Consider the following 144179-nt stretch of genomic DNA (forward strand, 5'->3'; position numbering starts at 1 on the left):
TCTGTACTAACTCAGTGTAACTGCACTGTGTAATGAAATGACCTGTACGATCAGTATGCAAGACAAGTTTTTCACTGTACCTTGGTACAAGTGACAATAATAAACCAATACCAATACCAATACTTCCTCTGGCAGCTTATTCCATATACCCACCACACTCTGTATGAAAAAGCTGCCCCTCAAGTATGGTCTCACCAATGCCTTGTGCAGTTTTAAAATAATGTCCCAGCTCTTGTACTCAATGTCCTGACCAATGAAGGCAAGCATGCCAAATGCCTTCATCATTACCCTGTCCACCTGTGTTGCCACCTTCAGGGAATTATGTGTCTCTCTGTTCTACAACATTCTCCAGGGCCCTATCATTTTCTGTGCAAGTCCTGCCCTGGTTTAACTTTTCGTCATGCAACACTTCATGCTTGTCTGAGTTAAATTGCATCTGCCATTCCTTGGCCCGCTTTCCCAGTTTATCTATATCCCGCTGTAATCATAGATAACCTTCTTCACTGTTCACTTTACCACTAATTTTGGTGTCATCTGCAAATTTACTACATTTTCATCTAAATCATTAACACAGATGACAAACAACAGTGGACCCAGAACCGATCCCTGCACACCATTGATCTCAGGCCTCTGATCTGAGAAACAACCCTCCATGCCCACCCTCTGGCTCCTTCCACCAAGCCAACTTTTTATCTAATTGGCTAGCTCACCCTAGATCCCATGCCATCTCACCTTCCACACCAGATACCATGTGGGACCTTGTCAAAGGCCTTGCTAAAGTCCATGTGGACAACACCTACCACCCTGCCTTCGTCAATCCTCTTGGTCACCCCTTCAAAAAGCTCAGTTAAATTCGTGAGACATTATTTCCCTCACACAAAGCCATACTGTCTATCTCTAATCAGTACTTGCCTTTCCAAATACAGATAGATCCTGTCTCTCAGAAATCCCCAGCATTAACTTTCCCATTACTATGTTACCTCACTGACCTGTAGTTTCCTGACTTGTCCTTGCAGCCCTTCTTAAATAAAGGCACATGTTACCCATCCTCCACTCTTTCTGTACCTTACCTCTGCCAGGGGTCCCAGATACTTCTTCTGTCTTCCCACAGTGTCCTGGTGTGCAGTTGGTCAGGCCCCAGGGAATTATCCACCTTTATGCACTTTAAGACCCCCAGCACCTTCTCTTTTGTAATGTGGTATGTTTCAAGACATCACTATACTCTTCCCTAGTTTCCTAGCTTCCATCATCTTCTCCAAGGTAAATAGATATGAGAAATATTCATTTAAGACCTCACCCATCTCCTGTGGCTCCACGTATAGACAACCGCATTAACCGTTAATGGGACCTATTCTCTCCCTAATCATCCTTAGAGTATTTCTTAGGATTCTCCTTTACCTTATCTGCCAAAACAATTGCATGTCCTCTTTTTTTTTCCCTCCTGATTTCCCTCATAAGTGTACTCCTACATCCGATATACTTCTCATGGGGGTCGCATAATCCCAGCTATCTTTACCTGATATTTGTCTCTGTAGCGGTTGCTACCCGCGATGTGAAGCAAGACACTAGTCAGTGGGCTGCAGAACAAAAACTGATTTATTTTCCCGCCTTGCGCAGGCCTTTAAGAGGAACAGTTCCCGCCTACTGAAAACAGAAATGACGCATGCGCTACGTCATCAAACCTTTCCCGCGCGCGTTCTCCCCATCGCTCGGGGAAGACGAAGGCCTAACACCACCTGGGGCCTCACCGCTCCAACGACGCGTGACCCGACTGCCAAGCCAGTTCACTTGCTCGGACGGTGAGTCACTACATCTCCTTCTTTTTCCTGAACCCTCTCTATCTCACTTTTAAAAGCCTCCCACTTACCAGATGTTCCTTTACCTGAAAACAGTCTCTCCCAATCAAGCTTTGCAAGTTCCTGTCTAATGCCATTAAAATTAGCCTTGCCCCAGTTCTGGACATTAACTTATGGAGTTCTATTTTTTTTTCAATAACTATTTTAAAACTAATAGAATTATGGTCACAGGTGCCAAGGTGCTCCCCCATTGACACTACAGTCAGTTACCCTGCCTCATTTCACAATAGAACGTCGTTATGCCCTCCCTTTAGTAGGGCCATCTACATACTGCATGAGAAACTAAGAATTGACAATATTACTTAATGCATCATTGTTAGCATTTTTAGAAAGTATTGTCTTGTTTGCTCTTGTGATTGGATTGTAGTGGCTGCTACCGCGATGCGAAAGTAAGACACTAGTTGATGAGTTGCAGAACAAAACTGATTTATTTTCCTGCCTTGCGTGGGCCTTTTAAGAGGAACAGTTCCCACCCACCGAAAACGGAAATGATGTATGCGCTACGTCATCAAACTTTTCCCGCGCGTGGGTTCTCCCCGTCGCTGGAGGAAGACGAAGGCTCAGCGCCATCTTGGGCCTCGCTGCTCCGACGATGCGCAACCCAACTGCCGAGCCGGTTCACTTGCTTGGATGGTGAGTCGTTACACAACCTACCCCCAGAACCGGCAATACGGTCCCCAAGGTTCACGGGCTGTGTTAGCCGTTGCTTAGGAGGTCGGCCTCTGCGTCGCGGTATTGGGACCTCGACCGGTTGTTGTAGATCTAAATGGGCCGGTTTGAGGCAGTCCATCATGAAGACTTCTTCCTTGCCCCCAATGTCCTGTTATTCCTGATGACCCAGAATGGACCCTTGTATGGTTGTTGCAACAGTGCCCGGGGTGTGCCCCTGCGAACGAAAACGAACTTACAGTCTCGTAGTTCCTTGGGCTCACAGGATGGGGCTCGACCATGCCGCGAAGTGCGAATCGGTGCCAAGCTGCCAAGCTTCTCGCGCAGTCTTTCCAGGACTGCCGTGGGTTGTTCCTCTTGGCCCTGAAGGGCAGGTATGAACTCCCCTGGGACCACCAGGGGCGCACCATACACAAGTTCAGCTGACGAAGCGTGGAGATCTTCCCTGGGACAGTACGTATGCCAAGCAGGACCCAAGGCAGTTCATCGACCCAGTTAGGACCTTTCAGACGGGCCATCAGGGCTGATTTCAGATGGTAGTGGAACGTTCTACCAACCCATTTGATTGAGGGTGGTAGGCCGTGGTGGTGTGCAGCTGCGTCCCTAGCATGTTCGCTAATGCAGACCATAGGCTGGAGGTAAACTGGGCGCCCCTGTCTGAAGTGATGTGGGGCGGAACACCAAAACGCGAGATCCAAGTAGTGAGCTGTGCCCGGGCGCAGAAATCAGTCATGGTGTCAGATAGAGGGGTTGCCTCTGGCCACCTCGTGAACCGGTCCACAATAGTAAGGAGGTACCGGGCTCCTCTTAAAACTGGCAGGGGACCAACAAGGTCGACGTGGATGTGGTCGAACCTTCCACGGGTAGGCTCAAACTGCTGTGGTGGGACCTTGGTGTGTCATCGGATTTTTGATGTCTGGCAGTGTGGCCAAGTCCTGGCCCACTCACTTGACCTGTTTGTGCAGGGGCCGTGCCAGACGAACTTGCTGGCGACCAGTCAGACAGTTGATCTGATGGACGGGTGCGCCAACCCATGTACCAAGTCGAAAAACGCATTTCCGCCAGCCTGCAGGAACTATGGGGCGGGGCTGACCTGTGGCAACGTCACAAAGGAGGGACCGACTAAGAAATCTTGGACCTGCAGACCCGAGATTGCGGTTCTGTAGCTAGGCAGCTCATCTTCAGCTTGCTGTGCGTCAGTCAGGGCCCACATAGTTTACACCCAGGGACAGGCTGTGGATGGTGGGTCTGGAAAGCGCGTCAACAATGACATTGTCCTTTCTGGAGACATGTTGGACAATCCATTGTGAATTCGGAAATGTAGGACAAATGTCGCTGTTGACAAGCTGACCTGGGATCGGAGACCTTGGAGAAGGCGAAAGACAAACGCTTATGGTCAGTGAAAGCAGTGAAAGGCCTGACTTCTAAAAAGTACCGGAAATGCCGACCGCCAGGTACAGCACTAGAAGTTCCCGATCAAAAGCACTGTATTTCAGTTCGGGTGGTCTGAGGTGCCTGCTGAAAAATGCCAAGGGTTGCCAACGGCCTTCGATTAGTTGTTCCAGTACCCCACTGACCGCGGTGTTGGATGCGTCGACCGTAAGGGCAGTTGAGATGTCTGTCCTAGGGTGTACCAGCATCACAGCGTCTGCCAGGGCGTCCTTGGCCTTAACGAAGGCAGCCGCGGCCTCGTCATTCCAGGCGATGTCCTTGCCCTTGCCAGACATCAGCGAGAACAAAGGGCGCATGATACAGGCTGCTGCAGGGATGAACCGATGGTAAAAATTGACCATTCCCAGGAATTCTTGCAGGCCTTTGCCTGTGTTGGGATGGGCAAAATGGCGGATAGCATCTATCTTGGCAGGTAGGGATGTTGCTCCTTCGCTGGTGATTCTGTGGCCAAGGAAATCAGTAGAGTCGAGTCCAAATTGGCACTTGGCCGGGTTGATAGTGAGGCCGAAATCACTGAGACGGGAGTACAGTTGGCGGAGGTGGGAAAGGTGTTCTTGGCGGTCACGGCTGGCAATTAGTATGTCATCTAAGTAAATGAACACCAAGTCCAGGTCGTGGCATATCGCATCCATCAGCCGCTGGAAGGTCTGTGCGACGTTCTTAAGGCCGAATGGCATTCGAAGGAATTCAAAGAGGCCGAATGGAGTGATGAGCGCAGTTTTGGGGACGTCGTCAGAGTGGACCGGGATTTGGTGGTATCCCTGGACGAGATCCACCTTGGAGAAGACGTGGGCCCCGTGTAGGTTCGCCGCAAAGTCTTGGATGTGAGGGACGGGGTAGCGCTCTGGGGTGGTGGCGTCACTCAGACTGTAGTAGTCGCCGCAGGGCCTCCACCTGCTGGTGGCTTTGGGGACCATGTGCACCGGGGAGGCCCAGGGGCTGTCTGACCTGCGAATGATCCCCAGCTCCTCCATGCAGCGGAACTCTTCCTTTGCCAGGCAGAGCTTGTCTGGAGGTAGTCGTCGTGCTCGGGCATGAAGGGATGACCCTGTGATAATGATGTGGTGCTTCACCCCGTGTTTGGGCATCGAATTTGTAAACTGAGGTGCCAAAACCGATGGGAACTCAGCTAGGAGCTTGGTGAACTCGTTGCCAGACAGGGAAACGGAATCCAGGCACGGGGCTGGTAGGCTGGCTTCTCCTAGGGAGCAGGTTTGGAAAGTTCTGGAGTGCACTAGCCGCTTCCCTCGTAGGTCGACTAACCGGCTGTGGGTCCGAAGAAAATCGGCTCCTAGGAGTGGCTCCCAGGAGTGGCTGGGCGACGGCGGCAAGGGTAAAGTTCCAGGTAAAACGGCTGTCACCGAATTGTAATCGTAATCAGCGTCAGCCAACAGCAGGTGAATGTTGCCGAGTAGTTGTTCGAGGAAGGCCTGTTCGAACATCAGGCAGGGCTTGTGTCCCTCAGCCAAGGTCAGCATCTCATTCATCAGGGCCAATGGGGATCTGACCCCCAGGCAGTCGAGATGAAGCAGGCGGGCAGCGGGCTCGTGACAGGAGAGGCCGAAGGTCCGAATAAGAAGGTCTTTGAAAGCTGGGCACTTGCCTTCCTCCGGAGGAGACTGGATGAAGTCTCTGACCTGGGCGGCTGTCTCCTGGTCCAGGGAGCTGACCACGTGGTAGTACCGTGTGGAGTCGGAGGTGATTTGCTGAAGTTAGAATTGTGCTTCAGCCTGGTCGAACCAGATGCTGGGCTGAAGCGTCCAAAAGGTGGGCAGCTTGAGTGCCACTGCATTGGCTGCTGCGTTGTCGTCCAATGTGTGGGTCCAAAATCCATTTGGACCATCGGGGTCACCAATGTAGCGGCTGCTACCGCGATGCAAAAGTAAGACACTAGTCGATGAGTTGCAGAACAAACCTGATTTATTTTCCTGCCTTGCGTGAGCCTTTTAAGAGGAATGGTTCCCACCCACTGAAAACAGAAATGACGTATGCACTACGTCATCAAACTTTTCCCGCGTGCGGGTTCTCCCCGTCGCTCGGGGAAGACGAAGGCCCAGCAGCATCCTGGGCCTCGCCGCTCCAACGACGTGCGACCCGACCGCCGAGCCGGTTTGCTTGCTCGGATGGTGAGTTGCTACAGGATTAATATTGTATGTTGGCAGATGATAGCAAATTCTTTCTTTGCCTTGTGAATTCCCCCAAATAATTAAAATAATGTGTGTTTAAGGGGAAGTTTTCCATTTTGATGTCTTCAACATCATTCACTAGAACACATGGGAGGTGGCAGTGTCCAAAGGTGGATAACTGAAAGCACGGTGGGGAAGGCAGGGGTGCTTGGGAGATGGAGTGGAGGGGCGATATCCTCGCTTTCTCTAGGAGTACACCACTGGAAAACCCTCCTTAAATGGTGCACATGTACACAATATGTTGGGATGTTATGACTTTTAGAAACTAGTTTTGAACAAGCTAATTATTTTCTCTTTATTGGGGAAGGCATGAAAGTTACTTATGATTGATTTTGACTCGCACATTGATCGGCATTGCTGGTAAGGTCAGTAGTTATTCTCCAATCCAAATTACCCTTGAGAAGAAGGTGGCAAGCTACCTTCTATAACCACTGCAGTTTTCTATTGAAGGTACTCCAACAGTGATGCTAAGTAAAGAGTTCCAGGACTTAGAGCCACCGACAACAGAGGAAGTTAGGATGGTGTGTGACCTGTTGTGTGATGGCTGTGTGCCGTAAATCAATGCATTCACAGTGTGGAGGGAGATGCTTAGTGCCTTCATGCCTGTGTCTTGGTCTATAATTGAACTTATCAAATCATCTAAGTGTCATCATTGGCTGAATATCCGTGAATCTGAAGGTTATGGTTGAAGCCCTCCTCCTTGACTAAAACACATAATCCAGGCAGATACTTGTCTATTTGCGAGCCATGGTAATGATGAGATACCAAAGCAAGACACCATCTCCCCTCTCAGGTGAATATGTTTATTCCTCAGACACTATTACAAAAACAGAGTATCACACTGTGCATCTCATTGACATTTCAGGAACCACAGTCTGAACAAATCTGGACACATGTTTTGCAAAATGTTTACAATAAATTGACTTTGAAAAGATTTCATTGGATGTGATGAGAGCTATGAAGTTATTAAAAGAATGTTCTATAAACTCAAACATTTTTTGACATACCATGTACCCATTTCACTTTCTTTTTGTACTTTTACAAGCTTCTTAAGTGCTTATTAGTGTTATTTTAAGTATCGTTAGGGGGTCCCTTACAATTGCAGTTTTGAGTTTTACTAATGTATGAAATAATTTTTTTTTCCAACCTCCTCTTTATAATGATCATTCTTGATCCATGTGTTCTTGTCACCAACTTGTCAATCAGTGAAAATGACCTTTTATTGGTGACTTGAGACAGTAGTTTGCAGATTCAAGTTCCACCTCAGAGAAATGACTCAATGCACTGAGGGAGTACTGCACTGTCATTGCTGCTATTGTTTCATTGGAGTTCAAATCAGGGCCTGATCTGCAACTGCAGTTAGACATAAAAGATCCTATGGCTCTGTTTCAAGAAAGAACTGTGGATCTATCTGCAGTGGCCTGACCTCAATCGATATTTATAAAACTAAGTATCTGACAAGATTATTGTTTGTGGGTGCTTAATGTGCAGTTTCCTCCATTACCCCACTTTGTTATGAAAAATGATGTGTAAATGTAAATGATTCTTTCCACAAGGAGACAAATTTTAACAAGATATATCATTTAGATCTGTCGCACAGTTCCTGCTGTATAAGAATATAAGAATAAAAGAAATGTTCTTAATGAGAAATGGCTCTATCAACCAATAAGACCATGGCTGATCTAATCTCTGACCTCACATTCTTCTGCCAGATCCCAAAGCTTTTTATTCCCCTATCTCCACCTTGAAAATACTTAATGACTTTGTCTCCAGAATTTTCTCTGTGGTAAAGAAGATTCAGAACACCCTGAGAGAAGGAATTCCTCCATAAAATGGTCTTAAATGGTCAACTGCTTATCCTGACATAATGCTCCCTTTTTCACGTACTTTCTCTACAGACCCATTCCCAACTTTTCATCCTGGGTCACTGGGTAAATGTATTGGTCAGTTAGAACATAGAACACAGAACAGTACAGCCCAGGAGCAGGCCCTTCGGCCCATGATATCTGTGCCTACTATGATGCCAATCCAAACTAATCCCATCTTCCTGCACATGATCCATATCCCTCCATTCCCACCTGTTCATGTGCCTGCTTAAATGCCTCTTAAACATTGCTGTTGTACCTGCTTCTACCACGTCCCCTGGCAGGTGCGTTCCAGGCACCTACCACTCTGTGTGTAACAAAAACTTTTCTTGTAAATCCCCTTTAAGTTTTCCCCCTCTCACGTTGAGGCTACGATCTCTAGTATTTGATATTTCCACCCTGGGAAAAAGACTCTATTTACCCTATCTATGCCTCTCATAATTTTATATACTTCTACAAGGTCACCCCACCCCCCAGCCTCCAAAACTCCAGAGAAAACAATCCAAGTTTGTCCGACCTCCATTTGAAAGGCACTTGGTCAGATACACGGAAGGAAGGAAGAACATGGGTCAAAGGCTGGTAAATGGGATCAGCCCAGATGGGCAATGCATTCGAAGTAAGTCAGACACACTGGAATGGAACCAAGTCCAATGGGTGTCTGATGCTTGGTTAGTTGACCTCCAGCATTGCAGGTGGAGATGCTATAATTGATGGCCATTCCTGCAATTAGGAACAAGGACATAAGGCATTGCAGATTCCTGTTCCTGATGATCAGACATCGCCTTTTAAACTGGAAACGTGAGAGCATGAGATGGCCAAAATCAGAAGTGGTTGTGATCCCCTCCACGGAAAAGGAATCCACCCATCTCTTCCGTCAGGGCTTTCAATGTGAAGAAGGGTAGAAGTGGAAAACATAGGACATAGAACAGGAGTAGGCCATCTGTCCCCATTTGCCTGCTCTGTATTCAGTAAGATCAAGGCTGATTTTCTACCCCAGTGCCACTTTCCTACAGTAACCCCATATATTCATTTAATATCTAAAAAATCTGATTTTTGTCTTGAATATACCCTGCAACTCAACCTCCATGGCCCTCTAAGGTGGATAATTCCAAAGATTCAGTACTCTCAGGGTGAAGAAAATTGTTCTCATCTCTGTGCTAAATAGCTATTTTGAGATTGTGATCCCATGGTTTGGACACCCCAACGAGAGGAAAGATCATCCCCCACATCTTCCCTGTCAAGCCCCATAATAAGAGGGAATATTTACAAAATAGTTGCTACTACCTGTGGTACTGCATCAAGCACAAATGGAGGGAGCAGTAGAGATTAAAATTATGGGTAAGCTAAATGACATAACTAGTCAAATCTATTAGTGCCCCAGAGGAATTTATCAGAAAGATCATATGTGACCTTTTTTAGATTATAAGTAATCCTCAGAGAGAGGGAGAAAGTAAAGCTTATTAGAATTTACAGAAATGATAATTAAATTGTCCTTTTTATTCTTTCAAATGTCAGCAAAATGATCCATTGCCTCCCATATTGTAAAGGATAATGCTGTTGGCCTGGTCTTTAATCCATGTATCCAAGTACTTTTGCTTGATATGCAGAAGATGTTGAATTAATTTGAAACATCCTGTCCAAAAGAACCCATTATTCTGCGAAGCTTTACCAGAAACAGAGAATGTTGGAAATACTTAGCAGATCAGACCCCATCTATGGAGAGAGAAAAAGAGTTAATAATTTAGAACTTTCATTGAACTTTCTCCAAAGATGTCGCACTTTTGCTTTGTTGCTTTGTTTATTCAGTGCTTATTCAGTCTACATACAAACTGCTGGAGGAGCTCAGTGGGTCAAATGTCCTCTGTGGGAGGAGTGGAATTGTCGACGTTTCAGGTCAAAACTAAGCATCAGTTCAGATGCTGCTCGACCCGCTGAGTTCCTCCAGCAGATTGTTTGTTGCTCCAGATTCCAGCATCTGCAGTCTCTTGTGTCTATAATATACCACATCATCAGTTGATCGTGATCAGAAAAAACATGTTCACATGTAAGGTCACTGACCTGAAATGTTGATGGTCTTTCTCTCTCCACTGACAACGCCTGGCCTGCTGAGTATTTCTGGCACTTTCTATTTTTATTTGCGATTTCAAGCAACAGCAGTATTTTGCATTTGGAAGGAAATAATTTATCTGCTGTGGTTAAAAGAATGACCTTGGGAGCTGTGGAGAATTGTACCAGGAAAAGATACCATTCAAATTAGTAAAGGCTGGTCCTGCCAGTGATGTCAAGGGTGAAAAATTGGAGGTAGAGGTCATTAGGATTTCCTGCCTCACTTCCTGAACTAAAAAGTACTTTGTTCCAGAAGGTGCAGGTGAGACTTATTTGGGGAGAAGGAGGTACAGGCCAAGAAGGGAAGGAAATATATTTACTGCTCTGTAATTAAATGAGGAGCTTCTTGGAGAAGGATTGGTTGACACCCCACCCTTCCCTTCCTTCTGATGGTGAGAATGAACAGGGATTTCCCAGTGGTATGGAGCAGGCAAGTGCCAAATTTGAACTTGTAATGGCAGTGTGATTCACAAGCCCAATGAAAGACCAAAGCTCCATCGATAACGCTGCAACTTGTGATGCAGTCAAGAGAGGTTATCAATACAACTGGCATCACAGTCCATCAGGCAAAATATAAAAATACTTAAAGGACAGCAGATGAACAAAGGTAATAATGCAATCTCATCTTTGGATGATAAACAAATAGAAAGGATTTTCGTCTTGCAGTTTATGCCCTCTGTTTGAAAAGTGTTTTGAACTGGATCACTATCTCTTTATAGGGCAGGTCATCCACTGCATTACAACAACTGCAATTCCAATGTATCTTTATACTTACATACAAGGTACAACTGAATGCCTGACTTCGCTTAAAATATCCTGGATGCAGTAGACTTCCTAGTTTCCAAGAGAACACGAATGACAATTCATGAGCATTACGCAAACATTATCTTCCGTTTATTCCGAATAACGCAAAGTTGCTTAATACCAGTGTTCTATATGTTGTGACCATACTTTATTTCGTATTTTGGTTATGGACATCCTTCAAACAATGTTTTAGAAATACAGAGAACTTGTTGAAAGTAAGGAATATGCAAGTGAGGTACAGAGTATCTCTGGAATCGGCAACCTGTCAGTATAACAAGTAAATCTGTGCATTATTATAAGTTACATCAAGTAGCTATTTTATATATAAAGCATGAGATTTCTTTTTCCCACCTTGACAAGACAAAAATATATACAAAACATAAAATGTACTGTTGCACTTTCAACGTGAGATTTTCTTATCTAGATAAGGCTAAACAGGAAAATTGAGTACAAGTGACCTTGCTCCCTTTAACACACTATGGTTCAGAAAGGTATTTTTTCACCCATTCTTTAAAAAAAGATTTTTTTCTTAAATTTACTTTTGCAGTAGAAAAAATATTTTGAAAGGATTTATTTTTATTACAACATTGGCTCTGAAGCAGCTACGTAAAAAAATAAAAAGCTAGCAGTGCATTTGATCAGTTAGAAAATAAGGATTAATCGGTTGTTAATTGTGATCAATTGGTACTTGCATGTTGGATGTGAAAGAATGTACTGCACTGTATAAAGTAACAATGTCCAATTCAATAAATCCTCAGTTTTTTTAAAAGGGGAATAAATCACCACCTCAGAAGTTGTCCCGTGTTGTTCCACAAAAATGCTTACTTTCACAGACAAATTGCTTGGTCACTGTATTTGATTAAATTACGACAACGAAAAACAATATTTGCTCTTGTAAAAAAACACAATCCTCTCAGTCCTTTGCTTCTAGTAGTACATTACAGTGGTAAAAAGCAGTTGTTAGTTCACAAAAGAAGGGTTATTTATCACTTCTGTAACAATTCATAACAAGAATTCAAAGTCTGCATGAACACAAAGGTAACAGAGTCATCTTTACCAAAAATTAAAATGCTTCTCATGATTTTTATTAAGTATTCAACTTCCATTGCTTGCTTTGGTGTTGCAAAAGCTTTGTTTCTTTATTTTACAGCTTTTTCATCTTTCAATTACTGGGTCTGTCTGGCAAGGCCAGCACTTATTGCCCATCCCTAATTGTCCTTGAGAATCTGGTGGTGAGCCACCTTCTATAATTTAGAAGTTATAGTACAACTGAGCTGGCTTATCAGAATGGTTAACCTCACAGGGTAGTTATGAATCAACCTCATTGCTGCAGGGTTTGGACTCATACATAGGCCAGACCAGGTAAGAATGGCGTAGTTCCTCCTTTGAAGGGCATCGGTGAACCAGATCTGGTAGTTTACAGTCTGGTAGTTTTACAGTCACCAACACTGGCTATTTTTATTTAAATTCCCAATTATTAACTGAATTCAAATTCCATAGTCATGGTGGGATTTGAACTCATGTCTATAGATTATTTATCCAGGCCTCTAGGTTACTAGACCAGTCACTTAACCACATTATCCTCAGCGTACCCAAGTATTCATACATGCTCTGCAAAAGAAAAAGGGAGCGCAAATGATTAAGTTTGAAGGACGTTAACACTTATGATAAAATTCAAGGCACATACATGATACACCAAGACGGTGCAAGATTATGAACTTTGGTTCCTTGCACAATGGAAAATTAGGAACAAAAAGAGAATAAAACCAAAATATTTTGACATTGCCGTCTACACAAACATGAACTGACATCTGTATTACAAAAGTAGTGATTGATTTTAATGCATTTTTTAAAGCATTCTTGCTGTAGGCATTTTCTTAAAAAAAGAATCTGGATTATCATTATCCTGTTCTTAGAGTTAGTGCCAGCTTAACCATATTGCTTATTCCAAAAACTGGCTCAGCATCAGAGCTGTCAGTTGCCAAGTGGAGGATAGAAAGAATAAACATCTCAATGGGCTCAACATTTGTGTGGATTAATTGAACCGGATCGATTAAACCAAAATCATCTGGAAATTAAGTTGAACAGCTAACCCTTCAGTTGTCAGTAACACCAGCACATCCAGGATAAGGTACTGTGGGAATATTTACCTATCATTATCATTCATTCATTGTACAGAATACTGTTAACGCAGTGGCCTTTGCTCTAAAATGGAGTCTCATCCTTCAATTAATGTGCCCCTTATGTAAACCTGAAAGTGATACAATGGCAGACTGGAGGGCTGGAAGCGATGTCGTGGAATGGTACACGGGCAAGATTGTGCTTATGCATGGCAAGTTCCTGATCTCCGTCATGCCATTGTATACATTACACCCTCCCCTCGGGGTCTGCTCTTGTATGTGTTCACCTCACTCAGCTACCAACACAGTGGGGCTGCCAGAACCAAGGGTTTTGGGATGGGGGTGTGTGGGTGGTGCTGGCAGGGATCAGTCCATCCTTCTCATGGCACGAAAGGCACAGGGGAGCAAACAGAGACAAAAGAACACATACTCATGTTTAAAAGTAAAGTGTTAGTGGCAGACCAGCCAACCTGAAAGATCTGGGTATAATTCATTAGATGCAACAGCTACATAGACCTACAACATACATCAGGGGTGCACTAAAGAAGAAATGGTGCTTTTTTTGTGAAAATGTAAGGTAGCTGAATGTTCAGTTCATTATCCCAACAAATAGCTGGATATCCGATTATATAAGTAATTGACTTTCATGACTGTGGCTTATTCATCTGTACAGCTATTGGGAAATATAACAAACAGCTCCCATTTAAACGGAGGAACTGAAAATGTTTCATATTACTCGTGGATACCATGGAATTCTACTAAATTAATGTTATGACAAGTTTGATCTTCCTACGTGATCAATTTCACAGACACCTACCTGACATCCTAATTCTTTACTGTTGCCATGGACAGGTAGCTTTGATTAAAATGCCATTAGCTTTACATTTTTTTAAATAAAAAAAGTGTTCCTGAAACTGCCGAGTCACATTAAAAAAAGTCTGCAAAGTTTTAACATCAGCGAGGGGGAGTGTGCATTTATTGAATTAATTACTTTGTTGTTGGAGAATAAAACCTTCTTTATTTTGCTAATCGTAGACTGTGCTCAAAGCTGGTGTTGCAACAAAGGCATTCCAAGTGAATTTCATCCTTATTATTATGAAACTACCTTGTTCTTGTACTGACAGGTGTAATTAGTGTTGCTGAAAGCTAATTTTAGCAATTTTATTCATTGACAGAATGTGGATATTGCTGGTGAGGCTTGCTTTTAATGCCTCTCCTTAATTGCCCTTGGATTATGGAACAGTGAACAATTAAGAATCAACTGTGTTCCTGTCGAGTTTGAACCACATCCAGACCCAAAATGGGTAAGGGGATTAATTGAATAAAACAGATATTTATCAATAGTTTTAAGAAATAACAAGAGCCAATTGATATTTTACAATATATTAGAAGTACTGAACATCCAGTTAAAGCATTGAATTAAACTCCAGAAGTAGCTTTTAGATGGCTGCTAGATTAGATTTTCGGTCATCGAGGGTATATAGTTCACGTTAAACTTTCAGCCTTGGTTGAGTTAACAGGGCCATCGATTGGGCTACTAAAATGATGCATTGTCCCTGGGCTAAAGGTGTTGGGGTACAATGATATCTGGAATTGCCACTTCAGATTTGTAGGCAGTGACCCCTGCTGGAAACTAGGTGAATGTCAGGCTCAGCTCTTACACAAGTCCATAGGTTGAGATTCATGAAGTGATTTGACTGTGAGCTGCAGGAGGAGGAAGGGGAAGGAGGCTGGGGGGGGGGGGGGGGTGTTGAAGGTGACAGGGCAGAAATAAAAACTATACTTCAGCCAGAGATAAATCCCTTTAGGAGAGGAAGATGAGAAAATACGGAAGGGGGGAGGGGGAAAGGTGGAGGAAAGTTCCTGTTAACCATCAGTCTATGTTGGTTTTCCAGATGAAGTGCCCAGGGTGACTGTGCAGATGTTTTGACCCCATTTTGGAAACTATGTCATTAAATGCCAACATATGGTTAAAAAAATTACATTAATGAACATAGGCCTTGATTGTACAGCAACAACTATACAGCATACTTAATCTCTTTTTTTTAAATCACTTGACTGCTTTACAAAATTGTTGCTACTTAATTTTTGTAATAGAAAAGATAGCAATTTTTTTACACTGTATAAATTACACAGTAGGCAGACACAATCTGTCTGGACAATATTTCACAAATATATTCTAGAAAGTCCTATAAGTGGAGGGTCTTCAGACTGCAGGGTCATGTGTGACATTGTTCCAAATCTGGAGCCCCACTAGTACAGTATCTGCTGTTGCTTCTGGTGTGGCAGTCTGTATAACTAATCGCCCCATTCGGAGGATATATTGACTGCAGTCTAAAATCCTCCTTCAGCATTTGTTCATTATTTAATGAGACTATGTGAAAACTGGTCTCAGTCATTTCGAGAATGGTGTTGTCCTTTTTCGTCCCGGCCTCACAGTAATCATCTTTCCTCCGACCGCGGTTGTACTTCCACGAATGTGAGTCGTACTTCCCCTTTTTGTGCATGTGCCAGCAGAAAACGCTGAGCAGGGCGACAAGTATGATGAGTACTGCTCCCCCTATCAGCCCCGCCAGCAGTAATGGGGAGCTCAGTTCCTGCTGGGTAGCCTGCTCGGGGCTGGAGGGCATGTTCGTGTTAAACGACGACGGCTTGGTGGTGGCTTCCGAACAAACTGTATCATCCTCGGGGTGAAAGTTGTTCGAGGCATCCAGCAGGACCATGCAGATCCTGTAGGTGGATTTGGGCTCCAGGTTCTGCAAGCTCAGCTGCTCAGTGTCCCCGCTGACTATCCTCTCATGCACAATGCCGCCAACTAAACTGTGGCCCAGCTTCACCCACGTGATCCTGTACTTGGTCACCGTGAAGACGGCCAGCCAACTGATTTGAATGCACGTGTCATTCACAAACCGAACGGCAAGTCGCAGTGGACCCACTGGAAGAGAGTCTGTGAATTCGTCATCACTGCCAGGCACAGGAGGGCTCGAGCCGGGCGTGAAGGGGAGGGCGGAGGCGTTCGTAGAGGAGTCAAATGGTAGAAAAGACAGTGGGCAAGGCAGATGGCAAGGGGACAGGGCGTACATGGGTGACTTTGGGAGCAGTTGTAGCAATAGGACAGGATACCAGATTCATATTCAGATCTCTTATAGCCATGCCCCTGACCTTATCAGGTCCCTGACACATCAAACCACGCACGTTGATAGAAAACGAAAGGGATTGCAGCCATTTGGTCACCCATTTTATGTTGCAGTCACAATACCATGGATTATTCCTCAAAAGAATTTGTTTCAAACTGGTCATACCATCAAATGCTCCTTTTGCCAGCATCCGGAGCTGGTTGTTGGAAAGATCCAGCCTCTCGAGCTGTTTCAGTTGCTTGAAGGCAGTGACTGGAATCTGACTGATTTGGTTATCCTGCAAATTCAGCTTCACTAGCTTGCCACCTGGAAGGTTGGCCGGGGGCAGAGTCAGGGAGTTCCGCACCATTGAGAGCTCAGTTAGCTGCACCAGTTGCTCCAGTGCTCCCTCGGCAATGCCCTTGTTGGCCAGGAGGTTCCCATCCAACACCAGGCGTTGAAGGAGAGTCAGATTCTGAAAGGCCAGCTCCGACACAGTGGCGATCCTGTTCTCATCCAACCGGAGCTCTTCTAGCCCCAGAGGTAGACCGACTGGCACGCTGCTCAAATGGTTCCTGGACAAGAACAGGAGCTTGAGGTTGGTTGCTTCTCGGAAAGCGTTGTCCTCAATGCCAACGGTTGAGATGGAGTTATCATCCAGGTGGAGCTTTCAAGTTTCTGCCAATTGGCTGAGAGCTTCCCTGGAGACTGTCTGGATGTTATTTTCCTGCAAGTGGAGCTCCTTCACGTTTTTTGGTAGATTCACAGGGAACTCGTCCAGTTCGTTGCCGTACAAGTAGACGGTCTGAACAGAGAGCACATTCGCAAGTCAAGTGGAAATCCAGCATTATTGATGGCGTTGTTTTGGAGGTAGAGAATAGTGGCCCCCTCTGGTATCCCAGAAGGCACTGATGTCAAGCCACGGTCATTACAGTAAACAAATTTCTTATCACAACGACACTCCGAAGGACAAAAATCCGCCCAAGTTATTTGTGTGTACAGTCCCAATAGAAACATAATCCATAAATACAATAAAGTAATCCAGTCCTTTAAACAGACTCTGGTCCGTGACACTCCCATCACTCTGACCATTAAGGGATTCTAATTGCAAAACAGCAGGCTGTTAAAAAACCCACAAAGCCAGAGGCAGCTCCAGTTATTGTAAAGCTGGTATTTGCTTCATCCAAACACTCAGGAGAAGAGACGATATATGTGCCTGGTGAGAATAATCCTTGTGTGCAGTTTCTTTTTTGCTTCAGTAGTGGAAGCAGCAATTTGTTAACCAGAGTCGGCCTCTGCAAATTCTTCCATCTAAACCAGGATACTCGGTGATAACTAAAGCACATCACATACTGCTTTCGCTGGTGATTGGCAATTTGAAATTGCACATATACATGCATGCACACAGCCTAGCAGCGTTCGGTGGGTTTATTAAATCTGGAGTCCCTTCGTCACACACTGTTGTTCCAAGTCAGGAAGCTGTGTCATTTCAGCTCACCGTGAACATCTAGAATCCTATTCAATTAAAAAAACACATACAAAACACAAGAAATAAATGAACAGTTCATTTGGATTCACACACTCTCAGAGCTGCATTTTTCAAACCTAGAGCTGCCTCTGCTGGACAAATCTATGGGCTGTCAGTGTACCATTAACTACCTTCAGCTTACTCCATGCCAGTTAATAAAGCAAGACTATTAAAAACCTAGTACAGGAGAGGTAGAGCATGAGAGACTGCAACAAGAAGCAACCCCTGACACTGGCTAAGGTACAAACAGTGTGTGACTCTGATATTATCACCAGTGACTGAATTTACTACCAGTAAGATAAAGAAAAAAATCAAGCCAATTTGTAATATGAATTTGATCAGTTTTTTTTTAAACAATAAATAATGGAACGGTAAACTGAATTACAACCACCTTCACCTTGCTGTCAGGATCTGTGCCATCCACCTGCTTTTGCTCCCCACGATTTTTGATGGCTATTCCTGCTTTAGATAGAGCCGCACAGTCCCAGTAGTTGTGTAGGCTGACTTGTTCTCCACTCGGTTGCTGTCATCAGTGAACAGCGTCTACACTCAGCCCAGCGGAGGGGTTCTTGCTTTTACCAGTCTGACCATGCTTCAACTCTCCCCCTCTCTGTCCGGAGCCCCTCAAGTGCAGCCTCTACTGTGGAGCCGCTTCTAGAGACGAGAGGATTTATACGTTAGGCAACAACAAAAAAAGCTACAGCTACTTATTACCCCTACGGTACCCCAGCCTATAGTGCTGGCGCCACACGGACGAAATGCCAGTAGAATAATGCGTCTTTCTGATCAGGCTGTTTATTGCAAATGTAAGTCTTCCCTTTCCTTTTAAAACCCCTGGGAGATGTTTAACAGTAATGAATTCAGCTGACAGCGATCTCCCTCTCTCACACACAGACCCTCCCACCCACCCCCCCCCCCCCCCCCCCCCCACCCCCCCCCCCTCCCCCCCCCCCCCCCCCCCCCCCCCCCCCCCCCCCCCCCCCCCCCCCCCCCCCCCCCACCCTCTCTGTCTCTCCCTCATGTGAGGAAGCCTTCGCTCTAGCGGCAACGCTTTCCCTCGCTGGAGCGAATGCCCGACTCTTCAATTTGCTCAGAACCCCCTTTGACAAATTGTGGAATTGTTAGATAAATGATACACTCTGGTTGGTGTTTTATCAGCTACCTACTCCCCCACCCCCCAACTCTTCATTTTTTACTGACCTTGAGCCCGGACAGAAACATATGATCCCTTGCAGTGAAATAGCTGTTGGGACTATTTAAAATCTGCGTTTAGCCGTTCGGTTTTTTTAAACAACACTTGCGCAAAGCTTCATCGGCAGTCAGTGACTGTCTGACACTCCCTGAACTAGTAACAATCCAAACTATTAAACGGTAACACCAAAAGAAAGTTGCTAATGAATTGGACAATTGATTCTTCTTTCATCAATCGCTGATCGTTATTCAACAGAGAGATAGAGAGAGAGAGAGGCTTTACACCGACTCCACCGCACCCGAGTGAACAATCTACCCAAACCTTTGCAGAGACAATTTAATTGCGATCAAACGAAGCATTTAGCTGCGTTTTTTTTTGCGAGGGACGTGTCTGGGCTACACTAACTGCATGCGCCCGAAAGATGGACGCGCACAAGAGGAAAATAGCGAACAGTTTCCTCCAAAAAATTCTGGCCATTTTGATGGCACGGGGGAACTTAACTCCCGATCCCGTGCATTTCCCATAATAATTCTTCCCTGGAGAGCAGCGAGTGCAGTTAACCGAGAAAGATTCCAATCGTTCTACCTTCCACGCCGGAATGTTTTAAAATCCCTGCAAAGGCGAATCAGCCGTCAAAACTGCGGAGAATTTGTATGCATCTCATTACAGAATTTGCGGCAAGTTTTAAGGAAGCCCTCCTGCGAACAATGTTCAAAATCTTGCATCACCCGAAGTTATAAACTCGCGAGTTGCTCTTGTCGGATGAAGATCTCAGTCGCTCTCCAAATCCCTGCCGCGAAAGAGCACGAATCCTTCGAATCCTCGCCTCAAGTTAGTGCTGTATCTGGGGAAAACATTTTGCTCTCTTGCCTGTCCTCCAGTACAACAGCGCCCAAACCAGAAGGGTGGGATGTCTGCGTTGAACGGGAATTTAAAACGAAATAAAGAAATTTCCAAGGCAGCAAGGTAGCGCTAGGGTTAACGTGTGCGCAGCGCTGACAAGTGATTCGGGCGGAGAGGTAGTGGCGCTGGGGCGCCGCGGCAGCAGATGCAACGGTTTATAGCGAGGTGGCACTGGTGTACAACACGCCGCCGCTCACCGTGCACTCAACTGGCGCGAATGGGAGGCGTTACGAACTGCAGCTTCTCACCAACCAACTAAACACACACACACACACACACACAGTGCTACACATAGAAATAAAGTGCTTTAAAACAGCTCAATATAACAGGCAGGATGCGTCTGTGGGAGGACACGCAAATTGAGGGGGCAGGAATTTTGTCTTCTTCTCCCCCCCCCCCCCCCGCACCCAATTGAAGCTGTTGGTGAATTGTGTGCCAGTGCTGAAGGCACTTGATTGTGAAAATGACTTCCCACTGCCCTCTTTAAATATGCAGTGTTTCCTTTTCAATAAATAAACAACTTTTGCCTAGTGGGCAGGTCCAGTATTTGGTGCTTTACCTTTTACTAACGGTGTTGGACGCTCAGCACTGTTGTTGAGCAGAAGCGCCCATTTTAGGAGCGGAACGCAGTGGAGAGTAGAGCCGTGCGGCGTTGGAGGCCCCCCTCTTGCGCTGGGGTTACTCAGCGAGAGCAGGCGATCCAAGTGTGTGAACATGTTCCCTTAGAAAGCCGCAGGAACTGAAAGGGTTAAAACTCGAGCTTTAATTCCCCCCCCCCCCCCCTTTTCCCCTCCCCTACTAGACGGCTCAAATCCCGAGCACTTCCCTGACGCCAGGGGGAAAAAAAAGTGTTTGGTTGCTGGGTGGTCCTTGAAATAACCTGTCACCGGTGTCACTGGCACCAAGGTCACGCCGTGGCTGCAGTTTCGACTGTGGGACGCAGTCTCCCGCACATCACCTCTCGCTGCTCGAAGCCTCCCGTCTCAGAGCTGCGAAGGCACATCCTCCAGAACTGAGGTTGCACACGACGCCCGCGGCTCTCTGATGGTGGAGGACGCGTTTTGATGTATAAAAGGTAAAGAAAAACAACAAAGTTTGGGGTTTAAAGGTGTGGGTTGCTTCTTCGTGGACCGTCAGAGCACGGCTCGGCTTCTGCACCAGGCGAGCTGTGGTTTCCCCGAAACTTCAGACTTGGAGCCGGAGCTCAGCCGACGGGCAGAGCTTCTCCTGCTACAGATGTGGCGCTTGCTTGCCGCAGGCGACGTGTGTACAAGGCAGAGGAAGGAGGAAAGGGCCCGGGGAATGTTGTAACAGGACGATAGTGTTGCTACTCATCAGGAAGATGCTTGGTAGGAGTGGGCAAAGCCGGGAGCAGAAGGCAGTGCAAATGAGTACTGAAGATGACATGGTTACAGTCCTCTCAGATTAAATGACCTCACCAGGACAGCCAAGGTAAGCAATCTCATATGCGTCCCTAATTGTGTCCTACTCGCTGCTTTTGCAGCACCCATCTCAACTCCTTTCACACTGCTGTGATTGCCTACAAATTTCAGCTCATGCTGCACTCCTCTGCAGCAGTTATCCTCCTTGTATCCCTTCTTTCAACACCCCACCACCACTATCATTTTTCACAATTTTCTATCCTGACAAATAGATGCTCAAACCTCCTTCCACCTTGCAGGGCAAGACTGATGGGAACATCAAGGGTAAAGCAGCCCACTTGATTGGCACCCAATCAACCAACCTAAACATTTATCTCGTCGACCACCAGCACACTATGGCTGCTGAGAATACCATCCACAAAATTCACTGCAATTCCTCAGCTAGGCTGCTCCCATTATACCACCCAAACCTCTGTCCTGCATCACTAACAAGGAAAAGGGCAGCTGATAGGTTGGAACGCCACCACCTGCATGTTCCCCTCGAAGTCGCACATCATTCTGACTTGAAAATGTCTCACTGTTCCTCCTTTATTCACTGGGTCTATCGTTGGGGCATTTCTCCCTCCTCCCACCAGCAACAGCAGAAGAACAACAGCATTTCAAGAAGACAGCTCGCTATCACCTTCTCAAGGCAATTAGCAGTGCTGAATAACTGCTGGCCCTGCCACCAATGCCCAGATCACACCAATGAAAACTTGTGGGTCAATGACATTCCTGGTGTATTGCACTTGGCAAGGGTGGGAGAGAACCATTGAGGGGTTTAAATCCATTGTCTTCCCTATCTTCTACCTTAATTGCCATCCTTACACTTGATGCACAACATGTTGCAGCTGCTTCCAGACACCAACCACCTGCCTTTGCTCACCCCATCACCAAGTGTTAACACCTTTTTGCCTTCACCGCCCCATGCCCCAACCTAACCACCACCATTTCAACACTTCAACTTCAGGGGCTCCAATCAGCTCTCAGAAAACAGAAGATGATGTTGAAAAGGGCAGCACTGTACAACAGGACCTAAAACTTGACCTTTCACTTAGACCCTAGCTCAGAAACTGACATCCTGTGAATGAATGAATCCATGAACTTGCATTTGCATTTTAGGATCTCATTAGTTGGCAACAGCTTTCAGATGTCTTGAGGTATAGCCACTATCTTAAGAAGAAGAGCAGTCCATTTGCACACAGCTAACTCCCCCAAACAACACTGTGATAGATAATGTGTTTAATTTATGCTGGCAGTTGGGAGTTAAATATTGGTCAGCATTCCAAGAGTACTTCAGTAAAAATCATACCATGGGATTATTTAATGTGGAATATTGTGTTCAGGTCTGGTTTCCATAACTAAGGAAGGATCAACTTGCAAAAGGGGAAATGAAGTGAAGGTTGATGAAATTGGTTACTGGAATGGCAGGAATGAGAAGAGATTAAACAAACTTAGTCGATGTTCTCTTACTTTTATTAGAATGGGCGGTGATCTTTTGGAAAAATATCAAATTCTTGTGCAGCTTGACAGGGTAGATGAAGGGATTATGACTGGGTATCTAAAACCAGGACATCACAATCTCAAAATAGGGGTCGGCTTTTCAGGACAGAGATGAGAAGAAATTTCTTCACCCAGAAGGTGGTAAATCTTGAGAATTCTAGTCAAATGGGCTGTGGACGTACAGTCTCCAGGGATATTCAAGACAGAAATCAATAGATTTTTAGATTTTAAGGGAATCAAGGGATTATGGAGTTAGTGCAGGAAAGTGAAGCTGAAATCAGAGTTTATCCATGGTCTTAGTAGATAGTTTAGCAGGGACAAAGGGCTGAATGGCCCACATTTCCAATGTTCTTTACGTTCACCTGATAGGGCAGTCTGAGCCATTGGTGAATGTCTCATCCAAAAAAATAACATTCCTGGTATCACAGGACTAACTCAGTTCCACATTATCTGGCTGGATTTTGTACTTATGCCTCTGACATAGTACCTGAAACCACAGTTTGCTCAGCCAACTTTCATATAGGGACATAAAATGACAGGGAAAGCTAGATTCTCGTAAGGTCCACTCTCTCTCCAGAAACAATGCTGTGCATCATTCAACAGCTGAAAGACAAATTAAACTTTAAATATTAGAAACAGAATTATAATGAAAAAGTAAGAGTATCGATTTATTTTTTCTGTAGAGGTTATTACTAATTTGTGTACTGTTAAGAAGTTACAAAGTAAAATTAACTCCACAGTAACTGAATATTTAAGACCTTGAAATTATGCTGTGTTTACAAATTAGTTTACAAATATTTAACACATTCATAAAAATCACTTTGTTCATTATTTAAACAGGGGTTCGCCAATTTGAAACTGGTTTAAGTCACTAAGAAAGTTAATCCAAATACCTTGTGCTTGCATGTTGAAATTTGCACCACATGAATGGAAGGCCAGAATCTTGCCAAATTAGTGCAATGTCAGGGTACTCTAAACAATGCAGAAACAAGGATTTCTTCTCCCTATAAAAATGTTGTATTTATTTATTTTTCCTCCCACACCAGTTTTTCATGTCTTTTCCCTCTAATCCACTGTTCATGTCTTCTGGTTTCTCTCATTTCCTATCTCTTGTTCTCCCTTTCTCTCTTCTGAATCCTCACCCCTCACCCTCAGATTTGCTCACAGATTCTCCACTTCTAAAGCCATTCTCTCCCTCTCTCCACACAAATACTATTTCCATTTTCTTCAGCCCCTGAACTACTGCTGCTCTCAGTTTCTTCTGCTTCCTCCTTCTCCATTCCAGTAGACTACTTCCACCCACCATGTTTGATGCTGCCAATTACTAACTGGAAACTCAGTGACTAGGAAATCAGAGTAAACACTAAATATGGTCTGTAATTGAGAACTTGTTGATAGTGTGCCTGGAATACTGCCTGCCAGACATATTATAGTTGTGCAGTGGAGAGATTATATGATTGTACTTCAAACAGTGCAGCTAGGACATTGCCAATAATGTCAGAAGCACCTTTTATCTCAAATTATGCTTGATCTGAACACACAAACAGTATATCTCACAATTTTGTGTTGCATGTTATTCTCTTTATGATGTCTTCCCAGGTCAAACTGTATCCACTGAAGATGGTTGCAGACAGAATTTCCATCTGATCCTACAGAGAACATTCTTCGATAATAATCCCTCAGGAGATTAGGTAAATAAACTAGAATCTACTAGAGAAAGTTATGAGCAACCTGCCCATATTAAATGGGCGGAATGGTCTTCTGTCATTCCACACTTTCACATCTTGGATATATTGAACTAACATTCAGTTGGATTTTTAATTTAGTTGGCCACTGTTTGCTCAGTGAGTGTACATTGCCTACTAAGTAACTTGCTGTTCAAGTTTTCACACCACATTGATTACACTGTCAGTCGAAGTGATACATAATTTCCTGTCAGCTTTGTTAATTCCAATTCAATAACTCAATTCTGATTTGATCGGCTTTACAGGACTTTTAATAAATATTTAAGCAAAAATAGTATGAAGATGAAATAACATAGCACCTAAAACATACCAATATATTTTCCAGTTCCATGCAGTAGTGATTATTAAACAAGATTTTACAACCAAGCCACATACAGAGCTATCAGGATTGATGGGCAAAAGCTTGGTCAAAGAAAATTTTAAAGATGAATAGAGAAGCTGACAGGTAGAACATTTCAAGGAGGGAAATGCCGTAGCTGGAAGTCTCGGTAGCTGAAGACGAATGGCTACTAATATGATCAGAGGAAAGCACGTGATGGAATCTAGATATGGGCATTTTAATAATCATACTTTAGCTTCTCTAGTGCCACTAAAAACAGGCTCAAAATGCCTACCTTAGTCTGTTAGCTTCACACTAGATCACACAGAAGCAGAATCCATGTTAGAAATGTGAAGCTTTACAATAAAAATTGTCAGAAGTTGAAAGAAATTCTCATCAAAGCAGCTATTAATTAGAGCGAGAAGCATGGCATCAAGAATAATTTGCATTTCTGTAACACTCTTCAGATCAAAAGAAAAATGCATTAGAGTACAGGATTGAGGGAAAGATGGCAAACAGAAAGAAAAAGCTGGGTAGCTGGAGGAGGGGGAGGAGGATGGTGGGAGGGAAAACTGATACCGAACCATTATCAAGAGCTCAGCTGAAGAACAATACTATTAGTTGGGTTTTGATAGACTGCAGGGAAGTAGAGGAATTTAGGACAAGAATTGCTGTTGGCACAGACATAGTGGGTGGAAGATATGACGGTTGTTGGAGCAGAATAAGGTGGTAAAATGTACTGACATAAAGGAAAATACAATTTTGATGTTAACCGTGAGATTTCAATTTAGCAGAAAAAATAGCCAAATTAGATTTAACAGTACATTTGACATAGCATTTAAGAAAGCAAAGTATTTAATTTGAACATGTCTGCGATGTCACGGTGGGGTGATTGATAATATTGAAAGTAATATTGGGCACAATGACAGCTTCTGGTTCTATATGTCAATAATCATAATAATAATATGTTTTAAAGTCCTTTTCCAAGAACGAATATCTGAGCAATTTGCAACTCAGAATCAATTTTGTCAGTTGCAGGTCAGTCATTTAACTCTTGAAATAGATTTTTGTTTGGAGCTTGGATCTAAATGGAAGGGATTACTGTCAATGTTTCATTCTAATTGTGCTGTTTGTATTGCTCATTCTTTACACATTGTTCATTTTACACTCAGGTTTCACATTTCCTTTTATATTTCTGCTCACAATGTCAGTGCGACCGCTACCTCTCTTGATGTTCCTCAAGTTCATTGGATTTTAGAAATGGAGTTGGATCTGTTATTTATGCTGTAATCAGTGTACATTTCACAACAAAATATCTGGCTGGAAAATGGCAAAATCCTCTCCCTTTATGTACTCTTGCTAACTGGTAGTTTATTGTTTAGAGTACTCCGACAATACACTAATTTGGCAAGATTCTGGCCTTCCAGTTATGTGGTGCAAATTTCAACATGCAAGCACAAAGTATTTGGATTAAATTTCTTAGCTGCTTAAACTAGTTTCAAATTGGCCAACCCCTGTTTAAATAATGAACAAAGTGATTTTTATGAATGTGTTAAATATTTGTAAACTAATATTCACACAGCATAATTTCAAGGTCTTAAATATTCAGTTACTGTGGAGTTAATTTTACTTTGTGACTTCTTAACAGTACACAAATTAGTAATAGTCTCTACAGAAAAAAATAAATTGATACTCTTACTTTTTCATTATAATTCTGCTTCTAATATTTAAAGTTTAATTTGCCTTGCAGCAGTTGAATGATTCACAGCAGATGAAATCTGTTACAGCACATCTCTAATGAAGTACATTGAACTCTTATGTGTTGGATCTCCCACAACATTGATCACTGTAAGTGAAGGGAGATGCTGCTTTACTTACTGACCCACTGAACTTAAAAACCTACTCCATTCTAAACCATTAGTGCTTAGTGTGCAACTGGATAACTCTGCTTGTGTAGCTCCTCCAAAGGGTTAGTTCCCTTCAATTGCTTTTCTCAGCACTCTCTGCTTCAGGATGTTTGTCTCCATCATTGTGCTGCTCATTGAACATGTAACTTTCTGTAACCTTTCATCTCCCAGTTAGGTTGGGTTGTCATAGCCTGAGTTTCTTTCATTTCTCTGTTTCCTCCATACCACTATCATTCCATTTCTCTCTCAATGCCCACAAACACTTTCTCTTTTATTTCTTTAACTGGTTATCTCTGGCTTCAAGTCAGATATCTAGTCAGATGTCCATATATATGGGTTTCCTCCGGGTGCTCCAGTTTCCTTCCACATCCCAAAGACGTACGGGTTAGGAAGTTGTGGACATGCTATGTTGGTGCTAGAAGTGCGGTGACATTTGCGGACTGTCCCCAGAACACTCTATGCAAAAGATGCATTTCACTGTGTATTTGGATGTACATGTGACTAATAAAGATCTTATCTTATATATGGGAACAAGGAAACCAGGCCAACATCATGTCTGTAGTTCCCACCCTCTTTCCATCTCCCATTATTTCAAACTGTATCATTTTGTTTTCTTTCTTTCTTCTGGGTATTTGCCTGTCCATCTGAAATACCTTCCACACTTTACAGTTTTCTCTTTCAATATCATCTCTTACTCTTTCTTTGAATATCTTCCATCCATGCTCCCTCTCTCCAGTTTCTCTATTTGACCTGTCACCTCCCTTTCTCCAGGTTCTCTGCTGTGCTCTGTCATTCTTATGTTAGCTCTCTTTTCCCTTCTCTTACCAGTCTGCTGTTTCCTTTTCATCTCTCAGTGCTTCAGAGCGACTAAGTCAATATAAGGTAAAAAAGTCTTAGTGTGTCTTCTCACCACTTATTGCCTCTCCTCAAATATACCCTTTTAGAGTCTCCCTATTCTCAGCATCCACCTGAAATAAGCATGGTTATATCTTTGTTCAGATGGGTTGGACGTTTTCAAAAAAAATTGTATAAAAGGAATCGTGGTTCTATGAAGAAATAAGCACCTTGTGTGTACAATAGTTGTTCAGAGTTCTCATTATTTTACCACCGAATTTTACCTCAAGTTGAAGCCATATGGCCCATTCTGTTTGTCTCATACTCTTCCTCCCTGCCCTGTAAACTACTTTCACAAACATAGAACATAGAGCAGTACAGCACAGGAAAAGGCCCTTCGGCCCATCATGTCTGCGCTGACCATGATGCCGATCTAACTAATTCCATGGTCTGTATCCCTCTATTCCCTGTCTGTTCATGTGTCTGCCTGAATGACTCTTAAACATTGTGATTGTATTTGCTTCTACCACCTCTCCTTCAGCCTTCCTACCACTCACTATGTAAAAAACTTGTCTCACACATCTCCTTTAAACTTTCCCCCTCTCATCTTAAAGAAATATCCTCTAGTATTTGACAATTACACCCTGGAAAATAGACTATCCATCCTATCTAAGCCTCTCATACTTTTATATGCTTCTATTAGGTTGCCCCTCAGCTTCAGATGTTCTGGCGAAAACAATCCAAGTTTGCCTAATTTCTCCATATAGCCAATATACTATAACCCAGGCAATATCCTGGTGAACTTCTGCACCCTGTTTAAAGCATCCAGATCCTTTTCGTAATATGGTTATCAGAACAATACTCCAAATGTGGCTTAACTAAAGTTTTATACAGCTGCAACATAGCTTCCCAACTTTTATACTCAATGCTCTGACCAATGAAGGCAAGCATGCCGTATGCCTTCTTTACCACCCTATCTACATGTGTTGCCATTTTCAGAGAGTTATGGACATGCACCCCAAGATCCCTCTGCACGTTCCTAAGGGTCCTGCTATTTACTTTATACTTTCCTCTAGCATCTTACCTCCCAAAATGCAACACCTCCTGCTCGTTCAGATTAAACTCCAACTGCCATTTCTCTGCACAAATTTTCATCTGATCTATATCCTGTTGAATCCTTTGACAACCTTCCTCTCTATCCATAACTCCACCAATTTTCATGTCATCTACAAATTTACTAATCAGACCACCTACTTTTTCCACACAGGTGTTTTATATATATAAATCACAAACAACAGAGGTCCCAGTATTGATCCATGCGGAACACCACTGGTCACAGATCTCCAGTCAGAGAAATACCCCTCCACCACTACACTCTGTCTTCTCTGACCAAGCCAATTTTTTTATCCAACTTACCAACTCATCGTGGATCCCATGTGACTTAATCTTCTGGACCAGCCTACCATGAGAGACCTTGTCGAGCACTTTACTAAAGCCCATGTAGACAACATCCACTGCCCTACCCGCATCTATAATCTTTGTCATCTCTTCAAAGAACTCAGTCAAATTTGTGAGACAAGACCTTTCCTGCATAAAGCCATGCTGACTTTCCCTAATAAGTCTATGCTTTTCCAAATGCAAGTAAATCCAATCCCTAAGAATCTTCTCCAGTAATTTCCCTATGACTGAAGTAAGTTTTCCCCTTTTCCTTTGTGAAACAAAGGAGCAACACTGGCTATTTTCCAGTCTCCTGGGACCCTGCATGTGACAGGAGTTAAAAAATCTTTGTCAAAATCCCGCCAATCTCCTCCCTTGCCTCCTTCATTATCCTAGGATAGGTTCCATCTGGCCTTGGGGATATCCATGTTAATGTTTTTCAAGAGACCCATTACCTCCTCCTCCTAATATTGACATGCCCTGGGATATCAATAAACAAGTCCCTGATTTCACCATCATGCATTGTCCTTCTCCTTGGTGAAAACCAATGTGAAGTACTGATTTAGGATCTCACCCACTTTCTCTGATTCCAGGCACAGATTCCGTCCTTTGTCCTTGAGTGGCCCTATTCTTTTCCTGGTTACCCTTACTTCCTTTTCAGAGAAATTATGTTTTTTTTGTCTTTCAGGCAGAGAATACAGAGTTGCAGCTAAGTTCAGTGTTAAAGATATGATCCTGAACTTTTCTGTGCCTTATACAATATTGACACCAGAAGGTAGATCTTTCTGTTTCGTCAGTTATGTGAAATGGGTGTGAAGACGGTGGATATCTGTTCTATCCACCCTAAGTTAGTCAAAATGAACATTATAAGATAAGATAACATATTTATTTATTAGTCACATGTACATCAAAACACACAGTGAAATACATCTTTTTGTGTTACTGAGAATGTGCTGGGGGCAGCCCACGAGTGTTGCCACTCTTCTGGCGCCAACATAGCATGCCCACAACTCCTAACCTGCACATCTTTGGAAATGTGGAGGAAACGGGAGCACCCGGAGGAAACCCAGCCAAATGCCAGGAATATATTTGAGTAGGTGGCTGACAATTCAACACCCATTTAGTGTTCGGAAAGAAAAGTAGAATTTCTAATCCCCAAGCTACTGCAGGAAGAATTGGTGAAATAGTGCAGCATAATGTAGCCACAGTCTGCAATTCGCAAAGTGAAGGAGGGTCAGAACGAAATGTTGAGCCTCTGTGTGCACAGACATTCTGAGTACCAACATGGTGACTCTAGAGTGTTCTGTGACGGAATGTAAAATCATTTTGCAGAAATTGATTGGAGGGGACATTTAAATTTGAAACATTTTTGACAATATAATTGGTGCATTACAAAAGCAGAAACTAAGTAATTAGAAAGAAGCAACATGCAAAATTTTAACCGGTTGGAGTAGAGGACATTCAACAGGCAAGGCCTGGATGACAGATAGGACAGAAGTTTAAGATAAGATATCTTTATTAGTCACATGTACATCGAAACACACAAAAATACATCCTTTGAGTAGAGTGTTCTGGGGGCAGCCCGCAAGTATCGCCACATTTCCAGCACCAACATACATGCTCACAACTTCCTAACCCATATGTCTTTGGAATGTGGGAGGAAACTGGAGTACCCGGAGGAAACCCACACAGTCACGGAGAGCACGTACAAACTCCTTACGGACAGTGGCCAGAATTGAACCCAGGTCGCTGGCACTGTAAAGTGTCACACTAACCGATTATTTAATGTGAAGTAGAACAACAGGAACAAAGTTCTCAGTATTAAAGTGATAAATGTTTTAACACTACTATTTAAAACTAGAGGTATTGATATAATTCTACTTATCCAGGAAATGTACATGCAGAGTAATAAGTCCAAAGAAATATAGCATTTAATTTTTGCCAGTTGGATGGAGTTTATCCAAGTTTCTGGGTGTTTTTTATTTAATAAAATAATTCAGTCAGTTGCAAATTAAGGGCGGAAAGTAATTCAGATCAGTGCTTCAGCTGGCTACATCCTGGTTGTCTACAACAAGCTGTGAAAACATTAGACTTGAACAAAAAGGCTGTGTTAGGCAGGCAGTGTCATGAAAATCCAGCAAAAGGTCACCTAGTGAGGGGGATATCTGGAACCATGAAAGAGTAATGCTCAGGAAATGATCTTTTCAGCATCTTTACCAAGGTCACAAAAAATCTACTTGTGCCGCTAAGTCCTGGTGTCTGTGTAGAATCTCAGCAAGATATTGATCTCATTGTGGAGTCACTTTACTGTTATTTTAGAACAGCTGGGCAATAAAACTGGAATTCCAATTGTAGGTTGTGTTCAGTTTTATCAGGCGGTGTTGAGAAAATATTGCTATGTTCTGGAATGACAACTAGAGAAAGAGAAAACTGATAGCCACCCGCAGCCCACTGTTCTATCCACATGTCTCCAGACATTGCCAGCTATGCTTGCTGCTGACTCCTCCTCCTGGAATTTCCATCAGCTTCTACAGTAGATCAACAGGACCTCCAAAAAAGTGACATAAATGGTTAAAGATGACCTGGCTCCCATTATTCCAAGGTTGCAGCTGGCATTCTATTGAAGTTTCATGGGAAGATTAGGAATGTCTTGAGAAAAGTCAGAGCCCCATGTCCATGATGATGTTAGCACAACTGATACAAGGGTCCTGAACCTGGGGACAGCGCTTCCTTGGAGTCCACGAGAAGGTTTCAAGGGGCTTGTCAAAACATATATTACTATGCCTTCTTCCGTCCAATTTAGAACAAAGAACATTTACAGCACAGTACAGGCCCCTCAGTCCACAATGTTGTGCCGACATTTTACGTTCAGCCATGATCCCCTCATGAGTGAACAGTCTGTACCTATATTTGAACAGCAAGCCTGTGTAAGTACTTCTGCTCACATGTAAAGAATAGCCATTGGTCAGTGTTGATGGTGTGACAGGAAATCTGTACAAGCTGTTGATTGGTACGGGCTTGTTCAAATTTCCCAGGATGCTTGTAGGTGCCTGTACTGATTTATGACCAATTTCTTCATGCCCTGGGAAATTTGCACAGGCTGGTAGAAATCACTGCTTGGACAAGCTTCCTACTTCACCAACAGCTACTGAACTGTAGCCTAGGAAGAGGCACTGATCTGGGGATAACTGGAGTTGAAAGTAAAAGCACTAATGCACATGCTAGATTCAAAACCAGACAAAATGATCTTATTCCTCAATTTTTTTAATATTGCAAATTTAAAGTTCAAGCATTAAAGACTCTGGATAGGGATTATCACAACCAATTGATAATAAGTAAATCAAATGTCAATTTATTATCAAAGGATTCAACAGTGGAACCCTTCTGCAGTTTTATTTAAGTATTGGAGCTGGCTCATTGGTCTTCTCCAATCTATTGTGCGTCATTTATTATTTAGCTCATGCACATCTGTTGAGCTAATCCACAGCCTCCTCATTTGTCGAACTCAGTGTTATCAGGCCTCCCTGAGCTTCACTGAGAGGACAGTCCTCAACAATATGCAATAATGTTGATACCTCGCTGCACTTAGCTAAAGGGTCAATTCAGAGGTTCCAGCAGTGAAGAATGGCTGCACAGTGCTCACCCTGTTTTAAAGAGGAGGGGTGGGGAGGGGGGGGAACGGGGAAATACATCAGTTTTCTTGTCACACATGCAACCAGTAACCAGGGAAGCAATAATCCTACCAGCAGTCTGAACTTTAAGTTCTAAGAGCTCTTTTTCCAAGTTCTCTCATTTGTGTCCTGGGTCAAATTCAAATAAGCCTCTTGGGTAAGATATGAAAAACTTGCCTTTGGAAGAAGGATTTCAGCAGGGACTGTTGTTATTATTTTAATTTGCAAACAGAAGTACATTTTTTTCTTTATGCCAAACAACCCACCAACAAAATCGACAACAAATAGACCACATATGGCTTGGCAAAGCAAAATTTTAGAGGATGTTATTTTTATAAGGAGTTGCTCATTGTGGCGATTTTTGCAAGAGCAGTCACACCCATGCCTTTGTCAAAGAATGTGTCTCAAAGAAAACTGCAACACTTGGACTTGTAACTGTGCTGATGCTCCAAGGCAGCACTGATCGGGTGTGGTGCTGACACAATGTACCCTTCTTCATTTTGGATATTAATCACCTCAATGGTGCACACAATTGTATAGGGCTGTCCTCTGGGTTACCTTGCTAAAATCTATCCCATAGCCAACAACAATAAAATCAATTGTTCAGTCATTAGTCTTATTGCTGGTTGTGGGACCTTGTGGACTCAAATTGTTAGCTGTGATTTCTGTGTTACTGAGCAGCATAATGGCATGCTCCCCACTTCACTGGATAACTACAGCTTCCTGTGACACTCAAAAACTTGACGCTATTGAAAACAAAGAGCCTTGTTTGATTGGAACCCAATCCACCACCCTAAGCATTCGTTCATGAATTCATGACGAGTTGGTAAAGTTGGGTACAAAATTGGCTTGGTCGTGGAAGACAAGAGGGTAGTGGCGAAGGGGCATTTCTCTGACTGGAGGTCTGTGACCAGTGGTGTTCCACAAGGATCAGTGATGGGGCCTCTATTGTTTGTGGTATATATCAATGATGTGGATTAAAGTGTAGGTGGTCTGATTAGTAAGTTCGCAGACAACATGAAAATAGGTGGAGTTGTGGATAGTGAGGAAGGTTGTCAAATAATACAGCCAAGAACGATAAGGGCAGCAGGGGCTATTGCCTGCAGTGTCCCCACCAATTTATACCAGAGGCCTAATTGGGCGTAAAATTAAAACCCAACGTGAACACAGCCATTCACAACCCAACCCCAGCCTGAAGGGTTACTTTTATTGACCCCCCCAACCCGAACTTGTAGTCGGATCCTGTTGACCAAAGATCAAGGAGGTGGCTCTACCAGGTATTGGGGGGGGGGGGGGGGTGGGGATGCGATTGGTGTAATGGACAAAGCAGGGAGGTGGAGGGATGTTGACGTTACATGCACATGTTCATGAGGTGCTCATTGTCCAAGATTTGTGGAGGAGTTACCCTGGAGAAGGGTTGTCATGGTGATCAGTAAACCGTCACCCAATCCTTGTACTCTGAAGTCAGGGTCTGGGCCTAGATTTCCTTCACCTCGAGCAAACTCTCAAAGCTAGTGCCTCCAAGCAACACCTATCTGCCACCCTGTGATCAGCTGTCGTCCAGCCGTCAGTTCCAGCTGCGAAAGACTCAGGATTGAGCTCCACTTCTTGTCCTCAGCTCATGGTCAAGCCACACTATTGCTTCACTGCCAAACCCTTCTTAAAGGCATTGTCACTCTCCACAGACTTCAATACACCAACATATATTCTCTTTTGTTATGTTGAAGAAAGCAGCAATTTTAAAAATATATTCATAAAGAACCCAGCCTGGCCCAGCACAATGCAACCCAAATCTAAGAACTTAAGTATTTTAATACCAAATTGACCCAAACCAGGTTCATATAGTTGGGTCTCATTGCACTTGGGACAGGTAACTAGGCTTTAAGGCAAGCACCATCCTGACCTGCAAAATGATTACTATTCCTTCATCATTGCTGGTTCAAAATCCAAATACTCCCTGTTCAACAGCACTGTGAGAGAATTGTTACCAGCAGGAATTCAATGATTCAGTGGTAATTAGGGACAGGCAGCATAATCTGGCCTTGCCAACAATGCCCACATCTGAAAAGAATGAATAAAAAATTTACAGTGGTGACGACATTGCAAAAGTACTTGTTTGTTAGCACTTTTGGACTCTACTGGTAGTGAAAGGCACCATATAAATGTCAGCTTATTTATTCTGCTTGCTTAAATATGCTGGGTTCTCAAGCTGAATATTATCATGGCTTGGTGTTAACTGATGGCGGCATGCCTAAATGTGGCTTGAGTACTGCTCCAAGTGCAATGTTCCAAATGATGAAAGGATTTGATTGACTACATACAGACAAAACATTTCCTTTGGTCATGTTCACCCAAAGCAAAGTGGAAATCTGGAAGCAGCTTTTCCAAAAAGCCCCAGACATTGGTTTAATTTAAGGCAGAGTACAATAAGTTTTACTTGGTTAGAGTCTTAAACTATGTGGAACAATGTTGTGTAAAAGAGAGGAGGTGCAGATCAGACTGAGTATAAGAGGTTTGAAGAACTGAATGCCCAACCCCTGTCCCCACATTGCTATGTAGTTACAGTATTATTCAGTGAGAAATTAGAGCATCGGATCGTATTTTTAAACAATCTGAACATGAGCTGGCTAGCATCACTCTTTGGTCTGACTAAGATTGTACAACTGGTTTGCATTCTACAGCCATCTCACAGAAGTTTCCATAGAGTTTTGACTCATAAATAAATGTACTTTGCAAGCCAACATTCCATGGAAAATTAACATAACAACAGAGAAACAACTCAAGCCGGCTTTAAAAAAAAATCCTCATTATTGTTTTCTTAGTCTAGCCAAATGTCCACATTAACAGATGTAACTACTTACTTCATACATTAAATATTGTGTATTACAGAGTTCATCATCAAAAACTCAAAATTGATTTGGATTTGTTTTTCAACTTGCCCAGACATTACAAAGTGTAGGCAACAGTAAGCCACAGTGGCATTTTATTCTATCAACCTGTTCACATTAAAAATAAATAACTAGACTGGAGTTTTAACTCAGTGTTAGAATCTCAGGGCTGGCATAAGAATATTAGCCTGGCCACTTGGAAGAAGGGTTTAACTGTGGCCATTCCCTGCGCTATTTTATGTGTGCCCTATTAAATTAAAGCTTAGGCTTATAATTCCAGCTGCTACGATGTAGCTACCATTGATAAATATTATGCAGTATATGCACAGAAGCTCCAATGCAGACATTTGCATACATAAAGTGGGCTGACGCTTCAATGATACCAAGAGGTTAGGGGCACAGTCTTCTTGAAGATCAATAAAACCTGAAGCCTCATCTAAACTCTGAGATCCAAGCAAACAAACCCATTGTACCATCAAAGAGGGACAAAGAAATTCTCTCCATCATTCAGGCCAGCATTTATCACCTTCCTAATATAAGAATAAGCAATTTTCTGGACACTTCTTTCCATGGGATTTTTTTGTGGAATTTTGCTGTGCCAAATCAATCAATGGCAATCACATTTCAGAATGATTTCTCTGGCTGTGAAGCATCCTAGGACACAATTGGAAATTGTGTACCTCAAATGAAATGAAAGACTTGCATTATGGAACACATTTCAAGGCATCCCAAGCACCTTACAGCTAATGAACTGCTTTCAAAGTGGAGTAACCCCTGTTATGTAGGAAATTCAGCAACCAATTTGCCTGGAGCAAGCACTCACACAGAGCAAAATGAAAGTGACCAGATCACCAAAATGAAGACAAGAGGATAAAATCTGACAAGGAAACCAGTGATTTCACCCAGCTCTCTACAAAATAGTACCTTGGGATCATGTGTATCTACCTGAGAGGCGTGGTTAATAGCTTCTCCAAATGACACTATAAATGGAAGGTTCTTTGTTTAATGAGACCATACATATACCATCATGGTAATACCATTATCACTTGTATAATTCATATCATACACTGACCTGTTTGACCATTTTCCTTCCAACTATTGATGATTACCTGAAATTTCATGTGAAATCAATGTTTAGGGAGATGAGTCCAGGTTTATGTGTCACCTATGAAATGAAAATTTAGGTTTATGATTCAGAAGGTGTATATATTTCTGCTGAGAATTTTTTTTTAATTTTTATTTTTGTTAAAATTTTATTTACAGCATGGTAACAGGCCCTTCTGGCCCAACGAGTCTGCACCACCCATTTTAAACCCATATTAACCTACCCATACGTCTTTGGAATGTGGGAAGGAATCGAAGCACCCGGAGGAAACCCACGCAGACACGGGAGAATGTTCAAACTCCTTACAGACAGTGACGGGAATCGAACCCTGATCGCTGGCGCTGTAATAGCCTCGCGCTAACTGCTATGCTACCATGCCGTGCCCCCCCACTGAGCCAAAATATTATAGAGCCAAATTATAGAGCCAAATCGCACAGTTCCACAGAAAACAGCTGTAGTGCACATGTCAGCATGTTGCATACTTCCAAGCTGGCATGATTTAGCTTGGAAGTACAGAATGCACTGGTAGTCTGATCTCTCATCACAGACTTGGACCTGGGACTGAATCTGGGGGTGATCCTACAAGGTTAATACTAAAGGGCAGATACACATTGGGAGTGGCTTCTCAGCTTTATGCCCTTATTTGTTCTATTGAATGTAATTGCTGATCTCAAAGCTTTGTTCAAAATTTTATCTTAATTAATAATCAATTAATTTGCACAGGTTGGATGCATTTTTAAGTTAATTTCCAGTGTTTTGTTCATTTTTGGAAATTTAAATTTTTCTAGGGCAACGCCACAGTTTGTGGATGGGGCCTTGGTTCACACCTCCTGAGGTGCCTTAGATTATAGAGGGATACAGCACGGAAACAGGCCCCTTGGCCCACCCACACTGACCATCAAGTGCATATTGTTGCACTAATCTTACTCTAACCCACTTACATTCTCATCAGTTACCCCCTAGATTCTGGCCTTGCCTACACTCTTAAGTGCAATTTACTTTACCAATTAACCTACTGACTTGCATGTTTATGGGATGTGGGAGGAAGCTGGAGCACCTGGGGGAAACCCATGCAGTCACAGGGACAATGTGCAAAACCAGAGGTGAGGATTGAACTCATGTCACTGGAGCTGAGAGGCAGTGGCTCTACTCGCTGCACCACTGTGCCTTAGGGAAGGGATGCTGCACAAGGCCAGTAGGATATTGGAAGCCATGTGACCATTAAAGTTAGTGTGGTTGCTGGCATCTCATAGTACACTGGCTGAGTGTGATCTAGCCATTCTTATATCTTAATCACACATGCATTGCAGTTACCATACCATATCAACAGAGTAGCCTTTATCCATCATGCAGAATTAACAGCATTTATTCTAAACTCTTATTAAAGGTTTACATTTAGCTTATCTACTGCCAATGGGGGACTTTTCCTCTCCTAAAATCACAGTGTTTCAGTAAAATACATGTCGTGAAATGGCAACACTTTGAGTCTGACAGTGGGCAAACACTGATCAGTGACCAAACACTGATCAGTGACCACTCTTTGCAAAAAGATGCAAGTTCAGCTTAACCTTTTTCAAAACAACAAGAATTTTATTTGCAACTTTATAATCCCAAGGTTTCAAAACAATTTTACTCACCATAACTACTTGAATCAGGAGTGACTTAATGTAAGACTTAAAGAGGAGGAGAAATTCATTTTTTATTGGTGGCACCATGTGTGTACAAGAGTTTTGGCCATTAGCTGTGCCATCTCCTGCAAAATCAGTGCTATTGTTGATGGTTGAGCCAAATGCATGAACCAGTGCTCTCCACTTTGGCACCCTTTAAGCAACAAAGGTGAACTCCACCCACCAGTTTCCCAGAACTCACAGCTAATCCAGTTAGGTTCTCTGTAGTTCAAGTGATAGAACACAGATCATGTTGTACATTATGTTTAGCTTGTTTGTAATTAGTGTCATTTTTTGTTCATTATACAATTTAGCTTACATTATTTATGTTTGACCCTGAGAAGAGTTTTCTTGGCTGAATTTGGAGACTCTTAATTAACACAAACTAAGCCTGACTTTGAAGTTCAAAAGGTGCAAAACTCAAAACAGAAGACACCGCTTAGAAAACGAATATGTTGGACCAGATTCTGCAGTCCTCAAAGTGCCACATTTTTCATCCCCATGGGTCCAAATTGAGTTCAAAGCCTCACTCCGACAGCTGTCCCACAAAGCAGAATAGGCCACATACAACAATAGATCTACAATGGAACACGGAATGGGCGATGACTATGCGGAATATCTGCACTCAGTCTGCAGCAATCACCCCGAACTTCCCGTTGCCTGCCACTTTAATCCTCCATCCCACTCCCACTCTGACCATTCTGTCTGTGTCTTCCTTTACTGTTACAACAAGACCCACTGCAAATTTGAGAAACAACACCTCTTCTTCCATCTGGGCACATTGCAGCCTACAGAATTCAATATTAAATTCTTCAACTTTAAATAACTCACTCGTTCATTTTGTTTGTATGAGAACTGGCCATTTTTTTCGTCTGGCATTCTTATTTTCTTTCCATTTTTTGAATGGTGTGCCTTGCTGGGCCAGATTTTACAACATTAGCACAGACTAACAGCAACACCTCACCTGGATAAAGACACACTTGATTTGATCTTAACTACCCCTTTACTGCCACATTATTTCTATCAGAGAAATTCTCTTTGTTCCACTCATTGCTCTATCCCACCTTCTCTGTAATGAAGGCTATTTTGTTTCACTCTTTTTCAATACAGATGAAGGATACTGAACCTGAAAGATTAAAAGTTTAACTGTTTCTCTTTCCACAGATGCTGCCTGACCTACTGAGTTTTTCCAGCATTTTCCGTTTTAATTTCAGATTTCCAGCATCTGCAGATTTTTTTATGTGTGCATTTCTGGTCGTCCCCATTACAAGAAGGTTGTGGGGGCTTTAGAAAGGGTGCAGAAGAGGTTTACCAGGTTGCTGCCTGGATTAGAAGGTATAAGCTAAAAGGAGAGGTTGGACAAACCTGGATTGTTTCATCTGGAGAGGCGGAGGCTGAGAGGAGAACTGATAGAAGTTTATAAAATTCTGAGAGGCAGAGATAGGGTAGACAGTCAGAATTATTTTCCCAGGTAGAAATGTCAAATACTGGAGGACATGCATTTTAGGTGAGAGGGGGAAAGTTTAAAGGAGATGTGCAGGGGAAGTTTTATTTTACATAGCTGCCTGGAACAGGCTGCCATTGGGAGTGGTGGAAGCAGATATGATAGTGGTGTTTAGAAGCTGTTAGATAGACACATGAACAGGCAGGGAATGGAGGGATGTGGATCACATGCAAGCAAAAGATATTTAGTTTAATTTGGCATTGTGTTCAGCGCAGACATCATGGCCCAAAGGGCCTATTCCTGTGTTGTAGTGTTCTATGTTTTATGTTCTAACTAGGCCTCCAGTGACTGGTCTGAAAGCCCCAAAACAGTAAAGGCCTTTTGACCACTCACTGCCACCAAAAGGCTTTATATATATCTATGATCATTGACATTTAAAAGCAGGATTTGAGTGATTAAGAAAAATAAAAATAACAACAATAATAATCTACTTAAAAACTTTAAAGTGATTGAAATTAAAGGCAATAGGATTAGGTAAAATTAAGTGATGTCATCCAAATGAATGGACTCATGCTCTTACATTAGCTGTGTTTGGCACGAAATTGAGGGACCAAATGTTCAGAGCTCAGTCCAGCAGCAGGACAGATAATCAGAGACACACAAGAGACTGCAGACGCTGGAATCTGGAGCAACAAACAATCTGCTGGAGGATCTCAGTGGGTCAAGCAGCATCTATGGGAGGAAAGGAATTGTCAACGTTTTGGGTCAAAATCATGTTTCAGTACCTCTGTAATCAGAGAAACCAGCATTGAAAACTTTCAGGTTCTTGCTGACTTTTGCAATGCAATGTGTAGAAACTGCTGCTTGCCGATAGATCTAGTGGGCAGCATGATCCAGCCCATCATTGCAACTATGCCATTCATCTAAATATGCCTTGTCATATATCCAGCAACTAGATTACCACAGTTGCCTGAATAGTGTTAGGCATCAAAAGCAGAGTTTTTTTCATTTCAAAAAATATACTTTATTCATAAAAATAAACACAGGAACTGCAACAAGTACATGCCTCTTTTTACATTAATTGTGCCATCAAAACAATAATTTATTTACCCATGTTTCCTCTTGAAATAATACATACATGAAATGTTTGGCCACATACAGCACTGAGACAGGTTACAACCCCAGAGCAAAACCAGTTAGTCCTCTAAGAGTATATCACTTCTGCTCTTTGAAACATAAGGACTTTATGCATCAAAAGCAGAGTGCTTTACTATGTTAAGAATGCTGATAAGCAGCCCCTTCCTGGCGCTGCTACTTATCAAAGACATAGTAGTCCTAATTCTGACTAGCCACAAGTCCCACTTTACATTTGTGCTGACATTTGCAAATCAGTATTTATACTAGGTCCATCTGCTTATATACTTAAGCTTCTAAAAGGAATTCTGGCCCAAATGTTGCTGTATTCTTAATGTTGATGCTGTCAGTAACTTAAATTAGTGTAAAATAATTCTAGGTTACACAATAAAATTATGCTTAGTGCCCACATTTTTTCTCATTAAAGCCTGAAGAAATATTTAGTGCTTGTTCAATCAGGATTAGCTGACTATTTAACACAGTTGACTAATCATCACTGGATAACCTCTTTAATTCTGAAAATATAATTTTATAAGTGTTTTGTTTTATTCCAGCAAAAGAAAATTAACACTGCAGAGTTATACATTCCAGCTGTAATCTTTCAGTTCTCTCCCTCCATCTACGTTTATGTATAAATATCTATTTCACTTTCATTTCCTTTACTCAAAATATATGTAATATTTCCTGAGATAACTCCCTGTATTGCAGTTCACAGTTCTCAGTGAAGATTCTACAAACAAGTTGTTTGAAGATCTTCCCTGCCACTTGGTTTGGTTGCACTTCTCCTTTTGAGAGTGCCGCATTGAACCAGATGCCTGAGCTCTGGGAATCTCAAACAAAAAATGAGCTGTTGGAGGAACTCAGCAGTCCAGATGAAGGGTCTCGACCTGAAACATCAACTGTCCATTTCCTCATACAGGTGCTGCCTGACCCACTGAGTTTCTCCAGCAGCTCATTTTTTTTGGTCCAGATTCCAGCATCTCTTGTGTCTCCCTGCGACTCTCCACCGATAAATCTGCAAAAGTCGCTAAACATACAAAAATAGAAGAAGCAAAAGTCATTGCATCTTCACTCCAAACATGTAATTTTCCGATCCTCTCTGTAACTCTCCTCAAATAAACTGTGAATGTTCATATAAGTAAAGTGTTATTGTACTAATTTCCAGAAATTAAGCAATAAACTATTTTATTAAATTTGTCAAATCCCTTTGGTGAGCATCTTCACCTTTCTTTCTCATCCTAACGAACGTTTGACACAAGATTAACTCTCAATTAACATGAGTAACACCACGGGAAATGTTATTATTTTTACAATATTATGAAAAAAATCTTCCTACCCATCATTTTAGTTGCATATTGGATAGTTTCTCAGGGAAAGGTTTATGTTGTCATTGAGAAATGGAATAATGAAACAAAAAACAGCCCTTGAATATACAGACTCCCTAATAACTTCTGCATCTCAATAAACTTTCCAGGTATTTCAGAAGAAACAGTTGAGAAAAATAATCCTTTTAATTTTACCTGGTGTGATGTAAATTAATAAATGCAATGATTGTCACCAACATTTTTTCAGAACATTGAGCAATACAAACATGGAATCTTAGGTTTCGCAAACCACACCTCAGTGTTTCAAAAACATTATTCCAAATTTGCATCTGAATCCAAGGCACTATAGACAAGGCAGTCTGACTAATAATCACTGCGAGCTGGGATTTAAACCTCCTTCAAACCAATTCAACAAGAGGAAGGCTGATCTCAATATTCAAAGAATAGCAAATCTTGTTTTGAGCTTGTTTTTTTGAGTATTTTTTCACAGGATGTAACAAAGGCTGATCATCTGTAATTGTTCATGAAAAGATGAGCAAGCATCACTTCAAACTCGTGCAGTCCATCTGAAGGTACTCTAGTTGTGTTGGGTAGGAGATTCCAGGATTTAGAGCCAGCAGTAATTCTGGGAAACACAAGAGACTGCAGATGCTGTAACTTGGAGCAAAAAACAAACTAACTGCTGGAGGAACTCAGCAGGTCAGGCAGTTTCTGTGAAGGCAAAGGGTGGTCGACATTTTGGGTCAAGACCCTGCATCAGGATCTTGACCTAAAGTACGGAACAGCAACATATGTTTAAGCTAGGATGACCTACAATTTGGAGAGAAATTTAGACTTTGTGATGTTAGCATGTCCCTGCTGCCATTTCTCCTTTAGAAGATAGAGATAACAAGACTTGGGAACTACTGCTGAAGAAATCTTGACAATTTGTTGATGGTGCACACATTACACCAGTAAAGGAGTGAAGAGGATGGTATAGGAGTGACAGCTTGTAATAGTGGATTTGATTTATATGAGGTTCTTTATCTCAGATGTTCCTGAGTACAGGCAGTCCCTGGGTTCCGTGAGGATTCAGTTCCTGAGAACAGTCTGTAAACTGATTTCTCCATAAACGAGAAACGTCCATTTTCCACAGCTACCCATTTCGTATTGCTCCACATGCATTTGCTATAATTCTTTCAGTTCATTGAATAATCACCCTAACACTACCCATAATTAAATTAATGGAATATATACTGTATCCAGTCATTAACAAACAACATGAAACATTTTATTATTACTGGCTTGAAAAATGTTTTAAAAATGTATGGGAGAATTTGTTAGATTTCCATAGTCAGGTCATTTGAAACCCTGGAAGCCCCTGAATTGTTGAAGATGAAGCTAAACAGGCAGGTGGTGAACACCTTATCACCTCCTGATTCACGCAGTTGATAGAAAGGCTTTGAGGAGTTGGAAGGAGAGGCACTTGCTGCTGAATTCAGGGTTTAGCTCTGCTCTTGTAGCCAGAGTATTTATATGGTTGTGCTTAGTTTAGCTCTGATCTCCATGACTACTTTGTGTGTTTACTGTATGGATTCACTGTTGTTATTTCCATAATACTAATTCTCAGCTATAAAAGACAATCTTTAATGAGGTGGACACCAAGCATTTTCCTACTTAAGTTATGACTGCAAAATGTATAAATAACCTGCAGCTGATTTGTAACAAATGTTTCTACTTTGCTGCTCGCCTTGAGCAAAACCAGCTGTTTATGAGAATTTCAACAGCAGAGGTCAATCATCTTTTGTTGTTTCTGTCCTTTGGTATCCTGTGATGTGACACTGTAACTAATATCCCCTGTTGTGTTGGCATGCAGGACAGTAATGTTGAGGTCAAAACAGACAAGTCACCTTTTCCACTGTTTACTTATATTTTCAGCATTTGTACACATTATGAATCATAGAGTCATACAACATAGAAACAGGCCCTTCGGCCCAACTCGTCCATGCTGACCAATGTGGTCCCATTTGCCTGTATTTGGCCCACACCCATCTAAATCTTTCCTATCCATGTACATGTCCAAATATCTTTTAAATGTTGTAATGGTACCTGCCTCTACCACTTCCTCTGGTCATTCCTTCTTTCACACCAGTCATCCTCTGTGTGAAAAAACTGCCTCTCAGGTCACCTTAAATCTCACCTTAAACTTATGCCCTGTAGTTTCAGATTCCCAACCCCTGGGAGAAAGACTGTGATCCCATCAATGTCCCTCATGATTTTATAAACTTCCATAAGGTCACCCCTCAGCCTTCACTCCAGGGAAAACAGTCCCAGCCTATCTTATCTATGCCCCTCATGATTTTATGAACCTTCTATGTAACCTTGCATACTTTTCCTCATTTATAGTGTACGGAATCTAAGCTTCTATTCTTTCCTAGTTTTATTTTTATTTAAAAGGTAATAAAGAGGATTCTGTGGCAACAGGGGTACAGAACACAAGGAAAAAGGACCAGGAGTAGGTTACCAGACCCCTCAAGCCTGCTCTGCCAATCAATATAATCATAGGTGATCTATGCTGGCCTCAACTCCTCTTGTGTGCCAGTTCCCCATAACCTTCATTTCCTTGATCTTTCACATATTCATCCATCTCTACCTTAAATATTTCTAACGGTCAAGCCTCCACTACCCTCCATGGCAGAGAGTTCTAGACATTCGACAAGAACAATCCTTCTCCAGTGTCCCTTCCCTCCTCACAGCCCAAAAAGCTCCAAAATAAGCTTTGTTGTGATTCCTCAACTCCAAGTCTTCAATAGAGTTGGCCAGAAAGCATGTGACTAGTTCTACCACAGGAATGGGACCACACTTTCCCCCCCCCCCCCCCCCCCCCCCCCCCGCTGCCAGGTGCTTAAACCCCTTGTTAAATGGGCCTGCCGCTTTGGATAAGTGGGTGTTTTATATGTTCAACACTAACCCGGTTTCAAAGTGTCACTGGCCTTGTCATCACAGTAACATGGTAGTATGGCAGCCGACCATTGATGAGGCCATCAGCACCTTGTTACCACAATTCTGGGCAGGTCCCGGTGGATTGGAAGACAGCGAATGTCATGCCACTGTCTAAAAAAGGATGTAGGCAAAAGGCAGGTAACTATAGGCCAGTTAGCTTAACGTCTGTAGTCGAGAAAATGCTTGAAGCTATTATTAAGGAAGAAATAGCGAGACATCTGGGTAGAAATGGTTCCATCAGGCAGACGCAGCATGGATTCAGGAACGGCAGGTCTTGTTTGACAAACTTACTGGAGTTCTTTGAGGAGCTAATGAATGCAGTGGATAGAGGGGAACAGGTGGATGTTGTATACTTGGATTTCCAGAAGGTGTTCGATAGGGTGCTGCATAAAAGACTTATCCATAAGATAAGGATGCATGGAGTTAGGGGTAATGTATTAGCATGGATAGAGAATAGTTTAACCAATAGAAGGCAGAGAGTTGGGATAAATGGGTGTTTTTCTGGTTGGCAATCAGTGGTGGCGGGGTGCAACAGGGGTCGGTGCCGGGCCCGCAACTGGTCACGATATACATTAACGATTCGGAAGAGGGGACCGAGTGCAGTGTACCTAAGTTTGCTGATGACACTAAATTGAATGGAAAAGCAAATTGTGCAGAGGATGCGGCGAGTCTGCAGAGAGATATAGATAGGTTAGGTGAGTGGGCAAGGGTCTTTCAGATGGAGTACAACATTGGTAAATGTGAGGTCATCCACTTTGGGAGGAAAATAGATCAGATTATTACTTAAGTGGTGAAAGCTTGCAGCATGCTGTTGTGCAGAGGGACTTGGGTGCTTGCACATGAATCACAGAAGGTTGGTTTGCAGGTGCAACAGGTTATCAAGAAGGCAAATGGAATGTTAGCCTTCATTGGTAGAGGGATTGAATTTAAGAGCAGGAAGGTTATGCTGCAACTGTACAGGGTACTGGTGAGGCGGCACCTGGAGTACTGTGTGCAGTTCTGGTCTCCTTACTTGAGGAAGGATACACTGGCTTTGCAGGTGATGCAGAGGAGGTTCACCAGGTTGATTTTGGAGATGAGGGGGTTAGCCTATGAGGAGAGATTGTGTCGCCTGGGACTACACTCGCTGGAATTCAGAAGAATGAAAGGGGATCTTTTAGAAACATATGAAATTATGAAAGGGATCGATAAGATAGAGGCAAGAAGGTTGTTTCCACTGTAGGTGGGACCAGAACTAGGGGACATAGCCTCAAGACTCCGGGGAATAGATTTAGGACGGAGATGAGAAGGAACTGCTTTTCCCAGAAAGTAGTGAATCTGTGGAATTCTCTGACCAGGGAAGCTGGGAGGCTACCTCATTGAATATATTTAAGACACAGTTAGATAGATTTTTGCATAGTAGGGGAATTAAGAGTTATGGGGAAAAGGCAGGTGAGTGCAGCTGAGTCCACAGCCAGATCAACCACGATCTTATTGAATGGCAGAGCAGGCTCGACGGGCCAGATGGCCTCCTCCTGCTCCTATTTCTTCTGCAACAGAAATGAGAATTGACTCAAGTAATATTTCAGGGATCAGGGTTGAAATGTGCAAAATGGCCCTGATTCAGCTTTACTCAATGGTGGTTTGTGGAGGTAGGAGGATGGAGCTGGGCAATGGAAATGTATCACTGTGGAAGCTCCATGCAATCTGCATTCGGCTGCCACCATGAATCAGGAATGTTGTAGCCCATTCATCCCATTGTGCCTGTCTCAACTCTCTGCAAGAGCAATCTCATTTGTTCCATTCCCCATGCTCCTTTCTGACAGCCTTGCAAATTTCTTCCACTGTAATTAAGATTTCTAATTAACATCTTGAGCAGCTCCATCCAACTTATTGGCATTGTTGTTCAATCTCTTCCATTTGTTTTAATCCATGGTCACTGACTAGGTAGTTTCAGTTGTTTCTCGGAAGAGACCCGCAGATAAATGTCTTATTGATTTAAAGCTTTTACAAGGCAACAAAATATTATTAATGGTAGATGAAGCCATTGTTAATGAAAAGAAACCAATAAAAAGGTATGCTTCTAAATCAGCCACTTCTTAAAGATTGTGAAGCATGAGGTGCTTGTTAGATTAATGTCAATAGGATATAAATAATAATTATAGTCACTCTGGGCAATGAGTAGCTATTCAAGTACTGCAGATAACTTCACAAAAATTCTTCACAGAATTAGGCTTTATCTCAGGATTTTCTCTCTTTTTCTGGCTCTGCAACCAACACTTGGCCCAAATGCATCTGCCTTCCTTGACAAAGTTACTGCGGACTCAGTTCATGAACAGTTGCCTGGCAAAGATAATGGCCAATGGCTCAGAGGCCTCCGGGCTATTGAAGCAGCTGGAAAAACTCCCACTCAGCCCAATGTCAGATAAAATACAATGCAGGCACGAGACTGCCTATTGATTCTTCCAGACCCCTTTCTAATGGGTGTTCAGTGAGTGTACCTGCAGGGTAATATGCAGCCAGCCAGCTGAAAGATGTGCACTTTATTTATCTTTTACAAAAAAATAATCAGATGTACACTGGTGATTTCTTCTGGTTCAGGGGAATTAATGATTTTGTTAGCTCTTTACAGTCAGAGGAAGGTATAATGTCAAAGAAGGTTGTCAGTGATCATAGATTGTGCAATCACATCTGTAGCTCTGTCATTTTCCTCTAAGTGTAGCAAGTTTGCCTTGTATCTCATATGGAGCAGAAAGTCCAACAAATACCACTTAGGGAAATTGCCTGGTTCTGTGCTTTATCGTCTTTGTAATGCTGTATCATTGCAAGTTGGCTACATTTGCAAAGCCCACTGCCTGATACCAATATAGTGCTAATATAGTATCAGCATCTTCCATATGATAAAGGCATGTAATTGGGCTAAGTTCTTAGCACAGATAATCCTCTAGAAAATTGCATGTGTCTCACTGTGTAGAGTGGCAGCACAATTTGACCATGTTACTTGTTTTAAGGTGTGCCGTTGTCAATTTTCTGTTTTGTAATTCACACTATTTTCTCTCAGAACAGAACAGTGCCAACACATTGCTAGAGTTATAATGTTATTGATTTGATGGTGGCATGCCAGCTTGGCATTCCAACACAACACTGCTTCATCTGAGATGGCATTAGTCCTGTAATGTCCAATTTTTGTTTATATTAAATAAGGGTTTTTTACTGTATCTCGGTACAAATGACAACAATAAACCAATTCCAATACCAATTCTAAGTAATTTGACAATTCGAATAAAACAGGTGTTCAGAACTGTCCTGAGGGCAGAAAAAAAGCAAGCCCATTTCAGACCCAATCAGTGGAAGATTTGCTCTTAAAATCTCTTGTGTATTCCTCATTGATACCTAGTGTGATAGACAGAAAGTGTGGTGAGTTGTAAATGTTGATTCATTGGGATGTGTTGGAGTCTTGTCTGCAAATGTGTGCATATTTGTGTTGCCTAGCACTCTTTGGTATGATGTGCAGTCACCCCTTCTTGTACCAACATTAACGTTGGTACTATTTGATGCAAACTGTGCTAAAATAATTTGCCTCGTTAATTCATTAGTCAGCTATTGCCTGTATAGGTTTTTTTGTTTAGACACATGTACATAGTGAAGGAACGAGTCAGCAGTTTAACTCATTAACACCATTTATGTAAAGGAGTCTATAGTTACTGTCAGCACCATTCTGGTGTCTCTTGGTTACAAGAGGGTTTCCTTCTTTTACTTCTTTCCCAGGTTCTGTGACCTGATTTGACACCAGCTGAGGACCAGTGCTGTTTGGTTTCCATTTTTTTTCATCATTGCATTAATTACATGCAATTCCTCCAGTAGCATCTTTCATCTTTTGACAAGTGTCAGAGTGATAACATCCAAAACTAAACCAGCACAAACATTTGGCACAAGTCAATGACTAGTTTGACTCATAGGAGAGTCTCGAACAAGGGGTCAAAACTACAAGATAAGTGGTTGGTCATTTAAAACCGAAGTAAAGCTCAGAGTGCTGGTGAATCTCTGGAACTTTAAAGTGGAGCTGGATAAATATTTGATAGATTGAGGGATAGAGGAGAATGTAGAAAATGGCACAGAAGGGGAGTTGAGGCCAGCGCAGATCATCTATTAACATATTGAGTGGCAGGGGAGGACAGGTTTGAAGGGCCTGATAGCCTATTCCGGCTTCTATTTTCTTGTGTCCTCGTGTACGCAGCTAGATTAATAACACATAAAAAGTATAGCACAACACTAGGGTAATGCGAGTTGTTTGCATGAGACAAATCTGTTACAAGCATCAATGGGCAAAATGCCAATGCCATGTGAGCACTTTCATATAATCAGCTTTCTTGAAATGAACAGTTCATTATCATCCTTCTGCAATCTGTCCATTACCTTTGAGCAGACATTTTTGTCGATATCTCTGGTTCTTAATTTTCTCTTGAAGTCTTTTTTTTAAGTAAAATATCAAAGGCTGGTGCTTTACACATACATGATATGATATTATTAGTTTCAAGTTTTTATCTGCCATGTGGTCATTAATGTTAAACAATTGCAGAGAAATTTGCCTCATCACAGAAAAGAAAGTGATTTAGGTGACCAACACATTCTCTGGTAAAAGTCACCTTGTTCCTTACAATTTATTTTAATAACATCTGGTTTTTATTTTACAATATAATCTACAACATAAAAATATAAAAGATAAAGACTCCGATAGTTTGCAAATACAGTTCATGTTAGGGAAATGAACAAGGGTCCAAAAATGTTCGATTGTGCACAATAGGGGCATAGGAAGATTTTCTTATTAGCCCCATCTCTAGTTGTGATGTGGAATTTGCCCTCAGATGGAGAAGTGAAAAGCAGAGATAATTTTAAAAGAAGGGCATCGGTAGATCCACTGAGAAGGGCAGAAGACCTGTATAGAATGTATATGCTGACACAGACCAGTTGGGCCAAATGGCCTGTGTCCATGGTTTGTACTTTATTCAATTCTGTGAATGCCTGGGGGCTGCTTTGATGACTCTCCTCCCCTTCCCACTGAGAATTATCATGTCAAGACTCACTATTCAGACTTAAACCTGCAGAAGTAAACACTGGGCAGGGGTTGGGTGGGTGGCATCACAGGTGACTTTGAATCTGTACCCTGATGCTTAAAGGTAATGGCTAACACACTGTGCAGCATCTTAAGTGTAATGTTTTGGGATGAGTTCATAATATGGTGCTCTTACTTTAGACCTTCAATCAATGGAAATTGGGGAATTAGCATTAGCTGTGACCAAAACTCCCTTCAAATACACTTTCCCCTTTATGGACTATGAAAATAACTCTACCTGCACCCAAATCCAGTGATTACAGAAGTAGAACTTTGAGGTAGCCATAACTTTCCTCCTTGGGCCTAATTAGAAGCTGAAAGTTGAACTCCAAGCTAAGCTCCATCCAGGTGATCACAAGGATCTTTTTAACAGAAATTAAGCAACAAAGTTGGAGGTGAGCTGGGTTGTTGAGTGGCAAACTTTTCTGTAAACTTCAATGAAAAGAAAATTCAGGCAGAAATTTTTAATCAATGGTTAATCCAAAATTTATTATTTTGCACTATTCCTGAAAGATGAAATGAATTTTGCAACATTTCTCCAGGCTGTGTCATCGATACAATCAGGTGTGGATTTAGAAAGGGTCAACTTGAGCAGTGGAAGAGGGGGCTTCGAATACGTCAGCTAGCTATTGAATTCTCAAGGAAAAGGGAACATTCTCTGCAGAAAGTGGATATTTTTGTGGCAGAACATGAAAGAGTCTGAGGCCTTACACCCACCTAACTCTCAAAAATCTCAAAACTATCCCCCAGTGACCACAATTGGCCTTGATTTCAGGATTGTGGAAAGCAATAAAGTGGTATTAAGCTTAAAATGTTCAACTTTGACTTACTTTTCAGCATGTGGAATTTCTTTGATCTCAGTAGCAAACTAATAGCTTTTCTACCCAGAGGTTGATAATATTATTAATACTACTCTCAGCCAAGTATTTATGCAGCTCTCTCACTTGCAGGCTCACACTAACAGCTTTTGTCCAAACTCTTACTACTCTTCTTGGATGAGCGGGGTGGGGGGAGAGAAGGTGCTATGGGGTCTGTGGAATGTTTCTGCTAATTATTAGGCTGATTGGAGGTGAATTGAGATTCCCTTCATAGTTTTAGTTTCAGGGGCTGCAGTCCAAGTTAAACAAATGCCTGTTGGTGTTTAGAAACCATAGATTATGCTTTGAGCTATTTCCCTCCACTGGAGACAAAAACAACTCTGACATCCAGAGCTTCAAGGTCAACAATAATCCTTTTCACTTTTCAGTAAGTCTTCAACAACGCACCAACACCCTTTTGGAAATGGAATGGCTACAATATTATAATTACAGCCTGACTGATGTCCAGTAGGTCATGAAAATAAAGTTTGTTTCATCTTGCATGATCTCAGATGTATCCCAGTATTTGAAAAACTACACTTTTCACATTAACAAGGTACATTCAGTAGATAGTGAAAGTTAATTTTCACTTTTGACATTTTTGTTTTAAAGTGCCATCTGCCTGACCCAACCCACTACCTGCTGCAGCATCTACAATGCTCCCCACCCAAACTTATTTTGTCCAGATACCGCACGTTAGGCTAGTCCAGAAAGTTAGATCACATGGAATCCAGAGCAAGCTAGTCTACTGGATACAAAATTGGCTTGACAGTGGAAGACAGAGGGCTGTGGTGGAGGATTACTTTTCAGGGTGGAGGTCTGTGGTCAGTGGCCCACCGCATGGATCGTTACTGGGTCTGCTGTTATTAATGATTTGGATGAGAATGTGGGTGGCGTGATTAGTAAGTTTGTGGATGACACTAAAATTGGTGGTAAAGTGGACAGTGAAGAAGGTTATCCAAAATTACAACGGGATCTTGATCAACTGGATCAGTGGCCGATGAATGACAGGTGGAGTTTAATTCAGATAAATGCGAGGTGTTGCTTTTTGGTATGGCAAACCAGGCAGGACTTGCACAGTAAATGGTAGGGCCCTGGGGAGCGTTATGGAACAGATAGACCTAGGGTGGTGAGTATATGAAAAAAGCTGCCAGAGGAAGTGGTAGACACAGTTATGGCAGGTACAATTATGACCTATAAGGTGCTTGGACAGGTACATGGATAGGAAAGGTTTAGAGGGAGACGGGCCTAAAGCAGGCAAATGGGACTGGTTCAGGATGGCAACATGGTTGGCATAGATGTTGGGCCGAAGGGCCTGTTTCCATGCTGTATGACTTTATGACTCTATTACTCGATGACTCTATGAGGTGTGGACAGCTGGTTGAGGTGTCCCACACTCCCTCTACACTCATGATGATATCCAGAGAGCAAGGATTGGTGTGTGTATCCTGAGATACCATCCCTGGTGCACAGCTTTTGAACTATTTTTAAATGAGAAACACGATGATGATGGAGGAACTCAGCAGGCCAGGCAGCATTCGTGGAGAAAAGCAGGCGGTCAACGTTTTGGGTCAGGACCCTTCTTCAGTTGACCGCCTGCTTTTCTCCACAGATGCTGCCTGGCCTGCTGAGTTTCTCCAGCATCATCGTGTTTTTCATGTAGATTCCAGCAACTGCAGTCCTTTGTTTCTCTAGAGCTATTTTTATATGTTCCTTATAATCGGAAACAATTAGAAGCTACTCAAATAGATTCAGATACTCGAAAATATTGAATTTAAAATGCTAACAAATAATTTAAAGTAAAACACTTGTATTTTCCACAGTCAGTAACACCATACAAAAGAACGGGGCCTTTGTTTGTCCAGTACCCCCTCTCTCCACCACATCAGTGCTTTACTGCTGGGTTAAGTGGCAAGTCCAATGGCAGGGCAAGTAGTTGGATATGCCCGTGTTGGACCTTCAACTCAATTTAGGCTTCCACAAGTGGCCGGACATGCACGGAAATCTAGACAAAATGATATCCGAATGGTTGAGAACATTACCTCCAACTATTCACATTATTTTCCATCTACAATTCAGTGGGTTCGCTACGTGATCACTTCAGATCCCTTTGGTAACAAACGCCCTCAAGCTCTCAACCTGCTGTTGTCGACATTCTTGCCTCTGCATTCAAAAAGTGCAGTGCAGTACCAAAGATGTGCTGCACCAGCAGGAGCCTCAACCAATATGATCAAGGGGAATTAGATGTCCAATAGGACCAATGAACAAAATAAAGAGCTCTTATTACTTTATCCCACCTGTGGTTCCTGTGCCTATCCACTTACTTATTTCAAGGCTAGCAATTTTAAGCTGTAACTGTCTCTTAATGTCTAACATACAACCCTGTTAACTTCCGAAACTCTGCACAAATCTGAAATAGAAACACAGAAATTCCATGTTCGAATCTATTAGTATGCTTTTACAGTATTTCTTTCCATTGCACTTTTCAGATGGGGTTCTGCATTCCCAATGGATCAACTTCTCTGTTTTTGCCCTTTGGTTTCTGCCTGTTTCATCAACACAGATATTTCTCTGAATGTTTATTTCTTTATTGGTCAGGGAATTGTTCAGTTCTGAAGTTTGATCATAGTCTAGTCCTTGCTTGAAGTCACTTAGTCACTTTCCAACATCTCTCACAGCCTGCAAACATCATATTTGGACAATAGGCTCCATTAATCCAGCACAAGGGGTAAAAATTAGAAGCTAAACATCCTGAAGCTTTTGAGTTTGATATTGATAGGTTATGACCTTAGATATTTCGCAAAAAGTTCCATAAACCAAATCAAGTCTTAGTTTTTGATCTGCAGATCAATTTTTTTTTGGTTTATTCACACTTTAATTGAGAGGATTAGCACCTTGTTGTATTTTGATGGTATGCATGCTTTGACCACAAAAGACAATATCTTTTTTCACAGCCTTCAGACAGACTGAGTCGAAAAGAAGATTAAGCAATTCAGGCATGGTTTTGAGGATGTAGAAATTAGAAGATTTACCAAGTATTTGGAGTAAGACTTTGAAACATTTTCAAAATACTGGAATGCAGCAAGTTTAGGAAAATAGAGCAGGATTAAAATTTGCCCACCAAATTTTCACATCTTGATTAAACTACAACTGTTGACATGTATGCTAAAGAAAACAAGGGAACATTGCTGATTGAATTCCCCACAGGGAAACACACCAGATGTGGTATAAAGTCTGGGACCTTTTGCTCATGTCCACACCACAAGTACATTTTGACTGCAGGGGATGGTTTATTGACAGTAGAATAGACTTCTATAACCGTGCACCGTTGGTTTGGAGATTTACCAAATCTGGTATGGCAATTAACTGACCCTGTGGAAGATTTTATTCTTTTGAATGAATAGTTAAAGGTGAAATCTGATGACTTGTGTGTGCCAGGTTTCCAATATCCATCAGCTCCAGGTCAGAGGCATAAATCATGATACCAACCGTAATGTGCATATCTGTGTTGTTGCGATAAAGGGGGTGCCTTTTTTTAAAATAAATGTTTAATTTTAGCCAGGATAAGGCAAATTAGATAGATTGAGCTGCAAAATATTCAGATGAGACTCACAGAATGGTTACAGCTTGGAAAGAAGTCAGCACAGTGATCTTTGACACTATGCTGGTTCTATGTTATAACAATCTAGCTTGTCCCACTCACTCACCCTCTCCCCTTAGTCCTAGAAATCATTTTCTTTTGGCTTGTTACCCAATACTCCTTACTGAATGTGGCAATTGAATCAGTTTCCATTGCTACGCCTACCAGTGCATTCCAGACCCCTACCACTCGCTGTTTTTGCTCACGTCACTTTTGGCTCTTCTGACAATTGCCTTCATTTTATTTCTCCTGCTCCATGACCACTCCAACCAAAGGAATTTCCCACTAACTATATCCTTTATGCTTTTAAATAACTCTCTTAAAACCTCCTATTCCAAGGGGAACAACTCCACCTTTCCCATGCATACGCACAATTGAAGTCCTTCATCCCTGATATCATTTCGGTAAATCTCTTCTGTATGGCCTCCAAAGCCTTCATGTCTTTGCGAAAGTGTGAAGCCCAGAACTGGATAAAATACTCCAGTTGTGGCTGAACCAGTATTTTATAAAGCATCATTATGACTTGCTCTTGTGCTCTATTCATAAAACCCAGGATCCAGTATGATTTTTTAAAAACACCATCTCAACTTACCAGTTTCAATGAACAATGCACATATACCCCCACATTTTCTGTTCTTGTACCCTTTTAAACCTTCTTCTTTATTTTGCATTTTCTCATTTTCTTACCAAAACATAACACTTCACATTTTTCAGTATTAGGCTTCACTTGCCAGCTTTTCAGCCATTTCACTAACCTTGCTATATCTCCTTGAAGTCTACAATTGTTCTCCTCCCAGCTCACTATACCTTTTGTGAACCTGCAGATTTGGAAATTGTGCCCAGTGCTCCAAAGTGATTTATCTATATTAAGAAATGCAGGGAATGGCTTCTGGGGAATTCTCCTGGAAACGCTTTCACTACAACTCTGGAACAACGACCAATCTGCTGGAGGAACTCAGCGGGTCGAGCACCTGTGCTCTTCATGTTCCTGACCTCAACGAAGGATTGGAAACTTGCCCGTCTCCAGGCAACCAAAGCTCCATCTGGATTTCCTTGCTCTCCCACCCAACTGCAAGCTCCTGAAACTCCGTCGACACCACCTCGGTCTCCCACCCAGCCCCAAGCTCCCAATGCTGCACCAGATTTTTCTCCTTCTTCTCCCACCGCTGTTCTCACCATAGACCCCCCGCCCTCTGACCTCGTATCCCACCCCCAGTCCCCACACTACACTTCCCCTTGCCTCCTCCCCTCTTTCCCCTGAGCTCTCCCTCCCCCTCACCCTTTCCCTCACCTTATTCCCCCTCCCCATCCCCCCCCCAAGCCCTTCCTCCCATTACAGAGATCTTATCCTTTTCTGACCCCATGCCTTGCCCCAGCTCCAACCCCTGCTAGGTCTTCAAAAACCAGCAGTTGCAGTCTCTTGTGTCCCCATTTCGCTATTACCATAGAACAATACAGCACACTACAGGCCCTTCGGCCCACCATGTTGTGCCGACCTTCAAGACTCCTAAGACTATGTAACCCCTTCCTCCCACATATCCCTCTATCTTAAATTCCTTCATATGCTTATCTAACAATCTCTTGAACTTGACCAACGTATCAGCCTCCACCACCACCCCAGGCAGCGCATTCCATGCACCAACCACTCTCTAGGTGAAAAACCTCTCTCTGATGTCTCCCTTGAACATCCCCCCCATTATCTTAAAGTCATGCCCTCTTGTATTGAGCATTAGTGCCCTGGGAAGGAGGCGCTGGCTGTCCATTCTATCGATTCCTCTTAATATTTTGTATGCCTCTATCATGTCTCCCCTCATCCTCCTTCTCTCCAATGAGAACAGCCCTAGCTCCTTTAGTCTGTCCTCATAATGCGTACTCTCTAATCCAGGCAGCATCCTAGTAAATCTCCTCTGCACTCTTTCCAACACCTCCACATCCTTCTTCTAATGAGGCGACCAGAACTGGACACGGTACTCTAAGTGTGGTCTAACCAGAGTTTTGTAAAGCTGCATCATTACTTCGCAGCTCTTAAACTTGATCCCACGACTTATGAAAGCTAACATCCCATAAGCTTTCTTAACTACCCTATCCACCTGTGAGGCAACTTTCAGTGATCTGTGGATATGAACCCTCAGATCCCTCTGCTCCTCTACACTGCCCAGAATCCTGCCATTTACCTTGTATTCCACCTTGGAGTTTGTCCTTCCAAAGTGTACTACCTCACACTTCTCTGCCACTTGTCAGCCCAGCTCTGCATCCTATCAATATCCCTCTGTAAGCTTCGACAGCCCTCCATACTATCCACAACACCACCGATCTTTTGTCATCTGCAAACTTGCTAACCCAGCCTTCCACCCCCTCACCTAAGTCATTAATAAATATCACAAAAAGTAGAGGTCCCAGAACCGATCCCTGTGGGACACGACTAGTCACAGCCCTCTAATCCGAATGCACTCCCTCTACCACAACCCTCTGCTTTCTACAGGCAAGCCAATTCTGAATCCACATGGCCAAGCCTTCCTGGGTCCCTTGGCCTCTGACCTTCTGAAGAAGCCTTTCATGCGGAACCTTGTCAAACACCTTACTAAAATCCATTTTTTACCCACTACACCATTTTTTTCATCTATTCTGTTACAGCCCTGATTATTCCATGGACTTCATTCTTAATGTGTTGTTAAGAAGCACCATTTCAAACAGCGAACCACTAGTAACAATTAAATACAGTGTGCTTAAAGATTTGATATCTGGATCCTTAATAATTTGAAAGCTATGTCAGAGAGCCTTTGTTTGATATTGATGATGATTCTCACGGCAGACAACTTCCTCTGCACGGCTGTTTCAAGGTCTTATTGTTAACCACAGGGCAATGAAGACCATTCTTTTTTGCCATGGGTAATCTTACACAGCAAATTCTCAAATCTGAACAATTCATCATTAGGAACATAACAGCATGACACCAGGCCACTTACAGGTAAACATACGACACAGCAAAGCAGGTATTTCAGACCATCTGTGCAGTAACTATCCAAATATGTTTATTTTTTTAAAATGAAAAGTACAAATGACTTTCTGTATGGTGATTAGAGTTTGGGTAAATTGCAATTTCTTTTTAGAGTTATATGGTCTCGGTCTTAGGTTTACAGTTTAGAGGTGGCTACTGGGTCTGTTTGTGTTCTGCATGGTGTCCATATAAGGTCACTTGGCACTTTTCTCCTCACTGCCTAAAGAAAGGTTTCTACTGGTGACTCCAATACATAGAGCTGCCAACTTCCCAACTGTCCAGGACTGGAGTGTGCAATGTTCAATCCCTGCTGTCGGAACTGCATGCTTCACGCTCCAAGCCAACGGCCTCTCAAATGACTTGGCAGTTGGTGCAATGGGCAATCATTCTCTCGAGAACCCTTCTCATGGCAGAGATCACACAGGATGTAAACAGATTAGCAGGTATTGTCTGCATGGTTAACGTGTTTTCCTGAACTGATTTTGTTTCAAAAAAGCATGGCAGCCATGAACACACAGGCTTACATGATGGGGACAAGCTAATCTGTTTTTAATAATATTGATTGAGGAATAAATGTTGGCCTGGACACTGGAGAAGAGCAGACAAGGGTTTGAGTTAATCTCTCATCCAAAAGATTGATTATCCAACATTGCTGCACTCCCTTGGAATTTACTTCAGTGTCGAGTCTAGATTTCTGTGCTCAATTCCCGAGTCAGACTTGATCCTCGAACCTTCTGACTCGAGGCAAGAACAAGGCAGCTGAACAACAACTGACAATGCATGACTGGAACAAATGAAGGCGCAAATTGTACAAGAGGACATCAAGCTCCACTGGGGCTTGGTATCCTCTGCCTAAACTGTCAAGATCACCCTGGCCAGAGAATAGACCAAACAGATCCACGGCCCACCACCTGCTCCACCCTTAAGTCCTGGTTTTCCTCCTACTCCTTGAATCACTGCTAAAGGCTGAATCAGTCTCTGCAATTTCATCAACATATTCAACCCTGAGGTGAACTTCCAACAACACATCCATTCCGTCTGCAAAACACCCTATTCTAAACCCAGCAGCTAATTTGCACACAAGTTCCCACAAAAATCAATGTGAGAGTAATCAGCTATTCTGGTTTTATTTTGTGATATTAGTGGAAGGACAAATAATTTTCAGGAATAGAGATAACTCCTCTGCAGTAAAATATCAGTGTCAAGGGATTTCTTATTTGTGCCTTCATCATTTCATAATGTCACACAGCAACTCACTACCAACTCCTCCAATTTAAGTTCCCAATCTAGTATCTTTGGTTTACACCTCATTACAGGTTCATCCAACTCATTAGCAGTTATTCTCCCCACCCCCAAATCCAACACAAACTCCCACAACTTTTTATTTCTCTCATTCTTGTGTATTCTCTTCACCCAACTCTAAACTCCAGTTATCTCCTGTATCACTTATTGTGTGTACACACATTGCGGCTCCACAAAATGGAGTCCACCATACTGTTGCTTTGCAAACATCTGTACCTGTTTACAGCTGCGCTAAGTCTTCTTAAAGGGGAAATATATGGCATTCTTAAAGTGGGCACAATAACAGAACAATACTCCAACCATTCAGGTCTTCACTGTAACTAGCTAGATAGCACTCCTTTTTCCACTTGCATCTTGTTACAGTGTCCCTTTATACACACAAAAAAAGTCCTTTGATGAAGTTTTAATCATCGGTCCCAACCTATTCTAGCTTTGACCCGTTTTGTTAAACCCCTACAGTCTGTCAGAAAGATTTTCTACATTAGAATTGGTATTTAAGCATATTCGAGTACTTTTAGTAATTGCAACAAAGAGTATTTATTTAAAAGGTCCTTCAACTAAGCAAAACCCTATGATATGCTTCATAGAGATGTTTGGGAAGATGATCAGTGCTTCAGAAATAGATTTTAAGCAGCTTTTGTTTTAAGAAGGAGGAAAAAGTGTCAGAGAGGCAGCAAAGTTCAGGGAGTCAGTTCCCAAGCTTCGGGCCTGGGCAGTTGAAGGTATAGTCACAAACAATGGACTGATTACATTTTGGGGATGAAATAGGCCAAAATCCAAAGATCACAAACTCCTCAAAATCTGGAGTAGTGAAGGAGATTACGTGGAGAGATTTGAAAACGTTTCTGCAAAACTATTACCATGACTTCAAAAAATGAGGGCTGAATTATCATGTTAGAATAATTGAAAAACTATTGTTTTTTTGCAGAAAACTTGGATAAAGATAAAATCTTCATTCCAATTAACCTGCTGGGTATTTTTCACAAGTAGATTTGCTTTGCTGTGCAGGCATCTGTTACCACTCTTTCAGAATACCGTCACCTACTCTTCAATTGTGCTGCAGATTCACACCAACTTTTCACACAGAAATGTTAAGATCTATTTATTTCCATTGAATTTTCAGACATTAGTATGTAACAATTTCTTGGTTATATGTTCAACCATAGCTGTAAAGGCCAAAGGTAGATTGTCAAACTTTAAAAATGACAGATCAAGCCTGTTACACTTTTAAATAAAATCCTCTTAGGTAGAACTCTTAACACTTGTTTAAGTAATGTCACAAAAATTAGTGCACACTTCCATTGTTCACCATTTTAATATAGGAATTAATAGACAGAGAAATAGTTTACAAAGGAATAAAAGGCAAGTGCTTTGACAAGAATAAAGCTACCATGTAGAGTTTCTATTAAAATCTCTCCTGGTTTAGCACAATCTGAGCATCTGCATCTTCAGTTGAGTTTAAGAAAAGGGGCTTATAGCCATCTCCAAGGCACTCTATATCACCTACGTGTGCTCACTTTTCCAGCCACAAAACTCTCCACTCAAGCTATCTCTCAGTGACCCAACCTCCAAATATCTCTCTTCGAGGTTTAGAGGTTGGGTCACTGATAGAATATAACTCAATTTAAATTCTTCCACCTTCTCTATGCTACAAATCTTACTTTTCAATTATTACCCATCCTCACTGACTTTTACTGATTCTTTCCTCTAACTCACTAAATCCAACATCATAAGGAAGAAGAGCCAATGTGGTTTTATGAAAGGGAAATTATGTTTGACAAATTTGCTGGCGTTCTTTAAATCTGCACCAATGTGTGTTTCATGTTCCCTTTCTATCCCCTAACTACTCCCTTGTCCACGTCAACATATTACACAAAACCCTTGCGCTTATGCAGTAATTTTTCATGAGGCTCCTTTTGGGAGAGGAGGCGGGAGGTGGTGGGGGGTGCGGTGTGGTGGTGAAGAGGAGAAAGGGGAACCAGTGGACATCCTCTGTTTGGATTTACAAATGCCATGCCAGAGAAGCTGCATGAAAGATTACTGCATTACATAAAAACGCAAGGGGTTCAAGTAGTATATTGACATATACAAGGGTGTGACTAGGGAATGGAAAGGAAACATGAAACAAATGTCAGCACCCGGGTATAGCAAGTAAGGTTATTAGAATGATAGCCTTTACCCAAAGGGTATGGTGTATAAAAGCAGGAGAGTTTGATATAATTTTGCAGGGCACTGTTGAGACTACTGCTGGAGTTCCACATACAATTTTGATTTCCATATTTGGGGAAGGATGTGCTTACATTGGAAACAATTAGAGAAGGGTCATTAGGTTGATTACTGGGATGAAGGAATGTTAAGCAGGCTGGGCTGATACTCACTGGGGTATAGAAGAATGGGAGGTGATCTTACTGCAATACACAAGATTCTAATGCTAAGATGTTTTCCCTGGATAGGATATCTAGAAAATTGGGGCGTGATTTCAGACTAAAGGGCTGCCCATTTCAGCTGTATATGAGGAGAAATTTCTTCTATCAACCTGCTGTGAATCTTTGGAGTTCTCTATACCAGAGAGTTGTGGAGGTGGAGTTATTGGAGGTGGAGATTGACTGTTTCCCTTAAATTTTAAATATGGAGGACATGGAAAGGTGACGTTGAGGCTAAGATTGGATCAGGTATGATCTTGTTGAATGATGGAGTAGGCTCTAGGGGCCAGCTGGCCTAATTCTTGTTTTTGTTCTTATGTTGACTTCATTTGAAAAAATCTTACTCAAACCTTTAACCCGTCCAACATCCCCAATCACTTCCAACCGCTGGTTACTGTTCATATCTTCACTCGTCTAATTCAGCTCCTTTGGTTCTGCCATTCCACTTTTGGACACCTGGCTCATACCTTTTGTGACCATTCACTCCCATAAATTCCTTCATCCTTCTTCCTTTTTCTCTACCTTTAGACAAATTCTCAAAACTTCCCTCTTTGAACATGGTTTCAGTCACGTACCTCGAGTCGAACACTGCTCAATATTGATTCCTCTCTGTGAGCTCAGGGAGATTCTTACTGTGACAGTGTTTCTTTGCAAATGCAACTTGTTGAACTGATTTTCTCACAGTAGTTTCAAGGTCTGAAAAGAAAATAATGTAGAAATCAATATCTAAAACAACTAATCACATAACAGCAATGACATCAATTTATGTAGTGCCTTGTAACATAGAAATCCAAGGTATTTCACATCAGCACAACTAAACAAAGAGGGATGTTGAGTTTCTAAAGGAGAACTTAGGAGGCAAAGACTGAAACCTTGGACAAAAGAGTGGGTTTTAACTAGTCTCAAATGAAGAAAGAAAGGTTTAAACCAAAAGAAGTGTGGGGACAGAATTAAATTGTGTGGAACTAAGATGGATGAAAGCATGCCATTAACCACATACCAGAAAGGAATGAAGTGTGAATATGAGGTCAGACTTTGAGGTACACAAAACTCTTGGAGACATGAGGAGATGGTGAGGCCATGGAAGGATTTAATTGCTAGAGGCACTCTGAGATCAAAGGTAATACGAGTCAACAAAAAACTTTCACATTGATGCACATCTTCACTGGATTGAATTATATGGTCACAAATGGTTTTGTGGTCAGGCTTGTGTGACAAACCTTGTCAGCAAACAGCAGATGAAGAACGTATTTGGCTTTATGCTCCTGAACTGAGCTGGACATTGATATGAGGGATGAAAAAATTTGCTGTTGTATGGATGTTCTTCAACCATGGTTTCCTCAGTAGCATTTGTCTATTGCCCTATCTCAGATAAAGTTTCTGCTTGCTTGATATGGAGTAGAATCTCCTCCTGTGTGGATACACCTCATGTGGTCAGTCTTAGACAACCTGGACTCCTGTTGACAAAAATTAAAGTTAAACTCTTTGCAGACAGTTAAGCACATCTGAAGTGTACCCACTGTTACAACTTACAAAATACTACCTCTAATTTGCACACAAGGATCCACAAGCAGGAATAGGACAACACCTGAATGGATGGAATCCAATGGGAAAAATCTGAATGAACCATTTCACCAGCATTTACCCAGTGGAACCTGCACCCCCACTGCTTCTCCATTTATTCTTCCAAACCAAGTATACAATAAAAGCCAGCTTATTTCTGTTAGGTATCTACAGCTGGATTTAACTGTACACTGACAGAAGCACCAATAAGAAATTTAAATGTTGTCAGTAAAACTTGCTAAGTTTCATTTGACCGATATTTGGAGTTATATTGTGTAAAACTCAGAGTGATGTTCGCAATTAATTTTCCTTGTTTAATTATATGGAGCATTTACAAGGTTCATTTAGGTGGAATGTAAAAGCTTAAAGTGTTGGCATGTATATTTATTAAATTTTACATAAATCATAATTATAATGTTGCTTCAAGTGTACTAGCAAAATCTAATGCAGATTGCTAGCTATTATATGACTGAATACACATGAAAATTATTGGAATATTAAATTGTGTTTGTAACACAGAACAAGATTATGTGACGATGTCTACTTCAGAAGTAATGCATTTTCAAAATTGGATGGTACAGTAATAACATGCTAACTTAAAGCCCTTTCATCTCGGGACTTGGGTTGAATCCAACTTAGGTTCATGAGATGAAAGCCTCCTCTCTCTGCTGCTAATAATAAATTGGCACTCTCATTCGTAGGCAACAGGGTGGATGAAGTGCAAGCTAGAAAAAGTCACACTGATTGAATAACAGAGCATTTTCTGAGGTTAAGGCTAATGCACAATGTAGAGGGAACCTTACTCTATATATGACACATCCCAAAGCAGATCTTAGATTGCTGAATGTTGACACTGGGTGGAGAAGGCAGGAAAATATTCAATTTCCTAAAACTATCATAGAAAAGGAAAACAATTTGAAATGGCAAAGTTTTGAGCAGTATAAGAGACTGGACACTGGCCTTTCATTCTAACTTGATGGAGTGAAACAGTTTTATGTTTGTCTTCTGTAAATAACACAAACAAAATGAGATTAGTCAGTCTGAGTCCAATTATTAGAAGCTATTAGCCCAATTAGGCACCAACTGCACTAAATCAGCACTTTCATTAGGTTAATTGACAGGGACCGGGAAGAGGAGGGGGTGTGGAAATGTCGTCTTGGTATTATAAAAGCACTCTGTCAAGAATGGGATTAAGGAACATGGTTGGTGCAGGGCAAACCATGCAACACCAGACATAGAAAGCACAGAACTCCATTGCTCATGACCACATACTCATACTTAATTGAGTCCAAAGTTTTGACAAAGAAAAAAATAGAAAGGAAATAAAGAGTCAGCAATGGAAGAAGAATGCACCAAATTAACAGTATTGCATCAATGAAAACATTAGTGATTGAGGTATACAAAATTATGAGGGGTAGATTCAAGGAAACTTTACTTCATAGCAGAGGTGTCAAAAACTGGAGGACATACATTTAGAGTGAGGAGAAGGAAGTTTTCAAGGGGATCTGAGGAAGACTTTTTTTATCTAGATGGTTGGAATATGAAATTCTTTGAATTGGTGATGGAGGGAGAGACTCTCACAACAGACGAGTCCTTGAATTGCCAAGGCATGGAAGACTACAGACCAAGTGCTAATGCATGGGATTAATATAGATGGGTAATAGCTGGTTGATATGGACATAGTGGGCTGAAGGGCCTGTTTCTGTGCTGTATGACTCCATGACTATATAACACACTAAAGTGGTGATTCAGGGGTGGGAGAGCAGCTGATGGAAATTGACTTTTGACAGAGGTATTAGAGTCATTTGCTCATATTGCCTTATGACATAGAATGAGGCCATTCAGCCAATCAAGTCTAGGCTAGCTCTTAGAGGATTCTCATCGATCTCATTCCACTCCTATCTCTCAGTAACTTATTCTCTCTCAGTTACTTATTCTCTCTCACATGCCCATCAACTGCCCCTGATTCTCCTGCCAACCACTTGTATTACAACTAACCTACCAAAATATCTTTGGGATGTGGGAGGAGACTAGAGCAGTCAGAGGGAACAGGGGGAGCATGCAAACTCCAAACAGACAGCACCTGAAGTCAAGATTGAACCAGAGTCACTGGAGCTGTGAGACAGCAGCACTCACTGCTGTGCCAATGTGCCAACCTCTGCCAGCTGTGTATACATTCTACCTGATTTTCCTTGTCGATATGTTACGTTTAAATTTCACTCTCCCGTGCTATCCTCTGATGTTCCTTGCTATGTTGGGCAGGCAATGTAGTGTAGCAAGTAGCATAACATCTTACAGCACCAGCGACCCAAGTTCAATTCTGGCCACTGTCTGTAAGGAGTTTGTATGTTCTCCCTCTGTCTGCGTGGGTTTCCTCCAGATATTCCAGTTTCCTCCCACATTCCAAAGACGTACAGGTTAGGAAGTTGTGGGCACACTATGTTGGCACTGGAAGCGTGACGACACTTGCGGGCTGCCCCAGAACACTCTATCAGAAAAAGATGCATTTCACTGCGTGTTTCGATGTACATGTGACTAATAAAGATATTACCTTAGTTCTGGCATTTTGCAAGCAATTCCAATAGCCGAGGCAGGTCATAATCATCAGCCTTTTCTGCCACTCTCACGGCCCTCTTCCTCTCCTTCCTTCCCCCACCACCCATCATAGTTGTTCAAGATTACACAGTTAATGAGAATGTACCTCACTTGCTCAGGGGTTTGTGCTGCTTCTTTGGTACATTTTATAAAGGTGGAGATTCCTAATGCTACAAACCCATGATGGGTTTCTTGAATCTTCCACCCCAGAAACAGTGCTGCTTGATTTTCCAGGACCAAACCAAAGACATTTAAAAACATTGCTTGAGGAACTCAGTGGGTCGAGCGGCATCTGTGGGAGGAAAGGAATTCTCCTCATGCGAGGTGTCGACAATTCCTTTCCTCCCACAGATGCCGCTCGACCCACTGAGTTCCTCCAGCAGATTGTTTGTTGCTCCAGCATCTGTAGTCCCTCATGTGTCCTGAAAACATAACTTGTTTTTCGTCTTGTCTTTGTGTTTGTCTTTGGCCACTGGAAGGCCTAGATTGTGTTGGTGGGGTCCATAAAGTCAGCATGTGTCCCAGCAGAACACCGGGCCTTCTTTAAAGGCCACTGATGTGGACGAGTTCCTCGCTCAAGCCTTGCCCTGAAGAAGGCAAGAGGGTATTCTGCCCTTCAAGAGGCATGAACCCATTGCAACTGAATACCCTACCACACGTTATCAGTAAGAAACCTGGCAGAAGGATTCTTTTGTTTTTAAGTTCTAACTCATTGATTTTATTAGGTCATAGAAGACAGCTAAATTAACAAGTATGGGCAGGGTTCTATTGTAGCAACAATCATTTGCAACAAGTGCTGAAACTTTTCATTTTCCATCTGCATGTCTGAAGGTTTTGAAACAAACAAAACCTTGTTAAATAATATTTAACCCTTTCAGCGCATTAATGAGTTGTTAAATAATAATCTAAGCATCTGTTAGGAGTAGAATTCAGATCTATGTTTGTATCAATCCCGTTCATAATATATGTGGTACGATCTGCATCATGTATAAGCTATTTCCATTTCTTATGATTCATTCAAAGTTTCAGTTTCAACTCCTTCTCCTGCATTGGTCGAAACTCGATTATCTGCACGCTCGTAATAGCAAAGGTGTAAAACTCTCAGAGGGTGGGAAAGCTATGTTGGCGGAGTCTCAGATGACAGCAGTGGTATGTAGGTTGTTCACATCTCACAGTAGGCAGACCATCTAACTGGTAAAGTTTCTAATCTTTCGTATACAAGTAACTTCGTGCTTCAGGAATAGCAGCAATCTATTCGATTTTTTGACGAATAAAGTTATTAGTTTTCTTAAAGGCTAGCATGTACAGTATCAAATACCTACTAGCTCAATTAGTAGAAAAACAGGAAAGGCTTGTACATTATATTAAAATTTAGTTGAACAAACTAGCTTTGTACACAGACACCCAAATTGTCGCCTCATGTTACACAGTGATGTAGCCGAGGGAAATGTTCACTGCAATTTCTGAAGGTAGCAAATACAATTCTTTTTTTTTACGGGTTGCAGTTTCTAAACTGTGAGCTGCGAACATCTTCAACTTGCGCAAACACTTGAAGAAATCCGAAAAGCACTTGGTACTCTCGGCATTTCGCTTCGGAAGCGCAAACTGCGGCGCAGTGCGATGTGCCGCCAGTCTCGCCGATTCAGAGAGAGGGAGTGACAGTGGATTTAATGTTAGCAGCAAATGCCGCCATATCGTGGAGATAAGGCGCTGAGAGGGCAGAAACAGGATCGATAGGAAATGTAAGAGCTGGTCACTGCTTGAGGTTTAACGTGCCAACGTTAAAAGCTCTCTCAACCCCTTAGGAAAGACAAGAGAGTACAAATCTCTGATGAGATAATTGTTTAAAGAAAGCAGCGCCTCATACAGCTTTTAGTACGTGTCGGATTCATGAATAAACAAGTCAACAGTGTATGGAGGGAAAACAGAAGCATTTTTACAGAGTGCCCACACAGTAACCACCGGAATTCTACACACTGACGGGTTTGTTGTCAATAAAATGACTCTACGTGTCAGGAGACCTCACACAGAAATGAGCTCCAGCGCACCACAGATAAGCATGTATCTCGCCGGCGCCTTCCTCAAAATCCCAGTGTCACTCAATGATCTCTCTGGGACTGGGATACCTCGACTATCTTTTCATACAAAGGTTTGCAACAAACCAGTTTGCTACTTAGTCAAAAAGGGAGTTTAGACAATTTGTTTAGAACTCACTTTTTTTGTGCCTCACTTTTTAAAAGTGCAGTTATAATGAGAAAACGGATTTTACCCCCTCACCAATTATGGCAGAAGGAAAACGAGCCACAAACAGTGAATGGGGTAAAGCCGCATTTTAAAAGAGCATTGTACAATACAGTCATCACAGACCTCTCTCTGCGCATGGGGCGGGGATGATTGTCATTGAACTTCTTTTAATAAAACTATTTTGAAATAACGCAACGTTTCCGAACATGGGTAAGTGGTCGACTTTATCAAAATTACACCTATTTGTTAAATACTTGAGCGTTTCTGCAACTCCAAATCTATAATAAGGAGGAAGAATGGAACATTCAGAATTCGTTTTGCATGTGTAGCTTCGATGATCGCGAAGTGCGAATTGATCCGGTCCCAGTTCTTAAAGTTAACAACGCAGACACGCAAGTTATTTGTCAAGCATCTAATTAGGTTTCGAAACTTTCTGGATTTGGAAGCTGAAAATCTTTACTTTGCATTTTAGATCAAGGCACCCCATACATTGAATTCTGTCAGGAGAAATTCACTTCCCGTTGTTGTCGTGTCTGGCGTTACTGTTTATTAGTCTGCATTTCTTAAACATTTTTTGTTGGACAGGGAGTGAAAGAGAGTCGGTTTATTTGTTTTTCGCCACTAGGGACTTAGTGTCTTTTTCCGCTCCTCTCGCAGCGCACATCATTTTTCTAAAATAGTTCACCGCGTGTCCTGATAGCCAAGTGTGATCACGTTAGCTGCATGGAAATGGTTTTCCCATAGAAGCAGGCTATTCGGTCCATCGAGTCTGTGTCAGCGTTTGTACCAGAGCCCAATAACGCACCCTTTACCGCCAGTTACCGTCCCCCTAAACGCATCTGTCATCCGCATGTTAACAAGTGCCAGATTCTCTCTACTTTTCGGGTAAAGCTCTATTCCTTTTATTAGTGATCATCCTCAAGGTTCTGGCCCCTAATTCTAGACTCCTCCGCGTTGAGGGATCGTCTCTACGCCCACCTGGTGCGAGTTCAAAGACCTGTCAGGTCACCCAGCCTTGTCCAAGGGAAGAAGCCCCGGGCTGCTCGCTTCTACCCGATAGTTAAAACTTCTCCAGCGCTTGAGAAGTGCATCTGGTTTGGAACGACTCCTGACTGCAAGATCAGCTTCCTTGCTTTGCCAGGGAATGATTCTTTCTAGCAACTGAAAAATGTGCCTATTGGATTAAAGATCATATTAGCGAGGGAATTTGGGGCGGGGGGGTGGAATCACAGCCGGATTTCGTGCCCATCGCTTATTTACATTTCCTCTCCTATTTACTGATCTCTTTCTAGTGGACGCCGGGGAGCAGTAATAAAGACATTTCTTTCAGCGTTTACTTCCCCTCGATCTGAAAGGCTTAACCATTGACAAAGAAAAACAATGCCCCCCCCCGTAAGAATTTAAAAAAAACATTGAACTTTTTTCTGGTCTTAAATGAAATATTCTTTTTTTTGAACTCCCGGCACATCGGATCGATCCGAGGACAGTTTTACAACGGATAATTCAGAGAACAATGCACAATTTAACAGCTTTAAGGCTCCCTTTATTCTGAAGACTTGGTACTTTAAAAAATTGTCAAATAGAAGTCGGGTGACAAGTCATCTGACCAGTTTTTTATTCGTATGATACTGTTGTCGCATGTCTTCGCAACCCAGAGGTACTTTCTTTGCTTTACGTGAACGATTTGTGTCCGGGTTTAAGCTCTGGAATCTGAAATAAGGGTAAATGAGTTTTCTCAACTGAAGGCTGAAGTTTCAAGAGGGAGCCCTGCGCTGAGGTAAAAACCATCCGCGAAAACTCACCTCCTTTTCCAACACGTGAAGGAGATATCCCAACAGATTAACGCCATTTGTGATTTTGCAACGTCCCGACTGCAGATCGTGGAAACGATATCGGAGAATTGAAATGAGTGACCATTGTGGAAATCATTCGAACTGGAGTGCATCGATAAGCAGAGAGACCATTAGGAAACAAAACATGGGCGAAAAAGAGAGAGCACTCAGGAAATCAGCGAAGGCAACTAAAGGAGTGAATTGTCAACTTGTTTGGCAAAAGCTCATGAAACATTGAAGGTAGCCGATAAAATGTGTGAGGTGATTGGTGAACATCAGCGAAATCGTGCGATAATCTTGCGATCTCAAAATGCAAATGAACAGAAAGTTTAATTTGAACGTGCACAGAATGCATCGCCTTCTCTGCGTTTAATATGAACGTCGATAGCATTGTTTAACAACCAACAGCCTGACTTCAAAGCAACTCAGCTTAATACTTTTATGAATGAAGAATGCGCTCGCACCTTTATCCAAGGGGAAGGGCAGGTAATTCAGCGCTCTCTCTGCCTTATCAAACGAATTTACAACTCGGAGCCATGTACAAGGCTAACACCTACCTCAATCCTGACACCCGATAGCCGGCCGCTTCTGCACTCGCCAGTCACACAGATCCATTTTACTCTTCTGAAGAGAGCAACCTGTTGAATTCTTGGGAACCGAAGTTTAAGCAGTCCTGTACTCTTGAGTCTGAAATGTGAAAACGCCCACTTGCTGATCTCACCGGCCCCTGAATGTAATTTAACTCTTCCAGGCCATTCGCCGAGCCCCAAGAGTTGAGTTTTCGCTGCTGAATTCGCAGGTGGAGTCGCGTTTCGTGGTGCTTTGCTTCGCTGAGAATGTTACAGCTCGATAAAAGGGCAGCTTTTTGTACCTTTAGCGCGTAAGGAGAGCTTGTCCGTGCTGGAATAAATAATCAAAAATCCCCTTTCTTTCCCTCTGGTCAGGAAACCTGCACAAGAATTCGTAACCACTTGTTGCCGAGCAGAACCGCTTTAAAATAACTTGAAACACAACTTGTTCATCTCCTGCCACAGCAGTGTGAGAGTGTGTTCGCCTTGGGGAGGGGTGGGGGGAGGTGAAGCGTTCTTCAGCTCGGTTCAGACGGGGCTGTTTGTCGCAGAGGTCGAGACAAGAGTGGCGCAGCAGTAACCCGGCGAAAGGAATTCTCACCTGACGTGAATGAAAGGTGACACGCTCGCTCAGTTGGACTGATGCCAGATATCAAGTCTAGCATTCTTGGCACTTAGTTGCCGCTCTATTTCTTCAAAGTACTTCAGTGGCTGTTAACCACGTTTGGCACGACGTGAACACATGACTTTCTTTCTCCTGCACCTCGCTACTTGATCTCACTTTCTTTTGTTTCAGCTTTTTGGTAGCCCACAGGTTAACGTGGTTCATTTTTGTGCAGATTTAAACCATCTGCTAATCTGCTTGGAATCAACAGATTAACAATTGCATTGAAATAACACTCACAAACAAAAATTTTATGTGAAAGAAGAACTCTACCAGAGAAAAGTAAATCCCTGGAATGGCCTTTGGCCATTTTGTGCCAGTTTTGGAGAGAAGTCAGACGAGTTGCATTGGCTACCCAGTTCTTGGCCAACAATGGATCAGCTGTCCTGGTGCAGGGGTTCAAGCCGAAGTGTGGACAATCCCGCCCCCCCCCCCCCAAACTGCTGCTCGACCTGCTGAGTTCCTCCAGCAGGTTGTTTCTTGCTCCAGATTCCAGCATCTGCAGTCACTTGTGTTTCCAATGTTTCAAGTCTGGTGAATGAGTCATGAAGGAGATGGCATAGTTGTCCCTCTGATGTTAGACACACCTGATTTCCAGGTGAGCCTGTTACTGAACGAACAGAACTGGGGTCTGTTTCAGGCAGAGGGGCACATAAATATCCATATCAGGCCACTCTGTCCTGATTCCAATTGCAATATGATGTCATTTACTCATGGTTCATCTGCTTTCACCAACCCAAACCAGGCTGGACTGTCGGAGGTTAATCAAAAATTGGCTGAAGAAATGTTCAGTTTTTAATTTTGTGTTCTCCTTTTGGTCTCACAAGGTTGTACAGCAAGGATGTGAAAGGCTGCCTTGTCCCCCATCCCGCATCCCATGCCCCACGTCAACCAGTTCATTGCATCTTTTCTAAGTCCTCATAAAACCAGCTAGCCATAGTGTGTACCAGCTGCTTTTAAAGTGGTTCAAAGCTCCTGATGCCAACTTTAGTCAGAGTTGCAGTTATACTGCTGATGTTACGTACAATATAGAACAGTACAGCACAGGAACAGGCCCTTTGGCCCACCGTATCTGTGCTGACTATGATGCCAATTCAAACTAATCCCATCTACCTGGATATGATCTATATCCCTCCATTCCTTGCCTCTCTAAATGTCTTAAACATTACTATTATACCTTCTTCCACTACCTGCCCGGCTACACATTCCAGGCACCTACCAAAAAAAACTTGCCTCAGAAATCTCCTTTAAACTTCCCTCCCCCCCCCCCCCCCCCCCCCGACCTTAAATATATGCCCTCTGGTATTTGACATTTCCACCCTGGGGAAATGACTCTGAATATCTACCCTACCTATATCTCTTGTAATTTTGTATACTTCTATCAGGTTGCCCTCACCCGCCAAAGCTCCAAAGAAAGCAATCCAAATGTTTTCAACCTTTCCTTACTGCTGTCCATTTTGTGTAGATGTCAAAGACAATGCCTTCTTTCTTACCTAGAAATCTACTCTGGCTTTCACTTCATTCTAATCATTCATTGTAATGCTGCCTGTTTTTGTTTAATTATCTGCTTTGTATTAATCAATAATTCATCTTTTGAACACGTTATTGACCACACATCCTCTCTTATTTGACAGCTGACTTTGATTTTACATTCTATTTGGTCCTGCAGTTTGCACATTCTATGCCTGAGTTGATCAGATCTGAAGATACCAAGAAAGAAGTAGATAAACCCATAAGGGTTAAACAGGTATTCTGGAGTTTATGGCAGTCAAAAGGATTTCTTGAATTTTTCTTTGGGAAATTAAACTGAGAAACTATGGTAAAGCAAATTGTGTAGTGTAGGGGAATAGGGTTGAAAGCTATTTTCCCTCAATTCTTTGGAAAATGTATCATAGATACATAATATATGAAGAAATATTGGTCATAATTTTATGGTACTAATGATACTATTACCATTCACTTTCATTGCTCCATGAAAATGAGAGCAGCTTGAAAATAATGCTGGAAGCGCTCAGCTGATTGGGCAACATCTGTGGAAGGAGAAACAGAGTTAATGTTTCAAATCACAATGTACCCATCCCCTTCCCCTATCACTCCTGTCTGTGGTCTCCTTCAACAGAATCACTTGCATTGACATGAAATTAAGCCATTTATAAACTAATCTTACTGTGAAATACCACAGAAGTTGTATACTTTGTTGCCTGGGGTCTAAGTATGTTTTAATCCAGTATTAAAACCTAGAAGAATAAGTTCCTTAAAAAAATGTGCATTGTAATTCTCTTAGCTAAATACAGGGAATTTTAAAACATGGTACTAAAACTTTATAATATTGCAGTTTCCACTTTGAACATATGCTTATGTAGCACTCTGAAGACTGTTCAGAAAGTTAAATGGTGAATACGTTTTAGCTTCTTGGCTTGGCATCTGTGAGAATGTTTTATTGTGATTGACTGCTCAATTGACCTGAGCAGGGGTTCTCCTGAGCTGAAGCTGGACAGTGACAAGCATCAGAAAGGGAAACGTTCTTAACAGAGAGGTGACTGAGTCTTTGTGGGACATTTTCTTCAAGACAATGACAATGGGTGTTGTTTTGCTGCTGGTCACAGTCTCCAGGCTGTTAACTCCCATTCTCCATGTGTAGTAACGCTGAAGTTAAAAGTGGCCCTTTTCCTTTTTTCTTTTCCAAGTAATGGGAAGGAAACCAACAATTTTAATTATTTTAATTTTATTATTTTAAAATAAGTTCCTTGAAGTTGCTCAAACATTCTCTTAGCCACATGTGCCATGCCTTGGTTATCTGTCTCCAATCTCCACTGCTAATATTGTTTCTCTATAATTGACCTATCCTTTTACATACCTTCACAGGCTTGGCAACTGCAATTTCTGGGGCCACCACATTCCCTCACAACATTCAGTGAAGATATATTTGCTGTATTAGTTGTTAATTACTGAAATAATGCTCTTTTGTTCTGAATTTCCCCTCATGAAAAAGAACATAGAATATAGAACACTACAGCGCAGTACAGGCCCTTCGGCCCACAATATTGTGCCGACATTTTATCCTGCTCTAAGATCCATCTAACCCTTCCCTCCCACATAGCCCCCTATTTTTCCATCATTCATGTGTCTATCTAAGAGTCTCTTAAATGTCCCTAATGTATCTGCCCCCACAGCTTCTGCAGGCAGTGCGTTCCACGCACCCACCACTCTCTGTGTAAAAAAACTTACCCCTGACATGCCCTTTATACCTTCCTCCAATCACCCTAAAATTATGTCCCCTCGTGTTAGCCATTGTCTATCTGGGAAAAAGTCTCTGACTGTCCACTCAATCTATACCTCTTATCATCTTGTACAAAAGGATCATTACATCATTCTCTTCTGAATTGCTCAAAACCGAACTCAGCTTTTCATGAGATGCTGCAAAGATGCTTTAATAATTACTGTAATGTTTCCTTTCTTTTATATGCAATTTCTTTTGATGTGGGAACCTAAAACATGGGACCAGAATTAGAATATTTCTTCTCTCAAAGGTCTCGGACCTTGCAAATGGGGAGATCATTGGCAGATGCAGCTTAATGAAGGAAAGCGTGAAGTAACATCCTTTGAACACGTTTCTGTTTGTATTTTTCTGCTCACTTTTTCATAGTTCATTGCACATATTAGTTTTCTCTTAGCGCTAAGTTTGGGTGTACTTCCCATTATTCCAGATCTGTTAATCATGAAACAAAACAGAAAATGCTGGAAGTGCTCAGAAGGTCAGGTAGCCTCTGTGAAGTGAGAAACAGTTAATACTTCAAAGTATGTTTTGTCAGAATTTGAAAAAATAATAAAGTAAAACAATTTTTAAGTTGTAAAGACAGTTGGAGCCTGAGTCAGGAAAAGGAGGGACTAAGATCAGATGGAAGATATGAGGGATAAGGTGACAAAAGAATGATGGAACTGAGTCAAAAAGGGTTGTAAAGCTTCTATGTATAACAAAAAGTAACTCTAGAGGAGATGTATATCAAATCTGCAGATGCTGAAACTCTGAAATAGAAACAGCAAATGCTGGAAATACTCAGCAGGTCAGGCAACATCTGTGGAAAGAGGAACAGAGTTAACATTTCACATTGACGACCCTTCATCCAGAGAAGATTTAAATAGGAGAGAATGAATAAATATTTTCCAGTGCCTTTTGTGTTTCGTCTGTGGTAACCTGTGAGTTAGCGGAACAACTGAAACCTTAGCATTCACTCCCATAATTGATCTTATTGCCCTCAAATCATAGCACATGGAACAGTAGAGCACAGGAACAGACCCTTTGACCCACGATGTTGTGCCGAACTAATTAAGCAAATGACGCCAAATTAAACTAATCCCTCTATTGTTCATATCCCTCCATTCTCTGCATATTCATGTGTCTAAGAGCCTCTTAAACTTTTAGGCAACAGTCCACCATTTACCCCTCGTCAATTTCCTGTTATAATTTCAAAATATGTCATTCTGTAGGGGCTGTGTCTGTTGCAACCAACACAACATTAAGGCAGATTTAGGCTCACACTGAGGATGTGACTGGGAGGTGGTGTAGCAACCTTTTTTTTAAGTTCTTTGCTGTAATGTCCAACTAAAATAGCACTGAATGTATAAAGGTAATACAATAAGAAAGCTGGATAAAAACACTTGGCAAAATATATATCAGCCTTGGGATTATGAGGCTATTTTCTTAAGTCTTGTTCAAACCACATTGTCTCTACCCATTCAGGGGATACAAGGATAGCTAGGGTTAGATTTTGTCTTTACATAATAAAATGGGCAATATCAATTCAGTATCAACATACATCTCTTCCACTGAAGTTAATGGACTGTCAATTGACATGGATCAAAGGCAAAATTGTCCCCTCATTATAAAGACTTTATCTGATCAAGATAAAGGTATATGGAATTGGTGTCATTTTTTTGGGTGACTATTTGGAGTTTGGATTGAGGAATCTTTATGACAGAGATAAAGGTTGGCAGTCTGCTAAACAGAGCGAGATGACAATGAAGGATGGAAAAGGTACGGCTGAAAGTAAAGGAAATTTAACAGCAATCCACTGGGTAAATGTTTCTGCCTCACCCAGGAAGAGGAATGACCACAGAGGTAGTCAAAGAATGTTTCAAAGGAGACAAGACCGTGAGGGGACTGCAACAGCAGTTCCATGTGCTCCAGAAACTGCTGAAGTGTTCTATTATCTTTTGAGCTTAGCTTATGTGGTTTGTGACATTGTTGGACAACACAAATGTTTGCCAAATACAAACAGATCACATCCTGCAAGCTGCAGGAATAATTGCACTAAGCAGCAAATAATTGGAGAAATTACATTTTGGTAGGAAGCAAGAAAACAAAATGATTTATTAAAAAAGTAAAGAGGTGGGAAGAACGTTCTCCACAGTCCAAAGTATACAAGAGTTAAGCAGACCTCTCTAACAAATCCCATTTCATGACTCAAAAAAGAACGGGAATTTTCCTCAGTGTCCTGGTCATATTCACTAATTTATTTTGTATTTATTCTTTCACAGGATATAGACGTTGATGACTAGGCTGGCATTTATTGGTCATCCCTCTTTTTCCTTGACTGAAAGGGAGTTTCAGAGGCAACCACTTTGGTGGATTTGGAATCATCTACAGGCCAAATTGAGAAAGGACTGCAGATTTCCTCTCCTGATGAATATTCATGTACCCAATAGGCTTATACAGTAATTTTATGATCAACTTTACTGACACGAGCTTTTGATTCAACTTAATTGGTGAAGTTACTAGACTTGTAACCCAGAGGTCTGGAGTAACAATACAGAGCCATGAGTTCATATCCCACCACAGCATTTAATAGTTTGTTGATAATTCAGTTAATAATCTGGAATTTGTTCAACAACTAGCTTTAAGCCATGAAGACCACATAAACAAATGGATTGTTAGAAAAACATATGATTCACCAATGTCCTTCACGGAGGAATTCTGCCATTCTTACTTGATCTGGCCTACGTGTGAGCCCAGGTTCGCCAATGTGGTTGAGTTTTAAAACGTCTATAAGCCACGCAGTTGTACTGTTACTGGGACATTCAATCAGGGTTGAGTGGTTTAATAGAATGGCTCATTACCACTTTCTCAAGGAGCAATTAATGAAAGGCAATAAACGCTGACCTTGCCAGCTCCTGAAAAATGAACAAATTAAAAAGAACTTCAATTTGAATTCCTTACTTGCAAAAATGAGATTCAAACTCATGAGTCCTGATCCGGTTTCTGGATTCCACTTTGTGACTTAACCGTTATGCGACCATTCCTCACCCAGCATCTCGATAGAACAGGGACACACGAGATTGAAGATGCTGGAATCTGGAGTGATGCCATGTCACAGATGCTGCCTGACCTGCTGAGTTACACCAGCATCTTGTTTGTTGCTCTCAATAAAACGGGCTATTTCATCTTTATCAGATTCCTAATGTAGGGCCTTGCTGTGCACTAAGTGGCTGCTTGTTTCATAAGAACATAAGAGCCAGAAGCAGGTGAAGGTCATGTGAGCTTGGTCTGCCTTTCAACAAGATCGTGGCTGATCTGATTTTGGCCTCAGCTCCACCTTCCAGTGAATATATTCAATGATTCTGCCTCCACAGCTCCCTGGGACAAAAGGTTCCAAAGATTCACAACCATCAGAGAAGAAGTCCTGTGTTAGTGGATCACTCCTGATTTTGAAACTACATTCCATATTTCCAGGTTCCCGCACCAGGGGAAACATATTCTCAGCATCCCCCCATCATGTCCCATATATGTACATAAGAACATTAGAATTAGGAGCAAGAGTAAGTCATCTGACATTTGAGACTGCTCCACCAACCATTGACATCATGGCTGATTCTCTATCTCAGTACCATTTTCCTGCACTATCCCTATTTCCCTTAATTCCCTTAATATCCAAAAATGTTTTGAATGAACCTCAACAGCCTTCTGAGAGAGAATTCCAAAGACTTACTGTCCACTGAATGAATAAATTTCTCTTCATCGTTATCCTAAATGGGCTACTCCTTATTCTGACATCTCTAGTTCCCCCAAGCTAGGAAAAAAGAAACATCCTCCTCGCATCTACCTAATTATACTGAAGAATTTTATAAGTTTTAATAATATCTCTTCTCATTCCATTAAGCCTATACTCAATACCTCCTTATGGGTCAAATTTGCTATCCCAGTAACCGGTCTAGTAAATCTTTGTTGTACTCTGTAGATAGTAAAGGCTGTACTTTAAAAAGTATTAAATGGCTGTAAGTACATTGGGACATCTTGACAACATTAGGGTGCAGTATAAGTTTACCAGGTTTTCGAGGAAAATCACTGAAATAGCCAGAATGACATGTATGTTAAGGTCATTAGCAAAACTGCTTGAGTGATGTCTGGGATATGAACTTCTACTTTTCTGACATCATTTGCTATTAGCTGTTAGTTTAAATGGACCCTCCTATGATACAGCAACAGTGCTATCACCAAGCTGTGCAAGCAATTACACTGAAGAATTCTCACTGTTACAAGCGTAAGGAGGAAGCACAGTTTTAACAAATATTTTACAAATTGCAAAATGAAGACAAGAATGGCTTAAATTTCATTAAAAAGCTTTATTTAAAGAAAATAATATTCTGATATTTTTTATCCAAAGGAATTAAAACTCAAACATAACATTAGTTTCTTGGGGCCAGAGAGTTTGTTAAGCAGTGCACAGCATTACTACACCACCCATACAATAAATTGTCATAGTTCTCGGGTGTTTTTCAGTGAGTACAGTTCATACATTCCTGAAGTTTTTGTCAATTCTGTAATTTCAGATTACATTTGAGGTTGGAAAACAGCACACCCTGTGGAAGAGCAGGGAATTAGAGCAACTTCTGGGTTTTCATGTTTGACCGCATGTGTATATTCCCAAGGACCCTATCAATTTCAGGTGTAATAGCTGCAAGCAGTTCCATTGGTAAAGTCTCGGCTGATTAATGGTTCATGTCAGTTGGAGAGGGAAGAGATGGTGTAAATTAATTTGTTAAGGTGATCTCACCTGATATTCTGGTGAACAACATCAATTAGAAAGTTACTGCACACAGAAGAATTCTTACCCCTTGGCAAGAAAGTGGGTGAATAGACCAAGTTCAACCAAGTTTGTGGTATTAATTAGACTTTCTCTAATACCAAGAATTATCAGATGTTTAGATCTATTCTCTGATAACCTAGGTGTTATTTCATAAAAAACGTATTGTTTTATTACACAAATTTTCATCTCCATTATTTATAAAGGAAGTTAATGCACCGCTATGTTCAAAGTTATGCAATGACACAATGGGTAAAGGCATTCCTGAAGTGAAACGCAGGCAAGTTCAACACAAAGCCTCTTCCTTATATTATTGTTGCTGAGTTAACGAATGTCACTTGGGATGACAGCAGAGTAGCTAAAACTAGTCATGTTGTTCCTGGAATATGGAAGTAGATAGGAGGTGGATGATGTCGGGTGGGAGGAAGCATTGACCCACTAGTCTACTTGATTATGTTATGGAAGTAGTATGGGTATGCACCTAGGTTTTGACTTAGCTTTGTGGTCAAATAGCCAGCTGCTACATTGCCCTTGAAGTATGATGATTAGAGCAATGGATGCTTTTTTCAGCAATCTCATATTTCATTATGGATCAGCATCTTTAGAAAATACACCAAAAGTAATTCAGTTCACCAAACAGTTAATTACAAATTCTATATTTCATAGAACACCTGTGCTAATCAGTCTATATATTTCACAAGTCAATGCTCATTCCAGTTAGTGAGTTAGGAAGCTCTAAGTGATCACTTTTATTATATGGTGCTTTTTTGAGCTTGAAGCCTCTTGCTTGAAGATTTTCCTGCTGGAAGCTATGCTACTTTATAATTATGAAGGTTCATAATTACTTAAGCACTCATGATTTGAACTTCAGAAGGCCTATGTGGCTTCAATAAATTTAAAACTTAAGCAAGCTTTTCTGTCTCTGTGAAAGATTCCACTGGTTAATGTTTGAGCATTAACTAAATCCAACCTTAAAATGAAGTGCCCCAGGGTCACTGTTTATTGGACAGGTCCACTGTAACTTCATTGCATTGAGTCATTGTGGAGTAAATAGTATGTAAAAAAATTCCCTGCTGCCAAATATAATGGAGTTCGATTTGGTCGTGTGTCGACTGCCAGCCAATGCTGCATGTTCTAAAAGAACACTTGGCTCTCAGGTGAGCTTCCCCTTCTGTTTGACTGCATTCCTATGGGAAGTAAATGTGTAGATGTACTGCTATTCCACTGACTTGAAGCACAGATGCAAGGGGAACCAGCTCCACTTGTCCTGCAGATGGTGGTTGGCTTCCTTCAATTCCAAGCACTTCTCCTGGAATTCTACTCCTTGCAACCTTGCTTCGAACCTGTCCAATCCCATCCCATGAACAATCTGCCCTGCCTATGTTTTGGCATTGTTGAATTTATTCTGTTCTGCTTCTGTTCCAACTCAACTTGTTCGGTGTCCTTTTGTTTCTTTGTCAGCCCCTTGTGGATGCAGAATTGGTTCGCCCACAGAAGATAGAGGGTGGTGGTAGATGGAGCGTATCCTGCCTGGAGGTCGGTCACCAGTGGTGTTCCGCGGGGATCTGTTCTGGGACCCCTGCTCTTTGTGATTTTTATAAATGAGTTGGATGAGGATGTGGAAGGGTGGGTTAGTAAGTTTGCTGATGATACAAAGGTTGGTGATGTTGTGGATAGTGTAGAAGGTTGCTGCAGATTACAACAGGATATTGATAGAATGCAGAGCTGAGTTGAAAAGTGGCAGATGGTGTTCAACCCGGATAAGTGTGAAGTGATACACTTCGGGAGATCAAATTTGAAGGCAGAATACAAGGTTAATGGCAGGACTCTTAGCAGTGTGGAGGAACAGAGGGATCTTGTTGTCCATGTCCATAGATCCCTCAAGGTTGCCACGCAGGTCGATAGGGTTATTAAGAAAGCATATGGTGTGTTGGCTTTCATTAGTCAGGGTATTGAGTTCAAGAGCCACGAGGTCATGTTGCAGCTCTATAAAACTCTGGTTAGACCACACTTGGAGATTCGTGTTCAGTTCTGGTCGCCTTATTATAGGAAGGATGTGGAAGCTTTAGAGAGGGTGCAGAGGAGATTTACCAGGATGCTGCCTGGATTGGAGAGCATGTCTTATGAGGATAGGTTGAGTGAACTGGGGCTTTTTTCTTTGGAGAGAAGGAGGATGCAAGGTAGCTTGATAGAGGTATCCAAGATGATAAGAGGCATAGATCGAGTGGACAGTCAGAGACTTTTTCCCAGGGAGACAATGGCTAATATGAGGGGACATAATTTTAAGGTGATTGGAGGAAGATATAAAGGGGATGTCAGGGGTAAGTTTTTTACACAGAGAGTGGTGGGTGCGTGGAACGCACTGCCAGCAGAATTGGTGGAGGCAGATACATTTGTGACATTTAAGAGACTCTGAGATAGACACATGAATGATAGAGAAATGGGGAGCTATGCGGGAGGGAAGGGTTAGATAGATCTTAGAGCAGGATAAACTGTCGGCACAAATGTGGGCCGAAGGGCCTCTACTGTGCTGTAGTGTTCTATGTTCTTTCTTACCTGCTTGGATATTAGCTGCTTTGTCCACAATTTATTTTAATTTTTCCCTTCTCCCTTTAACCACTGGAGGTTTCCTTGTCCATTGTTTTCCCTGCTGCTCTGATTCAGGTATCAATCTTTTTATTCACGATTGCTGATGATATAGTTGTCATATGAGGAATCAACAGGGAAGGAGGTGAAAAACTGTCTGCAATAAATAATGAGAAATAATGGATATTTAATATTGTTGTGACCGCAAGTGTCTGAATGTAAGCTTAAACTTGTTTCGATCTCCTGGTATTCCTGTGCATTTGTTTTTCAATCAGAAACATGTTATACTGGCAGCTGAATTCCACTGTGGTTCTTTCTGGCATTTTCTTAAAACATTTCTCTGTACTTTTCTGAAATGCTTTCATTTCATTTTGAACCCCTACATCCAATTTGCTCCATTTTTTCACAATCTTCTCTTTTTCTCAGCCTCCTCCTGCATTTTTCTCAGTCCCACCCCCTCCCTACATCATTGTTTTTTCATCAGTTCACAAGAGTGGTCTTTGCTCACTAGACCGGGCGTTTATTGTCCATCTATAATTAGCTGCTGAAATGAATGGTTCACTGAGCCATTAACAGTGGGGAGTTGAGAGTCAACAACACTGATGTTTCTGGAGCCTCATTAAGGCCAGACTTGATGAGAATGGCAGATTTTTTTCACAGATGTCTTTTTTCTCTGGTTTTCATCATGATCCCCTTCTCTATTTTCTGTATGGATCTTTTACATCCTTTCCATTTTGCCACTAAGCTACCAGTAAATAAAATTGCATCTAGTCTTTTGATTTACATTGAATCTTCAGTCACTGTAGAGGCACTAACATTAATACTTCATGAGACCTAACCATTCGTTCTACCTTTGCAATTCCCGTATGACAGCATATTCTCCGTACATGGGCATAACATTTAGCAATGGCATATACACTTTAAAAAGCAACACATCATTCTGGCATTTAAATATAGGGACCTGACACAAGATAACTAAAAATTAAGTGTTGCAGTTCATCCAATTTGACACTGCTAATTACAATTTGCAAGTGATTGTGACCCTGTAATATCTGCATCTGCGTTACCTTGTTAAATCCGAAACGCAATTATGAGAAAAAGGCTTTTGGTTTCACTAGAGAGAATCCAGTGAGCTGATCTTCATTGGACACAATTTCTCTGTAAATGACTGATACCAATATCAGTCAGTAGTGCTTTTGTCTCTAGGCTAAAATGTTTCAGACTTGATTCTCACTCCAAAGATTTGAGCATTCAAAATCTTCCTGATATTTAAGTGCAGTACTGAGGGAGTGCTGCATTGCTGAAGATGTCAGCTTTCAGGTCAAATTTTGCACCAAGGACTTGTTTGTTCACTCTGGAGAATGTAAATGATTCCATAATACTTCCATAGAAAATCAGGTGAATGATCCCTGGGGTCAAGGCCAATATTGAACAACATGACCAAAACAAATTATCAGGTTATTAACTTGTAAAACAACAGAATCACATAAAAAATATTACAATAAAGAAAGAGGCTTCTTCCTCCCTTCTGTCTGCACGAGTTAAGGAAGAACTACCTGGCTTAACCCTATGCTTCAGCACTAAGACCAGAGCCCTGCAGGTCCAGTGCACATCCAAGTGTCGTTTAAATGTGATGAGGGTTTTTCTGACTCCACCAAGTTTTCAAGTAACGAGTTACAAACCCTGGTCACCCTCACAGTGAAATTTTGTTTCCTTTAATCTTCTCTCTAGCCCTTCTACCAATTATTTTAAATCTATGCCTCTTTGGTTTTCACCCCTCTGCTGAATGGTTCTTCCTATTTACTCTTTCTAGGCACTTCATGTTTTAATGCACCTCAAGTCTCCGCTCAGCCTTCTCTATTCCAAAGAGGAAAAAATGCCAGATTATCCAGTCCAAGTAATATCCTCATAAAAATCCACTGCTCCCTCTTTCAAATTTTCCTGTAATGTGGTAACCACACCTGTATGTACTACTCAAGCTGTGGTCTATCCACTGGTATATAACTTCTTACTCCCATATTCTATGCTTGACTAATAAAAAAAAATTCCATAAGCCCTTCTAACTATTTTATCAATCTGTCCTGATGTTAAGGATCTGTGGACATACATATGGGCAGGCATGGTAGTGTAGGGCAGGCACGGTAGTGTAGCGGTTAGCGTAACGCTATTACATCGCTAGCAACCCGGGTTCAATTCCGACCACTGTCTATAAGAAGTTTGTACGTTCTCCCCATGACTGCATGGGTTTCCTCCAGGTGCTCTGGTTTCTTCCCACATTCCAAAGACGTACGAGTTTGGAAGTTGTGGGCATGCTATGTTGGTGCCTGAAGCGTGGCGACACTTGCAGGCTGCCCCAGAACACTCTACGCAAAGATGCATTTCACTGTGCGCTTCAATGTACATGTGACTAATAAAGAAATCTTATCTTATGAAGGTTCCTCTGTTCCTCTACACACTCAATATCCAACGATTTGTTGTATATCCACTTCTTACACCTCTGTAAGTGCATCCATCTCTGGATGAAATTTCACTTGCTACATGGCTCTTTGTGGGAGCTTTCAATTAGCTGCTGTATTTCCTTCTTTACAACAGTGGCAGACACTTCTAAAGTGTCTTGTGGGCTTTAAGGTGCTTTGAGACAACCTGAGGTTCTGAAAGGAACTACAGAAAAACACAATTTTCTTTTTTTATTAACATACTCATATCTACTTGTTTCTTACAGTGTTTTTTTATTGAGTATGTGTGTTTTTTCATCAATTTCTGAGGAATGAAATGATTTTATTGGAAGTGACTTGGCCTTGAATATTATTAGGTCAGGTGGATACCAGACCTGAAAGGTCTGCTGTCGCTACAACTTCAGAATGACATTACCTGTGCACAGTAGCTTGTTGCCTTTTCTCAAGATAGCCCATTTGATCAGCTTCACAAGAGATTTTTTCGCAATGTCACTATTATCTAAATTTTAATGCTCCATATCATATTCCTTGCTGGCCCTTTCACTCTATGTACTCTGCCTCATGCCTGTCAGATTTATCAGTGCTAAATGTCTGCTGCTTCTTTGAATTTCTTCAAAGCTAGATTTGCATTGTTTCTGCGTTTCCTCAGTGTTGAAGTCACAATCTGTGTCCTGCTCTATTGCATTCCTTCCAAGGATTTAACATCGTACATCCAGAAGCTCCCTTTATCTTTGCTTCTTCCTGGAATCTTCAGCCTGCAAAATCCATGTCTGGAATCATTACAAGACTCAATTTTACTCTTTTCAACTTTATTGTTTCCTGTCAGTGTAAATCATGAACCTTCCCAAAATAGCAATGCAAATAAACTTGCAATTACATACTTTTTACCACATCTGCCAAGCATCCTAAATTATTTTACAACCAGTGTTTATTTTCTGATGTGCAGCCACTGGGATTTGGTGGATCAGGTGGAGAAGTGGACTTGAAGAAGTAATCAGGCATGATCTTTCTGAATGGCCGAGCATGTCTGAGAGGCCAGATGAATTACAATTGTTATGACTTCTTATGTTTTTACAATATCTTGTCAGAGAGTACAGCACCGTGGTCCCACAATAATGAATGAGACAAAGGTCATCTGTTTTAATATTGCTGATTGGGGTATGAATGTTGATGGGGTCACAACTAGAACTCCTCTGAACATTTTCATTCAGTATCACGGAAAACATTACACCCATCTCAATTTGAAAAACAACAATTCTGACAATGCAGTGTGCCTCCTCAGCACTGCATCTGAAAGGACAGTCTAGATTATGTCCATTGCTGCTGGAGTGAGGTTTAAACTTTAACCTTCTGACTCGGGCAAGACTGCTACTGGCTGAGCCAAATGGCTATTGGAAAGGATAGCATTCCAACTCACTACTTTGCTCATTTCCCAGGGGAAGGTAAAATGGATGACATTTCAATTTAAATTTTGCAGATTGTTTTAGATAATGAAAGTGATAAAATAGAACACTTAAAGAGGAACACTGGAAACCATAACAGAAATGTGGTCCACGAATTCAGTCAGTGACAATATTATTTTCCCTAGGCTGTCTAAAAACTGAGTCTCCTGACTTCTGGCCAATAAATTCAGTGTCACAGGCTAACTCGTTCAGATTTACATGCACTGAAGGACCACACACAGGATGGTATGGATATGATACATTACAGGCTGTTTCAAAAGAGCAAGCGGAAGCAAAGAGATTTTTTTTTAACCTTACTGATTACTTCTAAAGGAGGGATTATTTCATGCAGTGACAAAGAACTGCTACACCATATGAGAATGCCTTGAATTAATGATTATGAGTCTTAAACTGGATTACTTTATATTTCACCAGCTCACCCAATTGATATTGGAAAAAAATATTCTTTCTGAAAATATTTGTGTTTAAGTCTGTTTTGTGAACTGCTTGCTTACACAGGGGCCCACTGGGTCAGGTCCCTTCCTGTCTGCTAAGCTGAGTTGAACAACACTGGAATCCTGAAGCCATCCAATGAAAGACATTGGAAGTCACCACTTCCAATGGGGCTAGTCTGAGCTCAGCAAGGTGTGGCACTGACTGAGTTGGTCTTGAAAAGAAATAATTTACAATTTCCTGGACAGAATGGTTGTGTTTTGAATTGTTGATATGACAATATTTTTTAAATAAAATTTCCTAATTTCTTCAGAATGTGGCTGTTGCAGGAAAGATGAGCATTTAGTTTCTATCCCCTACTGTCCTTTACAAGAATGTTGGTAAACCAGCTGCTGAAGCTGCTGCAGACCCCACAATAATGAAGGACCAGTGATATATTTCCAAGTGTGTTTGGAGGGCCTGATTCTGTGCTGTGCAACTCTATAGTTGCAGCCATCATCCGCTAGTGGTGGAGGAAAGAATGTTTAGTGTGATGGATGGGGTCCCAATCAAGCAAGCTACTTTGTCCTGGATGACATTGAGCTTCTTTAGAGTTGATGGCACGTGGAGGGTATTTCATTATGTTCCTGACTATGCCTTGTCTATGGTGGAAAAGCTTTGGGATGTCAATAAGATAAGATCTCTTTATTAGTCACATGTACAACGAAACACACAGTGAAATGCATCTTTTTTGCGTAGAGTGGTCTGGGGGTAGCCCGCAAGTGTCACCACACTTCCGGCACCAACATAGCATGCCCACAAGTTCCTAACCCGTACGTCTTTGGAATGTGGGAGGAAACCGGAGCACCCGGAGGAAACCCACGCAGACATGGGGAGAACGTACAAACTCCTTACAGACAGTGGCGGGAATTGAACCCTGGTCACTGGCGTAGTAATAATATTATGCTAACCACTACACTACTGTGCCTGCAGTGAGTCATTCATCGCTGGATACCCAGCCCCTGACCTAGTCTTATAGCCGTGACATTTATGCGGCTGTCCTACAGATGAGGTTCTGCTGACGTTGTTGATGGAAGTCTTAATGATGGGAATGCCATTGAATGTTGTGGGTTTGTGATTAGAGTCTCTCTTGCTGGAAGTGGTCGTTGCCTGGTGCCTTTGTGGAGCTAATGTTACTTGTCACTATTCAACCCATGACTAAATGTTGCCTGGGTCTTGTTACCTGTTTCATTTGCAGAGAAGTTGTAAACAGAATTGAACATTATGCTATCATTGGTAAACACCTTCACTGGTGAAGGAACATCGTTGATGAAGCATCTGAAGGTGGTTGGATCTAGGACAAAGTGGGCGGCACAGTGGCACAGCTAATACAGCCGTTACCTCATGGTCCAGCAAACTGGCTTCAATGCCAACCTCTGGTTCTCTGTGTGTGGGGCTTGTCCATTCTCCCTGTGACTGTGTGGGTTTCCCCCAGATCATAACGGTTTCCTCCTGCATCCCAAAGATGGGTTGGTAGGTTAATTTGCCACCATAAACTGCCCCTGGTGTGCAGGTGAGTGGTAGAATCTGGGAGGCATTGATGGAAGTGTGGGGAGAATAAAAATAGGTTATTGTAATTATTATTGTACTATTGTAAATGGTAGTATTGACTATTGTAAATGGGTGCTTGATAGTAAGCACTCAGTGGGCTGAAGGGCCTGTTTCTGTGCTGTATGACTCCAAGAGTCTTTGAGAATATGCCCTGAGGAATGTCTACAGTGATATCCTGGGGGTGGCGTCATTAACCTCCAACATCCACAATCTTCATCCTTAGTGCAAAGTATAAGAACAGCCATAGGAGTGTTATACCCTTGATGCCCATTGACTTCAGTTTTACCGGAGCTTTTTGATGCCGCATTGAGATGTGCTGTCTGACGGCAAGGTTAATCACTCTTACCTCACCTCCGGAATTCAGATGTTTAGTTCACCTTTGAACCAAGGTGAGGTCTGTAGCCGAGAGGTCCTGGTGAAGTCCAAACTGAGCATTAATGAGCAGATCACTGAAGAATAAAATGTCATTTGACAGCACCATCAATGCCAAGAAAGCTCAACCCCCCCCCCCCCACTGTTATAAGACTATTGAATAGTCCCCTAGTACAATAAGATGGACTCTTGACCTCACAATCTACTTCGTTATGACCTTGCAGTTTATGGTCTACTTGCACTGTACTTTCTCTGGAACTATAACACGTAATTCTGCATTCTGTTATTGTTTTACCTTGTACTGCCTCAATGCACTGTGTAATGAATTGATCTGTATGAATGGTATGCAAGACAAGTTTTTCACTGTACCTCGGTACATGTGACAATAATAAACCAACAAAACCAACCAATCTTCCATGTTTGTGATGATTGAGAGAAGACTGATTGGGCAGTAATTAGCCCAATTGGATTTGTTCCTCTTATTGTGAACAGGACATATTTGGGTATTTTTTTCACATTGCTACATGGATGCCAGTGTTGTAACTGTGCTAGAACAGCTGCTAGTTCTGAGCACAAGTTCTTCAGTGGGGCTGTGACCTGAGATAGAAATTCTCTTTGCTGATGAGCTGCATCGCAAATAGTCCAGTGAGGTTAGCATCCATCCACACTCCGACAATGGTATCATGGTACAGTAGTTGGATTATATGTCCCAGTGTGAATGCCCCCTTTGTGGTGTATCAATGGCAGCACTGTCAGAAGGCCTTGGGTGACCATCCTGAGGCTTGAGTAGATTTTCTAGGCTTACACTCCAGGTGCTGCACTATTAGCTGAAGAGGTGAGTTCTTTCTCAAAGTTTTGGCTGATAATTTTCCCTGAAGCAATTCATTATTTTCCTTGGTCATTTCTTCATTGCTTTATCAGGATCTTGTGCAAAACAAGCTGCCAAATTTCTACATTACAGCAATAACATATTTATAAAGCATCGTTAATATAACCAAACATCCTAAAGCGTTTCACAGGCTTTTTCAAACAAATGAGCCACAAAGAGATATCAGGGCAGATAACCTACAGTTTCTGTAAGAAGTCAACGCAAATAATGGTTCTTAAAAGAGGAAAGGGAGGCATAGACGCAAAGGTAGAAGAGGGAATTACAGACCTCAGGCCCCTGGCAACTGAAGGCACTCCAAATTCAGGGATGATTAAGGGGCCAGAATTCATGAGGTGGAGATATCTCAGTTGGTTGTAAGGCTAGAAGGAATTACTGGCATGAGGCCATGGAATAATGTGAAAACAAAATATGAGCACTTTAATGGAAAACACTATGATGCTGGAGGAACTCAGCAGGCCAGGCAGCATCCGTGGAGTAAAGCAGACTGCCTGCTTTACTCCACGGATTCTGCCTGGCTTGCTGAGTTCCTCCAGCATCATAGTGTTTTTCATCAAGATTCCAGCATCTGCAGTCCTTTGCTCCTCTATGAGCATTTTCATATCAGTGGATTGATTAAGCAGGAACCAAGGTCAGTCTGAAAGCACAAGAGAAATGGACGAAAGGGACTTGGTGCCAATTAGGAAATGAGGATTACAGCAGTGAGTGGTTTTCAACATTATTTCCTTGATCACACAGTTCCATGGGATGTCCTGAAGCTGTGAAAGGTGCAGCATAAGTTCTTTCTTTACCTTGTCAAAACTCACTTCAACACCCACACCTGGGGAATAGCTATTCATAAGGGTTACTGGGAGCAATCTACAGCTGCAGACCTATCATTCAGCAGTATAGAGATTTGGAGGGGGGAAATGTTGGTAAAGGATGGCCTTTGAAAGAAATCAAGGTGGGATGTTTGTCCAAGAACAAGAACACTTCAAGAGTTCACAGAGCAGTGTTTGTATAGCAACCAGAAAAAAGTGGAGAATTCACATGACCTGCAAACAAAGCATTAACTTTGGTATAGAGTCTCCCACTGGCTGTGAGAAGGCAAATTGTCTAGTAATTAGATTCTAGCAGCTTAATAATAGAGGTTTCAAAGGGACAATCACCAGCAGGCATATTCGATTACCAGTACAACTGTTATGACAGTTGCTGTGCATAGGGGGATGTTTTCATAGAGGCAGGAAGCTATCAAAGGGGAAACTTCTGTTTTTTGTCAAGGGAAATCTGAATCAGCAAAAAAGAATAAAACAAGAATTATTGATCTCATCTGCAGTTGGCACAGGAATTTCTAATTTTGTTCTCCTGTTGACGTTTGATCAGTTTTTCTGAAAGATAATATCTAACTGCTTTGAGTAATTTTCAGTGTTGTCTGCACTCTGGGTAGTCAAACCAGTTCAGTCTGCATCTGCTTCATTCTTATTAATAGCATGAAAAATGCAACTTGTGCAAATATTCCCTTGAAGGCGGTGTGTAGGGGCAACGTTATTCCCAGCAAGGATGGAGGGTATCGTGTAATTCCCACGTCAATCAAATCTAGTGCTCAGATTCCTGTGACTGACTGAGAATTAATTTATGTGCATAATTAGTATGCTACTGTATTCTGCTTACTGCAGTTTTCTGGAGAATTTATCCTGCTTTTATTGGGTGAAGTTGCTGTACCTTCTGTCATAAGTTGTTTTCTTTATTCTTTAAATAGGCTCAGTTTTCCAAGTAAATTGACTTAGCAATAGGCCGTTGATTGTGAACCCAGACTTGTGTCACACTTCGTCACCAACTCATTGGCTAACCTGCTCTCTATTTATGGAAGAATAATTCAACGTGAACCATCCTCCCCCTCAAGGATGGCTGGGGTTTTTAAATTCAGCTTGACATTGGTGCAGGCTGTCTTAAAATAATGGCCATTATCAGGGCTAAATCTGATACTGTTGACACTGAGGCTCACTGATGTAAAGAGAATGGCCCACATACTAGGCTAAGTTTATTCCAGGCTCAATGGGAGAAATGCAGTGAGCTGCAGGCATCGATATTACATCTTGCTGATCAGTTACCGGCAAGTTTTAGTTGGCTGAGACTTTGAGCTGGTCAATCCAGAAAGGTATAGAGGAGTTGCAAATGGCAGGAGGGAGAAAACATAAACCAATAACAGCCCATGATGTTGAAATGGAGGCTGGAGAGCCATGCATCTCATTTAACGTCCTAATCAATGCTCCCATTGACTAAACTTACCTCAATTAACACATCTGGTTGCTCCAGTTTAGGATACTAAAGAACAAGATTTTACAAACATCCAGCCAAAAGTTCAAACGGACAGATCAGCAAATAAGTATTGTGATTGGATTCCATTTGTTGCATTGCCAGAACTCTGGGCAACATGTAAGCCATTGACTGAAATAACAATGTTCCGCATTTGTGAGACTATATGACAAACAGGTGTGTTTATCTCTCAAATCGTAAGAAATCAGAAATCCTGGAAAACAGAAATAATACAAATGCACAGAATGTGAAAATAATGCAGACTATTCAGATGAAAATGTACCAAGATGGTAAGTATTGGTTTAAACGATTAACAACATTGATTATGAAGTGAAGCTTCCCAAGTCCCATCACAGAGCCATAGCTCAGAGAAATATATTGATTGTTTAATTGACTCTTGGGACATTTCATCAAGGGTAGAGTAATATTGAATAAAAAACACCCTCAGGTATAAATTCATCTTGGATGATGACATGAACAATGTGAGGGAGTTTCAAAATGAATGGAAAAGAAAATCAGGTGGGCTGAAAAAAGATCAGCCATCATTTATTTTGTGCAACTGAGCAAGTTGCTGATTTGCACATTTGTGATTTGAACAGCTTGTTTTTTAAATTCACAATACCCTGTTTACCTTTATTTTTGGTTGGATTGTGGAAGCCTAGCCTGTTTTACTTAAAGAACTTTGATTCAATAACTCTGAAACAAGTTTGCATCTTCTCAAGGACACCAATTGATGGAAATGTGATAGAAAATAGGAAGCATGAGTCACAATTTGAGAATCAGTGTTGTGAACTAATTATTTTCAATAACTTGAGTAATTAGTCATAGAATTGTGAAACTATCATAGGACAAGATCAGACTGTTTGGCCATCAAATGTATGCCAGATCCTAGTAGAGCACAGTTCCATTCCCTTACTCTTTCCCCAAAGCTCAAAAAACAATTCTCGCTCAAGTGCCTACCCAATGCCCTTTTGAAGGCACTAATTGATTCTGTCTCCACATCCGCAGCAGGCAGGGGAGTCCAGAACAATATCACTCTCTACGTAAATCACAAATATCCACATATTTCCCTCTTATTTTTCACCCATCTGTGTCCTTGCAACATCTAAAAGGAACAACTTCCCTCTATTTACTCTGCCTGAAATCATTGTGATCTCACATTCCTCTATTAAATTTCCTCTTGACCTTCTTTGCTTCATAGAGAACAACCCCTGCATCTTCAATCTAATCCAGCAGCTAAAACTCATCATCCCTGGACCTATTCTGATAAATCTTTTCTGCACCCTTCTTGGACTTTCACATCCTGAGGTAACCATATCTGATTTCGTAGCCTCACATGATAGGACAATCTTTTCATCCCAGCCATTAGCCTGGTGAGTCTATTTTGGACTGCCTCCATCGCTAATCTTCCGTTAAATAAACTGTGCAGAGTACTCCAATTGTTGCCTCATTTACTCTGCCTGAAATCATTGTGATCTCACATTCCTCTATTAAATTCCTCTATTAAGTTCAAAGTCAAGTTTATTGTCATATGCATGAGTACATGTACGCACAGGTGCAATGAAAAAACAAATTTTAGGTAACCAAAAATACAAAAAAAAGGAAAATAATGGTCACATCCAACAGGTCAGGCAGCACCTGTGAAGGATGAGACAGAGCTAAGATTTCAGGTCAGTGACCCCTCGTTGGAACTGAGAAAAGTGAGAAACCATACCTATTTTAGGTTGTGGTGAGGGGACGGGGTGGAGAGAGCAAAGGCCTGTGAGAGGGTAGATTGCAAAGGTTACCCAAGTGACAAAATTGATTTTGATACTTTCTAAGAACAGGAAATAGATGTCAGTTGATCATATCTGATTTATCTGTAAGTAGAAGTAAAGTTAAAGAGGGAAAAAAAATAAAGAATTGGTGAGGTGGAACTGTGTGATGCAGTCTGTGAGGTGGAGATGTCGGAAACCTTACATAACAGATGATGCTGGTGATGCTCAGCAGATCAGGTAATATTTGTGGTGGGAGATTTGTGAGTTAATGTTATATTAGGTAAAGAGATTTAGATGCAGTGCTCCCATTGCAGCCTAGCCAGTGTTTTATGTACATTCAGCATAACTTCTCTGCTTCTATATTCCATGTCCCTATAAGTCCCAGGTTCCCACATGCTTTGCTAACCACTCCCTCAACATGACCTGCCACTTTCAGGGATTTATGCAGAAACAAATCCAGGTCCCTCTAATCCTGCATGCCCTTTAAAACTGTGATATAATCTCTTGTTTTCTATATTTATTCATTGTCAGTTCTCTATATAAAATTTCATCTGCCACATTTGTTCATTTAGCCATTTAAATATTATATTAATTATTGCAGTTACTTGCTTGTTATATAACAATTTGGCAGACTGAAGCATGAAATATGGGCTGATATAAGGCTGGGCTGCTGCTATTGAGAGCTCATTAAATCAGAGGATGTACCAGATGCAATCAGTTCCAGTGGTTGGGGGAGGTGGGGTGTCGGAAGGTGGTGGTATTGTGTTATTATTACTTATGTAGCTATCAAAGAAAGGGAACACCCTTGCAAAAAGAAGGAAGGTGAGGAATTAAACTTCCGGAGCCGCCTGAATCAGGAGAGCCAGGAAAACAAGTGAACATGATAAATGACCCCAAAAACATAACAGATGGATCTATTCAAATTAACCTTTCCTTTCCTTTTTGTTAAGTGTTAGATCCTTACATATGTACAGATTCTTTTATTTCACTTCCCTTAATTCATCTAATCAGTTTTTTCCCTCTTCAAATCATCCACTGAAGGTTGTAGTGATATTTGGGCTACGGTTCCTTGGACTTTGCTAGTTCACTGACATCTCAAATGACTGTACCAATGCAGAAGCTGTGGAGTGGAAATTGGTTCAGAGCCATCTTTGGGCATCTAACTATCCTCACATACCATAACCAGAAGGACCGAGGCTCTTCTGAAGTTGGCCCTCAAGGTTCATCTGAATAATATGAAGGTGGTGCCAATGTCTATTATTATCCAGTTGAAGAAGGTATATTTTGTGCTGGCAAAAACACCTGGTTGTAAATAATGTCCTGTAGCAGCTAGCTACACACTATGAAATGAAGACACAGAGTCGCTGGTTTCAAAATCAGAGGTCGAATGCAGATCTGGGGCGCAGTGCGCCTTTAATAGCTGAAAACTTCCCGCGCTACAGTTCCCACGCTGACATCACACGCGGGTCACCTGACCTTCCCGCACACGGGCTTTCCCAGCCCAACGCTGGGGAAGAAGGAGGGCCCCGCGCCATCTTGGATCGGGGCCTCCGACGACGTCACGATGTCGGGAGCCGGTTCGAATGCCGGTGCGGTGAGTCCTACAGCCTCATAGTTTGTTTAGAGTGACAATGGTTGAGGAATCAATATTGACTGGTTCGTTGAGGAGAACTTCCCTGATCTTATTTACAATAGCGTCCTGAAATCTTTTGCATTATTGTGAGCTTGCAGACTGGGTCTCAGTTTGATTTATCACTTAGAACCAGGCCTCCACATTAGTGCAGCACTCCCTCATTGAATGTCATCCCAGAGACTATCCTCAGGTTTCTGGAATGAGACTTGAATCTACATGCAGAAGCGTGAGTGGGGCCACTGATTCATGATTGACCACAACATTCTTGCATTTATTTACTATTTATATTAATGAACGACGAGGGGGCAGAATATAAGTGTGCAAGTTCGCAAAAATAGGTGGGAGGGCACGTAATGATGATGTTTGGACCAAGACAGGATATAGCTGATTGAGTGAGTGGGCTAAAACTCAGTAAATGGAGTTTAACGTGGGAAAGGGGAAGGTCATGCACTTTGGTAAGAAGAATATAAAATATAAAAGCAGACTATTATCTAAATGGATAAAGACTGCAGATGAGCGAAGAACAGAGGAATTTCAAAGTTTTTGTGCATGAAACACAAATAGGGGGCATATGGTCAGGAAGGCAAATGGCAATATTGACCTTTATTACAAGAGGGTTGGAGTTTAAAAATAGACTAATATTGTTTCAATTGTACAGGTATTGATGAGGCAACAACTGGAGTACTGTGCAGTTTGTTTAAGCAAGGATATACTAACATGGGAGGCAGTCCAAAATAGATTCACCTGGCTAATTGCCAGGATGAAATGGTTGTCCTAACATATGAAGCTATGAAATCATGTGTATGCCCTTTGGAGTTTAATGAAATGGGGGGGGGGGGCAGGGTGGGGTGATCTTATTGAAACATATAAAATCCTAAGGGGGCATGACAGGGTAAATGTTTGCAGTAGTGGGAGAAACTCAAATGAAGGGAGATAGTTACAAGATTAGGGGATGGGCATTTAATATTGAGGTGCATAGGAACTTCTTGCAGAGGATGGTGAATTTCTCGAATCCTCTACTTTGGAGAGTTGTGGAAGCTGGATGATTGGATGTATTTAAAGAGGAGAAAGATAAATTTTTGATGATCATTGTAATCTATATTTTAACTTAATCTACTTGCTTTGACTTCGTGTTGTCATCTGCCAAAAAGTTATCTACTATTCTATTGAGACACAAGAGACTGCAAATGCTGGTTTCTTTACCTACTCAATCTTTCAAATCCTTTAAACATTGCAATTACCCCATAAGGTACGAAACTCTTTGCAAACTCTTTCATTGTAGTTTGATAAATGGAAACAGTGCACTGCATGGGAAAAAACCTGACAATGACAATAGGAATTCCTTCCCACAAGTTGTCCAGTTTATTTTCATTGTCTGTTATGACTCATTTTATCATTCCTGCTTTCCAGCTGAAAACACAGCAGCCTTTTCTGCATTGATTTTATTTCTTAAATAAGCCGCACAGTTTTAGAAGTCACAATGATGCAGATGGGGGAAAATAATTGGTCAGCTGATTCAGCCTATTCTGATTAAAAGGCTCTTTTTTAAAGTAATAAATGGCACTGTGGGTGCCAATATAAAAAATAAAAGATGTTTCAGGGGTTCTTGACAGATGGCAGTCCACCTCACCTGATATAATCAATGTCTCTCACAGATCAAGAAAAAGGTGCAATGCAATAGCAAGAAAAATGTGCCAAACTTCTGTAGATCAAAAAAATTGATTTTTGACATATGCAATGTTGAAAACTCAATATAAAAGCTGGATTGTATTTTAAACCAGTTGATCTTTGTCACAGAATTTCTACCCCATGAAGTATTGGAGCGAGAAATTATTTTGAGTGATTAGCTACTTCTGTCATGCTTGCCAGTGGAAAACTGGTCGCAATACTCAGTTTACTCCTTGCTGATATGTGACCTTGAAAATGGCTTCTGTAGACCCTCTGGTAAAATATTGGGATTGGTAGGCTATCTAACTTCAAACGGAAGCAATGGCATGAAAACGCAGGTGAGATTATCCCAAATTAATTATCTTGTTTTATTTTGTCCTCATGCATTTCTATCTAGGCTGACATAACATGGTTTGGTTTTTAAACTGGAGTGCTGGTTCTTGTGTAACAGGAAGAAAGGCTTTTATAGATTGCAATGATTCATTTTGCTTCTTCATTATCAAGGTTCAATAATCTTATTTACAAAAAAATATATGGGGCTTCATTGTGATAAAACAAATTATTTTGTTACAGCCATATAAAATGATTTGTGAAAGGGAAATCATGCTTGACAAATCTACTGGAATTTTGTGAGGATCTGATTAGTGGAATAGATGATCTAACTAGTGGAATAGATGTCCTCTCGTTCTAGTCTCACCCAACCTGAGGGGAAAAAGCCTGCATGCATTCACCTTCAAAAGTACACATGCAGATACAGCAGGTGATTAAGAAAGCCAGTTGTATAGAGGATTTCAGAGAAAGGCAATTTGAGGAGAGGAGCAGGGATGTCTTGCTGCAATTGTATAGCACCTTGCATTTTTGGTCTTCTGATCTGAAGAAGGATATTCTTGCTATGCAGGGAGTTCAGTGAAACTTCACTAGACTAATCCTTGGGATGGCATTACTGATGTATGGACAAAGATTGGATCAACTAAGCTTATATTCACTAAAGTTTAGAAGACTGAGAGGGAATCTCATGGAAATTTACAAAATTTTAACTGAACTAGACAGACTAGCTGCAGAAAGTATGTTCCTGATTGCCAGCAATCATGGTCTAAGTACAGTGGTAGGCCATTTAAGACCGAGACGAGAAGTTTCTTCTCCCAGAGAATGGCGGAACTCTCTACTACAGAAAACAGTTGAGGCTAAATCATTAAACATATTCAAGAAGGGCTGAAGGGATCGTGGGGAAAAAAAGTTGGAACAAGGTTTTGATTTTGGATGATTAGCTATGATATTATTCAATGGTGGACCAGGCTCAAGGGTGAAATGGCCTACCCTATGCCTATTTTTCTATGTTTCCATGTTTCTAAAATATTTCAGTATCTGTATCTCATTAGATTTCAGACAGTATCCAGTACCTTCTCTATAGACAGCAAGTGCAAATGCATTTGACAGGTAATAGCCCAGGCTGTCCATTAGCAAACAATAAAGGAGCACCTTGATATCTTCCCACTAATGTCCTCATGTTACGCTGAGACCATCCTACCACAAATCTTTTCTCTCCTACTACTTTTTGCCACTGAACACCTCAAAATAGCTCATGAATACTCTTGCAACAAATTCAAAGGTATCTACTCATTAAACATATTCAAGAAGGGCTAGAGGGAGCAAATTACTCACTTTGCTCTATCTCTTCTGACTGCCCAGTAGATGTTTCTTCTGCCTTATTCCAATTCAAGCCTCTCACACACTTATTTCAGGTTCTCTTGCATTCTTCCTTTCACATTAATTATATATCTCTTACAAATGCCACCATCAGCTCCCCAGGATGTAGAATCTCAGTGCCTTGCTTGGGCTTAAGATTGATTTGTATCAGATTCCCAAATCCCAGCTCCAACCCTTCATTTGCTGGGACTGTTTCCTTTTATATCCTTAATCTTGCTCTCATTTTACCCCCACTCCCCATGCTACCAAATCCCTTTTACAATGTCATATCATCTTTACAATGGGCTTCTCTTGGATGCTTCTTATAGCTTGCTCCCATCGACCCTGCACCAACTTCAAATCCTCCAGAATTCTGGCGTGCACATTAACAATGGTTGGAAGGATGAGGAATATGTAGCCATTGACACAAAAGGGTAAAAAGTTTGTGCCTGAGGCACCAAGGAACCAGGAGTGATGGGTGAACAAGAGTGCGAGAGGAAACAGGCAGCAGAGTTTTGATGGGTTGAAGTCTGTAGAGAGTGAAGCAGCCAGGAGAGTATTAGAATAGCTCTGAGGAGCTTGGTCACTGAAAATCAAAAGACAAATTGCAGATGCTGGGAATCTAAAATAAGAATGGAAACTGCCAGAAATACTCAACAAGTTAGGCATCATCTGTGGAAGGAGAAGCAAAGTTAACATTTCAGGTCAAAGACAAAGTGTCATAAACTCTTCTCTTCTTCCATAGCTGCTGTCTGGCCTATGAGGTTTTTTCTAGCATTTTCTGTTTTTGTCACAGATCAGTCAAATTTGCCTTGAAGTTTTTCATCTTTCTCTTGAAATCTTTTCATAAAACCCAATGTCTCAACCTTTCTATAATCACAGTCGAACTGTAAAATCATGGTCTATTTGTCATTTTCCATTACCACTGCTCTACCGTCAGCAGCTTTCCTTTTCACAGTCATAAAATAATCAGCACTTATGGCACCAAAGGAGGCCATTCAAACCATTAAGCTGGCGAAAAGTGGACTTTAGTTAAATCCTACAACCAGCTTTTGTCCATAACAATGCAAGTGGCGGCTCTTCAAGAGCTCATATGTTAAAGCTCTTCATACCTCTATCTTGGTCCTGTCTTTCTTCCCTGCAGTAGCCACCTCAGGAACTGTCACTACAGCAGTGCTTTTACCACCTTCCAAATCTCTCTATTTTCACCTGCTGGTTGCCTACTTGGTACCTCCCACTTTATATGTGCTCCAGGGCATTTTTTGTGCATGAGGCTGTTGTCACACCTCATTTCATATTTTCTTATGTTTGCTTACAACACGGGAAGCCATTTGATCCATCTTGTCTGTGCCAGCTCTCAGAGCAATTTCATCAACCCCTTACTCCACTTATTTCCCTTTAAACTATTTTCTCTCACATACCCATTAACTCTCTCCCCTTCCCTCCCCAATTTTCCTACCACTCACTTACGCTAGAGGTAATTTACAGTAACCAATTAAACTACCAAGCTTTGGGATCTGGGAGGAAACCAGTGTACTGCAGGAAACCCACATGGTCATAAGGAGATGGTGCAAACTCCACACAGATAGCACTGGCAGTCAAGACCAAACCTAGGTCACTGGATCTGTGAGGACCCTGTGCCTCCCACTCCTTCAATCTTGTTTTCTGGTTAAACACCAAGCAGAGGTGAGAGGAATCAGAATTTAATTTTTAAGAATTATCCATGAATCTTGCATCCATCATCAAAGATCCCCACCATTTGGGCCATGCCTTCTTCTTGCAGCAGGAGGTACAGAAGCCTGAAGTCCCACACCTCCAGGTTCAAGAACAGATCCCCCCTTCAACCATTCAGTTCCTGAACCAACCAGCACAACCCGAATCACTACAGTTTAGCAACACTATGACCACTTTGCAATAAAATGGACTTTGTTTTGTTGTGTTCTGATTTGTGTTCTTAGTTGTAAAAATTGTGTATAATTTGTTTAATTTATGTTTTTCTTGTGAATGCTGCTTATCTGATGCTATATGCCTGTGAAGCTGCTACAAGTAAGTTTTTCATTGCATCTGTGCAAACATGTACATGCATATGACAATAAACTTGACTTTGACTTTGACAAATAAGAACTCTGCTGGTCTTTTTCATGATCACTTTTAAAGATGGGGACATCAGAAGAGAGATGGATAATTCATTCTGGTTTTAAAGATGACCAGTAAGTTGTTCTACTTCAAGCTGCTCCTAGCAGTTAAAAAAGATCCCTCAAAAGTCAGAAAATCATTTGAAACAGGTAATTAATTTTATAATTCCTTCAGGTGACTTACTTAAAATAGGCAGCAACAGAGGCCTGAGAGAAGTAAAGTCAGTGGATCTTCAAATTTATTGCAAAAGAGCTTGAATCAGAATAGGAGTAATGTTGTTGAATTTGAGTTTTCAATTTGGTTTCCCTAATATTGTGAGCTCCACCACATTATGTCCCTCTCTACACCTGTTGACTTCCTAAAGGCTTTGCCTCTGTGCTTTCATCCTCCGCCATTCTTCAGTGTGTTCTCTTCTCCTGTTCATTGCTGACTTATTGTCCACTACACTATAAAGTGATCTGACATGTTCCTTCAGAGAGGAGAATTACAGAAATATTCCTTGTGGCTCTGACTTTTCCTGTCCTTAAACGTTTTCTAACCTGATGTGAGGAAGATAGATTACTTGAGTTTTTTTTAAAAAGGCGATGGTGCTTCTGTCAGGCTAAAATCTATGAAGAGAGCAGAGTATGCGAACCACACAAGCAGCAGAACTGTTGGTCTTCTGAATATGAGATCGGCCTTGGGCTGCCCTGCAGTATACACCCAGCAGGTGCAGAGTCACCGCCGTGTGTGTGGGCTGCTCAATCTAACAAAGGGAAGCAGATGTCGGAGAGAGGTTGTAGCCATGAGGCAAAAGCTGAAGAGCAACAGGAGCAGGAGGACAATGAAGACCACTGGGGAAGGTCCAGCAGTACACCAACAGTCTCATCTCTCAGCATGGTGGAAGACGGAGGTATTGACCGCTCAGGTAAGAAGCCCGCAAAATTGTCTTTCCCGTTCCAGACCTCATTGGGTGGCGCAGGCAGTGCAGCTCGTTCACAACTCCAGTAACTTGTTTTCAACTCTAACCTCCAGTGCTGTCTGTGTGGAGTTTGCATGTTCTCCCTGTGACTGCTGGGTGTTCCTTTGGGTGCTTCTTATTCCTCCCACATCCCAGAGACAAACAGGTTAATTAGCCACCGTTAAAGCAAGATGGCGATGGAGCGTGGCGATTCATTGCAAGCTGCTCTCTGCAGATCTACTCATTACTTTTACTATCATCGTTCTACTCTTTTAAATTTAAATTCTATGTCACTAAGTATTACACTTTGCTCTGTATTCTGTTATTGTTTTTACCCTGTACCACCTCAATGCACTGTGTAATGAATTGATCTGTAGAACGGTATGCAAGACAAGTTTTTCACTGTACCTCGGTACAAGTGACAATAATAAACCAATACCAATAGTAGAGGTAACTGGTGGCAAACACAGAGGAATGTTAATGGGCATCCGTGAGAGAGTAGGTTATAGGGAAATAAGTGAGGGAATAGGATTGATACAGTTGCTCTGAGATTCAGAATAGACTTCCTTTTACATCATAATACAGAAACAATATGACCTCTTCCACACTCCAATCCTTAAAACCAACATGTTCACCAGTAGTCAGCTGACAGATTACCTAAAACAATCTTTGACATCCTCTTTAACAGGACCACCTGCACTGATCATAACACTTCAACAAATTAATCTCTGTTCCATTTATTCAAATGGTTTGTGACAACTGTGTTTAGTGCTGGGCAGTTCAGCTGACATTTTGTTTGGAAATTAGATCTTTTCACACATGGAGGAGTCAACTGAAGCTACCTCCTACCAGGCTCTTCTTCTGTTGAGCCTGGCAAGGTTCCTCAGACTCTGGACCTCCATCCTGGCATTTATCTCACCAAAGAGTATGTCGAGGTATCTTTCACTAAGTCTTTGTCTCTCTCTCTCTCTCTCTCTCTCTCTCTCCCCCCCCCCCTCTCTCTCTCTCTCTCTCTCTCTCTCTCTCTCACCCCCTCTCTCCCCCTCCCTCCCTGCAGCCTCTCTGTCTGCTTTATGGTGGCCAAATGCTGTCCTCAGGACTGTGCCTTTAAGGGGCAATGCCCTTCTCAGATGAGTGAGCAGAAAATCACAAGAAGCTGTGTTTAATTGAACCTCTTATATCAGGAACCATACAGGTCCTATCTTAGGGCGGGATTCTGAATGTAAACCATTGTTGCCGTGCTTTTAAGATTTTCTCTTAGCCAGTTTTACAGTTTTTTTCCAGGGGTTTTTTGACTATTACAACAGATATTCAGTGCACCAAAAAATGATGATATCTAATTGCAAGGCAAATCAGTGACATGGAGAAAGATCTTTCGCCAAGGTCTGACTGGAGCTGCCGATGGATAAGATTGTAACTAGACTAATTACAGACAGTGGCTTAATGCAGCTTTCTGCTCAGTGGACCACTGTCAGTGGGATATCTGCACCGCTCTGTAGACTCGACATGCAGCCCAATAGAGCAGCACCAACTTCTGCAGATTTCTCAGCAATGAGGAAATAAGACCATAAGACATAGGAGCAGAACTAGGCCATTTGGCCCATCGAGTCTGCTCTGCCATTGGATAATGGCTGATTTATTTTTCCCTCTCAACCCCATTCTCCTGCCTTCTCCCTGTAATCGTTGACACCCTTATTAATCAAGAACTTATCAACCTTTGCTTTAAATATACCCAATGACTTGGCCTTCACAGCCATCTGTGGCAACGAATTCCACAGATTCACCACCCTCTGGCTACAGAAAATCCTCCTCATCTCTGTTCTAAAGGGAAGTCCTTTCATTCTGAGGCTGTGCCCTCTGGTCCTAGACTCTCCCACTCCTGGAGACATCCTCTCCACATCCACTCTACCCAGGCCCTTCAATATTCAGTAGGTTTCAATGAGATCCCCTCCCGTCCTTCTAAACTCCAGCAAGTAAAGGTCCAGAGCCATCAAATGCTCCTCGTATGTTAACCCCTTCATCCTCGGGATCATTCTCATAAACCTCCTCTGGACCCTCTCCAATGCTAGCACATCCTCCCTTAGATATGGGGCCCAAAACTGCTCACAATACTCCAAATGTGGTCTGACCAACACCTTATAAAGCCTCAACACTACATCCTTGCTTTTATATTCTAGTCCTCTCGAAATGAATGCTAGCATTGCATTTGCCTTCCTTACTACTGACTCAACCTGCAAGTTAACCTTTAGGGAATCCTACATTAGGACTCCCAAGTCCCGTTTGCACCTCTGATTTTTGAATTGTCTCCTCATTTAGAAAATAGTCTATGCCTTTATTCCTTCTACCAAAGTGCATGACCATACACTTCCCTATGCTGAAATCCATTGGATGGCACGTGTAAAGTGGACCCATTGAAGTGAATGCAAGGAGAGATAGGAAGAGCTTCTTACCTGATTTAATTAGCTGGTTTAAATCAGTGTGCTTGTTTAGTCTTCTAACTTTTAAATTTGTTGTAATAATTTCTATTATTTAATAATATTTTTATTAGATTTTGAGAGATTTCAATCATTTGCCAGTTTTAACAAATATTCAATGATTATAAGAGCCTTGATAGTTGGTTGACTAGGGCAAGGACTTCTGTGCTTGTCAAAGCAGTTCTATTGGCAGAGCTAACCACCTACACTGGGAGAAGTCTCAGTGCGGCGTTGTCCTGGACCAGGCCGCTGAGCTGGGAACTGGGACTGCAGCGAGGAACCACACCAGGATAGACAGTATGGTCCAGAGGCAGGTATCTGTCGATCTTGGGACAGCAGATCTGACCCATGGATTTAGATTTTCAACTGTATTAAGGCCAATGGAATGAAGTAACTGACACATTAGCATACATCATGACAAAAATGACAGGAAACTTGTATTTCCATCGGCCTACATAGGATATACAGCGCGAAACAGGCCATTTAGTCCAGCCATGCTGACCTCTAATTCTGCTCTTCCACACAAGTAGAAATCTACATCCAGTACATCAAAACCTTTCATCAGTTTAAAGACTTCATTCAACCTTCTTTTCTAATACTAGAGGGCATGCATTTGAGGTGAGAGGGGGTAAGTTCAAAAGAGGTGTCTGGGGCAAGTTTTTACACAGAGAGTGGTGGGTGCCTGCAATGCACTACCAGGGGTGGTTGTGGAGGCAAATATGACAGAGGTGTTTAAGAGGCTCATAGATAAGCACATGGATGTGCAGAGAATGGAGGGATATCGACATTATGTGGCAGAAGGGATTTGTTCAGTTGGGCATTTAATTACTAGTTTAATTAGTTTGGCACAACATCGTGGTCCGAAGGGCCTGTTCCAGTGCTGTACTGAACAATGATCCATGTGAGGAGATATTAAACAGTGAAGAAAATTATTAGAGAGTGAAGAAGGTTATCACAAAATATAGGGATGTCTTAATCAGCTAAATAAGTGGCCGAGGATTAGAAAATGACATTCAATCCAGATAAGTGTGAAGTGTTGCATTTTGGGAAATCAACCAGGGTACGACTTATTCAGTGAATGGTAGCACCCTGGGGAGTGTTGTGGAAAAGAGGGTCCTAGGAGTCCAAGTACATAGTTCACTGAAAGTGGCATCAGAGGTAGACAGGGTATTGAAGAAGGCACTTGGCATGCTGGCCTTCATCAGTCATGGCCTTGAGATGTTGGTGAGGCTGCACTTGGAGTATTGTGCAGTTTTTATCACCCTGTTACAGGAAAGATGTCATTAAGCTGGAGAGAGTGCAAAGAATATTTACGAGAATGTTGCCAGGACTCGAGGGCCTGAGTTATAGGGAGAGGTTGGGCAGGCTAGGACTTTATCCTTTGGAATGTAGGAGGCTGATGGGTGACCTTATAGAGGGGCATAGATAGGGTGAGTGCACACAGTTTTTTTTCCCCAGGGAAAGGGAATCAAAAACTAGAGGGCATAAGTTTAAGGTGAGAGGGGAGAGATTTAAAAGGGATCTGAGGGGCAACTTCTTCACACAGAGGGTGGTGTGTATATGGAACAAGCTGCCAGAGAAAGTAGTTGAGGTAGGTACAATAATGGCATGTAAAAGACACATAGATAAATATATGCATAGGAAAGGTTTAGAGGGAGACGGGTCAAATGTGGGCAAATGGGACTAATTTAGGTGAGCCCCTTGATTGGCATGGACGAGTTGGGCCAAAGAGCCTGTTTCTGTGCCCTTTTACTCTATGAGAAGACCAAATGGTTAGTCAAAAAGGAAGGTTTTAAGAAGCATTAAAGGAGGGGAACAAGATTAAGAAGACGATGCTTAGAGAGGGAAATTCAGGAAATTTAGAGCCTAAAGATTGATATAACAACACTAAGGTTATCAATCTCACTGAAGAATAGTTAATAGAGCTAATTGAAAAATTCTGATGCTTTAGGAAATGCTCATCAGCTGTCGAAGAGGAGAAAACATGGCAACTAATAGTCATCCAGAGAAGGATACGATTAGGAGCTGGCACCATGACAGGCCAAATGGCTGAGTTCTGAGCTGTAACACGTAAAAATTGCATGATTGCTGGTGCAGAGTATTGGGACCTTTATTCTGCAAGTGAATATGTTATATGGAAGCATTTTACAAGGACCCATGTGAAAATCAAATTCTCAGCACTGAAATCTTTGACTTTGATGAATTGAAAACATTCACAGGAAGATAACATACATCCAGAGGGTTGAAAGTGTTGTCATGGTGTATTTCTTTAAGCAGTGAATCTAGTGATTTGGGGCAGAAGCTGACCTTGGCCTATTTTCAGCAAAATGCTCATCAGTGGGCTCCAGGAACACTCCAAAAATTAAAGGCCTGAGGCTCTCAAGAAATTGTGCATCAAGCCTCGTGTTGATAATTGTTTTGAGGTGCTGCCACCTCAGGCAAGACCATAGAAGGGGCAGGGATCAGGTGCAAGGCTAATGTGGGAATCTAGAGACCCTCTTTGATGCTGTAGATTTGAGAGGAGCCTCTTGGCTCCTTTAGTTATATATGTTAAGTCCATTCAAACAAAAATATTGCTGTTGGAGCCTAGTCCCTTTAATAAGACATGGAGTAGTAAAACCAGCAGAGATCTTCATTTATGCTCTATTCCCTTAATTATTCAAAATGTTTTCATGAAACCTCCTTTGAAAATGACAAGCAAGATTAAAAGCAAAATACCGCAGATGTCAGACATCTGAAATAAAATGGCAAATGCTAGAGGAGATAACCAGCAAGTTGGGTAGCATTTGTGGAGAGAGAGCCCAAGTTAACAATTTAAGCTGATGACCTTTCCTCAATGTTTATGCTGTCTTTTTGCCAATAAAACCATACCGTAATGTGCTGCCCAAAATTAATCGTGGTAGTGCAGTTGGTGTCTGACTACAGTTCTATGCAATTGCACAAATTCCTCCTGTCAATATTCTAGCTCCCTTTTACAAATACGGAAAAATTCCTTTAGTCTCTTCATTCATTTTTCATACCTATAAGAGCAGGACATCTAAATCTCTCAGCCACGTCACTGCTCCTTGTACCTTATTATTAAGAAGATTATCCAATTTGTCTTTCTCAAACCCAGAGTGGATGAGTTCACACTGCCCAATGGAAAGGCACAAGAACATTCTGACAGTTTGGAAGAGAGCAACACATGTAGTCCTGAAATTTAAGTCAATAAGGGGAAACTAAACCCATTCAGAATACCAATCCAAGGGGAAAGAACATCCATAACGTCTTTGGCCAAATTAAGAGATGCAGTACTCTCTTAAGTAAATGACATTCAGAGTCATTCGCTTATAAAACAGGCTTGCTGTGCCTTTCAGCTAAGTGAAAGGAGACTTAGTTTGAAGCTTTCTGAAAAGAAATGGATCAATTCCTGTTTCAACAAGAAGCCAAAGCCTAAGGGCAGTGTGCCAAGGAACAAATGAGAGGAACACGGTGCTGAACATGGGCCTGAACAGCAACATGAGCTTGTGGGGTAAGATGGCCTTTGTTCTTCTAAAATATACACATCCAAGCAAAATTCTACTTTAAGGAAAAGAAGCAGCTGGTGATTACTGAGGCCAAATGATTATGCACAGAAAATAATGTATGAACAGTTCTTGGTCACTGGCTTGTTTATTTTTCTGCTAAGGTGCTGAGAGGGGACTGGATGTTTTGACAGAGAGATTACCACGATTACAGTCTGAATGTCATGACTGGCCTATCTTAAATCTGCCAGATTGCAATCAATTTACCTGCCACTGATGGAGATGCAAAGAATTTATGAATCTGAATGCAACAAACGGGCTGTTTTTCATTATATTTGGAGACTGTGCCCTAAATTCTTTTGACAAAATAGGAAATAAAAAAAAGGAGAGTTGCCTGTTTCTCCATAGAATCAACTGGCCAGCTGATGAAATCTTGGCTGGCAAGCACTCAGCTTTTTAACACCTGACTTCTGAGAAGGTAACTGAATTTCAGTCTGTCAGCAGACATTCCAGTATTTGTCACTGGGCAATAGATTTCATCCCTGCAAGATTTCAGTGTTGTATTGGTATGAGTAGGTGGGTAGGGGGAGGAAAGTCCAAAGTGTTTAGGTCAGTGGTTTTGGTCGGGGATGATGTAAGGTGGCTGGTGGGTGGTGGGGAGGAAGAGATGTCAGTTTCTATTACCAAGACATTGGATAACTCCGCACTTAAAAAATTTAACACTGTGCAATCCTATTTTGTTTCTACCCAGAGTGAATCATGTCAGTTATCACTTTCGGATTAAATTGTGCCAATTACATACACGGACTGGACACTTCTGGTTACATGTTAAGAACTTGCCAATGAAAATCTACAAAACTGCAGATGCCGGAAAGCTAAAGTAAAAACAGAAAATGCTGGTAACACCCAGCTGATCAGGTAGCATCTGTGGAACGAGAAACAAGGTTAACACTTCAGGTTGATGACCCTTTGTCAGAACTAGGAATGAGAGAAAACAAATCAGTTTTTAGTAGTGGAGAAGGTGAGCAAATTCCGGATTCGACAAAGGGAATGTCTCTGAAAGGGTAAGGCCAGGGTTGCCATGGTGATATGGAGACACAAGAGACTGCAGATACTGGAATCTGGAGCAACAAACAAAAAGTCAGAGGAACTCAGCAGGTCAGGCAGCATCTGTGGAGGGAAATGGACATTCGGTGTTCATCTGGACTTGTTCACCAGACTTCATCTGGATCAGATGAAAAGTCTTGACCCAAAATGTCAACTATCAATTTCCCTCCACAGATGGTGCCTGATCGGCTGAGTTCCTCCAACTTCTTGTTACCATACTGATACATTGATGGGTTAATGGGGTAGTGAGAGAGAGAGAGAGAGAGAGAGAGAGAGGGAGAATGAACACATGAACAAAAACTAGGATGCGTGCAGTTAGAGAGTGAAAATGCAAACAAAAGAATGTAATGTGGAAACATATAGGGTCGTAGGATATGGATTTAGGATGCGTGCAGTTAGAGAGTGAGAATGCAAACAAAAGAATGTAACGTGGAAACATATTGGGTCGTAGGACATGCATTGTCGGTCAGTCTGTGATAATGGAGAGAGAAGATTGAGGCAAAATCACAGCTGGGTGACTTACAGCAGAAATGACTAGCTCTGATACAGACAGAGAATGCTGGCTAACCTGAAGTTGTAGAATTCAGTCCAGAAGGCTGCAACCTGCCCAAATAGAAGCTGAAATGCTTGAGGAACTTAAAACTAACTTTTTTTCTCTCTTTCCCTGTTCTGACAAAGAGCCTTCAATCCGAAACATTAACACTGTTTTTCTTTCCACAGATGTTTTCTGAACAGCTGCTTGTTTCCAGCATTTTCAGCTTTTATTTAAGACACCTGTCATTTACCCAGAAATATTCACACACCTCATGGTGTCACAATTTGCACAGTGCCAATTTCTGTCTATGCCAACATAAATTGGAACTCAAAGCTCCACACAGCAGCTGTCATGAAACAACCTCGGTAGAACTAGAAAAATATCATTGGTTTGTTGCTTTTCTTGCCATTTTAAAGGACACTCTCCTGACATGGGGATGTCTGACTGGGCAGCTTCAGAGCTGACTGCAGGCTGCTCAAACACCTTCCAAAGAAAGCTACTGTTTTATTTTTATCCCAGCATTTACCTGTTGAAATATGCAATGGATGGGACAGGTGGGACACCTCTGACAGGACTCCATTACTGGATGAATTGTTCTGGCCATGACTCCCCCTGAGTTAGGGACCTCAGAAGGCAAAAACACACCCATCAGCTAACAACCCACTCGCAGAACATCTTCCAGGACGTCACCACAGACTACCTGGACCTCTCTGATGGATGAGTTTCTATGGCTGTCATGTGCACAACTCTGTGGGAAGACACAAGAGACTGCAGATGCTCAATCCGGAGCAACAAACAATCTGCTGGAGGACTCAGCGGATTGAGCAACAACTGTGGGGGAAAAGGAATTGTTGGCGTTTTGGGTCCTGATGGAGGGTTTCGACCTGAAACATTGACAGTCCCTTTCCCCACACAAATGCTGCTTGACCTGCTGAGTTCCTCCAGCAGATTGTTTAAGATAAGATATCTTTATTAGTCACATGTACATCGAAACACACAGTGAAATCTATCTTTTGCGTAGAGTGTTCTGAGGGCAGCCCGCAAGTGTCGCCACACTTCCAGCGCCAACATAGCATGCCCACAACTTCCTAACCCATATGTTTTAGGAACGTAGGAGGAAACCAGAGCACTCGGAGGAAACCCACACAGACACGGGGAGAACGTACAAACTCCTTACAGACAGCAGCTGGAATTGAACCTGGGTCACTGGGGCTGTAATAGTGTTGCGCTAACCACTGCATTACTGTGCCTGCCCTGTTCCTTCTGTGGGAAGACCTTTGGCCAAAATCTCACACCTGGATTGCTCTCTCTCTCTCTCGAGTTCAAGGTCACATTGAACTTCCTCACCACAGGATCTTTCCAGGAGGCTGCAGAAGACCTTTGTCAACTTACCCAATTCATTGCTGACTGCTGCATCAGAAGGACACCACACTCATGAAGGAATGATTTTCTCTACTTTGATTTCAGTGATGACCTGCTGACATCTCGGGCATTGGGATTTGCCAGCATCACTGGCTTGCATGAGTGGAAACAGCTATTGACCACACTCATGTGCCCGTAATAATCCAAACCTTCTCACGGACTGGAAAGGTTTCCTCACTATGTTCAGCTTGCTGGGGAACAGAAAGGATGAATTGTTCTGGCCATGACTCCTCCTCTCAGAGTGGGTTAGGGACCTTGGAAGGCAAAGACACACCCATCAGCTAACAACCCACTCGCAGAACATCTTGCAGGATGTCACCACAGACCACCTGGACCTCTCTGATGGATGAGTTTCTATGGCTGTCATGTGTGTAACTCTGTGGAAAGACACAAGAGACTGCAGATGTTGGTACCTGGAGCAAGAAACAATCTGCTGAAGGAACTCAATGGATCAAGCAGCAACTGTGGGGGGAAAGAAATTTTCGGTGTTTTGTGTCCTGAATGCAGGGTTTCGACCTGAAATGTTCACAGTGAATTTCTTCATAGATAACAGTTTCCAGGAAATACACATTGCTCTTCATCCTAGGGGAGCCAACGCTGTCAGCCATTTCCCTTGTTCTAAGTGATTGATCCTGTGGGACAATGGCTACCCTCTACTTTCCTGATCCCTCAACCCAATTTGCTCTTCAACAACACATGCTGAGTGCAGGTTCAATGAAAACAGCGGAAGTACCAGAGCTATAGTGGGACACATCAATGATCTCCTCAGTATGAGTGCCTACAGCCGTGCTGGGGCTATCCGGAAAAATGCACTAAGATTGCACAGGTTCCATTTTAGTGCATGTTTCAATGTTTAAACCATCTTAACACTCTTCCAGGCTTGATTTTGGCTAAATTTGTAAGGGAACCAAGATAATATTTGTGCTATGGAGACACAAGAGACTGCAGTCTGTTCTGATGTGGGGTCTTGAAATATATTAGCACTATAAGCAATGGCAATGTAGCACACGAGAAAAGTGTCCTAATGCAGGGTTTCACCCTGAAGTGTTGACAATCCCTTTCCTCCCACAGATGCTGCTTGATCTATTGAGTTCCTCCAGCAGATTGTTTGTTGTTCCAAGTTGCATCATTTGCAGTCGCTTGTGTCTCTAGAAAAGTGTCTCATTTGATTTCTAGGCAATTTCTGTTTATCTGTGACAGACCACTGCCTTTTCCTCTGGGGGCCATAGGCAGATTCTCCAGGCCTCATTGGCCTGCTGTCTTCTCAGGGTTTTCTCAATGTTTCAAGATTTAGCAGGCTGGATTGGATGCCAACCAAAGGAAGTGGTGATTTGTGTGAATCTTCAGCTCGGTCCATTGTCTGACAGGCTGTGGCTCATCAAGTGCTTATCCAAGTACTTTTTAACTGCAGTGAGTGTCTTCTGCCTCCACCACCACTTCAGGCATGAAGTTCCAGCCCCATACCACTCAGTAGGTTAATTCTTCAATCAATTGACATAAATTGATGTCTCCACATTGCAGATCTCTCTACTAAGAGAATAGATCCCTTTCTTTTTGCTCTCCAGACCACTCATAATTTTACACATCACAATGAAATCCCACCCATTGGTGTGGACAGCCTCTCCTCATAAGTATAATTCTCCAACCTGGCAACATCATCATACATTTCCTCTACACTCTCTCCAATGATATGGCAACCTACCTGCAGTGCGGTAACCAGAAGTGTATGGAATTCTCTAGTTTTGTATATGCTCATATTTTGTATAGATTTAGCATGATCTTCCTGCTCTTATATTGTGTGCCTTGGTCAATAAAGGTAAGTATTCAATATGCCATCCTAACCAACTAATAGAGCCGTAGATTAATACAGTACAGAAACAGGTCCTTTGGCCTAACTTTCCATGCCAATGAAGGTGCCCAACTAAGCTATTCCCATTTGCTTGCATTTGGCCCATATCCCTCTAACTGGTCCTATCCATGCACTTATCCAAATGTCTTTTAAATGTTGTTATAGTATCTTCCTTAACTACTCTCTCTCGCCTCTCATCTATCTGCTAATGAAGGAATCTAATCTAATCAATCTAATCTAAACTAAAGTAAACTAATCTATTCATCTCTAACTAATTTATGTGTGCAGATACCTGCAGAGAGGTGTGGGCATGAATTCCAAGATCCTTCTGTTCCTTTATACTTTTTAGTATCCAACTGTTCATGTGTAATTTCTTGTCCTGTTTGCTCTCTCCAATAAATTATTAGCATCAGATCGATCTCCATGTGCCATAATTCCTATCATTTGCCTGCTTTCTCTGTGCACATCATGTCCAAAAATCTATTGACTTCAGACTTAAAATACTCAATAAATGAACAGACTCAGCTCTCTTGGACAGAGAATAAGATATCTTTATTAGTCACATCGACATTGAAACACACAGTGAAATGCATCTTTACGTAGAGTGTTCTGGGGACAGCCCGCAGGTGTCGCCACCCTTCCAGCGCCAATATAGCATGCCCACAACTTCCTAACCTGTACGTCTTTGGAATGTGAGAGGAAACCCAGAGGAAACCCATGTAGACACAGGGAGAACGTACAGATTCCTTACAGACAGTGGCCAGAATTGAACCCAGATCACTGGCGCTGTAATAACGTTATGCTAACCGCTGCACTACCATGTATAACAAGGACTCACAACCCTCTGATTCAGGAAATTTCTCCTCATCTGCACTAAATGACTGAGAAAATGCCCCTGGTTCTTCACTCTTCAAATACGAACTTCCAGCATCTGATCTGTTAGATCCTTTCAGAATCTTGTAAGGCTCAATTAGATTATCCCCTATTCTTCAAAACTCTGGTGAGTGTAGGCCAACATTACTAAATCTCTCCTATTAGGACAGCCTCATTCCTAGAGTTAATGCAGCAAATCCACGTGGCACTGACCAAGGCCATCCTTAGGTATGGAGATGAAACTGTACACAATTCCCCAAATGAAGTTGCACCAAAGCCCAGTACAATTTAAACAAGTCTTCCCTACTTTTGTAACCGGAACCCATGCAATTAAGGCCAACGTGGCATTTGCCTTCCTAATTACTTGCTGCATCTACATGTTTTGTTTTGTGTATCCAAATGCCTTTTTATCCAAAATTTACTATTTTTCTGCTGTTTAAAACATAATCTGTTTTTACCTTCTTCCCACTAAGTGCATAACTTCACATTTTCCCAAATTGTACTTCAGCTGTCATCTTCTTGCCCATTTGCTTCACTTGCTCAGTGTGTCCTCTCAGCTCACTTATCCTCCTAAGCTTTGTATCATCAGCTCCCTGCACATTCCCAGTATATTTTAGTGAATTAAAAGATGTCTCAAAATCTACATTGGGTTTGAACAAAACAACAGTCGGAAGATGACAACTAAATCAATTGGAAGTAACCTGGCAGCTGTTGAGGATCCCTCAGGTGGCACTGGTAGAGCGGGGCATTGGTGTAGGTCCTTTCTGAACATGAATTCAACCACATGCAGGTTTAACATGTGGCAAGAGCTGCATGATTGAGCTTCAAGTTTGCTTTGCTGGTGCAGTTCACACACACAACCTACCCATTCTGTACATTTCCAACAGGAGTTTATATCACCTGCAAGAACACCGTTCCCAATTTTTTTGTTCATTTTTTTAGGGCAGCATTTATTACTCACCCCTTGAATGGAATGGCCTACCATGCATTCCAGAATCAACCACAAAAGTGAATCTGGAGTGCTGCAAGGCAATTGATGGCTTTTTACAATAGTTGTTCTCTTGTCATTATTACTATTGACTAGATTTTATTAAAATTCCTAATTATTTAAATGTGACAATTTCCAGGGTGAAATTTGAACTCAAATCTTTCAAGTATTAGTCCAGGCCTCTCTATCACTAGCTGAGTAACTTAACCACTGCTCCACATATTGCAACATATTGGATGTCAACCAGCATCCATTGTGCCCAAACAATGGACACTGCATGACCAAATGTTGTAGCTTTCATCTACATGCTAGCACATCCAAAGGAGATTTCCCTCAGGAATCTGCTGACTGCACTCCAAATACCACAGTGGTGCTCATGGAAGAAGGTGGCAATTACAGCAGGAACAATCTTTCTTGCTTTCTCATGGGTCCAATTTTCCTACTTAACAGTTTATGGGTTATTCGACCTTATGATGCTCCCATGTGACTGGCATTACTTGCTGTTCCTTCCCTTCTTTCCACCTCTTCCCAGCCCTCCTCCAGTCATTGTTTATTCTTTAGTGTTTGAATCCCAGGGAAGGACAAAGCAGAAACATTAAGCTGCCTTTTCTTCTTACTCCTTTGGTGGGTCTGACCCAGGCTGGAAGGAGAAATGTGAGGAGACAGTTTGATTTGATGATAAAATTATTGGACACAGTGCTGTTTACATTACTGGGCTCAGTCCAGGTCAGAATGCTTTGGTTAGCGTGGATTTTCCCAAAAAGCTCTTTGGGCTTGATTAGATATACAGAGGGAGCCAAACAAAAATAACATTTGTTAAACACTGCTTTCATAATTGATATGGAGCTATTGAAGAATAAAGAGGCAAATCCCATTTTTTTGTTTATATAACATCAAACTTTGCATTTATTTAATGTAAGGTTTCCAATGAAGGCCCAGATGCTGGTTTACTTTCACAAAAATCATTCTTGTAAGATTCTGTCAGTCAGTGCATATTTGGCTAAATAAAGTTACAGAAGTTTATTTCAGCAAAAAGGAGCGCCATAAAGTCTTTGCAACAGCAATTCTGCAGTGGACAATTCAAAAGAAATTTACCATTTTAAAGGTCAAGTGACATGCACACATGAGGTAATTCCCAAAATGTGGCAGCAATTTACAAGTGATAAACGACTTATAATCTTCAGTGGTTTTTTGACCATGTTACCTCGAGGGCAAAAATCAATTGAAGACAGGTGTGAGCTGATACTTTCAGATGGAACTCTCTGTCACAAGTTTACAACATGAAAGTTCATATTTGTTATCCAATATGCTTGTTTTTGCCCATAGGGAGTATAGATTCAAGGTTAAAATATAGGTTAACATTACTGAGAGAACTCAGCACTGTCGGAAGTACAATCTTTCAGGCTGAGTTTTTAAATGGGGGGCCCGTTTGCTGCCTTTGGTGGAAGTAAAAGATGCTGTGAGAAAATTCAGAACCTGTTCTTATCTGTGTCCTGGTTCCTCAACCAACAGCACTGAGAAATCATTTCCTGTTTGTCAGAACATGCTGTATGCAGATTGACTACCTTGTTTTATATCAATTACACTTGATCTGATGTAAAATGCTTTGAGACAGGGTTGAGGAGGTATATACACACACACACATACACACATATATATATATATATATATATATATATATATATATATATATATATATATATATGTACTTACTCTGAAATATGTTTTGACATCTTCCCATTAAGAAGTCCAGTTCAAAATAAAGCAAAACCTTGCAGTTTGGGAATGGATCACTTTGATCATGCAGTGAATACGTCAAAAAAAATGGGCGTTGTGGAAAGCAAGGGTTTTGGGAGAGGTGGTGTCGAGAAACAGCCAGGGTTGAACAAGAGGAAAAGAGGATCTGCTTCCACAGATATAATCCTGTTGAAACACTCCACCACACAGCACGCAATGAATTACCGTCCTGCGACAGAGGCAGAAGTTGGGTTCAGACTAAGGCCAGACCAGAAGGTTGGTTGTGATGTCCCACTACTGAATAGGCTACTGGAACAGTATATAGTTTGGAGCAGGATTGGTCCAGGGAAGGGTGATGGAAATGGCGTAGCGGTGTTAAGTAAATTGGATGTTAAAGGGAGCAACTCTGTTAGATTTTAAATGCCAGGCCCCATTTTAATCTTTGAAATTTGTCTCCCGGGAAAAACCATAGGGAATTATGTCTTGACCAGTGAGACTAGGAGTGCAGTTGGAAGCTGCTATCATTGTCATCCTGGAGGGACTCAGTGGGTCAGGCAGCACCTGTAGAGGGAAAACAACATTTGACGTTTCAGGTCAAGACCCTTCACCTGGACTGTCTTCATCTTGTCGTCCTAGCATTTGGTGATTGCAAGAAGAAAGGAATCATTAAAAGACGCCATATAAAGATCGCTGGGGCACAGCGGGTTCATGGATTCCTTCTGCTCCAGCTCTTCCCTTACCGTCAGGGAATCCTCCCGAAAACAATCCAATGCCAAGTGGGCCTCCTTCCATCAGCCTGCTGTTTAGTGTCTGCCATCTCGAGCAGGTTTAACAGCACACAGAATGCTCCCCAGCTGCATAATGAATCCCTGCTCAAATCATTTTGTGGAACTGAAGATGTCATCAGACTCTGCCCTTTGATCCTCCCCACACCACTTCAGTGGGACCTCTGGACAGCTTAAGTAAAATGCCATCAGGTAGAAGAGGAAGAAACTGGGACTGCAGAATTAACTTTTCCAAATCCTACCCTCCCCATTCTCTGTTCCCCTTGGATGGAAGGGTTAAAATCAAGCTTTCTCCTCAATCCTGGCACTTGAGCAACAGTCAGTCTGAATATCTGAAATGTTGCAGTAATGACTCAGTGCCTTCATAGGCAGAGGGGAGCATTTGTGGACTGTTCTCCCTTCTACATAAATCTATTTTTTTATTGCAGGCACAACAATAATCAGACTTGAGAACTAGATGGCATACCGTTGAGATGGACTTCCATGAGTGAAGTTTCTTTTGGAGAAAGCATTGCTCTTATTTCAAAAAGTTGAGAATTTCACAGCTTTATTCATGTTTTAATGGTTACTTCAAAGAGAGGCTTATCAGTAATTGCACCATTTGCCAGTACTAGACATACTAATGATAGCTCCTACATTCCTTCCATTTGTAATCGCATCACCATTCATTAAGGAACACTGTACCAGCAGACTCAGAATTCTAACACTGACTTGCTTAATGTACTCTTGTGCTCACTGTCATGATTTATACACCACAAACCAAATGAAAGCTCACAAAAGGAATGCACAGTATGCAGAAGACTGATAAGAAAGTTTAAAAAGGTGCATCATTGAACAGGAAGGTGTTGTGTGATTATTAAACAGTGTTAGTTTTCTGACAGTGTGCTTCATGCGTATCAAACCCTTTTTGCATTATGTTATCACCCTGTCATTTTGTTCCTTAAAAGCTGAAAATAAAAACAGTAAAATTGAGGTTTGAACTTTTCCTGTGCTGTGTTATCTGTGGAGGGGAACATTCCTTTCTGCTTGAGTGGATGATCTGCGGGTCTGTTTTTAACACCTATTTCATCAAAACCAGACTCGAGGAGCAGCTGGACGTGGAGACATACAGCTCTTGAATTGTTTAATTTCTCAGAGCAATTTTACTGCCCAAGTAAACCTGGAAATAGTAAATGAAAAGTTTATGCACCCACATTCACTGCCCTGAACTGCCAAAGCAAGGTCAGATTGTTTTACATCCAGTTATACATACCAGTAAATTAGATGATTGTGTGGGTTTGTTAAACCAATTTCTTTATAAAAGCAGTTTGAAACAAGTTGCAATATACATTTACAACCTTAGAAAGCTTAGAACTGATCAATATATTCAGACCTGAAAGTCTTTTAAATTAATCATTAATGTATAAAACATTTTTTCTTTACTTGGAAAGGCCTTGATAATTAGCCTGGTTGCCAGAAAATGAGTGAATACTAACCAAACAAAGCAGCTGGCTTCAGAATAACACTTGTCCACCTATTACTCAGTTGGTGAAGCTTAGAGACAAGAATGGCAAATTTTCCTATGTGAAAGGTGGCTTTCCCATTTCTGACTCATGTATTTATAGCTTCATTGTTCAAACTTGGTGACTTTAAATTTGTTTACAGATTATCCTGCCCCAGAAAACCACCATTCACAGGAGAAAACTTCCCATATGAAAACCTGCTGCTCTTGCCTCTGAGCTTCACCACACATCATTACCCAATTCATAGGCTAGGTGATTGGCTGGCAATATTGACATTTATTGGCCATCTCTAATGTCCCCTGTACTGAGGAGACAGTTAAGAGTCAGCCACATTTTTACAGGACTTTGCTGAGAATGGCTGATTGCTTTCCCTGAAGGTCGTTAGTTAACCATTTGGGCTTTTACTGCAGACCTACAGTTTCATGGTCACCATTGCAATTGAATATTCAAATTCCTTCATCAAGGTCTCTGCTGCAGCACTGGTCAATGGTTGTACACCTGCCATCACATGAGATCACTAACAACAAAAAACAACATTTAATGATTTTCCTGAAGATGTTGGTAGTTTTGTGGTGACCATCATTGACATGAGCATTTTATTCCAGATTTGTCTGATTACTAGAATATAAATTCCTTTCCTACTGTGGCGGGAGTTAAACCCATATCTCTGCATTAGTAGTCGAGGGCTCTGGATACCTGTTCAGCAACTTAGCTACTATGCTACTGTATGCTAGTGAATGTAAAATTTATTCTGACACTCAGTAGAGCAATAAAAACATCTATGCCGCCAGAACTGGATGACTGTTAAAAACATGACCCGATCAGTCCCCTCTAGGGGACATAACAGATCTTTCTCATGTGAAGGGTGAGAAGTGATCTATTGAGATCTCCAAATTTATGTAGGAGTTTTATGAGATAGATGTAATCTATGTAAATATGTGATACATGAATATGCTTGTATTGTAAACATGAAGGCAATTTTTCGAGCTTTGTTTACTGGTCTGGGTGAGATAAGATCTTGAAGAGCTAATAGACAAGTGTACTCTCTGTTAAGAATTGAAAATAGCCAACAAGACCATTTCAAAGAGTACACACTGATTATTGTGAGAAAGGGATTGATAACTTCTTGGTATGCATTGGATCAAAGTGAAACATTTAGGTTTTGTACCACTGAGAAGTGTGCTCTTGAAGAAATGAGATCTATTTTCTTACATCATGGTCCACCAGAACAATTTGGCCTCAGATAATGGTACTCATTTTGCTCATTTCAATTTGGTGCTATATGCAACAAAATGTTATTTGGCACACACTTATTTCACTGTACCTTCCAGCTTCAAATGGTGTAGCAGAAAAACAAGAGAGAATTGTCAAAGAACCGTTACAAAGTGTTTGTGTTCAGGAATTGGACATCAATTAGCAAACACTTTGCTAAGCTGCAGAACAAGTCACATGCCACAGCAAATTATACTCTTGCTGAGATACTTATGGGTGGAAGACTGAGGACACAATTGAGCTTAATTCAGCCAAATCTTGAGGGGAAAGTGGAAAAATTGAAACAAAATCAAAATTCAAGCCATGGAGGGAGACACTAAACAATGTGATGAATCTCATGGTTTGACAGTATCTCACAAATCTAACATTCACAAATAGGATGTTGAAGTGATAGCTAAAGAATGCAGTATGAAGAGATATCTTGTGAAAATAGCAGATAAAGTTCGAAGTATAGATATAAACCATTTTTTTAACAAGATGTTGAAGGGCATATCAAAGAGTTATGAATGTATTCCAGTGTTAATCCAATGAAAGCTGTGGAAGAATTGGTGAAAACTCTACTTAATTGAGTCAGAAGGTGACACCTTCCTCAACACAAGTTTCTTTGCGATGATCAAACAGACTCAGAAAACCTGTAGAGAGTTTAGAGAGGAGACACAAGAGACTGCAGATGCTGGAATCTGGAACAATAAACAATCTGCTGGAGGAACTCAGCAGGTCGAGCAGCATCCGTGGGAGGAAGGAATTGTCGACATTTCAGGTCAAAACCCTGCATCAGGACAAGCAGGGACAATCAGAATGGCTGTTTGTTGCATTGGAACTCAGCAACAAACAAACTGCTGTGCTCCTCCAGGGGGTTGTTTGTTGTTGTAATGAGGTTAAAAGATAAGAAATATGAATATGTGAATTACTCTTTTGTTTCAAAGAGAAGAAAGCAGTCTAAGATTTCTTTATTAATCACATGTACATTGAAACACACAGTGAAATGCATCGTTTGCGTAGAGGGTTCTGGGGGCAGCCCACAAGTGTTGCCACACTTCTGGTGCCAGCGTAACATGCCCGTAACTTCCCAGCCCATATGTCTTTGGAATGTGGGAGGAAACCAGAGCACCCAGAGGAAACCCACGCAGACACGGGGAGAACGTACAAACTCCTTACAGACAGCGGCCAGAATGGCGCTGTAAAGCATTATGCTAACCACTACACTACCGTGCTTGTAAATGATAAATATATAAATGAGTGGCTTGTGCAGAAAGTACGCACTCACATGAGATTTAGTTAGAGAGAATGGAGTAGGCTAAATGCACGTGTTTTACCAGTTCTTTCTATATCTAAGTAATTTATTACATTCCTGGCACGACATGCAGTTACAATAAGAATCCACACACACAGTACATGCGGACATTCTGATGTATGGCAGAATCCAAATTTAAAGACTATCATTATAGAGTCACCACCAATAAATCTGGCGAAGGATTGAGGAGAAAATTTCTTTAACCAGAAGGTGGTGAGAATGTGGAACTCACTGCAATGTGGTGTGATTGGGTGAATGGCAAAGATACATTAAATGTGAAAATAGGTAAGCGTTGAAGGGTTAGGAACAGAAAGGTATGCAGATAGAGTTAGATGAAATAGTGTGGGAATAGACTCATGCACAGGATTAAGTTCTACCAAAGGGCATTTGGGCTGAATGGCCCATTCCTAAACTTTAAATTCTATGGGTTCTTGGCAAGAATTTTTTGTACCAAGTCATTGACACTTAAGTGAAACTCATTATACTTAAAGCATCATTGTTTTTATAGAGCACTCAAATGCGATTGAAATGTGATCTGAAAACATATGCCCAGTTCCACTTGTTGGTTATAATTAGAGTCCCTAGGTCACCATTGCATGCTCCTGGGTCAGATATAGTGCAGTCAGATACAGAGCTAAACTCCTTTTACAATCTCAGCAAGTGCCTCAGAAGAGGACTAGTCTTGCTGATGTGGATAATTCCCCACCACCTGCTCCCCTCACCTCTGCCATCACGTCCCTCACCAGCCACCTGCCAACAGTTTGCCTGAATGAGATTCTGTTTCAGATAATCTGTTAACCGCATTCCAACAGTGGCTACACTTCAAATGCTGTTAATGCAAGCCCAAAATAAATGCAAGTCTTAGTTTCTCTTCTCTTTGAGATTGCCTGGTGTTAAAATAAGGATAAACCCTTGCCCATTAAAAATTGGATTGAAGCACTCCAAACTCAGTTTATATAGCCAAAAGCAGATTCTGTCAAACTGTGATGGGTTTGAACCCAGGTCTCAGAAGCAAAAGAATCTAACCCTCCACACTGCTACATTCCTGCCATTGGCCTTACATAAAGTTTGTTTACATTCCACTCTAGACTGAGTCCACTAACAACTTCCAAAAAAGAGATTGTCAGTTGTAAATCTTTCCCATTATTTTTTTTGTTTTGCCTGGGTTTGCAGCTTCCAGAATCCAGTGAGTTGGCAGAGCACATTAATCAGTCTTAAAATTAAAGTTGGAGCCAACATAACAGAGAGTAAATTATCCAGTAACAGCTCCAGAATATTTAGAGCACATGTCAGGGTCTGTACCGAAGTTGGATAAATGGTCCAAGTAAACTATGGTCAGCATCACAAGTGGGCCAATTTATCAGGTCTTGATGCTTGCTGTGACACATTCTATTTGAGCTGCATATACAAATATAATTTTTAAATGAATGTACATATTTATGACATTACCACTATGTTGGTAGAAGACTGTTGCTGTGGCTTTCAATTAATCTTTTCTCTTTTTGTATTCATTCACAGAATATGGATATTTCCAACATGGCTAATGTGTATTGACCAATCTAGTATCCCTTTAAGGGAGACACTGTTTCAGAGAGTAACTAAGAGTCAATCAAACTCTGTGGGTACGGAGTTATACAAGTCTAACTGGTTAAGCAAGGCTGATTTCCCTCCTTGGTGATTTATAGAATGATAATTTTTTTTTGAGCTGACTTTCAAAATTACCCATTGATAAAGATAATTAGTGAAAGAGATGGATTTTTAAGACAATGAGTTGAGTTTCATTGTAACCAATACTGAATCAGAATCAGAATCAGGTTTATTATCACTGACTTATATGATGTGAAATTTGTTGTTTTGCGGCAGCAGTACAGTGCAAAGACATAAAAATTACTATAAATTACAAAAATAAATAAATAGTACAAAAAAATTATGAGGTAGTGTTCATGAGTCCATGGACTGTTCAGAAATCTGATGGCACAGGGGAAGAAGCTGTTCCTAAATCACTGAGTGTGGTTCTTCAGGCTCCTGTACCTCCTCCCCGATGGTAGGAATGTGAAGAGGGCATGTGAGGATCCTTAGTGATGGATGTCTCCTTCTTGAGGCACCACCGTTTGAAGATGTCCTCGTTGGTGGGGAGAATTGTGCCTGTGATGGAGCTGGCTAAGTTGACAACTCTCTGCAGCCTCTTGCAATCCTGTGCATTGGAGCCTCCATACTGGCACACTTTTTTTAATTCCACGTAATATTTAATTGAACATAAATACCCCAGGTTCCCCAGTGGGATCTAAATTCCTGCCTCTGGACCTAAGCTTCGATATCACCAATCCAATATCATAGCCACTGGGCTGCCATACTCCTAACGGGTATAACCTGGCCATTCAGTGTAAATGAAACAACTGTGCTCCTCCCCATCAGTCTAGTCTACAATTGAGTGTTATGGTCGGTTTGGCAGTACAGTGGATCAGAATCCATCAGCTCCTGGCTGATCTTCAAGAGCCTTGAGCTTGAATCCCATCACAGGATTTAAATTCAAGTTGTTGAATAAATTTGGAATAAAATGCAAATACTGATCATGGTGACCATGTCTTAAAATCCCACCTAGGTCACCAATGTTCTTCAGTGAAGGAAGCCTGCCATCCTTATTTGGTTTGGCCTGGATGTGACTCCAGATCCACCAAGGTGATCTCTCACTACCTTCTAAAAAGACCTAACATTTCACTCATTTCAGAGACTAGTTAGGCATGGCCAGTATTTTCCACATCCTATTAATTAATAAAAATAAAATGAAAGGCAACAGTGAGATGTCTCATTAGTTTAGTCCCTTTGGCAGAATTGCAACACTTCTGCCAGTTCACTGTTACCTCACTGACTGCATCCAGTGTTGCGGGAGATGAGATCAGCGTAAGGTGCTGTTGCTTTATGGTTAGTCAATGATCCCATGTATAACGACAGGTGTATTGCCACTGTCAAGCATTGTGATAACTATTTTGTTGAAGAAATTTAAGTGTTCAAACATTTATTGTGTACTTTGACCACTCAGGCATCTCAATGGGTAATTTTGAAAGCCAGCTCAAAAAAGAATTATTTTTCCAGAAATCTCTGCAGATCCACCCATGCTGTCTGCAGGAGGGGAGACCTTTCTTCTCATTGTGGTTGGACATATTTCAGGTATGGGAGGGAAGGGAGACCTGAAAATCCAGTCTTACTTTGTCCCCATCTTCCACTTGAAAGATAAACACAACAGCACTAGTTGCAGAGGAGCACAATGCCTCTTGCATTAATATATTTGTATGTACATACATATATATAGTATATACAGTATAGCAATTAGCGTAACGCTATTACAACACCAGTGACCCAGCGACCCAGGTTCAATTCCCGCCGCTGTCTGTAAGGAGTTTGTATGTTCTCCCCATGTCTGCGTGGGTTTCCTCCAGGTGCTCCGGTTTCTTCCCACATTCCAAAGACGTACGGGTTAGGAAGTTGTGGGCATGCTATGTTGGCGCCGGAAGCATGGCATAACTTGTGAGCTGCCCCCAGCACATTCTACGCAAAAGATGCATTTCATTGTGTGTTTCAATGTACATGTGACTAATAAAGGATCATACACATGAGCTTGATGCATGGTCAGTTGAACCACCTCACAACAATAACACTCAGAAGCTACAACACTCCACAGTTCTGACAGTGAGTGCACTGAAGTCATTGAACATTGATGTCCTTGTGATATTTGTTAAACCACTCAAGCTTCACAGTCCTGGCTTGCAGCTTTAGAAGAACCATTTGATTGAATTATCACCAAAAGGTGCCACGATATCCAATGTCTTCGCATCAGTTACCCATTCCATCATTGTGGTTTCTTACTGTTAGGGAAATGAAATTAGTCAACAAGAAGAATAATAAACTTGAAGAATACTGCCAGCAGCAAGTGACTTATTTGTAATATGTTTGCAAAGCAACAGCTAATTGTTATTTAAAAGGTGGACTTCAGGATTTGAAATTTGGAATTATGCTGTGTGAATATTAACATACAATAATTTATCATGTCCAAATAAAATTTCTTTATCCTCTTTATTAAATGACTATTTAAACCAATTTTAAACTACATGGATTAAAATAGTGGGTGATGAAACTCCTCATGAATGTGAATGTGCTTAAAACCTAGTAGTCATATAGTTTCAAACCTATGATTTGATTGGTTTTCTAGCATTTTTGTAAATGGAGCACCAGGCAGTGTACTGGACAGAGTGAATGGGATATGGAGAGTATGCCAACCAAAGAGTTGAACGTTAACATAATGCAAAAAATACGTTGAAATAATTGGCTATGCTCAGTTTAAAAGAATTGGGACTGAAAATCCCACAATTTATTTCTATTGAAATCAATGGAGCTCTAAAACAAAGAGCTTCAGCAAGTTTTTTTAATTTAAGTCCAAAGAACTTTTGCCCTATTAAATTTGAATGTTTGGCAGATTGGATTTAAGATATTTGTTTCTCTGCCTTCTCAATCTTCATGTGTCATTTATGACATCATGACAGTGAATAGCATTCAACATTTAGAGATTTCCATCTGAGGGGAATCTAAGTGGCTCAGGGATGGAAGAAAGAGGGAGCTTTTGGGAACAACAGAGTTTTGGAAGAGTCAGCAGGTCAGGCAGTGCCCATGGTGAGAGAAACAGAGCTCTGAGGGAGTGTGATCAACCTGAAATGTTGACTCTGTTTCTTTCTTTGCTGATGGTGTCTGAACTGCTGAGTACTTCCAGCATTTTCCAATGTAATTTTAAAATTTCTGTGTCTTCAGTTTTCCTTTTGCTTTAAGATTGCACTATTGGAAGATGTCAATTGTATTTTCTGTCTTAATTTTTTGTTACTAAATCTCAATTTTTCAAAATATGGCCATTTCTACAAAGATCGTAGTGTTTTAAAGTACAGTTAAAAATATTTTCCCTTACTTATAACAACGTCCAAACACTCTTTCAATTAAATAGCTGATTTATCCTGTTCCTCTTGCAATAATTCAGGGTGTCTGTAATGTAGGAGTAACAGTCTTTGTTGCAGAGAGAAGGAACCTGTGTAACCCTTACCCTTCAAGGCTCTAAGTTGTGAAGTCAATTTCAAGTTAATTTGAAAAGTTTGCATTGATACAGCATCATTAATTTCCTTTCAGAGCATCTCAAAGCACTTTACAGCCAAAGAATTACTTGGAAAGTGGTAAAACAAGACCACCAAAAGCAAAAGAAGCAACACTTCAGGAAATCTGAAATTTGGATCATAGGCTCACTTCTGCAAATTTGTGGACCCAAAGCCTGAGACCTAGGTTTCAAAGACCACAGCAGGAGTGGCTGTTAGCTGGCCATTGCTCTGTAATACAACCATTATGCTGCACTAGAACTCATGGGTCTGCATTCTGCTCCTGTTCTACCTTACTAAAACATCAAAAGCATAAATCATAATTCAAATTCAAAATACGATTCAAACTGTGGTGCAGCACTTAGAGCTGCTGCCTCACAGCTCCAGCAGTCCAGGTTCAATTGTGACCTCTGTGTGGAATTTTCATGTTCTCCCTGTGTCTGAACAGGTTTCCCTTGGGTGCTCCTATTTCCTCCTACATTCCAAGGGACGCTGGTAGGTTTACTGACTGTGGCAAGTTACCTCCTTCCCCCCACCCATGTAGGTAGGAAGCAGGAGAATCAGGAGAATTGATAGGGAAGTAAGAGAGATTTCTTTATGAGATGAGATTTCTTTATTAGTCACACGTACATCGAAACACACAGTGAAATGCATCTTTTGCGTAGAGTGTTCTGGGGGCAGCCCGCAAGTGTCGCCATGCTTCTGGCGCCAACATAGCATGCCCACAACTTCCTAACCTGTACGTCTTTGGAATGTGGGAGGAAACCGGAGCACCTGGAGGAAACCCATGCAGACATGGGGAGAACGTACAAACTCCTTACAGACAGCGGCTGTAATTGAACCTGGGTCGCTGGTGCTGTAATAGCGTTACAAGGGAATGGGACTGATGGGAATACTCTGAGCCCTGAGCTAGCATAGGCTCAATGGGCTGAATGGCCTATGCTGTAAGAAAATAGAAATAGGAAACATTTGTTATATTAACACAGTAACTACACTTCAAAAGTACTTCATTGGCTTTAAAGCAAATGTCAGGTTTCCTGCAGTGTTCCTTCTTTTGCTCTTGGTGGGCAGATTGTTTAACTTGTTCAAGCACATCACAGAGTGACCAAGCTGCCAAAGAACTTCATTGGCGGTAAAGCACTCTGGAGTGCCCTGAGCAACATTAAAAATGGTCTAAAACTGCAAATCTTTAAGGGTAAAATTATCTTCACAACTTAGTGGGTGTTTTAAGATCTTGCAAGTGGAAGTGTGCTGCCAAGGACCAGCTGTTTGGAGATCAGAGCTTTCATCAAGGACAAGGATGGGAGAGGGGTCTGGGCTGATTGGAGGTTCTGGGGGAGATCTGGCACTGTGGGCAGCATAGCGGCACAGCTAGTAGAGCTGCTGCCTAACAGCTCCAGTTACATGGGTTCAATCCCTACCTCAGGTGCTGTCTGAGTGGAGTTTGCACATTCTCCCTGTGACTGCGTGGGTTTCCTCCAGGTGCTCTAGTTTGCTCCCATATCCCAAAGACGTGTAGGTTGAGAGGTTAATTGGCCACTGTAAATTATTCCCAGTGTGCAGCCGAGTGGTAGAATCTGGTGATAGTTGATGAGAATGAGAGGAAAATAAAAATGGGATTAGTGTAAATTGAGTGTAAATGGATGGATGGTGGTTGGCATGGTTTTGTTGGGGTATGGCTCTCCCCACCATTGAGGACATGTACAAGAGGATGGCAACATCCATTATCACAGACCCCCACCATCCAGGCCATGCCCTTTTCTCATTGCTGCCATCAAGCAGGAAGTACAGGAGCATGGCATGGTAATGTAGCAGTTAGTGTAACGCTATTATAGCACTAGCGACCCAGGTTCAATTCCCGCCGCTGTCTGTAAGGAGTTTGTGTGTCCTCCCCGTGTCTGCGTGGGTTTCCTCTGGTTTACTCCTACATTCTAAAGACGTACAGGTTAGGAAGTTGTGGGCATGCCATGTTGGTGCCAGGATAGTGGTGACATTTGCTGGCTGCACCCCAGCACATTCTCAGTGATGCAAAAAGATGCATTTCACTGTGTGTTTCGATGCACATGTAACGAATAAATAAATATCTTAATATCTTATATCAAGGTTCAACAACAGCTTCTTCCTCACTGCCATCAGGTTCTTGAACCGATGTGAAAAACCCTAACACTAGAATATAGAACATAGAACACTACAGCACAGTACAGGCCCTTCGGCCCACAATGTTGTGCCGACATTTTGTCCTGCTCTAATGTCTATCTAACCCTTCCTCCCCTCATAGCTCCCCATTTCTCTATCATTCATGTGTTTATCTAAGAGACTCTTAAATGTCCCTAATGTATGTGCCCCCACAATCTCTGCCAGAAGTGCATTCAGACTATATCTCTTCAGACTATATACCATAGAACCATAGAACCATAGAACTATACAGCACAGCATAGGCCCTTCAGCCCACCATGTTGTGCTGACCTTCAAACCACTCCTAAGACTATCTAACCCCTTCCTCCCACATATCCCTCTATCTTAAATTCTTCCATATGCTTATCTAACAATCTCTTGAACTTGTCCAATGTATCAGCCTCCACCACCACCCCAGGCACTGCATTCCATGCACCAACCACTCTCTGGGTGAAAAACTTCCCTCTGACATCACCCTTGAACTTCCCACCCAGTACCTTAAAGCCATATCCTCTTGTTTTGAGCATTGGTGCCCTGGGAAAGAGGCGCTGGCTGTCCACTCTATCTATTCCTTTTAATATTTTGTATACCTCTATCATGTCTCCCCTCATCTTCCTTCTCTCCAATGAGTAAAGCCCCAGCTCCCTTAGTCTCTCCTCATAATCCATACTCTCTAATCCAGGCAGCATCCTGGTAAATCTCCTCTGCACCCTTTCCAACGTGCAGGAAAACTGCACCCAATCCTTCCTATAATGAGGCGACCAGAACTGGACACAGTACTCTAAGTGTGTTCTAACCAGAGTTTTGTAAAGCTGCATCATTATTTCGCGGCTCTTAAACTTGATCCCACGATTTATGAAAGCTAACATCCCATAAGCTTTCTTAACTACCCTATCCACCTGTGAGGCAACTTTCAGTGATCTGTGGATATGAACCCCCAGATCCCTCTGCTCCTCTACACTGCCCAGAATCCTGCCATTTACCTTGTATTCTGTCTTGGAGTTTGTCCTTCCAAAGTGTACTACCTCACACTTCTCTGGATTGAACTCCATCTGCCACTTGTCAGCCCAGCTCTGCATCCTATCAATATCCCTTTGTAAGCTTCGACAGCCCTCCACACTATCCACAACACCACCAATCTTTGTGTCATCTGCAAACTTGCTAACCCAGCCTTCCACCCCCTCACCTAAGTCATTAATAAATATCACAAAAAGTAGAGGTCCCAGAACCGATCCCTGTGGGACACGACTAGTCACAGCCCTCCAATCCGAATGCACTCCCTCCACCACAACCCTCTGCTTTCTACAGGCAAGCCAATTCTGAATCCACACGGCCAAGTCTCCCTGGTTCCCTTAGCCTCTGACCTTCTGAAGAAGCCTACCATGTGGAACCTTGTCAAACAATAAAATCCATGTAGACCACATCTACTACACTACCCTCATCAATCTTCCTGGTCACCTTCTCAAAGAACCCTATCAGGCTAGTGAGGCAAGATCTTCCCTTCACAAATCCATGCTGGCTGTCCCTAATCAGTCCATGATTCTCTAAATGCTCATAGATCCTATCTCTAAGAATCCTTTCCAACAGCTTGACCACCACAGACGTAAGGTTCACTGGTCTGTAATTCCCTGGACTATCCCTACTACCTTTTTTGAACAAGGGGACAACATTCGCCACCCTCCAATCCACCGGTACCATCCCCGTGGACAATGAGGACTCAAAGATCCTAACCAACGGTTCAGCAATCTCTTCCCTTGCCTCACGAAGCAGCCTGAGGAATATTCCGTCAGGCCCCGGGGACTTACCTGTCCTAATATTTTCTAACAACTCCAACACATCCTCCCTCTTGATTTCCACATGCTCCAGAATATTACCCTTACCAACACTGTCCTCAGCATTATCAAGAACCCTCTCCTTGGTGAATACTGAAGAGAAGTATTCATTGAGAACCTCACCCACTTCCACAGCTTCCAGGCACATCTTCCCACCTTTGTCTTTAATCGGACCTACCTTTCCTCTAGCCATCCTTCTGCCCTTCACGTATGAGTAAAAAGCCTTGGGATTCTCCTTAATCCTACTCGCCAAAGCCTTTTCATGTCCCCTTCTCGGTCTCCTCAGCCCCTTCTTATGTTCCCTCCTTGCTACTCTATATTCCTCACGAGCCCTGTCTGATCCTGGCTGCTTACACCTCACGTATGCTGCCTTCTTCTTCCTAACTAGTTGTTCTACCTCCCTTGTCACCCATGGTTCCTTCCCCCTGCCATTCCTTCTCTGCCTCACCGGGACAAATTTATGGCTAACATCCTGCAAGAGATCCCTGAACATCGACCACATCTCTATAGTACATTTCCCCTCAAAAATGTCACCCCAATTTACACCCTCTAGTTCTCGCCTTATAGCCCCATAATTCGCCTTTCCCCAATTAAATATCTTCCCATCCTCTTTGCTCCTATCCCTGTCCATGACAATTCTCACGGTTATGGAGCAGTGGTCACTGTCCCCCAAATGCTCACCCGCCAATAGATCTGTCACCTGACCCGGTTCATTACCTGAAACCAGATCTAATATGGCATTCCCTCTAGTCGGCCTGTCAACATACTGTGACAGGAATCCGTCCTGTACACACTTAACAAACTCTGCCCCATCTAAACCTTTGGCACTAAGCAGGTGCCAATCAATTTTTGGGAAGTTGAAGTCTCTCGCTATAATAACCCTGTTATTTTTGCATCTTTCCAAAATCTGCCTCCCAATCTTCTGCTCAGTATCCCTACTGCTACTAGGCCTATGGAATACTCCCAGGTGAGTAACTGCTCCTTCCTTGTTCCTAACTTCCACCCATATTGACTCTAGAGAGGATCTTTCTACATTATCCACCCTTTCTGCCGCTGTAATAGTGTCCCTGACCAGTATCACCACCCCTCCTCCTCTTCTCCCCCCCTCCCTATCCCTTTTAAAACACTGAAAACCAGGAATATTCAATATCCATTCCTGCCCTGATGTCAACCATGTCTCTATGATAGCCACAATATCGTAGTCCCATGTACTTATCCAAGCTCTCAGTTCATTTCCCTTATTCCTGATGCTTCTTGCATTTAAGTAAATACACTTTAGCCCATTCGCCTTACTACTTTCATAGCCTGTACTCTTCTTCTCCTTCCTCAAAGCCTCTCTGCCTGTTAGATCTGACTTTTCCCCATCCCCTTCTTCCTCTGACCTACTCCTCTGGTTCCTATCCCCCTCACAAACTAGTTTAAACCCTCCCGAACCACCCTAGCAAACCTGCCTGCAAGGATATTGGCCCCCCTCAGGTTCGGGTGTAACCCGTCCTCTCTGTACAGGTCCCACCCTCCCCTGAAAAGATCCCAATGATCCAAAAATCTAAAACCTTCCCTCCTGCACCAACTTGTCAACCACGCATTTATTTGCCATCTCCTCCTATTCCTCCCTTCACTATCACATGGCATTGGCAGCAATCCCGAGATTGCTACCCTTGAGGTCCTGTTCAGCCTTCTGCCTAGCTCCCTAAACTCACTTTTCATGACCTCATCCCCCTTCCTACCTATGTCTTTGGTACCAACATGAACCATGACTTCTGGCTGGTCTCCCTCCTGCTCAAGAAACCTGTGGACCTGATCAGAGACATCCCAGAGGAACAGAGTTGACGACATAATGTTGCTCTGTTTCTATTGAGAAATGTTAGTCCAGTCTTTTTTTTGGTTTTTTTGAAATTTTTCTGTCTAGTTTGGTTTGATATATTGTCTATAATTTTTCTTATTGATTTGGGAATTTTTTTTTCTTTCTTTTCTTTTATATACATAATAAATCTTTTTCTTTCCTTTCTTTTATATTATATTCATTCACTAAGAGATCATGGGATCTACAGATTTATTTTATATTTTATTGTTCTTTATTATCTATGCCATGATTGTTCTCCTGATCTCTTTGTATTACATATACAAACATTGATGTTATATATTAATCTGTATTAATTTGGAAACTAATAAAAAGATTGAAAAAGAAAGAAAGAGACGTTCCAGATCCTGGCACCTGGGAGGCAACATACCATCCAGGAATCATGCTCACTGCCACAGAACCTCCAATCTGTTTCCCTGACTATTGAGTCCCCTATCACTACTGCCTTCCTCTTCTCCTCCCTTCCCTTCCCTTTCGAGCAGCAGGACCGGTCCCAGTGCCAGAGACCTGGCCACTGCTGCTAGGTCCCTGCAGGTCTTCCCCCCAACAGCTTCCAAAGCGGAAAACCTGTTATTGAGGGGAACAGCCTCCGGGGTCCTCTCCACTATCTGCCTGTTCGTTTTCTTTTTCCTTTTCCCTCCCCTGACAGTCACCCTTCAATCTACTTCCTAGACTCCAGAAGTACCTGCTTTAAGGGAGGGTGACTGTCTCCTGCTGCGACACCCACGAAAACCCTAAATACTTAGTACCTAGACACCTAGTTACCCGAAATACCTAGTAGTCTAAATACTTTAGACTATATCTCCCTCAACACTGCATTAATGTCATTATTTTTTTGTTTTGTGTGGTGTACGTTGTTACGGAATTGTCAGACATGAGACATCTTTTAGGGGTTATGGAATAGGGATCACAGGTAAACAAGCAAGAACCAACCAAAAAACCTGTTGAAATGTAACGTAGAAGCAGTAATCAGTTTTGAAATTAAAAGGTATCTCCAGAGGATGCGCTGCTGGCCCACAGCAGGAGGCTGGCTGCTCAAGAGATATGGCTTGTGGAGTGATGTGACCATGAGACGATCTCGTCTGCATCAGATGAACATAAGACAATGGGTCTATGTTAATTAGCCTACATCAAGCAAGGCACCTACAACTAAGTTATTTTGCACCCTTCTTTCAGAGATCACGGACAGCTGCCAGACCAGACCAAATTTTGTTACTCAGCACATCAAATGTAGTCATAGGTATATTTGCTCCATCAATAACTGGGATATTTGTGTCCTTAGAGAGTCAGCCCTCACAATATTAATCTTAGCCAACTGGTTCTCGGTCCTCAGAAGCTTTTAGACCTTCTGTGTGAATTAGTTTGTCCAAACAAAGGTGTTTGAATCTTTGGAAGTGTTTTAATCAGTTACAATGTGCTCCCACTGTAAATATGTACTTCAATTGAACCATTTGTTGGACACAAAATCCTGAAGTAAATTATGTCATAGAACCATAGAACTATACAGCACAATACAGGCCCTTCGGCCCACTATGTTGTGCTGACCTTTAAACCATGCCTAATACTATCTAACCCCTTCCTCCCACATATCCCCCTATTTTAAATTTCTCCATATGTTTATCTAACAAGATCTTGAACTTGACCAACGTATCTGCCTCCACCACTACCCCAGGCAGTGCATTCCATGCACCAACCACTCTCTGGGTGAAAAACCTCCCTCTGATATCTCCCTTGAACTTCCCACCCATTACTTTAAAGTCATGCCCTCTTGTATTGAGCATTGGTGCCCTGGGAAAGAGGCGCTGGCTGTCCACTCTATCTATTCCTCTTAATATTTTGTATACCTCTATCATGTCTCCCCTCATCCTCCTTCTCTCCAAAGAGTAAAGCCCTAGCTCCCTTAGTCTCTCCTCATAATCCATACTCTCCAATCCAGGCAGCATCCTGGTAAATCTCCTCTGCACCCTTTCCAACACTTCCATATCCTTCCTATAATGAGGTGACCAGAACTGGACACAGTACTCCAAGTGTGGTCTAACCAGAGTTTTGTAGAGCTGCATCATTACCTCGCAGCTCTTAAACTCGATCCCACGATTTATGAGAGCTAACATCCCATAAGGTTTCTTAACTACCCTTTTCACCTGTGAGGCAACCTTCAGTGATCTGTGGATATGAACCCCCAGATCCCTCTGCTCCTCCAAACTACCCAGAATCCTGCCATTAACCTTGTACTCCGCCTTGGAGTTTGTCCTTCCAAAGTGTACCACCTCACACTTCTCCGGATTGAACTCCATCTGCCACTTCTCAGCCCAGCTCTGCATCCTATCAGTGTCCCTCTGCAAGCTTCAATAGTCCTCTACACGATCCACAACACCACCGACCTCTGTGTCATCTGCAAACTTGCTAACCCACCTTTCTACCCCCTCCTCCAAGTTATTAATAAATATCGCAAAAAGTAGAGGTCCCAGAACCTATTCTTGTGGGACACCACTGGTCACAGCCCTCCAATCCAAGTGCACTCCCTCCACCACAACCCTCTGCTTTCTACAGGCAAGCCAATTACCATTGTCCTTAAGAGTATAAACTCTTGATATCCTTTGAGTTTGGGAGACTCTACCGAGAGGGTCTCCAAGAGAATGTCTGCTTGTCGTGATGAATAAAGACTTTCATATCCACCAGTTTCTCCAGTGACTTAGTCACCATCATAACAAAGTTATGTATAATTTATGTTAAGTTTATGTAATTCATGTTTGTCATGTTTGTGCAGTGCTGCTGCTGCAAAAAAGCTAATTTTCATGGCATTTATATCATGGGTATGTATGCCCATGAGAATAAACTTGAAATTGAAACATGACATATGGCTGAATGACTTGTTTTCATGCTGTATCACTCTACGACTCTACCAGTGTGTTGTGGGGTGGGGTGATGTTGGGGCCTGGGCAGATCGTAGTGAAGATCCATAGTTCTGACAGGGACAAAGGAAAAAAGGGAAGACTGAGACCTTCGTAGAGTCCCAGCTGCTGTCCTGAGAGAGTCCAACAATCATCTCTGCAGGGACAGCGTGGTCCAATCTACTCTGGAATATTCCAAACAACACCTGTCGGATCCAGTTATTTTTGAATCCACAGGTTCTTTCAGGAGTCCAGGAATGAGTTGAAAACAACTTGGTGCTTCACAAAGTTTTATTGGGAAAATTTAAAACAAAGAAACAGTCACAGAGCACATGGCACTGGCTTTGATGAGCCGAGACAAGGGGAATAAAAGATGAGCTCAGGCCAGGGGCGAGGAAGAGCCAGAGAGATTAACAAAAAGCGACACCTTTTATACCTGAGATAAGAGATGCTCTTTACCTAACAATAGTCCAATCAGGAAACCTATTAGATACTTGGGGCCAAACCAACCAATGAAAAAAACCACATATTCACCTGATGGATGAACCAATAAGCTAGTAAGTGGCCATTCCTTGTGCTGCCACTTGAGGTGTATTAAACATCATACATGTTTAAAAAACTAATTAAAACAGTCGAATCCAACACACCCAAGAATGGTTGTTGACATATTTTAGTCCTTAAGTCTGCCAGAAGTTTGTGAAAAGCCTTGCAACCCTTTTCCATCCTGAACATTCTGTCTAAGTAGCACTGAAATAAACAAATCCACATAGGCAAATTTCTCGGCACAGTATATTAAATAAATGAGCTTCACTGGGATAATGTATGCTTCAATCCTAGTTAATTTTGTCCTCTTCCCTAATGACACCAGTGTAGCTCATCTCCCACACTGAGCTTTCGAACAGCATCTTTGGCATCCACAGAGTCGGCTGAATTTTGTCTAGTAATCATCTGAGATTGTATATTGTTTGTAAGTGTTGACTTACTAATACAATGGTACACAAGTATTATTGTGAGTGGAGAGGATGTGTGGTGGGGGATTAGTTGTGTGGGGGCAGAGGAGTGTTGGTGGCAGTGTAGCCCAGTTAGTGGGGTAAAGAACGTGGCAGTCTAGGGGAGTGAGGGCAGAGGTTATGGAATATTAATGATAGGGCCTCTCTCAAATAAATACATGCAGAATCTCAGCAGACAACTTGTCAGCCAGGCAGCCGTGCGGATGCTGTAGCCAGGGAACAGCAGGGACGGTGACTGGGGATTCAGCAGTAGGACAAGCTCAGGACCATGGCTGAGGTGTGAAGGATTTAGTCAGATAGTCATCCAGCACAGAAACAGGCCCTTCAGCCCACCAGGTCCATGTCAACCAGAAAGTATCCATTTACTAATCCCATTTTATTCTCCCAATATTCCCATCAACTGCCGCCAGATTCTGCCACTTACATACATTGGATAATTTACAGTGGCCAATTAACCTACCAATCAATCCACATGTCTTTGGGATGTGGGACCCTGGGGAAAACCATGCAGTCACAGGGAGAATGCGCAAGCTCTGTGCAGACAGTGCCTGATATCAGAATTGAACCCGGGTCACTGGAGCTGAGAGGCAGCAGCTCTATTAGTTGCGTCACTGTCCCACCCTGTTGGGGGTGCTGAGAATTCAGGGCCTAATCAGGAGCTACGACTGTAGTCCAGCTTCTTTTCCTGTTTAGAATGTCTCATATTCCTTTACAACCAATGGAATCCTCTGACTGTTATATTGTTGGAACCGTAGCAGCTAATGTGTACATCCCATAAACAACAGTATGATCAATATGATAATGATAAGACAATGTGTTTCAGTGATGATGAGCGAGAGATAATTATTGGTCAGGCCACAAGGGAAAGCTGCCCTGGTCTTTATTGAAATAGTACCATGTGGTTTTCCACATTCACTTGAGAGAGCATAAAGGGGTTTGATTAAATGTCTCATCCTTAATATTACTTTGAATAATAATAGGATAAGTTGCAAGGTCAGCTGTATTTTCTTGTGATGTTAATTGAGGGTGGCATTAGTTGACCAGATAGTAAGGAGTACTTCCATGCTCTTCCATGAATAATGTTGTTAGATTTTTTCCAACTGGTCTGATTGAAATTAGGACTGGAAGTTTCTTGAGTGCATGTCAGTAAATGTAAGGGGTGGAGGGGGCTTCTACAGAAGGATTTTAAAAAGCACTGATCTATACTTAAGGCACTGTCTTTTTGCCTTAGTTCTGCATTAAATACTTCAAAAAATTATAGCTAGAGCATTATGTGTGGCACAGTGATGCCCTTCTGATAGAAGTCCACCAGAAGTTTAGGAAAAACCTCTTTCTCTTGCTCAAGATATAAGTTTCCAGTGTGCCTGTTATTTTATGGAATCCCTGCCTGGCCCAGAGAGGCAGAGCCCAATGTGTCTGACCTTTTCGCTGCCCGATGCCCCTTATGCCCAATGCCAGATAAAGTGCACTTGAATCAATGTACATAGGAATCTCAGATATGAGACTTGCATATAACTTTTGCCTCTGGTGCAGTTACCAATTGTGCTGTAGGAAAATAATCCTCAAACAATTGCGTCTGTTTCTAAGTGGGTGGCTGCCAGCACCATGTTTTCCACCCTCCCTTTTGGCGGGTGCCCAAGGTAGTGTTGTGGGCAGCTGACAGCATTACTAAAACGAAGTTGATATCCCTTGGACCTCAGATACTCCAACCAGATCGGAATCAGAAGTCGCCAGTGGATGGTCCAGCAGAATTACTCCCTGTACCCTCCAGCCCAGCAGACGTTTTAAAGTAAAATCGAGTGTCCCATTTTAGCGCATTTTGAACAGTGGGGCGATTTCCAGAATTTCTTCCTCTGCTGAATGTTGCCAAGGAAATTTTGCTAATCAAATGGCTGTTTTTGGCTTTGTTTCAAAGCTGAAAACCTAGAAAAACAAGCAATTTTTATGTCGGTGCGGCTGGCTGATAGACTGTTTTCTGTAATTCTTAACAAGACCCTCATGCACGGAATTCTGTTAATCTTGTAACATGTTATATAACAGCAAAAAATATATAGAAAAATATAGGGCCGCACAGCGCCAGCTGGCTAATTACCATAATTCACTGTTTCTTTATGACATTTGTCCGTCCACAAAGGACCTATTGAGAAAGCTTAGTTTGAAAATTGTGTGGTATTGATTGCAGCTCGCTGAAGGTGGAATAAAAGTAGCGGAACAGCCTGGCTATAGGACAATAACTCAAATGTTCACATATTTAATGTGTAATGACCCCTTGGTGAACTCGGCAGCTTGCAAGATGTGCCTAGTATAAATTTGGAACTGCTTTGATTGCTTTCTCATAATCACTTTAAATTTTCAACGCTGTATCATAAAAGCCCTCTGTCTCGTCCCACTAATACCTTCTCATGAAATGTGCTGTGTAATCAATACAATTACCCTTGTGAGAGGTTATGAAATACCCGGACTTAATTTTAAGCAAAAGCAAAGTATGCATTATGGACATTTTTAAATCCCAATTCGAATCACTTAAGATTACAAGGTTCATATTGTTTGGTTTTAATAACAGTAGTCACACTGTTAGGATCCCAAGATTCTGCTGCCATTGAAGAAATTGCACCACTTTACAATAGTTACCTGATTAAATGCAATCAGAAGGTTACTGTTGTTTCAGTTATATCGACAAATATCAGCAGAAAGGTTCCTCATCTTCTGTGATCAACTTAATTACATGTTTGAAGCAATTGTACTGGCACTCCCATGATTTTAAGTATGAAGGGTTCAGAAGTTTTTTTTTAATTTTGATGAATATAAAATATAATTCATACATTACAAATGTGTTTTACACTCTCAAAAGATTTAAAGTTCGATTGGCACTGTATCATGAAAGAGCAGGGAAATCTTCCCCAACGTGCCTCTCCCTTGGTCTCCTCAGCCCTCCATGTCTCTCCAAACCTTTCAGATATCTGCACTCCTGAATTTTTACATAGAACATTACAGCACAGTACAGGTCCTTTGGCCCACAATGTTGTGCTGACCATTTAACCCACTCTACAATCAATCTAACCATTCCCTCCCCCATACCCCTCCATTTTACTATCATCCATGTGCCTATCTAAGTCTCTTAAATGTCCCCAATGCACCTGCCTCTATCAGCACCCCTGGCAGTGCATTCCACGCACCCACCACTCTCTGTGTAAAAAGCTTAGCTCTGATATCCCCCCGTACCTTCCTCCACGCACCTTAAAATAATGCCCCCTCGTATTAGTCATTTTCACGCTGGGAAAAAGTCTCTGATTGCCCACTCGATCTATGCCACTTATCATCTTGTCACCTGCCTCTATCAGGTCACCTCTCATCCTCCTTTGCTCCATTTTGGCCTCTTGATCATCTTTAAATTTTATAGCTTCATCATTATCAACCTTAAGCTTTGAATATCCTCCCTAATCCTCATTGCCTCTCTATTTTCCCTCTCTTTCTTTAAGGCATCCTCTAAAACCTACCCCTTTACCTGAGCTTTAGGTCATCTGCCCTAATATCTCTCTATGTAGCTCGCTGACAAATTATGTTTGATGTTGCTCCAATGAAACATTTTTAGCACATTCAGTGCTTTGCATAAATACTCTTGCATTGAAATTAGATTGAACAACACTGTTTATTTCAATGCTACATAAGTGAAAGTAGATTTACCATAGAGTGAAATGCGATAACAGCCATTTTTAGGTTATTTCACATGTAAATTGCACCAGGCACTTCCTTGCTTTTGTTTATCAGATGCACAACAATTATGTTCTTCAATATTCAGTGGCATTGTTTGGGAAATTAGACCAAGTCAGTGGGTGCTCCTGAACCATCGAGATCAACATCCCTTGGACAACCTGCCACACTTTTATCCTTGAATCTCTTCCAGGTCTGAACTACAATTCTCCCACCTAAACTCTCTCCATTTGATCCTTATCTTGACCCCTTAACACATGCCTGGAAGTTCTTGGTGGAATTTGCAGAATGATGCGAAATGACCCTAAATTGAGTGTTATCGCTTTTCACTTCATGGTAAGTCTATTTTCACTTATGTAGCATTGAAGTAAACAATGCAATTCAGTCTAATTTCTGGGCAAGGGTATTTATCTGGAACATTAAATGTGGTAAAACTGCTTCATTGAAGCAAGGTCAAACAAAATTTGTCATTGAACCACATCAGGAGATATTCATGTAGGTGACCTCTTAAACCCAGGCTCAGAAATTCCAGTCCCTTGAGGACTTGACCTCCTCCTTCCAAAACTTCCAAGGCTGTGACTGACCTGCATCGCGGTCTTCTTCCACAAGGCCCAGGCTCTGATCTTCTTCACTCACAGACTCCCACCAAATTCCCTGATATCCTAACCTATCCTGCATCCACTGATCTCTGTTCCAACCTTTCCCCCATCGATTGATTTCTCACATGACTTGAGATTGTCCCAGGTCTTGACTCCTTCTCACACATCATTCTCCTCTCACCCCTAATCACTGACCAAGTATCCTTCTGATCCCTTAATGCCCCCGATGGAGACCCCAGTCTCCAACTACCCTTGGCCATTTACTTTGTTGCCAATCCTACCCCAAGGCTCAATCGGCCAGAAGCTCAGCCCACTCTTTCCCTTGTCTCAGTCCAAGGCAAGACATTTTTATCTCTGAAAAGTTGGAACATTCGATCAGTGGTGCCAGTCTTTCAGATTTCTAGATCAATATCTTCTTACTTCATGTTGAACTGATTCTGGCCAGTGCAAAGTTGCAAATATTTAGTTGCAGCCACGGTAGTGTAGCAGTTAGCATAACGCTTTACAGCGCCAGCCACCCGGGTTCAATTCCCGCCGCTGTCTGCAAGGAGTTTGTACATTCTCCCTGTGTGTGGGTGGTGCTCTGGTTTCCTCCCACATTCCAAAGACGTACGGGTTAGGAAGTTGTGGGCATGCTATGTTGGCACCGGAAGCGTGGCAACACTTGTGGGCTGACCCCAGAACACTCTACGCAGGAAGATACATTTCACTGTGTGTTTCGATGTACATGTGACTAATAAAGATATTTTATCTTATCTTATCTAATCCAGAAGTAACTAACCTTAGAGCACAAAGAAGGTCATGAAATTGTTGGTTATATATTCCAGATTATTTCATTATTAAACTGATTGTGAGGGAATGCAGGATAGAGAATATAAATTGCTGGAGTGTATCATGTGCTTAAGAGCACCTGGAAACCCTTGAGATCAACAGATCAATTGTTTACCCTCTTAGCAGAGCAAGTGCACACACAATGGAAGGGCGGCTGTGAGAAGGGTTAGATTCAACAGTGATGAATGAAGACACAAACAGTCAGTGATAGCCGATCTTTACCATGGAATGACTTATTATCCTGGTCATCATTTTTCTCTCAAGCAACATTATTTGGTCATTATGGCAGTGGAGGCTTGCTCTGTGCCAAACGACTGCTGCATTTTATATATTCCAACAACAACCATTCCTCCAAAACATATCATTGGCTAGAAAGATGTTTAGGGTATGTTCCCAGTCAAGTGACGTTTCACTGATCTAAATTAGGGATTAACTAAACATTGTGAAGCCGCATTCTTTAGGATCCACTGCTGTAGAATGCAAGTCACAAACGGTAAACTTCTTTTCATTCAGAGACAGTGGCAGCAGAACGCAAGCCTGTACAGAATCAAATGACCGTTATTACAGGAGCTGTGCATGTGCAGAGGGTCAGCAAGAGCACAGTACTCGACCAAAAATCCTTTAAGGATGTATGCGTATGCACGTGTGTATAATGTGAGTTTGTTTAACATGCCCCTCAAATTTAAATTCTGTGCACACTCTGGCTGTTGTGTTTTATGAAGTGCAATTAAAGAACAAGAACTGGTTTGAGGAGAGCACCCTCCCTGAGTCCAGATGTGTGTAAAAATCTGCTTTCTGGTCAGTCTGACTGGCACCAAAGTTTCCAGTGTTAAATTGATGAAGGTGCTCACTGGGTCAAATAGTTAGTACTGGAGTTGTTCAGTTGGTCACGCACTGTAAGACCTGCAGTTTGGTGGCGATGGTGAGGCTTGTGGGCAAGATAGCTTGCCAGCTTTTCCTGATAAAACAGAACAAGAAGTTCCCAGCAACCATTAAAGTCAAGTGATTTAGCTGAATTGATGATCTCGTCAGCACTTTCCTAACATGACAAATGATGCTTCCTGGCAGTCAGAGGCCATTGCACAATGTTTTGAATAACAGATAGACCGCTGGATTTCTCCATTCAAGACAAAGTAAGTGGGTAGTGGAATCTCAACTACCAGCTTTTCCCTGCCACTGAAATATTACTCACTGCCACAAGATAAGAAATAGCAAAGGAACACTTTCATTGTTCTTTAATCATCAAAAAAAAATTAACAATTCAATTGCCTGGTGCTTTCAGAAGTTATACGTTCCTGTTTGAAAATTCCCTGGGTTCTGCCAATTGGTAGGTGTGACTAGGCTGGAAGATCAGCAGGTCTGCACGAAAAATGCTGAGGCAACAGCAGGTAGTCAGCCAGAGGTTCTTGGGACAATTCTGGGAGCACATCCTTTGGCTCAGTTGCGTGCAGCTTAATTACTACCCTACAGCTTATCTCCCAAGCCATTGGTGTCAATTAGAACTGGGCTGCCATGGTCCTCTACTCAGTGTTATCAGCTGGTGCCACCTCGGTGATCCCCTTTGTCACCTCATCTGAAGTAACATCTCCAAAGTTCAACAGTGCTAATGGTGTTAGTCAATGCCTTAAAGCATCAGTCCTGAAGAAGGGTCCCGACCCGAAATGTTGACTGCCTGCTTTTCTCCACTGATGCTGCCCTGACCTGTTGAGTTCCTCCAGTATCATAGTGTTTTTCATTAGATTCCAGCATCTGCAGTCCTTTGTTCCTCTAGCCTTGAAGCACACTGTCCCAATCCTTTATTGACCTTTCCCACTAACATTTTCTGCCAGCCCCCCTCCCCACAACGATTAAAGAAAATATTGCATTTCTATCACACCTTTCACATTTGAGATCATTTAAAGCACTTGACAACTAATGAAGTACATATAACAACTTGCTCCTCCACTTAGGCAGGTACAGACTGTGTACATGCTGCAAAGAGTTTTGATTGTAAAATATAAACTGCTGGAAGAACTCAGCAGGTCAAGCAGCATCTGTGGAGCAAAGGGATGCTCAACATTTCAGGTCAAGACCCTGCAGTTCTGACGCAGGGTCTCGACCCGGAACATCGACCATCCCTTTCCCTCCACAGATGCTGCTTGACCTGCTGAGCTCTTCCAGTGGTTTATTTTTTGCTCCAGATTCCAGCATCTGCAGTCTCTTGTGTCTCTAGTATTTTGATAGTAATGTCACTGAAATGTTTAAAGATTCACCATGTTAGTGGTGGCATGTCTGATATGTAAGATAAGATAAGATTTCTTTATTAGTCACATGTACATTGAAACACACAGTGAAATACATCTTTTGCGCAGAGTGTTCTGGGGGCAGCCCGCAAGTGTCGCCATGCTTCTGGTGCCAACATAGCATGCCCACAGCTTCTTAACCCATATGACTTTGGAATGTGGGAGGAAACCTGAGCACCTGGAGGAAACCCACGCAGACATAGGGAGAATGTACAAACTCCTTACAGACAGTGGCCAGAATTGAACCCAGGTCGCTGGTGCTGTAATAGCGTTACGCTAACCACTACACTACCATACCGTACCGTGAGTGGGGAAGATTTGAAAGAGACCTGAGGGGTAACTTCTTCATGCAGAGAGTGGTGCGTATATGGAATGAGCTGCCAGAGGATGTGGTTAAAGCAGGTATAATACAACATTTAAAAGACAGTTGGGCAGGTACATGCAAAAGGAAGGTTCAGAGGGATATGGGCCAAACATGGGCAAATGGGACTAACTCAGATGGGCATCTTTGTCAGCATGGACGAGTTGGGCTGAAGGGCCTGTTTTCATGCTGTATAACTCCAATGACTCTAGGACAATATGGTATCTACACATAGTTTGCAAGGATGCAGGAGAAGCTGTGACCCTAGAGTCCAGTACGATTACTTGTCACAGCTTCAGAAAAAGTTCTTTGTTGGATAGGCTCCTGGCTTCAATGTTACGTATACCCAGCCTGCAACCAGTGTCTCTTCTGACTGGTCGTACTCATATGGGCCCTTTGGTTGACCCTGTGAATTCAAACAGATCTGGTACTGGACTGCATTGGAAATCATGATGCTGGCAATAAGGCCAGAATCAGGGACCAAGAATCCTTGTTCCCATTCTGTTTTTCCACAGCGGTCTACAGAGCGAGTCGATTGACATGTTTTGAACTCACTGTTTCAAAGCTGTAACAGGGTCTCTCTGCATGGCATCTAAATATGAGCATTTATGCATGGACTTTTTTTCTCATTTTAAATCTGCTGTCAAATTTGAAAGCTTGGAAACATTGCCACTGTGCCACTATTACTCATGCTTGGGGGAATCAATGAACTTCAGAGTCTATTGGCCGGCTTCCCAACCTGTTCCTTTTTCTTCTTAAATGGCATTTTAGTTTGAGCGTTCATTTAATTCCCCAAGTAGTTTTAGATCGCTCTTTAAGCTCACTATAAACTGAACTGGGTTGAGATCAAATCACTGTCAGAATACTTGAAAACCTCCAACTTCATTCAGATGCAGACGGCTTCATAAGCAACAAATGCTCTTTAGTGTAGAATTTTCACACAGTGATGTGTTTGTGTTTACTGGTCTTGTCTCTTCTGCCAGCTCAGATTCAAACATTAATACCATTGTCTCTGCTGTTTTGTGCCCCAAACTGCCCTAAATATTCTATTTTCCCCCACCCCCCACCCCCCCACATGGTTCCTATTTTGGGCTTACTGAGCGTTTGTGCTTTCTCTCACAGCACTGTGGGACTCCTCACCCATCTCTGTGTTTCTTCCTCCTCCGATCTCCTACCTTTTAAAACCTATGGGTGCCGTCATCTCACCATCTCTATAT

General features: G+C 41.9%; 1 protein-coding gene across 1 annotated transcript; it reads right to left on the reverse strand.

Annotated features, from left to right (window-relative positions):
* Window positions 1-11076: 11076 nt before the first annotated feature.
* On the reverse strand, window positions 11077-71479 carry si:dkey-87k14.1 (leucine-rich repeat transmembrane protein FLRT2). The gene is given in 6 exon segments (XM_052019811.1): window positions 11077-16082; window positions 16084-16999; window positions 17002-17689; window positions 18100-18356; window positions 62067-62187; window positions 70283-71479. Coding segments are annotated over 3 exon segments (1986 nt in total). The 5' UTR covers window positions 17267-17689; window positions 18100-18356; window positions 62067-62187; window positions 70283-71479; the 3' UTR covers window positions 11077-15277.
* Window positions 71480-144179: the final 72700 nt, after the last annotated feature.

This window comes from Pristis pectinata, chromosome 1 (assembly GCF_009764475.1).
Source record: "Pristis pectinata isolate sPriPec2 chromosome 1, sPriPec2.1.pri, whole genome shotgun sequence".
In the NCBI taxonomy this organism is placed as follows: domain Eukaryota; kingdom Metazoa; phylum Chordata; class Chondrichthyes; order Rhinopristiformes; family Pristidae; genus Pristis; species Pristis pectinata.